Source organism: Quercus lobata, chromosome 4 (assembly GCF_001633185.2).
Source record: "Quercus lobata isolate SW786 chromosome 4, ValleyOak3.0 Primary Assembly, whole genome shotgun sequence".
NCBI lineage: Eukaryota > Viridiplantae > Streptophyta > Magnoliopsida > Fagales > Fagaceae > Quercus > Quercus lobata.
Genome location: NC_044907.1, coordinates 8,323,938 through 8,457,722, shown reverse-complemented (window position 1 = coordinate 8,457,722; position 133,785 = coordinate 8,323,938). Strand labels below are relative to the sequence as shown.

The window sequence follows — 133,785 nt, the reverse complement described above, 5'->3', positions numbered from 1 at the left end:
GTACTGGTTACATAAAAATCTACAGCTTAATTTTTGTCTGCCACTCAATTGCACCAAATATGAGCCCCCCGTGACATTGAGACAACCAATCATAAAAAAATATTGCCAAATCATTGGCATATAATGTAAATTCATAATAGTTCTTTCCGTAGATCGTAACGTGGTGGATGCTAAGAGCTACAATGACGCACAAAATAAAAAGAATTAAACTTTGTAAATTTATTTTAATTATTTTGGTTATAGATGTAAATCTAATAACACTGATTTGTAAATTCTAAAAGTCTAAACGACCTCCAAAGATAAATGGAATTTATAATCGTATTAAGATCCCTAATGAATTTTAGAGCAATCCAACCATGACCATTTATTTTCAAATGAGTGGGATATATTTTACCATTTCTTCAACATTTTAAAAAATATTGACTATCACAATTTTAGTATTGATTAAAATTATTGATGTTATGGAAAAACTCAATTTACTCATTTTAAAATAGATAGATAAAATTTCAAGAATTTTATTATGAAATTAACACAAGAAGTCTATGGCATCCTAATTCATTTTTAATCTATTACAGAGATATTAATTGTATTTAGTATTTATTAGAGAGTTATTTTAAAAGTCACCTTTAGATAATTAAAACATAGTGAATAGAAATCATTTATTGACATAGTCATTGACATGATACATCAATAGAAATGTACTCGCCAAATGTGAAAGTAGCTTGAGAGGAGGAATTGTAGACAGAATTACCAAACTTCAAAAGAAATCAAGGAAAAGATAACACACTTTTATGTCTAATTTCTCGTAGACCTAAATGACTTTGGTTAATGATTATAAAAATAAAAAATAAAAGAAAAAAAGAAAAAGACTTTGGTTAATGATAAGAAAGTGTTTTTTGAGAAGATAATGATAAGAAAGCTAAGAAGAATCAAGTTTTAAAAGTGGAAAATAACAAGAAGCAACTTGTCAGTGATTGGCCCTTTGCAAAGAAAAAACCGTGCAATGTGGAGCAGGGTGTTCCCCTTGCATTATTGAAGCTAAAGTCAAGGTCGTTGTGACGAACCTTAGTCCTTATGGTGCAGTAAGCCAGCAAATAGCCAAAACAAATCACCAATATACAAGGAATCCAATGAAAACCGTGTGGTCCGTGTCAGTTAAAGGTGGGTCCTCCACCAAAGCTAATTACCAATATACAATGATTCCAATGAAGACCATGTCAAAAGGTTGGTCCTCCACTGAACAAATTGCCAATATAAAATAATTCCAATGAAGACCATGTAGGCTTAATGCTGATTTTCGATGCAAATCTATAGTGATAGGAAACTCACTTGTAATTTCTCCGCTTATTTTCACACTTGTTACAGTCTCATCATAAATATTCTTAATCAACTCAATATATTTTAAAGGAACTTTCATCTCCAAAACCTACCACATAACTTCTCTAGGCACCTTATCATATGTTTTTTCAAGATCAATGAAAACTATATGAATATCTTTACATGCCTCTCTATATTTTTCTGTTAGACGTCTAAGTAAATAGCTCCCATGGTAGATCGTCCTGGCATAGAATCAAATTGATTCTCTGATACTATTGTTTCATATCTTAACCTATGTTCATTCACTCTTTCTTAAAGTTTCATAGTGTGACTAAATCATCAATCAATCATCAATATATCAATAAATATATAAATGCAAAGACTTCATGCGTGAAAGTATGAGATTCTGCCATGTGGCGCACTATTTGAAAAGAGAATTGAAATACTCTTAAACCACAATATAAGAAAAAAAAAAAAAAAAAAAGACTTTTTGTTTCTTTAGTTCAATATTTCAAGACTTTTCCTATTAAAGAATAAAAATTCATTGTATGACTCTTACATTTCTTTGGTTCAATGTTTCAAGATAAATCTCTTGCACTTCTACTCTTTTATATATAGCCCACAGCCCTTCATGCATCTCATCTCAAATACATTTCGACCAAAAATGATGTCATTTATCTTCAACCTTTCAATGATACCTGCCCAGCTCCAACTTCGTTGTTCTATCTAATCTTAACCCGTATGAGTTTGCTATAACCAAGGAGGAGGGCTTGTTTTTTTTTTTTTTTTTTTTTTTTTTTTTGAGTGACGACGGATTATATATGGTTTTGATGTTGAGGTCAGATGTTTTGGGTTTTATAAAAGTTATGGTTGCTTTACGTCATTGGGTATTTAGTGTGAGAAAACCATAAATGTATTTTTTTTAGAACTAAAGAGAAATAAAAAGAAACCTTATAATTGATGAGATTAGTTGTTTCTTTTTTTAACAATGTTTTAGAGCTCATAATTTACAAGTTCCTTGGTAGTTTTTTTACTACTATTTAGTACAATATCGATATAAGCTATGACGATAAAAGTAAGAGTCAATGATGATTTTAGAGTGTTTTTGTGCTCTATTAAATTTTTATTTTATTTTTTAAAATGTGGAAGCCTTGCTAAAGGCAATTAAATCTTGATAAATGGAATTGTTTAACTATTTTTCCTGTATCTTATCACATTCTCTATATGCCGGTATTTACAGAAAATTTCCTTTTGTTGAGATAATGAAATGAGTGTTTGAGATTTAGGGATCGGTATTTGGTTAAGAAAGCATTTGGGAGGTTGCTTGAATTTTTGTAATTTTAGGATATGAAAGTATTTTATGATTTGAATTTAAATTTATAAATTTCAATTCCAAAATCATTTAACCAATTTTAAAAATATAGTCTACAAATAATATAATATGTTAAGTCTCCTACAAATGTCAAAAAACTTGATTGTTCCAACCTTGAAAGTTTAGATTAGTAGAGCAATTCCACTCAATATTCGGAAGCCAATTCTATGACAATTTTTTTTAATATAAAATATGAATTAAGAAAATTGAGTTTCAAAGCATTCAACAATATTTTGGTAAAACATAAATATTATACAATAAAATCAGTATTATAAATAGGTCTTAAAAAACATAAAAATTATTTCAAATGAATTTACAAAGTGTCCTTGCGTCGCGCGGGAAATTATCTAGTAAGTTTAATTTCACGGTAGTTTGTAAAGTTTTGGATATCCCTCTTGGTCTTGTAAATAGGTATTTTGTTGACACTTAAAATCATATTGAAAAGGTCTGTCAACCAACATACACCCACATCACCCTAGCACTTCCAAACCTCAATGGTAATTCCGATCCCACGTCTATTCCCATATTCATCCTCTTTAATGCATTTTTTGTGTCAATCATCCTAATTCTTTGGACAAATATGTGGTTTCTATCCTCCATTGGGCTAATGGGCTACCTAAATCACTTTAATCTTTTATGTTGTTTCCGTAACAAATTTTATCAAAATAACTTTTCCAATTCTCTTTAATTTCCTCTTATTTTCCTAACACTTCCTTTGCAATTTTTGGCAACATTAATAATCGATGATGATTTTAGTAAACAAGCAGGGGCATTATGGCATATCGACCAATGTCATTATTGTCACACCGACCACTAAGCCATTAGACTTTCATCACCTCTTTGATCTTCATCTTTAACGCACTGAACACCATTCAAATCTCTTGTTTTTATTTCCCTTATCTTAGTGGGTTTATAAATTTGATTCTCTCCCTCCCTTTCGCTCTCAACTTGTTGTATAAGTTATCATAACTATATTATTATCACCATCTCCTACTACCTTTCTAAACAACTGTTACTCCCAAGAGTGCTCTCATGCCCTTGAGCGTGTAGAAGCAGTGTTGGTCTTGCAATTTAGTCTTGCAAGAGTTTGGTGACCTCCTGGTGAGGTGAGGTCAGTCTTGGTAACCCCTTCTTTGGGGAAGAGAGAGTGGGCTTTATAGCAGTATGGCAGATGAAATGGAAGCTCTGTGGAGTAAACTAAGTTTTACAGAAGAAAGAAGGTGAAGATATTGTCTTAGGGAGTAGTAGTACAAAGTCAGCGAGGGAGATCGGAAAAAATTGTGTGGTTATGAAGCTTCTCACTAAACGCATTATTTTTCTGGAAGTTTTGAGAAAGAACATGAAAATGTTGTGGAAACCAAACAGGGGTCTCCAAATCTCTGAAATTGAAGATGAAATGTTTCTTGTGGAGTTTGGCGATGGAAGATATAAGAAACGGGTAATGGAGATGAGCCCTTGGAGTTTTGAAAAGCAAATTATGCTTTTGTAGGAATTTGAAGGGGAGTTGGTCCCAAAAGAGATAGTCCTGAAATGGACCCCTTTTTGGGTTCAAATCTACAACCTTCCGCTAAAGAGCATGACACGCGAAACTGGGATGGAAATCGGGGCAAAGATTGGAACAGTCATAGATATTGATGTGCCTGAAAAAGGGGTACAATGGGGAAAATTTTTAAGGGTACGAATACGGTTTGATGCCACTAGAAAACTGGTTAGGGGTAAAAGGGTTTCGATTGAAGGCGGAGAAAGTAGATGGGTATTCTTTAAATACGAGCGGCTGCCGAACTTCTGCTACCGGTGTGGAAAGCTGGACCATGGTGAAAAGGAATGTGCAGAAAAACAGGGTTCGGAGAATGGAGAGGATGAAGGTTGTATGCAATATGGGGTGTGGTTAAGGGGTGAGCCAGGAAGACGGGTGGGGAATGATCAGGGGAGATCGGAAGGCACTAATAAAATGAGTTTCAAGCAGAATAGGGAGGAGACGACGGCAGGGATGTTTGTGCAAGAAGTGGTCCGACAAGAGGTGAGGGAGGAAGCAGGTGAAGGTCACGTGAATGGGAGCAGGACCAACCAAAGGTCTAGTCAGATTTACAAGTCAGAGGAAAAGAGGGTGGCGTGTCAAGATGAGGAGTCTAATCATGAAAATGGAAAGTCAAGCCTGCCACAAGAAAAGGGGGATGAGGGATTAGACATTAGAAGTATGAACTCTCTGACAGGCAACCTTCCCACAGTAGAAATTGAGGGAGATATGCAGTGGGAGAAAACCAAGAGTAAGGTGGAAGACAGCAAGCTTAAAGAAAAGGAAAGGCTCACGGAAGCTGGTAGTGAGTTGGGCCTGAAGACAATACAGACCATTCCATGGGCCGAAGAAGTATCTAGCCCGTTGGCAATGAACTTTAACAAAGATAAGGGTTGGGTTGCTGAGACTTTGGGCCCCACAAGTGGGCATTGGAAAAGGCTTGCAAGGCAAAATAATAAGCCAAGCCCAGTTAAAAGAGATAGCCCAGAAAAATTAAAAAGAAGTGGCCCGGTCCCTTTACAAGAGTTAGATCCTAATGCTCTAAATACCAAACGTAAGAAGGGTAAGGTTCAGACAGGGGAAAAAATTGATGAAGACAAGCTTAAGGTTGGCGGAGAGGCGGTGGCTACGGTGCAGCACCGCCGAGCTCAATGAGCGTTTTAGCATGGAATTGTTGGGGGTTGGGGACTCCTCCGGCGGTTCGTACACTCACCGAAGAGGTGAAAGAAAAAAAATCCCATTTTGGTGTTCTTGGCAGAAACAAAAGCAACAACTGATAGGATGAAAGGTTTTCAATACAAATTAGGTTTTACTCAAGGGATTATTGTTCCTTGTGATGGCAAAAGCGGTGGACTTGCAATGCTGTGGAAGGAAGGTGTAGATGTTCGTTTTAAGAGTTGCTCTCACTCCCACATCGATGTGGTGGTTCACGGTGAAGGCAGTGGAGGCCCGTGGAGGACCATTGGGTTTTATGGTCACCCCGTTACAAGTATGAGGCAAAGCTCCTGGCAATTGATTGAATCCCTGTATGGCCAATGCAAGATGCCGTGGTTGGTGTGCGGGGATTTTAATGAAATCATGCATCCAGACGAGAAGATAGGGTGGAAGGAAAGGGATGCTGATCAGATGGGGGAGTTTAGGGAGTCTCTTAGCAGGTGTGGTTTGATTGATTTAGGTTTTGTTGGTCCGAGGTTTACCTGGTGTAATGGACGGTTTGGTGATCAGCGCACGTTGCTTCGTTTGGACAGAATGGTAGCAAACGAGGAATGGATGAAGATTTTTCCTGAGGCAAAGGTACACAATGTATCAATGTCGGCATCGGATCATTGCTTGCAGGTCCTGCTACTCAAAAAGAATCAGTATAGAAATAGGGGAAAGAAGCGTTTCTTTTTTGAAGCAATGTGGACAAAGGAGAAAGAGTGTAAGGAAGTCATTGAAATGGCTTGGGACCCTTATAAGGATGACTCTGCCCGGCCTATCCAGGAGAGATTAGAGAGATGCCAGCGTCAACTCCAATGCTGGAACCAGAATAGTTTCGGGAATATCTACAAATATTTAAAGCAAAAGCATTCGCGTCTTCAGCTTCTTGAGTCCCTCAACCAGCTACATGAGACGGCAGAGGAAATTCATGCAGTCCGAAAGGAAATCAATGAACTTCACACAAAGGAGGAAATAATGTGGAACCAAAGGTCGCGTGTGTGCTGGCTGCAAAATGGGGACAAAAACACACAGTTTTTCCATGCCACAGCCAGCCAAAGGCAGCGAAAAAACAGAATTGGGGGAATGTTGGATGACGAAGGTGTATGGCAAGAAGAACCCGAGATAGTAGAGAATATCATTTTGGACTATTTCAAGTCAATATTCAGCTCGGACCAACCTGCCAGTTTCGATGCAAGCTTAGAGGCTATGGACAGAAGGGTAACCCCAGAGATGAACCAGACACTTCTAAAGGAGTTCAGGGCAGAGGAGGTCTGGAGTGCGCTCAAACAAATGCACCCAACAAAAGCACCGGGCCCCAACGGTATATCCCCTATCTTTTACCAAAAATATTGGGATATTGTTGGTCCTAGTGTACAAAATTGTGTATTACAGGCTCTTAATACTGGTATAATGCCTAGGGGTATCAATAATACTTATATATGCATGATTCCTAAGACCAAAAACACAAAAGATAACTGACTACCGTCCTATCAGCCTCTGTAATGTGATTTACAAGTTAATATCAAAGGTCCTTGCGAATAGACTGAAGAAAATTTTGCACAGTGTGATCAATGAAGCACAGAGCGCATTTGTTCCGGGAAGGCTTATAACAGACAATGTTGTTGTGGCATTCGAAACCATGCACTCAATTGCTAAAAGAAAAAAGGGGAAGGTTGGATCAATGGCTATCAAGTTGGATATGTCTAAGGCCAATGACCGGGTTGGGTGGGCCTATCTTGGGTCGATGATGCGGAAAATGGGCTTTGAAGAAAAATGGATATCGCTAATCATGATGTGCGTGACCACGGCGTCTTTTTCGGTACTTATTAATGGGGAACCAAGAGGCACAATTACACCTTCTAGGGGGCTGCGTCAAGGGGATCCTATTTCCCCATATTTGTTCTTATTGTGCGCCGAGGGTTTGACAGCCCTGTTGAGAAGAAAGGAAGCCGGGGGGTTGATAAGAGGGGTGGCGGTGAGCAGGCTTGCCCCCTCAATTTCGCACCTTTTTTTTGCGGATGATTGCATCATCTTTTGTAGAGCAACTATGGAGGAGTGCAGACAAGTAGCCTCGGTACTGGAAGTCTACAAAAAGGAGTTGGGACAAAAGTTGAACAAGGAAAAAACCTCACTATTTTTCAGCAAGAACACAAAGGAAGACATTCAGAATTTTGTGAAGGATACCTTCAGTGCCGAGATTGTCAAACAACATGAAAAGTATTTGGGTTTACCTCCTATGGTTGGAAGAGGAAAGAAAAAGGCCTTTAATCGCATTAAAGACCAAGTGGGCAGGAAGATAGCGGGTTGGAAAGGGAGATTGTTATCTAATGCGGGGAGGGAAATCCTTATACAGGCGGTTGCGCAGGCCACTCCAACATATACCATGAATTGTTTTAAGCTCCCGGACTCTCTTTGCGCTGAGATAGCATCATTGGAGAGTAGTTTCTGATGGGGAAAGAAAGATAAAGCAAGAAAGATTGCTTGGGTGTCGTGGCAAAAGCTGTGCAAACCAAAGGCGGAGGGGGGGCTGGGTTTTAGGGACTTAAGAGCTTTCAACCTTGCCCTTCTAGCCAAGCAAGGCTAGAGAATACAGCAAAACCCTAATTCTTTGACCCACAAAGTCCTTAAAGCAAAGTATTTTGCGAATTCCTCCTTCATGGAAGCTCAAGTAGGGAAAAAGCCATCCTACATATGGAGAAGCATGGTGGCTGCCATACCGGTAATTAAGGAGGGGACCAAATGGATTGTGGGGAATGGGAGAAGCATTAAGATATGGGGGGAGAAATGGATTCCCTCCTCGGATTCAGGCAGACTAATAACTCCAAGAACCTCTATGGATAGTGAGGCGAAAGTGGCAAGCCTAATTGTGCAGGAACGAGCAGAGTGGGATGTTGCCTTGATACGTCACTCTTTCCTCCCTTACGATGCAGAGGCTATCCTTAGCATTCCTATTAGCCCCATGAACCCATCGGACTCCCAGGTGTGGGCTAAGTCCCCAAACGGTATCTTTACTGTTAAGAGCGCACATCGAGTGGTTGCTAAATACCTTGATGAGCTCAAGGGAAGAGAGGAAAGCCCAGGCAGCTCGAATAATTCCAAAATGACAGAGGTGTGGAAGGTTGTTTGGAACTTAAAGTGTCCGAATAAAATAAGGCATTTCATGTGGAGAGCTTGCAGAAATGTGCTCCCCACAAAGCAGTGTCTGCTACACCGAAAGGTGCTCACAGAGGACTTTTGTGACTTTTGTGGTGAAAGTGAGTCTTCTGGCCATGCTTTGTGGGGCTGTGTTATTGCTAAGGAAACTTGGGCTGAAACAAAATTCAGGATTGATAAGCTAATCCACCCACCGAAGGATTTTCTTGATGTGGTTTGGTTGCTCCTGGAGTCACCTGGGGATATGAATTGGGAAGCCTTTGCTATCACAGCATGGGGTTTGTGGAATAACAGAAATGCAGTTCGGCATGGGGAAGTTTGTAAACGGGGGAAAACTATTGCAGGGGAAGCTCAGAAGTATGAGCTTGAAGTGTGTTATGCCAGTCCAGTCAACCTTATTGGTGTTTCTTCTCCTCCTAGACTCAAGCGCTGGTGTCTTCCTCCTATAGGAACATACAAGGTCAATACTGATGCAGCGGTCTTCAACAACTGGGGCTGCTGTGGATTCGGCGCGGTAATTAGAAATGATCAAAGGGAGTTGATGGGAGCGTTGTACAAGAAAGTTGAGTTTCCATTGGGGCCTATTGAAGCAGAAGCAAAAGCTACGGAAGCGGGTATTTATTTAGCTTGGGACCTGGGACTGAAAGATAAAGTGGTGGAAGGAGACTCCCAACAAGTTATACAAGCTCTAAATGGTTGCATCCCACCGGCCCTGCCCATTCTGAAGATTGTTGAAGGGCTGAAACTTTTTCTGATGCGGTTCAACTCTTGGAAGGCTGTACATACTAGGAGAATCACTAACGAACCAGTGCACTTACTAGCTAGGAATGCAATGAATGTGAAAGATAGTGTAATATGGGTTGAGGATACTCCTCCCCTAATTGAACACCAGATTCGGTTTGATGTAAGTTCCTTGGACATTTGTCCGAAGTATTGAAATTATGTTATATGTTTCCAATCAAAAAACAAAAAAAAACAAAAAAAAAAAACAACTGTTACTCCCCTATATTAAGATTCAAGCACTTGACAAATCCTTGGTTGACATTAGTGGAAAAATAGGTTTTGCGTCAATTGTATGAGAAAATCCTTACGTACACCTTCAACCAGTGAATACACACTTGACAAAGAATTATTTATTTTTAATCTTCCAAGCATGCCCTACGTAGAAACACGTTTTCTCCTTCTATCTATAACTCTATGTCTATGTTTGCAAACGCAAGAAGTTTTTATTTTCTCTTTATTTTGTTTGGGAAGGGGGATGTTGAAGAAATCAGATATTTTGATAAGATTAATGGTTCTCACCTGCAAATGATAGAGAAATGACATCCACTTTTACTATCATCTAAGACATTGCATTTTGTTGTATGTTTTTCGTTTCTCCAATGCATCATATTTATTTTTGTCCAAGTCAAATAACATGCAAATGCAAAATGGTAAACCTGGAACAGAACAAATTAATAGAACAAAGAAAAAAGTAGAATCACATTCATTTCTGCAATGAGGATGTGTGAAGATATTATTTGAGAGATTGTGTTAGCAAGGAATTTTCTTTTATTTAATAATTTAAATTATACAGGTGGAGGTGGCAAGTCTAGTAGGAGCCAAAATCCAACACAATCATCCGAATCTAAGTCTTCTTGGATTTCAAGGAAATGTAAGCCTCCACAGGCTTTTTTAGTTGCTTCCCAAGCTTCAGATTCATTTGTTGTTTCAGGAGTTTTCTTGTAGGTAGCATAAATATACCGATTAGAAATTCCAACAGATAAAATCAAGGAAGCACGACTGAGTTCAGCCTCAATTGAACAGACTTCCAGTCCATTCATCCAAGCTGCTAGAGTACATCACAAGTTTTTTATAATGATACATGCTAGCCATAGAAGCAGCATAAAAGTGCGTAAGGCATACTTGGAATGAGATAGCAAATTGAAAAAGAATTGCTGCACAATCTATATAGAGTTGGACATGGACATTAAATCAAACTTAAAGAAGTGGATGAGCAAGTAGTGAAGTGAGGGATCCTATTTCTTGCTTGTTTGATACAAATTGGCTAAGAGTAACTATGGTTAGAACTCCAAATGTACCCTATTCAACAAGAATCCTCCTATAGCAGTTAAGAATTAGAAAATGCATAATGCTTCTTGCAACTCTCATAAACTATCCATCTGACTTTGGAACCGATCTTAAAAATGAAAAGTATATTCAATTAACTTGTAATTAGGGACCTAAATTAATCAGATTACACTTCAAACCCGGAATGAAATACTTTTAACTTTTTGGTTGTTGCAATGATTAATCTAGCAGGTCTCATTGAGCACTACTAATTTGAGGCTGTGCATAATTGCTACCTACCATGGCAAGATATGCCAGACCTTAACAGTCAAGAATTAGGAACTTCGATACCATGCATTTCCTATGACTTGGACTTTGTATATAAAAATTACATGCAAAAATCAAATTTCTTAAGACTATCCCGAATGCAGATTATAGCTGCCATGCTAAACAATGTGTGCTGTTTTCAGAGGTAGTTTCAAAAAGATGTGAAAAAACATATTGGTAAAGCGTAAAACAAACCAAATAAAATGATCATGATATAAAATCACTAAGAATTATGAGAGGTGAAGATACAAAAAGGAATATATACCTGCTAAAGGTCTAGCACGTGAAGTCGCGACAGCCAGTCCTGGAATTAATGTCTTATCATCAATTTCAATTCCCAGTAAATCCAAATCTAGACCTGCACCAAACACCAATCTTGTCTCCAAGGATGAGACCTCCTCACGAACAGCTGAAAATGGGAAAGTAAGATCAGTAGAGGCTAGTGAAATACCTTGAAAAAGAAAATTATTACATCCGCTTTTGAATTGAGTGAGACTTCTTTGTGCAACACTTTAGTGAAATGGCATCATACTAAAATTGAATCTTCAAAAGTATCTAATATCTGATAGCTACTAATGTATAATAGCATAAAAAATTCATTATGCAGTTTAAAATGCAGCATAGATATGAATGTTTCATAAATAATCTGTGTTGAGTGCCTAAGTGTAGTACCTGTCTATCATTATCATTGAAAGTAAAAGCTGCTGTGCTGTACCTGAAATTGGCAATTGGACAAAAGCCCATTTTTCACCAAATAGATTCTCAGCCTCGTAACGTTCTCCCAGCCATAGAAGTAGTGAAAGTCACTGAAAAAATAATAATTCAACCAAAAATAAGCAAGGGTATATATATATATATATATATATATATGGAGTAGTTCTAACTACAAACTCAAAGTCAGAATTTTTTTTATTTGGGTAATTAGGTGACTGTACAAAAAGCAAACAGAACCATAGAAAAACATAAGGGTATAGCCTATGCAAAACAAACTCTCAGTATAACTCAAAAGTTGAGAAAGAGATTACAACTCAGACTTAACCTTACCACTTTGAGTTGGAAAGAATGAAACTTGCAACTGACCCGCCAAGCACATCGGATCGTGCCTCATCGGGTGGTGGTCGAATGTCGAGTTCGTTAGGTTTGTTAGATCTGGCCAAAATGTGGTCAGATTTGTCGAGATCTTTTTATCTGCACAGAGAGAGAAAGAAAAATCTTACCAAAATGAGGCAAAGACAATGAAATTTGACCGAAATATTGATGTGGACGGCAAAGGAACCTTTAAATGGCCAGAAAACTCGCTGGAAAAAGGGTGGAAGAGAAGGTTTTTGGTCCGAGTCGGGTTCGTTGGGTTTCAAGCACTCTCGCCCGTCACTTGAACCGACTTTGTCGAATCTACATCTTTCAGAACTGCGGCCGACTAACAAGCTCATCGAATCGATCAAATTTTGGATCAGATGACGGCGGGTTGCTCGATTTCTTCAAGTTCAATCGATCTTGGAAAGGCCTACTTGGAGAGATGAGTTTCTTCATTGATTCCCAAAAAGTCCATAAAGAGCATTGTTAATTATACTTTTTAAAATTATTTTTATATAAATATATATATATATATATATATATTTTTTTTTTTTCTAGTTTTTCAATTTGCAGTGAAAGAAAGTTTTGTACCTGGAAAAATCCTGCTTCCTTTAGCGCTAATATAATAGCGAAGTGGACACAATGACCAATATGTTTACAAGGCATAGCCCGAACAAACAACAATGACAAAGTCTTACTCTTAAAATTCGGGGTTGGCTATGAATCCTTGACAAATTAAATTGGATCGGTCACATAAATCCTTTTTCTGTATTCTATCCTATGTGAAGTTATCGATTCACTCTTTCCTATCGATTCATTACTCGCCCTCCTTTGAACATGACCAAATCATTTCAAATACCTCTCCATCATCTTTTCATCAATAGAAGCTACCTTTATCTTTAAACAGATTTCCTCATTTTGAATTTTATTTTTTAGTGTATTCTCACTTATCCATCTTAACATTTTTGTTTCTACTACAGCGGTTACACCCATTTCATGGATATATTGTTTTTTAACTACCCAACATTCGGTACCATAGAGAATAGCTAGTTGTAGAGCAATGTTATAAAATTTCCTCTTTAACTTAATAGGTATTCTACTGTCACACAATAAGCCCAATGCACTTCTCCACTTCATCCACCCTACTCTTATTCTCTGATTCACATCCTATTCAATCTCTCAATCTTTATGAATTGTTTATCCAAAACCCACCACAAAACCTCTCTAGGGACCTTATCATATGCTTTTTCAAGATTAATGAAAACCATATGAAGATATTTACACATGCCTCTCTATATTTTTCTGTTAGACATCTAAGTAAATAGCTCTCATGGTAGATTGTCCCAGTATAGAACCAAACTGATTCTCTGATACCATTGTTTCATGTCTTAACTTATGTTCATTCAATCTTTGCCAAAGTTTCATAGTGTGACTAATAAGTTTAATTTCACGGTAGTTTGTATAGTTTTGGATATCCCCCTTGTTCTTATAATTAGGTATTTTGTTGACACTTAAAATCATATTGAAAATGTCTATTAACTAGCATACACCCACATCACCCTAGCACTTGCAAACCTCAATGAAAATTCCAGTCCCATGGCTATTCCCATATTCATCCTCTTTAATGAATTTTTTATGTTAGTCATCCTAACTCTTTGGACAAATCTATGGTTTCCATCCTCCATTGGGCTAATGGGCTACCTAAATCGCTTTAATCTTTTATGTTGTTTCCATAACAAATTTTATCAAAATAACTTTTCCAATTCTCTTTAATTTCCTCTTATTTTCCTAACACTTCCTTTGCAATTTTTGGCAGCATTAATAATCTATGATGATTTTAGTAAACAAGTAGTGGCATTATGGCATATCGATCAATGCCATTATTGTCACGCCGACCACTAAGCCATGAGGCTTTCATCACCTCTTTGATCTTCATCTTTAATGCACATAACACCATTCAAATCTCTTGTTTTTATTTCCCTTATCTTGGTAAGTTTATAAATTTGATTCTCTCCCTCCTTTGCTCCCAACTTGTTGTATAAGTTATTATAACTATATCATTATCACCATCTCCTACTCTGTCTTTCTAAACAACTGTTTCTACTCTATATTAGGATTTAAGCACTTGACAAATCCTTGGTTGACATTAGTGGAAAAATAAGTTTTGCGTCAATATTATGAGAAAAGTGCTACATATACCTTCAACCAGTGAATACAAACACTTGACAAAGAATTTTTTATTTTTAATCTTCCAAGCATGCCCTACAAACACTTTTTCTCCTTCTATCTATAACTCTATGTCTATGTTTGCAGATGCAAGAAAATTTTATTTTCTCTTTATTTGTTTGGGAAGAGGGATGTTGAAGAAATCAGACCTTTTTATAAGATTAATGGTTCTCACCTGCAAATGATAGAGAAATGACATCCACTTTCACTATCATCTAAGACATTTCATTTCGTTGTATGTTTTTCGTTTCTCTAATGCATCATATTTATTTTTGTCCAAGTCAAATAACATGCAAATGCAAAATGGTAAATCTGGCACAGAACAAATTAATAGAACAAAGAAAAAAAAGTAGAATAACATTCATTTCTGCAATGAGTATGTGTGAAGTGATATAATTTGAGAGATTGTGTAGGCAAGGTAATTTATTTTATTTAAGAATTTAAATTATATAGGTGGAGGTGGCAAGTCTAGTGGGAGCCAAAATCCAACACAATCATCTGAATCTAACTATTTGAAAATCAATCCACATTTGGACCTTTGAAGTGTCCGAATTTTGATAAACTCTTCGGTCGTGCCCATTGACTTCTTGGACTGCATTGGTCTCTTAGGTTAGGCCCAAACTGAAAAAAAGTTCTAAGTATTTAATTTTTGTGGGCTTGCTACTAGGGGCTTAGGCCCAATCCATTTGAGCAGACTTTTCTCATTACGAGTCTCCGACCACAACTTTTTACCTCAATTTGTGAAATTCAAAAAAACGAAGTTTGGCTATGTTGCTAAATGGTAAAATGTAAGAGCATTTGTGTTAGCTTGTGGAAAAATTCATTTCTATTTTAACATAAGAGTCTATTTTTTATTTCACATACACGTTTTTCAAAATACTTCACATTAGATTATCTATTTACACAATTTCATTAAAATATCAATTTTCTTTTTTAATTGTTTCTCTTTCTTCATGTAGAATAACCACCGTTCACTTTTTTTCATTTACCCTTGAGATACATAAAAAAAAAACAAAAAATTGAATGCAAAATGAATAGTATCAGTGTAAATTTACACTATTATTAGAGCAAACTTGTAAATTTATTTAATTATACATTGATTGATGTGAGTCAATTTCAGGGACGGACCTACATTAGGGCAGGGGGGCCATTCCCCCCCCCCATTTAAAAAAAAAAACTAGTATATGAATCAATCTGAAAAAATCACTGACAAACTCTCATACAAAAAAAAAAAAAAAAAAAAACGACAAACAAAATAAAAAATAAATATGGACTGAAATCTGAAAACCTAAATTACAATTCTCAAATTTTTACCCTAACCTCACTCTTCCTCCACGACTCCACTCAACCTCATCAAGCATCAACGCCTCCTCCAACCATCACTGCTGCTACTGCTGTTCTTTTCCTCAGATTAGATCCGGAGTCCGGACTGTTGCTGCTGCTACTCCTCCTCAGATCCTTGATCACAGTCACACACGATAAATCTAAGAAATTTCTCTCCTCTCTCAAGTTCATATTTTTGTTTTTGTTTTTGTTTTTTTTTTTTTTTTTTTTGTCTTTGTTATATTACTCTGCCTAGTGCCTTAGCCATTTGCCCTCTGCCAAGTCTGCCCTCTGCGTTTTTTTTATGGACTGTGGTGACTATGTGTGTTGACTGTATTTGTGAGTTGTGGCTTTTATTGGACTGGTGTGTTCACTGTGCTTGTGTCAATGTGTGGACTGTAGACTTAGTTTGTGTTTGTGGCTTTGTATTGACTATTGAGTATTGACTACTGTGTAAAGTGTAATTGTTTGTGACTTTTTCCTTTTTGTGATTGTGTGGACCGGTTTCAGACTTTCGAGCCTGTTTGGTAGAATAGTTAAACAACCTATTTTCAGTTTTTAAACAACATTACCATATTTTCACACACTTTTTCACCCACACGTATTTCAAAAAACTACAAACAATATTACTCAAATTCTTCTACCAAACGAGCTCTCAGTGTTTGTAACTTTTTTTTTTTTTTTTTTTTGGCTTTAACTATAAAGAAATAAAATGGGACCAGGAAGTAGGATGTGAGTACTGAATTGTGATAATGAATTTGTTATTTGGGAGAGTAGTCTTTGGTAGTCACTGTTTTGTCACTTGTGAGTACTGTTAACTGTAAAGACTAGTCTTTGGTAATTCATAAGTGACTCTTTTTTGTGACCAATTGACCAAGTCTTTGGGCTGATTGTTTTGGTTTTATCAAAAAATTTGTCTTTGTCACTTTGTGTGATGTGGCTAATATTAGTAATATATATATATGAACTTGTGAACTTTGTCTTTGTCACTTTGTGTGTTATACTTTGTTGACATCTATATATTACTAAAAGCTGAAACGTAGAATTTATTGTTGCTACGCTCCAGTTAAGCCACAACAGCGCCACAGCATCATTTATTTTCTTATTTTATTTTTTATTTTTAGATTTACCGGTTAACATTTATTGAGCATCTCCTTAAATTCGGATGTTACTCTTATCTTTAACTTTATCATGTGTCTCTCCATTAACCAAGACTCTTCAAGTGCCACTATTATATGGAATTCTAACAGTCACCAATAGATTACAACCTCCTCACATCCTTTATTTGTTGTAACTTCTTCCATTTATTGGGTATGATATGACAATTCTATATATATACACACACACATACACAAATTTCTGCCAAGTGGCTACATAAATTTCAACCACGTTAACATTTAAAAACACCAAACATTGTGACTTTTCAGGATTTTACGTTTTTAACTAATCATTTAATTCAATACTTTTAAATACACCTTTTAAGAATTAACTATAAACAGGTGCCTTTCAATCTAGTTGTTGATGTGAAATGTTTTGATTTCTAAATTCTACAAATAATATCACACAACTAAAAGAAAAAAATGCAAACTAACGCAACATTTTGCCTGGCTCTGGATAGTTTTAATTTTTACTGGTTTCATAGCAGTTCTTCTTTCCAAAAAAAACCACAAACACTTCTCTCCTCCCTATCTTTGTATGTACTTCTCCTTTTCTCCACCTCCCGTTGTACTTTATTTCCTACAATAATAATTTTAACTTCATAAAAGTTTTGCTCATTTTGCAAAAATCCTCGGAATCAAGCAAATTGTCAAAGCAAGCCCAAAAACCAAAGGTCAAATCCCTTCTCTCATTCTATAATTTAGTAATCTAATTTTACCTATCTTAAACCCAAACCAATAGATACAATGAATGGATAGAACTGCTTTTAGCCTTCTTACCCTTCTGATTCTTTGAATGACGCAACAGGTTTTTCTAATTCATCTTACACGCATGTGAAGGATATGGGAGAGTAAGCAATTGACGAGGAAAACAAAGAGTCAAAGTTGAAGTTTCCGTTCTTTCTGAACTTCGAAGTCCTCATTCTCCACTCCACTCTCTTCCTCGACAACGATATTGCTCAAAACACCAACTCCTTCAAGATGGTCACTCTCTTTCTCTCTCTCTGACTAAATCCATTTTAGTACGAATGACATCAGATATCTGTGAACCGTTTTAACTTTTATTTAGTTTTACTAATTTGTGAATGTGTGAATTGCTTTTAGTTTGAGTAATGTTGGTTTCAAAAGCAAATTTTGATTATAAGAGTCTATTATAAACCTAAGAATTTTTTAAATTGACTAGGTTTGTTAGTTCATTTTCTCATTAATTTTTTAATGTAATTCCTTACTATGATTTCGTAGCCGATAAAGCACATCTCAAGGTCCCTAAAAGTTGAAACTTCTATTGCAATTCTTGTGAATTAAATCTGAGTTTTTGGAAAAAAGTTTGATTACTGAATATTACTTATTATTGGATTTGCATTTTAAATTTTTGTATGGTAGTTGTAAGGACTCGATTTGTAACGACCCCAAATTGGTGTATTGGGTTCGAACGTTGAAGGCCCAAACAATAAAATTTGTAGAGAGTGGGCTAAAAGGCTAGGCCTTGGTCGCCGGACAGTGGTTAGTCATGGTTTTCATGATGTTTGCACAGAGGTGAACCGTGCTTGCCTAAGAAGACTTTCTCCTCGGCACGGTCTGGGAGGCTCTGGTTCTTGGCCCTGGTCCCAGCCCCCCTCTTTTGGGTTGCTTCCTTCTCCTTTTATGCTAGTTTTTACCCTCCCTCCAACGTCCACGTGTAGGTTCAACTTTCTAGGACTGATACTTGTCCCATCAGCCCATACCCAAAGTGGTTGGGGGTGGTTGTAAAAGCTGAAAAGCATTGTTCTGTCAGGCGCAGAGTACTTAATTGCAGTAATGACAGTCTTTCCCTTGTCCTTTGTCGTCACACTGTTCAGGAGTCTTTTCCCCATCAATGCGGAGGCGTTTAGCTTTTCCTTGAACTGCTCTTATACCATACTCGCTCTTTCTTCTAGGAACGCCTTGGGATGCCGAGGACAGAATCGTCCTTGGCCATATCTCTAGGCCATTTGGACTTCCGTTGCATGTCTTCGGCAACGCTTCTCCTCGGCATGGGCCTTGGACCCTAACGTAAAGTGGGCCGAGACCACAAATTCTCTGGCCCCACAGTAGTTATTTTTATAAGTTGGTAGAATGGCAGGCGAGTCTACGAAACCGAAATTAGAGTCGTTACAGAGGGGACTGCACCTTTGGATTTCACAAAGCATGGGTATGTGCCATTTAATTTGCAGATTCTCTTTGGTTTCTTTTATTTTTCTTTTTGTTCGTTAGCCCACCATGAAGCTTAAATATAATTCAAATTATTGATATTGAACCATACTTTTATTTTGTTGTTTTGTTGTGATTGTTTAATACCTAGAACATGCTGCTTCTTTTTTGACTACTATCCCATTTGGTTATACAAGTTGAACATTTGATATCTATGTTTTGAATATATTATATAGATACAGATTAGTGGAGATAAACGATGATATCATATCCTTTTTATGTTTTGCTAATACAATGCATGCATATTCTTCAAAAAATTAGGTTCCAGTCTTCTCTTTACAAGCCATGACCTACCAGTTTAAAGCCTTTGTTGTGTATTATTATGATTAACTCAGGTGAGCAACGATGAAATGAAGACATTATGGTTGTTGATTGTAACATCTATTTATTTTTCTTTTCAAGTGTTATGGAAACTAAGAATTAATTTTGCAAATGAAGCTTACAATTGTTTACCTTAAACAGTCCATCTTGGCAAAGCTAATAACTTCCAAGTAATAAGGTCTAGCTTTGATTGCTATTTGACTCACATTGAAATTCTCTCAACCTGTTCTTTTTAATTATGTGGAATCACAAAAACAACAGAGCTTATACATTGATTGTTTAATCTATTCGAGTTTTTTGTATGCTTTTTGGTCAGAACTTAGTTTACTTTGGCCTTTTCTAAATGCATCAATATATGCATGACTTCTGGAATCTTTATTGCTTTATCCTAGAATTTGTTCTAGGTTATGGAGTTTGGATATGACTTTTTATTTCTATATTGCATTTTGATTTACTAGATATGCCTGTTGTGGGGAAATAATTTTTTGAAAAGATATAAACAGAGAGAAATTCTCATGTCATCGATGATGGAACTTATATAGCAATTGATATTTTTTGAAGGTAAAGATTGCAATATCTATGTTATTTAGCAAAAAAAAAAAAAAAGAAAAAAAAAAAGATTATAATATCTATGATTTGAATTTATAAAAAACCTGTGGCTACTCATTCCATCATTGGTACTTTATTCTTTAGTCTTTTTACATCCATAAATGTGGTGTTTACAAATTATTTGATTCCAAAAAATTTTGTCACTGACAAACATTTAATAATTAGCAGTTAATGACCGTTAGCTTATTTGGTTATTTGCTTATGTACAACTTTGAACAATTTTTAAGACTCTCACTTACAATTGTACTTCTGTCAACTTTCAACAAATAAAATTTTCTTAATTAAATTCATTAAAACCATTGTTCAAATTTTCTTTATATGTTTGTATGGTGTTTTCTATTAGAAGGCGGCTTGGGTTTTGAAAAAGGTTTTCAAATTGGTTTTTAGTGAGTGAATAGTTTTGTATTACAAAAATAATTTAATTTTCTATTTAATTATAGATTTTTTTTGGAGGTTTGTTCAACGAATTGTATTTTCTTCCTAATGTATCATATAATATTATATATTGTGGTACATGTTATATACTTAGTAGCTTCCCCGTGCATCGCACGGGTTAGCGACTAGTTTTTATAATATCAAATGTTTAAGAAACACTTATTTTATATGTAGTATTTTGTTGAATATGAAATATATGTTAGTTTTTATTTTCATTAAAAAAAAAAAAAATTGTTTTAAGCTTTGGCCCCCCCCCCTCCCCGGTTATTTTCATAAAAAAATAAAAATAAAAAATAAAAAATAAAAAAATTTTGTTTTAAGCTTTGGCCCCCCCCCCCCCCCCGGTTCAAATCTTGGTTCCATCCCTGAGTCAATTTTAAGTAAAATTGTGTAAATTTTACAATTTTTTTTTTTTTACTTTACAATTTTTCTATTATACACCAACTAATGTGAGTACTCTAATAAATAGAACCAAGAGAAGATTGCATAATAGAAACTAGACAGGACTGCAAAATTAAAGATATTTCCATTGAAATATATGTTTCATAATTAAACTTGCTGGCATTTAATAAGTATCTCTCCAAAAAATTCCGGTGCAGTGAAACTTGAATTACAAAAATTGGCATTGATGTATAGAGAGAGCCTCTAATTTTTCTCATCAATAATTCAGTACTCAGACGTACTTAGAAATGGATTCACCAAAATACTACATCATATACCTTACAGTAACAGTGACCATGGAATTGCAAGAGCCAACCCAAAAAAAGAAAGAAAGAAAGGATTGCAAGTTCAGTTCTTTATGAAAATGACTAAAATCAGGGTCTGGCAATTGTTGTTGATGACACTCTCGTTCCAAAAAAAAAAAAAATCATCAACAAAGAGATCATCTTATAATCTTAAATACCTGCTATCGCTCGCGCATGAATTCCAAACAAGCTTTTGAAGTTTTCATCCCTATCAAAGTGTTATGCTTTTGTTGAGATTGTGCAAGTTTTGATACTTATTTGTTATGAGTGATGCAAAAAATTGTGGGTTTATGTGAAATAAAAATAGAAAAATAAAAGAAACAAGCATACAAAAAACCCAAGGATTTATGTGGTTCGGCTTTAGGCCTACATCCACGGGCAGCGTCCAGAAGAAATTTTTACTAAAAAAATAAGGAGATTACAAAATTGATACAACAACACTCACAAAACCCAAGTCCCATTTACACCCAAAGAACTCTCCCTCGCCACAACTAGCACACCACAAGAATTTTCAAATTCTCTAAACCTGGTTTACAAAAGACCAAAGTTGTGTCTTTTAAAGAACTATGCATGACTGGTTATATATACAGGTGCTCTTCTCAGCCTATTGATAAACAATCACCAAATTTGAGTCAAATTTGGTGAGGTGTTGAACATGTACACACAGAATTAAGTCAGCCATTTAACACTTTGCTTCTTTGGTAATCCACATTTTTTGTAAAGCAGGGAATTGTAAAACACTAATAACAAATGAAAATTCCCATGGGCAAGTAAAAATGAAGTCAGAGCAACTGGTTGCACCATCTGCTCCAACATGTAACGTAAATGTCTGCATGCCTGGACAGTAAAAGTAGTCATGAGATAGATTGCATATTATATGACAATTCATTCTAAAATAAACCATAAGTAGACAGTTATTAAATCAATATCTACCTGTACGTTTTAGTGCCAATCTATTCCACAAAAGCACAAATTCTAATCAAGTTGTTGATGCAGCTACTAATTCACGTTGTTAAGAGATGATATTGGTGGCAATTGTATTGTTACCTGAGAAAGAAGAGTCACCAAGCATAGTTAGGAAAAAAGTACATATTATAATCTATGCTCAGTATTTCTTGATCAATGACAAATGAAATTGTTTGATCTACTCCATATGGTGTAAGTATGTTTCCATCTTAAGGGGATCATTGTATAAGTAAAAACCTATTTAGGTAAGGTTGAGGTGATATGAAACAAGAAAATGGAATGAAATTTACCATTGGCATAATTTTCTAAGCTCTGTTTAATTAAATAGCATGTATGCAGATTTAAGGTTTTCACATTACACCTGTAAAGAGGTTTTCGGTATCACGAGGATGATGTTTCAATCATTGACAATAAGCCAAATGAGTTGAACTTAACACAAACACTTCAAATGAAATCTTCTCAAGAAAAGTTTTAAAAACCACATTAGCAAGACAATCACTTCTACCCAAAGCTTGCATTCCATACAGTTGGTGAGTGCACTGATTCAAATACCAAGATGTAAATCTTAAAATTTTAAGAGAGCAACTCCACTCGGAGAGTACAACCATGACATAAACCATACTTGTCTGCTCAAATCAACCAATCAAGATTTTGAAAGCTATAGATTTGATTTAACGAATTCTACATTCAACAACAGTGAAGATAACCACCAAGGAGAACAAATAAAATCCAGTTCAACTACAAGCCAAATAACCAAAGACATGAAACATATTGGAGACACCTAATAACTAAAGACAAAATGTATGGGGTCTGATCAATGGAATATTGCTTTTAGGGAAAAGACTTGGGAGTAGATAAAAAAGAACATTGTCACCAACCACAATATTTTAGTAGCCAAGACAGTCAATCTTACTATTTCCAAAATTTGTCACTACATTGATTTAGGTTAATACGGATTCACAAACAACTTTCAGTCATTTTTATTTTTATAAAATCGTTCATTTTCTTTTCAGGGTGTCTTTATCTTTAAAAAAAATAATACAGAAGAAATTCAGGAAGTTAATATACTCTTGTTTCACCATTCACATACATATTTCTTCTCAAAACACAGAGTGAGAGGTTACTGTTTCCAAAAGCTACCCATTGCTGATAACATGGGGGCACTGATGGTGAAGACGGCATATTGGGAATGAAGCGAGAGAGGTCAGCGACGGATGTTTCACTTGTTGCATCAGCCTCAAATAATGAATTTGTTCGAAACTCCTGCAACAAAATCAACAATCAAAGACCATAGTCATGAAGGAACTACATGTTGACGTTATGAGTTGTGGCAGGTTGGGCTGGTGCTCAGCTACATCATTCTTTACTCTCATCTCCAAGGAAAAGCTAGTTTCTGAAAAATTTCTTCATTTTGAAATATTTACTTGGGAGTTTTAACCAGACCACCTCACTCCTGGCACTCCACTTATACTTCAGATAAAGGCAGATGTCAGACTGCAAGGTTATTGGCTAAGATAGAATAAAAAAAATGATGATAAAAAGCATACCCAAAGAAGGAAAGTGGTTCCTTGGAATGAAAACCATTTAATTGTTGTCGAATTGATCATGGACTAAACCTGATGGCATTATCAGGTGTGAATGATTCTGACAGTTGCTTAGTCAGGTTACCTGCCGCCAGCATAACAAGAAGAGACAGACAATTCGGAGAGAGAGAGAGAGAGATTACTAGGGGTAGTAAAAGCTCTGTCCATTTATAAAATGTCATACCTAAGTAATGCTAGATAAATTCTGAGCTAAAATGTTCATTATGATAGATTCATAGATCTTGTTCCTTAAAGAGAAATGATGTAGCAAGTTGATTATCAGTAACAGATCCATATTCTCTGATATCCACCTGAGGCTGTACAAGAACTTGATGGTCATCTATAATACCCATATAGGAATCAGCCTAAACACACTGTAAACAGAATTTACATCATAATGTCCTTAATGACTTGAGAAAATGATTCAGATCAAGAATGTGATATGTCTTAGCCTCAAACATCAAAATGCTTGTTGATGACACAAAGATAGATCTTTAGCATGCTGGAGGCAACATTCCTGCAAAGAGAGAAGCAGAAACACATATCAATTGTGTGTACGGTGTGCACTCCATGGTGTGCAACAACAATTTCCCTTATATCAAAGCGTTCATCCTAAAAAAAGCCAAAAGTAGACATAATACTTTAATCAATATCCAATCTTACCTTTTTTTCTCCACTCTACTGCACAAAAGCACAAGCCCTGCACTGACTGTTGATGCAGCACCTTCATATAGCTTTAAGAGAAAATATTGGTGGCTTTTGTCATGTAACCAGTAAAAGTTGAGTTACCTGGTTTAGTCAGGACAAACTCTATATTATAATTGTTACAATAATGGTTAGCATAAGAAAAATTCCCTATCAGTTTAAGCTTTTGGGACAACTGGTAGTTTAGCATGGCATCAAAATATGTGTTATTAAGTTTGAATCTTATCTCCACTCTATCTCCCATTTAAAATATGGGTAACTCTACCTTATTTCTTAAGATACTTCTTGTGACTATGTAATTTCAAAGGGATGCTTTCTAAGTGCTGCTTATGTACATAGGAAAGAGTAAACATTTCCAATATTTTGACATGAACATAAACTAATGCTTCACAAGGAATGAGATATTAAGCTATATTGACAACTATGTGGTAATCGGATTGCTACCACCAAACCATCATCTTCATCCATTCCAGCCCATCAAAATTAAGTTCAAATAATATATTAAAAATTAAAAAAGGAAAAGAGAGGAAAATAACAGTGTTTTTACCATCCTACAATTAAATTTTCAACAAGTGAACCTTTTAGCCTAATCTATGTGGTAAGATATAATAAAGATGAGAATGAGATACTTACCAATTTACTTTTTGCTAGTTGCTGCATATTCGTTTTTACCAATGGTTGGAAGACACATAAACTACTGAAATCTTGTCTGTCTAAGTATTCAAAGTTCTGGCATACAGACTCCTATAACTGAGAAAATCACCATACCTAAAATGAAAATGAGGAATGAAAAGAGAGAGAGTAGTGTCTAACAATCACAGGGAACTTAGAAAGGAGATGCATGAATATAAAGAAACTGGGGAGTCAACACCAAGCTGTGGTCTTTATCCATGCCATACTACCAAACATAAGTTCGAGGACATAAATAAAGAACCATATATGAAACTTAAATGATTTACCACTTAATTTTTCGGTTGTGGCTTGATAATTGCAATACCAACTCGTTTTGGATAAACAACCAACTCTTTGCTGTTTTTATATTCCAAACCTGCCTATATTCTGCACAAAGAATCAAATGACCAAAAAAATCACTATGCTCTTAACTGAAGGGGAACAAGAGGATTGAATTTTAACAGAGATATATGGACCTATAGGAACTTTGGAGCAGAACATATTTCTGAAATGCATTTAATATTATTCCAGTATAAAATAGTCAACCGCAAAAATTCTGGGACTAAGGCATTGTTGTTGGGTTGGACTAGATCATCCTACTGAATAATGATTATTCACCATAAATCTATTCCAACGTCTCCGAGTGCCAAATTTCAATTTGTTCATTTAAAATCAACTCTGCAAACCCAAAAGTGCAGTCTTATCATTTATACCAAGGTACAGATGGTTAGAACAAAGAAACAAGTGAGGATTTACGTGTCTCCCTCGCCCCTGCACCCCCCCCCCCCCCCCCCCCCCTTTTTTCCCCTTGGGGAAAAAAGGAACACAAAAACAAGATAGTTAAGCGAGCTGTTCACTTCTTGCACTTGCCCAAAAGGTTCTCAATAGGCTCAGATATTTATCCCTAGTTTTGTTTCATGCTTCCAATTTGTTTTCCATCTAGGATCAAATAAACTGGGAGATCATCAAAAAAACACAAAGAGAACAAAGAAGAAGAGTTAAGAAAATTAGCATTTGAATCCCAACAAAGGATTACGATTCATAATTAATCTACATTTATCTAGAAACACAGAAGATGAACCAAGTTTAAGCCCTCCCAACTGTAGGACATGAACTTTTTAGGTGGACCATCCCCTCTTCCCCGTTAGTGACTTTGTGATATATATTAAGCCTTTTTCTCTTATTTGGAAGAAAATTGATTTAACTCAATATGACCATAGTGTTGAATGCCAAAAATCAGAGATCCCATTTTAACACTACTCCAAATTACTAAATAACCTTCGATTACTGATGACTCTAACCAAGACCTGAGCTAGATCAGTTTACAAAATCCTCAAAGTATCCAAGCAATAGATCCATTGCCATATTTTCCACAAAAATCTTCAAATTCTTTAGATAATCCACACTCACTCAATGATTCATCCCATTAAATCTGTTGATAGAACAAAAGGTATATTCATTTTAAGGCCTTTCATGTAAATAGATTACAAAGGAGCAGGATTATGCAATGACAAAAAGGATAACAATATTTCAATAATTGCCAAAAGGGAAAGACTAAATTTGATTCATACACAGAAAAATCAAAAACATTAAATCTTGTTTCAGTGCATCACTATTGGCATCCTAGAAATGCAATGCAAATCTCGTAGAGCTTCAATTTTGAAGAAAAATTTCTTTTCTTATAAAGGTGGTCTTCACAACAAAACGGAGTACCACACACTAACCTTCTTAACAGAACTCTTAGTATGTCCATTGAATCCTTGACTCCTCACTGCATGAATTTAAAAAAAAAAAAAAAATCCATTTTTGCAAAAGGCTTAAATTAAAACCCAATAAGCTAAGAAAGAGAGTTGCATTCCAAAATAGAAAAATGAAGAAGAAAAGAAAAGAAGGTGAAAAACTGGAAAGAGCACTTGTTCATGGATGATATTGGGGTTGGCCAAATCTTTCTTGTTGAAAAAATAACCAGAAACAAAACTTGTAAACAATATCCAACAGTTTGGTTGCTCTAAAATCAATCTTGGATTTATCATTGTTAGAAAACATGAAAAACCGAAAAGTTTCAATAAAGTGAACCCAATTATATACCATGGATGAGTTTATTTATTGCTCTAATATTTTGGAAATCCACCCAAAAAAAAAAAAAAAAGATAATTAAAAATTTCTTTATTTTTTGGAAATCAACAAAATATAAAGAATAGAATTCCCAAAAATTTACTATGTTTTCTCAGCAACCATACATAAATTATACTCCTATAAGATAATTAAGAAAATTAAAATAAAAAGAGTAAAAAGTGAAGAGCTACCAAGCTCAGCTATTGCAGAAGACATACCAGAGGTTATGTTGCGAGTGGCATGGTCGAGGCTGAGAGGGCTAGTGTTCTTGAGGTAGCCCAAGAGGAACCGACTGAAAAATGGACTGGTTCACATTTTTTCAGCATATAAAATCACCAATCCCGAATTTCAATAACAGGGACGTGAGCGATTTTGAACCAATCTTCCCCAATTCCCTTTTCACATCTTTTCGCTAAGTCAGGACATCTTTGAATTATTAGCTTTTGTAAAGACTTAAGAGAAAGCATCTCATCAGGAAGTGATATGAGATTTAGACAATAGGAAATGTGAAGTACTTCGAGGGACATGAGATTACTGATATTATTGGGAATTGATGTTAGGTTGGGGCACCATGAAATTTGAAGGTATACAACTGAGGTGAGCTTTGGGAAAATCGTCAAATTGGGAAAATTAGAAATCACAAGCTTTCGCAGAGCAGTAACATGTTGAAGCCCGGAAGGAATAGACTTCAAATTGGGAACGTTGCGATAACTCAGAGAACTGAGGCATTTAAGATGCTGCCATTCGGTGCCATCATCACCCATGTCACTAATCGAATCAAACAGCTCACAACTACAAATCTCCAAGTCCTCGAGTGAGGTGAGATGGGGCACGGCTAGAGATAGAGATTTCAGCTTAGGGCCTCCTTGTATGTATAGTTCCTTGAGAGAACTCAGGTTTGACATCCACTCGTCTGGTAGAGCCTCTGTATCCTTTATAGAAACTAAAGCCATAGACTTTAATTTGGAGAGAGGAGAGGACAAGAAAGAGGAGGAAGAAGGAAGTGACGAATTTATTGCTATTGTCCGTTGTAAAGGTTTCAAACTGACTCTTTCCAAATATAGACTTTTTTCAAGATACGGAAATGGAGGCAGGGAAGTTAGATTAGGGCAAACCCGAATTTGTAAAGCAGAAAGATGATGGAATGAAGGCAGTGACTGGTGATGCGGATGTTGTTGGCGATCTGTTGTTGATGTGCTCCTCCACCATCCCTTCAGATTAGGGCATTGGGAAATATAAATGGACTTCAGCGATGGGAAGAAGGATGAAGTAGGAACCTCCTCATTTATACCACCATCTGATATGTACTCCAAAACTTCCATATTAATAAGAGATAGACGTTTCAGAGAGTGGAGTTGAGACAATGGTGGAAGTTGTTGACATCTCTTACAACCAGTTATAGATAAATTAACCAGATTTGTGAGCAAAGAAAGCCAACTTGAAAATCTCACACCCCCATACCCATTCACAGACAAAAATCTAAGATTTTGGTGTGGTTGGAGGCCTTCTAATAACTTCTCATCACCATCGTTGTCATCATTAGAACAAAAAAGAGGATTATTTGCATGCCATAATAATGTCAACCGGTCAAGATACAGTTTTGCCCTTAAATTGGCAGCATTGGGTTCTGAATAAACATCTTCCAAACATCTCAAATTTGAGATTTGTAGTTCTCCTCTCAGGGAGTTTAGCGAATTCAATTCGTCTAGCCCACTACTAATGGGCCCAGAGGTAGAAGCTTGGTTGTCTCTCACAACAAATGATGATAACGTTTGTAGGCATGTCATTTGTCCTAATCCATTAGGCATATGACTCAAAAGCCAACAATTGCTATTCTCAAGATGCCTGAGGCCAACCAAAAATCTAATGTCTCTAGGTAATTCTTTAAGTTTCCGACAACCATTGACTTTTAGTGTTTGCAATTTCCAAAGTCTAGAAATAGTATTAGGGAGAGTTTCAATACCATCATTCTCAGAAAAATCAAGGTAAGTAAGATGTATAAACTTTTCAATAGAATCTGGCACTCTCTCAATATGCACTCCACATAAACCCAATGCACGCAATCTTCTACAACTCATAATAAGTTTATTCAACATTGATTCATCTATTTTTCCCGCTCTATAAGCCATACTAGGAGTAAATGTTAGAAGACATGTACGTAACTTCTCTGCTCTAACCAGCAAACCTGATGTTTCAATAAAAGATGAGTCAATATAAAATGGAAGTGACACATGACGAGTTTTTTCATCAAAATTGTTTCGATCCAAAGTAATTATTGTGCACTCTGCCCCTGTAACTAATTCTGCAAGATCATGAATTAAATCATGCATCTTGTATTTTAATTCTCCCTTTTCATTTGTCACTTCTTCAAAGAAGGACCTCCAAAGCAAATCTTTGAAATACTCATCTGCAACATCTTCTAATTCTTGGTTTTTGTTTGATGGTCGGATAAAACCTTGCGCTATCCATAGTTGTATGAGTGTCACCTTATCAATCTCATAATCTTTAGGAAACAAGGAACAAAAGGCAAAACAACTTTTTAAATGTGATGGAAGATGATCGTAACTCAACTTTAGAATTGGAAAAATGTCATTTTTTTGTTGAGTTGCAATTTCTAGTATATTATTCTTGACATATGACCATTTATGCTCCGTTTTTTCCAAGCGCAATACATTTCCTATAGACTTTATGGCAAGGGGTATCCCTTGACATTTGCGCACAATTTCCCTTCCAATTTCTTCTAGTCTAGGATTATTGGTCCCTTGCCCTTGCCCTTTTCTAAATGCTATTTGCTTGAATAACAACCAAGACTGTTCTTCATTGAGACCTTTAAGAGTGTATATTGAAGCTGGGCATGTAATCTCTGCTACCAATCTTGCACGTGCAGTTATTACAATTTTACTTCCCTTAGCGCCACCCACTAAAAGATCTTTCAAACTATCCCATTTGTGAGGATCCTCATTCCACACATCATCCAAGACAAGTAAGTACTTCTTTTGATCAATTATTTTACGAAGTTGATCTTGTAATTTATCCATGCTATGGTCTACAGGTTCCATACCAGTAGCCGATATTATTTTTTGAATAATCATTTTCACATCAAAGACATCAGATATACATATCCACATTTTTAGCTCAAAATGTTCTTTGATGTTCTTGTCATTGTATACAAATTGAGCAAGTGTGGTTTTTCCTAACCCACCAATCCCCACTATAGGAACAATTGAAACATTCTCTTCATTATTACGCTCCAACAACAGTCTTATGATGGCCTCTTTATCATCTTCTCTCCCAATAACTTTTACATTAGCTACAAATGAGTGAGTCTCTTCCCTATCCATTCTCACAGGTGGCTCTACATGGTATTCTTTTAAGTGAAACATTTTCCTATCTTCCGCTATTGCATTTAGTTTCTGCTTCATCGCATTAATTTTACGACTCATCTGTACACGAAAAACAACTGGGTTTGAATCAGTTGAAAAGAAATCGCGTACCTTTTTTGTAATATTCCCAGTTATCCCTCCTCGTCGTAAAGCTTCAGTGTAGAACTCACCCAACAAGTCATCTACTTCATAAACTGCGTCCTTGAGCTTTTCGAGCCAGTCCTTGACTTGATGGCTACGACTCTGCTGCTCTGCTGCATCCTGAAGTACAGCTTGAATCGTGGAAACGGTATTCTTGATGTTTTCAAGTCCAGCTTCGACATCCCAAAGCGATCCGATCTCTTGGAAAGCCCAAGAGCCCAAATCTTCAGTGATTTTTTGTGCAACGGCAAGGAGCATTCCTTCGGCCATTTCTTTGTAACGTGGAAAAGGAACTTAGAAGATCGAGACGAAAGCTAGAGGATGGGCTTGAAGTGCTCTGATGTTAGTGAAGGTAATAGTGCTGTGAAGAAAAATCAAGTTTTAAAGTGGAAGTGTTAACATTATTAGCTTTCCTTTATATTTTCTTAAAAGAATCGTTATCATGCATAGGAAAATAACAAGAAGCAACATGTCAGTGATTGGCCCACTGCAAAGAAAAAACCGTGTGGTGTGGAAGAAGGTGTTCCCCTTGCATTTTTGAAGCTTAAAAGTCTAGGTCGTTGCGGTACAGTAAGCCAGCCAATAGACAGAACAAATCACCAATATACAATGAGTCCAATGAAAACCGTGTCGTCCATGTCAGATTAAAGGTGAGTCCTCCACTAGAGCAAATGTCAGGTTCATCTGGTGTGTGATAAAGGAAGAAGATTTGGCCGAATCTGGCTAAGACTTTACTGAATTTGGTCGAAATCTGATTGGATCTGTCAAATATCTTGTTAGATTTAAATCTAGATTCTCGTTTCTCCGTAAAAGAAAAGAAAAAAAATCTTTTAACTCTAAATCTTTTATCACAATTTTTCTGCCCTACTTTATACTTCACTAATAAAAACTTATCACATATTTATCTAATTAATTAATTTTTATAATTTAAAATGATGTATAATAAATAAATTTATAAATTATATAGTAAATAATATTTAATTAACATAAAATTTGACACATATATTAAGAGCATAAAAAAAATGTAATTTAGATTTTCAAAATATATATTAATATTTATTTTATTGAGAAAATTGTAGCTTTAGACTTTAATAAGTTTTGTAACTAAACTTTATCATTTAAAAAAAAATTGCTTTATTCTTTTCCGGCAATTTTTTTTTTATTAAGTCATAACAACCACGGGTTCAGTATCCAGTTAATTGTAAATTCAGTTTCCAATTTTTGCAAGAGATTTTAACACATAACCCATTGCATTAAAAAAAAAAAAAAAAAAAAAAAAAAACAGAAATTTGTCTAACTTGACTTCACGATGAAGTAAATCAATTATCTTTTTATCTTCCTTTGTCTTATCAGACCAATAATCAAAGACATTTTTCCTAGGTTGGATAAAACTTAGATGCAAGTTTTTATTTTTTTTAGAATACTAAAGGGCCGTTTGGTAACATTATTCTAGTAACGTTATTTGTATTTTTTTGAAATACGTATGAGTAAAAAAATGTGTGAAAATATGTATAATATTGTTTAAAAACTGAAAACATGTGTTTAAAATAATATACTAAACAGCTCCTAAATATTTTAATAGTGTATACTGTATACAGACCCAAAAATGCTCCAACGGGAGAACTATAAACATAAAACAATACTCAATACATATCTAATTCCCATTTTTTAAAACCAACAAAAAAAAAAAAAAAAAAAAAAAAAAATCAGTGTGCTGGTTACATAAAAATCTACAGCTTAATTTTTGTCTGCCACTCAATTGCACCAAATATGAGCACTCCTTGAGGACCTTGACATTGAGCCAACCAATCATAAAAAAATCTTGCAAAAATCATTGGCATATAATATAAATTTTTAATAGTTCTTTTCCATAGATCTTAACGTGGTGGATGCTAGGAGCTACAATGACGTACCAAATATAAAGAATTAAACTTTGTAAATTTAATTTAATTATTTTGGTTATAGATTTAAATCTAATAACACTGGTTTGTATATTCTAAAAGTCTAAACGACCTCCAAAGATAAAGGGAATTTATAATTGTATTATGATACTTCGTGATTTTTAGAGCAATCCAACCATGACCATTCATTTTGCCAAAAGCCTTGTAGCTGAATTGGCACCTCCCCATGCATAAAGTGTTTGGGGTCTAAGAGGAAAGGGTTCGAGCTGTGGAGTTAGCAGTATGTTGTAATTATCTCTCTAAAAAAAAAACCATGACTATTCATTTTCAAAGGAGCAGGATATATTTTACCACTTTTTCAACATTTTAAAAAACGATGACTATTACAATTTTAGTATTGATTTAAATTATTGATATGATGGAAAAACTCAATATACTCCTTTCAAAATAAATAGATAAAAGCTGTAAAAAAATAAAAAATAAATAAATAGATAAAATTTCAAGAATTTTAGAACCTCTTTGTTAATTATTCTCAGAATTACCTTTTTATATTTTAAATAATATTTTATATATATTTTTATATATTTTTTTACATATTTCAAAAACTACAAATAACCTTTCTCAAATTATTCTACCAAACTACCCTTATTAAGAAGTTAACCCAAGAAGTCATCCTAATCCATTTATTCTTACTGAAAGAGGTAGAATTGGTATATTAAAATTAACAAAATGGGTTACCAAAAAAAAAAAAAATAACAAAATAGTACAAGAGTGTAATAAAGGGGCCTGAGCCACACAGGCCTACATCCTAGCCTGGGAATCAGGACAAGACAGCTAACCACTGCCAAAAGTAAAAAATACAATAAAGAAAGGCAAAAAAAAAAAAAAAAAAAAACCATGCGATGTGAAGCAAGGTGTTCCACTGTTCCCCATGCATTATTGAAGCTAAAGTGAAGGTCGTTGTTACTGTCCATAGCATCTTCAATGGTAACCCTAAAATTCTTTCTATAAAAAAGAGTAAAATCCAAAAAAAAGCTTTTCAATGGATTCTTTATTCTTAAATTTTTTTTTTCTAATGTACAGTAACTCATCAAGTCTATGAGCTATTGTTTACTCTTCAAATACTTTTTTCCTATTATAATAATTAGGTATTGAATAAGAAAATATTGGAAGATGTGTAGTTGTTAAAAAAAGAATAAATAATGAATGAAAAAATAATATTTAAATGAGATAGAGAATCTGTTGGAAGTATATTTGAAAAAGTGAGTAGTTAAAAGGTAAAAGTCATTGTTCATTTTCCAAATAGTACAAAAATTTGGAGATGCTCTCAAGACATCCACAATAGTGCTATCCTATTTTACTATTTCAAAAAGTTACTTTATTAATTATATTATATCAATTTATAATACTCTCACCATTTTTATTTTTATTTTACAATACAACATATTAAAATAATATATTTATATAATAAAATAATATATTTCAAAATATAAATAAAAGCTAACACGGAGAGACACAGAGGCTGTGTTTGTTTTGACTTCAAATCATTTCTGGAAATGCTTTTCCGTAAAAGTGGGTGTTTGGCAGCACATGGAAAATACGGTCAACGGTAAATGATTTCAGCTTTGATTAGAAAATACCCTTGTTTTGGTGTAAAATGATTTTCGTTGCTATTTTCACTTCAAACCATTTTCGGACTTAGACGCGCAGAGAGAGAGAGAGAGAGAGAGAAGAGAAATCGTGAACCCAGAAACCGACTCCGACGAACCCAGAAAACCCAAGACCGAGCTCGTTCGTCGAGCAATGCCTAAACCTATTCGTCAAACCCAGAAAACCCATTCGATCGCACCATCTCAGACCCTCATCATGCCGATCGCATCACCGGTGAAATCGTTGCACCCCAGCACCGATCCACCCAAAACTGATCGTTCTCGTGCTATTTTTTTTTGGTATTGAGAATTTGGGTTTTATTTCTTTTGTTTCTTTTGGGTTTTGATGAATTTGGGTTTTGTCCTCGACCCAGCTTCGTCGTCCCCAACCCAGTTTCGTCGTCCCCATTCATCGAACCCAATCGCCTCTCTCTCTCTCTCTCTCTCTCTCTCTCTCAATTTGACCGGATTTGATGAATTTTTTTTGTTGATATTTGTTTCTTTTGTGTTTATTTACTGAGAAATGATATTAATATTTGTTTGGAAGCTAAGAAAATGTGAAAAAATGTGAGAAACATGATAAAAATGTGTTTTCTAGAGCATTTTCCAGAATACAACCAAACACCAGAAAATATTTTCCAAAATATTTTTTGGAATGCAACCAAACACTTAAAAATATTTTTCTTTCCCGAAAATAGCATTTCCGGAAAATATTTTATGGGAACCAAACACAGCCTGAGATTGAGACGTGAGAGAGAGTGGGAGGAGAGAGGATTGAATAAAAAAATGTTACTTCTTTTTACCATTGTGCACAATTCTACTCTTTTTTTTTTTTTTTAGGATACAAGACATATACAAGACTTGATTCTTGATATTGGCTTATTTTTTGCTTTGAATTGTAAATTCCTCGACATATTCCATTTACCTTAGGCCACTGCAGATGCTTTTAAGTCCTTACGGTGCAGTAAGCCAGGCAATAGCCAGAACAAATCACCAATATACGAGGAATCCAATGAAAACCGCGTGGTCCATGTCAAATTAAAGGTGGGTCCTCCATCGGAGCAAATTACCAATGTAGAATGATTCCAATAAAGACCATGTCAAAAGAGAGTAACTATCTCATGAGGCCTTAGTTGGTGGAGATGTGTGTTCTAAACACTTGAGTCCGTTTGGTAAAAGAGTTTGAGTAAAATTGTTTGTAATTTTTTGAAATACGTGTAGGTGAAAAAGTGTATAAAAATGTGTATAATGTTGTTTAAAAATTGAAAATGGGTGTTTGAAATGACATACCTAATGGGCCTAATTCTTATTTGTTTTTTAGCTGTTGAAATTTTATGAATAAAATAGCCGTTGGGCAATTATGAGAAAAATAACAGTTGGACAATTATGAGAAAATAGCCGTTAGGAAATAATTGATAATATAGCCGTTGGGCTTTTAAGGGTTAGTAGTAACCAATAACTATAGGCTATTATCTTCATAAGTAGCCTATATAATACTCATCATAACACCTTTTTCTAAAGAGTTTTTTTTTTTTTTTTTTTTGACTGCTCTATATTCTGCTTTATATTTTAGATATACACAATTCTACTATCTTTCTCTCCCACGTATTTTTCTACAAGAATATTTGTATTTTAAGGAAAGGTAATAGAAGGTTATTCTTAAACTTTTGTGAGTGGAAATGCGTACATCACAGAGGTCGATACTGTAGTCTAATCCTGGGCGGTTATTTTGCCAAGAGAATTAATCGCACCAAGTTTACTTTAAGTGGCACGAATCAACCTTTAGAGACAACACTTTTTGTGTGATTCTATAGTATTGTAAGATTGTTTCTAAATTTACTTAAATTTATATTATTATTGCTTATTTACATTTTTGTTAATTATTTGGAATATTGTTTGTTGTATCAAACTTGTTTATTCATTATTATTTTTCCAACAACCGTTTCATTCAAGAATTTTATGTCAAAAGGTTGGTCCTCCACCTAAGCAAATTACCAATATACAATAATTCCAATGAAGACCATGTCAAAAGGTTTGTCCTACTCCTCCACCAAAACAAATAAAAAGGAAAATGGCGTGGGAGTGGCCCGACGCTATTTTTTTCTAAATGTTACTTTTAAAAAAATAGCAATATTTGAAAGTTATTTTGGAAACTAGTATTTTCTAAATCTCTTCCCTTGAAAATAGGGTGTTCACAAGTTGGTTCGGGTTGGTTTTGTGTCCAACTCAGACTTAACCTTACCACTTTGAGTCAGAAAGAACGAAACTTGCAATTGACCTACCAAGATCGGATCGTGCCTCATTGGGTGGTGGTCGAATGTTGAGTTCATCAGGTGTGTAATAAAGGGAGAAGATTTCGCCAAATCTGCTAGAGATTTCATTAAGAGGAGCATTCTCATTAACATATCTTTACAGGTAGCAAATGTGAATTCAAAGGAATTCAAAACATTTCTCATTAAGCAGTAACACATATGACGTAGCAATCAGTTTTGAAAATTTTCTGCACTAAACCATATAAGTGTTTCAGTTTTTCTAAATATATAAATATAAATATAAATATATATATATATATATATATATTACTACTATTATATAAAATAATAAATTTAGTTTAATATTGTTAAAAAATCTAAAATAAAGTGGGATTAAAAAAATATTTATTTATTGTTTTTCTAGAAATAAAATTCACATTTTTGGATAATTATAAACAAATACAATAAATGTGAAAGTTAAAAATCACTTATTGCATAATGTTACACAATATTATGAACAATCAACAACCAACAATGTTGAAATGACTTATTAATAGTTTCTCCTCGCTAGCGAAAGGTGGGTTTCCATCTTCTCCTAGGTTGTAGAATAGCAGTCCCTTCTTTGAAGGTGTTTGTGTCCCACAAGGCAACAAGTTTGCCTTGAGGCTTTGTGGTTTTTTTTCTTCCAGGGATTTGGGAAACAATTTTTTCTTTATTCCTTAGGATGGAGGACCTAACGAGATCATGGAGTTGTTTAACACTATCGGATTGCGAAAGGTCAAACCTTCGAATTTCGAAAGAACAGGCAGCAACAGAGTACATATTAGCTGCAAAATTCTTGACAAAGCGAGCTCTCAACATTGATGCTATAGCCAAAACGTTCACACCATTATGGAGATCAGTGAATGGCTTTAAAATCAAAATGGAGGGAGATCATGTGGTTTTGTTTACTTTTGATAATAAGGAAGAGATGGAGAAAGTTATTGATGCCGAGCCATGGAGTTTTGATAAACATCTCATGGTATTACAATGCTAGGATAGAGATATAGACGTAAGGGATATGGAGTTTAATAGAGCTAGTTTCTAGGTGCAAGTGCACGACCTTCCAATGAGGTTTCGGAGACGAAAAGTGGCCGAACAAATATGTGAGGCTACAGGGAGGATTAATGCCTCGGCTGATGATTCGGAGTCGGAAGGAGATAATTTTATGAGAGTTAAAGTCTCAATGGATATCACTCAACCTTTGTGCAGGGGAAGGGTAATTTCACTTGACAACGGCAAAGAATTGTGGGTGTCTTTCAAATATGAACGACTCCCCAACCTGTGCTATTGGTGTGGGTGCTTAACTCACAATGATCGTGATTGTCCTCTTTGGATTGAGAGCGAAGAAAGCCTAAAAACTAAGTCACAGCAGTTCGGATCCTGGATCAAGGCAGCGTCGTTTGTGTTGATGAGGAGAAATATGGTTAAAGTCCCTGGTTTTTTTGCTAGCAGGAAATCCGATGCGTCGACGGCAAACAGCAAACCAGTTCAGAAGCCTCCCGTGGTGGTTGTCCGATCAGGCAAACCTTCTCTGGAGGTTATTCGACCTGATAAGGAAAGTGTTAGTACGTTTCCTAGTGCAAATATTGCTCCGGATTTTCAGGAGATAAATATGGAGAATATGGTGCCACAAGAGTCAAGGAGTGTTACGAATTTAGAAAGTTCCAAATTGCTGGATTTTGGGGAGAGAAATAAGCTAACCAGTGATTTCGAGGAGGTAATAGAGGATATTGATAAGGAAATTCGTAAGTTTGACTTAGCGGATTTGAATGTTGCTGAAAACAGAGCATTTCGTGGTAAGGTAAATATTATAAAATCACCTTCTATTGAGGATTCTAATGAGATGCATTCACTAGAGCGTGCACAACTTAACCCTCCCTTATCATGTGCCCCTCAAGCTGTGATTTCTAATAATCAGAACAGACCCGTGCATGTGGAAGGCTCGTGGAAAAGAGTTGCTAGAACTGAGATAGGGACAGACATAGTTATGACTGAAGCAGTAGGGGATAAACGTGTGGCTAGGAAACAGAAAGCTTACTTGAGTTACCAAAGAAAAGAAAGGTTTCTCAAGCACGCACAACCAAGAAGAAGATATTGGCAGAGGCTGGGTTCCAGCTTTGCCAGAAGCAATAAGACTATTAGTGTGGAATTGTCATGGGCTTAGGAACTTGCGTACAGAGAGTGAGCTCGTTACTTTGATACGGGCTAAAGATCCCTCTGTCGTGTTTATAGTCGAAACATGGGCAGATGATGCAAGGCTAGATCGTACGTTGAGCAAAATTAATTTTGATCAAAAGTGGGTGGTGTCGAGGGTTAACAAAGGTGGTGGCTTAGTGTTATTTTGGAAGAATACTGTGAACCTTACTGTAGTAGATTCACACAGGTATTATATTGACACTATTATCAATGGGAACTCTGAGAATGAGTGGAGATTTACTGGCTTTTATGGGGAACTCGAGACCTCAAGGAGATTTGAAGCATGGAACAAGTTGAGGACTTTGAATTCAAGGCAGAACAGACCTTCGCTTTGCGTCGGGGATTTTAATGAAATTATTCGGCATGATGAGAAGTTGGGTGGGCCAAGGAGGGATCACAATCAAATGCAATTATTTAGAGATGTGATTGATGAGTGTGGCTTCATGGATTTTGGATTTATAGGTTCAAAATTTACATGGGCAAGACACTTTGATGATGGAAATTCTGTTAGACTAAGATTAGATCGATGCCTGGCTACTAATTCCTGGTTTCATAAATTTCCGGGAACTAGAGTCCATCACCTTCAATCTATGTCATCGGATCACTCTGCCCTTTGGGTAAATTTATTGGGGTTGGAAGAGCCTAGTAGGAAGAAATGTTTCAGATTTGAGGAAATGTGGTTATCCGAGCCTTCTTGTGGTGAAACTATTGAGGAAACTTGGAGTAATACTTGTGAGCCGAACCCAGGCTTAGCTATCTTGAAAAAGGTGGCTCAATGTGAACAAGAATTAACTCGGTGGAGTAAGCATAATTTTGGACATGTGAGAAGGGAATTAGCAGAGAAAAAGAAATTGCTTGTGGTGGCTGAAAATGAAGCAATAGTTAGTGGGAACAACTCTCGGGTTAGGGGTCTCAAGGCTGAATTTAATATCCTTCTAGATAGAGAAGCTAGAATGTGGTATCAACGGTCAAGAGTTTTGTGGCTTAGTAAAGGCGATAGCAATACAACATTTTTCCATAGCAAGGCAACAAAGAGGTTCAGGAAGAATTTAATCAAGGGGATCAAAAATGCTAGAGGTGAGTGGTTAACCGAGAATGAGGAAATGGGTTTGGAGCTGATAAATTACTATGAAGAGCTTTTCTCCTCTTCAAACCCGAGCCTTACTGTTGAGGCTCTTGAGAAAATCCCATGCTCAGTGACTGAGGAGATGAATGCAGATTTGGTGCGTGATTTTTCAGAATTGGAAGTGTGGGAAGCTTTAAATCAAATGGCACCTTTAAAGGCTCCGGGTCCAGATGGAATGCCTCCACTCTTCTATTAGCATTTTTGGGAGATTATGAAGTATGATGTAACCAACGCTGTCCTCTCTTGGTTAAGCACAAGTATTCTACCCGACCTTATAAACCATACTCTTATTACTCTTGTGCCAAAAGTTGATAACCCTAAACTAGTGACTGAGTTTCGGCCTATTAGTCTATGTAATGTTCTCTACAAAATATATTCTAAGGTCCTAGCTAATAGACTAAAGAAATTCCTTCCATCCCTAATCACTGAACACCAATCTGCTTTTGCTAAAGAACGCCTAATTTCAGATAATATTATGGTTGCCTTTGAAACCCTCCATCATATGAAGCATCATAGCTCGGGTAGACATGGTTTTATGACCTTAAAACTATATATGAGTAAGGCCTATGATAGGGTTGAATGGGTTTATTTGGAGAAACTTATGGAGAGAATGGGTTTTTGCCCTAGGTGGATTGCTCTTGTTATGAGTTGTGTTAGAACGGTGACATACTCCATTATGGTGAATGGTGAACCCATGGGAATGATTCATCCCAAACGAGGTATAAGGCAAGGGGATCCCCTCTCTCCTTTCCTTTTCCTCCCTTGCACTGAAGGTTTACATGCTCTCATTAAACACTCGGCGAGAAATGGTGATCTTAAAGGTTTTTCCTTATGTAAGAGAGGCCCGAAATTAACCCACTTGTTTTTTGTAGATGATAACTTGCTTTTTTGCAGGGCAACCTATGAGGATTGTAATAATATTTTGAAGTTGCTTGCTAATTATGAGTCTTTGTCGGGGCAAAAGATCAATAAAGACAATACTGCAATCTTTTTTAGCAAGTCTACATTGGAAGAAGCAAAAGTAAATATCAAAAATCTTCTCCAACTTCAAGAAGTTAAATCTTATGAGAAGTATTTGGGGCTGCCATCTTTTGTGGGTAGGGGAAAAAATGCGAGCTTTGACTATATAAAAGAAAAGGTATGGAGGAAGCTTCAAGGATGGGAGAGCAAGTTGTTGTCACAAGCCGGTAGAGAGGTACTCATTAAATCTGTAATCCAAGCTATTCCTTCCTATGCCATGGGTTGTTTCAAACTTCCCATTGGGCTTTGTGAGGATATTGAGGCTATGATAAGAAGATATTGGTGGGGCCAAAGGGGAGATCGAAGAAAAATTCATTGGCTCCATTGGGGGGAATTAACAAGATCCAAGATGGTAGGAGGAATGGGCTTCCGTGATTTGGCTCACTTTAATGATGCACTTTTAGCAAAGCAAGCGTGGCGTCTTATCCATAATAAGGACTCTCTCTTTTATAAAGTGTTTAAGGCGAAGTTTTTTCCTAATGGTTCTCTAATAGATGCAAAAGAATCCTCTTCAGGATCATATGCTTGGAAAAGCATCTTGAGAGGTCGTGATGTTGTCCTAGAGGGAGCTCGTTGGAGGGTAGGCAATGGGAAATCTATCAAAATATGGCAACATTATTGGCTGCCACGAAAACACCCAACAAAGGTAGCTTCTCCGATGGTGGAATCTATGGAGGAAGCTACAGTGGATTGTTTGATAGATGAAGGGACACGCACATGGAATGCTAACATGGTAGATGGAATTTTTGCACCGCAAGAAGCAGAAGAAATTAAGAACATTCCCTTGGCCCGAGAAGCTATTGAAGACTCGTTGTTTTGGCCACTAGCACAGGATGGAAAGTTTAATTGCAAGCTGGGGTACCGGTTTTTGAAGGAAGCAGAGGATGGTTCTCAAATGGTGGCTCAGCCTGACCATGAAAAAGGCCTATGGAAGAAAATTTGGGCTTTAGCATGTTTGAATAGAGTGAAGAATTTAGTTTGGAGAGCTTGCCGAAACTCTCTTCCATCTGCGAAGAACTATCATCACAGATCAGACCTGTGACCGGTGTCGGTGTGAAGCGGAAGATATGATTCATACGGTATGGAGTTGTAAAAATCTGGACTATGTGTGGGATAAGGACATCACATGGAATGTTCGGAACCAGACTTCTTTTTCTAGCTTCAGTGAATTGATGGCTTAGGTATTTGAACATCAGAGGAAGCCAGCTCTCTTTGCTTTCATGGTGTGGACCATTTGGACTCAAAGAAACCAGGTGCGCTCTCAACAGCCATGTTGCTCCGTAAACCACCTTTCTCAATTAGTAGCTGAAAGATCCATTTTACCGCCACCACCTTCTAGCCGACCATGCATAAGAACACTTTGGAAGCCACCCCCATTGGATATCTTCAAAATTAATTTTGCTGAAGCTGTTTTTGCTGAAGAAAATTGTTCAGGTATGGGAGTTATTGTTCGTAACAGAGAAGGCTTAGTGATTGCAGCCATGTTAGAAAAAGTCTCACAACTTCTCCAGCCAATTGAAATTGAAGCCATGGCAACCACAAGGGCTCTTGAGTTTGCTAGTGAGGTGGGCATCTCAGAAGCTATTCTTGAGGGAGACTCCCTGTTGGTGATTAAGGCGTTAGCAACCAAGGACATTGGACTTGCTCCATTTGGTCTATTGCTATAGGATGCCTACAGTTTCACTCCAGCTTTTTCTTTATTGTCTTACTCTCATACTAAGAGAGAGGGCAACCAAATAGCGCATGATTTGGCGAAGTTAACTGTTACTATCCCAAATTGTGTAATATGGATGGAAGATGTTCCATCGGACGTTGTTGATTCATATCAGACTGATTTGGCCGGGATTTCTTAATAAAAGTTCGTAGTATTCATTCTCAAAAAAAAAAAAAAACAACCAACAATGTTACTGCTTATGAATACTTATTGCATGCACAATATTATGAATGGCAATAATTGTGTGGCGTGCAAGTTTTAAGCAAATTAAATTAAGAAATAAAAAACAAAACCCCAAAAAGTTCACAACCACATGTTCACTTCACAGGTACCCACGTGAATGAGCTTTCAAATCTCACATTTATTAAGTTTTATCTCCTCTCTCATCATTCAGAGTTTCAGACATCACAATCTTCTCAAATCTCACATTTCTCTCTTGAAAATTGAAACACCAAAGTCACCAAAGTCAGACATCACAATCTTCTCAAATCTCACCTTTCAGACATCACAGTAGTAGTGTGGAAAACAGGTCAACATTTCCTAAGTAAAAATTTTGTTAAAGAAAAATAAAATACTCAACTGCATGAAGCTCGAGTATTATAAAAAAGTACTTAGTTATCGAATACCACATTATTTTTTTTATTCTCCAAATTCTAAGTCAACAGTATGACGCTGACGACTCACTAAGAACTAGAGTTACCATTTAAAACTCAATTTTATAAAATTCGAATACTAAAAAGTGGTACATACATTGCTAATTTACCACAAATTTTGTATTTGGTTATTTTCACCATGATCTATACCTCTAACTATTGCACCAATCCTAATCCCCACTTCCACCATGCATATCAAACCTTGTCTGAGATCAAATCTTGTCTGATATCTGATTGTCAACATTATTTTTTGGGTTGGGAGCAAATATATTTTAGATTTTTAGGAGACAAAAAGATCAGTTCTACTTTAATGGAACCGGTTAGTACGACTTGCACTTTTTTTTTATTCTTCTCTCTTCTTGTTTTTTGGTAACCTTCAGAGAAATATTATTGAAAGTTGAAACAAACCAACGAGGGGAGCCATGCTTCTGGAGTTTATCTAAACATATTTGTCTACTTTATTTCATTCTTTTGGTATAAGGAAGTTGCGTTCTAGTATTTTCATTTGCTTCTAGTAATGTATTTGTAATTTTGTATGCCTAGCTAGATGATTAAGAGCAAAATTAGCGAGCATCGAGAAATGTATACTTTATATTGAGGATATAGAGGGATAAACGTCACTTGCATATGCTTTTCTAACTGCTAACACTCATGCTCGGCATGTATCCACAAATGTTTCGGGGAAATTTTAGCTTTAAATGCATCTATTAGTCTACCCCTCCAATTATCCCATCAAGAATAAGATGCATGGTACATTATGGTAGCATATAGGAATTTACACCTAATTTATGATTTTCATAAAGTTAAGCAAGCCTCTAATAACATTAGGTAGAAAAACATATTTGCACATTAATGTCAGCTATTTTAATAATTTTTACCAATTACAAAAAATAAATACACTGTGATATGCCTTGTGTTTGGAACATTTTAATATTAATTAATTAAATTGAATTTATATGACTATAAAATGTATAGATGTGGAAATTAATTTGGAAGATGAGAGGTTAGTAAAAATGTTTAATTCCACATTGCATCAACACCTTGCTTATGTATACGTATTTTTTCCTCTAATTATTGATCATTGAAGTGGTTGATTAATATTTTTGGGTACACCCTGAATTTTTTTTAAGCCAATAAAATTAAATTTTGGTTTATAATTTGAGCAACTTAACAATAAGTTAAGATCTTTCAAGCAAAAAGAACCACATGCTTTTATATTCTTTTTAGCCTATACTACGATTTTACTTTTAGTTTTTACTTTGCCTGACACACTGTCATTGTACGACTATTTTTCCTCAAAAATATTATAATATATATTATACAACTAATTGGTCAAAGTCACGTAAATTTAGTTTTTTTCATTGTACAACTACTTTTCTTTTTTCTTTTTCCGATAATTTTGATTAGAAAAAAATAGTAGTTTTAGTTAATTAAGTGAATAAACTTAAAAAGTTACTTAATTTTTATATAACATCAATTAATTCATTATATATAGATATATATATATATATATGTGTGTGTGTGTGTAATAAACTTTTTATTTTTATGATTATAATTAAACATGTCACTAAATATTATGTTTTTACATTTTGCTATCATATTATTAGTAATAAACTTATTACATTTTTATTTATATAATTTAAAATTTTATTAATATTATTAATGACATCACTAATCCGACCATCGATCGGATCTCGATCCAACCAAAAAACCAGTAACCAGTCATTTCTTTGGTTCTTTTACTTTACTGATTTCTATATTTTTCCGTTAGACGTCTAAGTAAATAGCTCCCATGGTAGAACATCCCGGTATAGAACCAAATTGATTCTCTGATACTATTGTTTCATATCTTAACCTATGTTCATTCACTCTTTCCCAAAGTTTTATAGTGTTACTAATAAGTTTAATTTCACAGTAATTTGTATAGTTTTGGATATACCCCTTGTTCTTGTAATTAGGTATTTTGTTGACACTTTTTTTTTTTTTCTAGGTAAGTGTGGGGGATAGAACCCCCCGAATAAGAGGTTACAAAGGAACCCGGGTGCCACATGGCTACAAGGCCATTGGCAGTATTTTGTTGACACTTAAAATCATATTGAAAAGGTCTATTAACCAGCATACACCCACATCACCCTAGCACTTCCAAACCTCAATGGAAATTCCAGTCCCACGGCTATTCCCATATTCATCCTCTTTAATGCGTTTTTTATGTCAGTCATCCTAATTCTTTGGACAAATCTGTGGTTTCTATCCTCCATTGGGCTAATGGGCTACCTAAATCGCTTTAATCTTTTATGTTGTTTCCATAACAAATTTTATCAAAATAACTTTTCCAATTCTCTTTAATTTCCTCATATTTTTTTTTTTGATAGGAATTTCCTCATATTTTCCTAACACTTCCTTTGCAATTTTTCGCAGCATTAATAATCTATGATGATTTTAGTAAACAAGCAGTGGCATTATGGCATATCGTACAATGTCATTATTGTCACGCCAACGACTAAGCCATGAGGCTTTCATCACCTCTTTGATCGTCATCTTTAATACACCGAACACCATTCAAATCTCTTGTTTTTATTTCCCTTATCTTTGCAAGGTTATAAATATGATTCTCTCCCTCCTTCGCCCCCAACTTGTTATATAAGTTATCACCATCTCTTACTCTGCCTTTCTAAACAACTGTTTTTGCTCTATATTAAGATTTAAGTACTTGACAAATTCTAGGTTGACATTAGTGAAGAAATAGGTTTTGCGTCAATTGTATGAGAAAAGCGCTACCTACACCTTCAACCAGTGAATACACACACTTGACAAAGAATTATTTATTTTTAATCTTCCAAGCATGCCTTACAAACACTTTTTCTCCTTCTATCTATAACTCTATGTCTATGTTTGCAAAAGCAAGAAGTTTTTCTTCTCTCTTTATTTTGTTTGGGAAGGGGATGTTGAAGAAATCAGACCTTTTTATAAGATTAATGGTTCTCAACTGTAAATAATAAATTCTTTGAAAATAATAGATAAATGACATCCACTTTCACCATCATCTAAGACATTGCATCTCGTTGTATGTTTTTCGTTTCTCTAATGCATCATATTTATTTTTGTCCAAGTCAAATAACATGCAAATGCAAAATGGTAAACCTGGCACAGAACAAATTAATAGAACAAAGAAAAAAGTAGAATCACATTCATTCTGCAATGAGGATGTGTGAAGTGATATAATTTTGAGAGATTGTGTTAGCAAGGTATTTTCTTTTATTTAAGAATTTAAATTATACAGGTGGAGGTGGCAAGTCTAGTAGGAGCCAAAATCCAACACAATCATCTGAATCTAAGTCTTCTTGGATGGCAAGGAAATGTAAGCCTCCACAGGCTTTTTTAGCTGCTTCCCAAGCTTCAGCTTCATTTGTTGTTACAGGAGTTTTCTTGTAGGTAGCATAGATATAGCGAGCAGAAATTCCAACAGATAAAATCAAGGAAGCACGACTGAGTTCAGCCTCAATTGAACAGACTTCCAGTCCATTCATCCAAGCTGCAAGAGTACATCACAAGGTTTTTATAATGATACTTGCTAGCCATAGAAGCAGCATAAAAGATTAAAAGTGCATAAGGCATACTTGGAATGAGATAGCAAATTGAAAAAGTATTGCTCCACAACCCATATAGAGTTGGATATGGACATTAAATCAAAATTAAAGAAGTGGATGAGTAAGTAGTGAAGTGAGGAATCCTATTTCTTGCTTGTTTGATATAAATTGGCTAAGAGTAACTATGGTTAGTACTCCAAATGCACCTTATCAACACGAATCCTCCTATAGCAGTTAAGAATTAGAAAATGCATAATGCTTCTTGCCACTCTCATAAACTATCCATCTGGCTTTGGAACCGATCTTAAAAATGAAAAGTATATTTCAATTAACTTGTAATTAGGGACCTAACTTAATCAGATTACACTTCAAACCCAGAATGAAATACTTTTGACTTTTTGGTTGTTGCAATGATTAATCTAGCAGGTCTCATTGAGCACTACTAATTTGAGGCTGTGCATAATTGCTACCTACCATGGCAAGATATGCCAAACCTTAACAGTCAAGTATTAGGAACTTTGATACCATGCATTTCCTATGACTTGGACTTTGTATATAAAATTTACATGCAGGAGTCAAATTTCTTAAGACCATCCCGAATGCAGATTATAGCTGCCATGCTAAACATTGTGTGCTGTTTTCAGAGATAGTTTCAAAAAGATGGGAAAAACATATTGGTAATGCGTAAAACAAACCAAATAAAATGATCATGATATAAAATCACTAAGAATTAGATGAGAGGTGAAGATGCAAAAAGGAATGTATACTGCTAAAGGTCTAGCACGTGAAGTGGCGACAGCCAGTCCTGGAATTAATGTCTTATCATCAATTTCAATTCCCTGTAAATCCAAATCTAGACCTGCACCAAACACCAATCTTGTCTCCAAGGATGAGACCTCCTCACGAACAGCTGAAAATGGGAAAGTAAGATCAGTAGAGGCTAGTGAAAAACCTTGAAAAAGAAAATCATTACATCCGCTTTTGAATTGAATGAGACTTCTTTGTGCAACACTTTAGTGAAATGGCATCATATTAAAATTGAGTCTTCAAAAGTATCTAATATCTGATAGCTACTAATGTATAATAGCATAAAAAATTTATTATGCAGTTTAAAATGCAACATAAATATGAATGTTTCATAAATAGTCTGTGTTGAGTGCACAAGTGTAGTATCTGTCTATCATTATCATTGAAAGTAAAAGCTGCTGCGCTGTACCTACAATTGGCAATTGGACAAAAGCCCATTTTTCACAATTGGGAAAGGGTTGTCTAATGCTAGAAGCGGTTTAGATCCCTTTTGAAAACCAGGATGACGCATATACAGCCTCATAGCGTTCTTCCAGCCATAGAAGTAGTGAAAGGCACTGAAAAAATAATAATTCAACCAAAAATAAGCAAGGATATAAATATGGAGTAGTTCTAACTACAAACTCAAAAGTCAGAATTTTTTTTATTTGGGTAATTAACAGAACTATAGAAAAACATAAGGGTATAGACTATGCAAAACAAACTCTCAGTATAACTCAAAAGTTGAGAAAGAGATTACAACTCAGACTTAACCTTACCACTTTGAGTTGGAAAGAATGAAACTTGCAACTGACCCGCCAAGCACATCGGATCGTGCCTCATCGGGTGGTGGTCGAATGTCGAGTTCGTTAGGTGTGTAATAAAGGGAGAAGATTTCGCCAAATCTGGTAGAGATTTCGTTGGATTTGGTCGAAATTTGGCTGAATCTGTCAGGATCTCATTAGATCTGGCCAAAATGTGGTCAGATTTGTCGAGATCTTTTTATCTGCAGAGAGAGAGAAAGAAAAATCTTACCAAAATGAGGCAAAGACAATGATATTTGACCGAAATATTGATGTGGACGGCAGAGGAACCTTTAAATGGCAAGAAAACTCGCTGGAAAAAGGGTGGAAGAGAAGGTTTTTGGTCCGAGTCGGGTTCGTTGGGTTTCAGAATTGCTGCCGACTAACATGCTCATCGAATCGATCAAATTTTGGATCAGATGACGACGGGTTAGTCGATTTCTTCAGGTTCAATCGATCTTGGAAAGGCCTACACGGAGAGATGAGAGGCTGTTTGGTTCATCAATTCTCGTCACACCATTCTCAGTTTCCATAACTCAATTCTAAGACCTATCTCAATTCTCAAAAAAAAGTTTATTTGGCAAGCTATAACTCAGTTTCCAATTTTTTGTTTCCTTCACTTAATTCTCTGATTTTTGAGTTATGAATTCTGGAAACTAAAGACACTTTTTGGCTGTTTTCAGTTTTCATAACTCATAACTCAATGACATTTTTGTAATTAGGATAAATTCCACAAACCACCCTGAGGTTTGTGATAATATCCAACTAAGTCCAGAACATTTTAAAACCTACCAATTTCATCCTAAAAATACAATTTTGTCCCTGAAGACATTTTAATCCCTAACCCCGTTAACTCACTTCTCATCCCTTTCTCTAACTCAGTAACTACTCTCTCTCTCTCTCTCTCTCAGTAAACAAACAACAAAAATGCTTGAATGAAACCAACAATCAAAACTTTCTTTGAATGAGGAGGAAAACACAACAAATTTAAACCCAAACCACAGAACATGCAATCAAGAAACAAGAACTGTGACAAAAAATCAGCCTCTCAACTCAAAATCCTAATCTAAAACCAAAACCAATCAATCAAAACATTCTCTTAAGAAAACCCCAAATTCATAGGCCTCAGCAAGAAAATTTTTTTGCTCCTCCTTGTGGCTTTGTGACCGTCCACCACCAACCACCCCCACAGAAAACCCACCACCGCCAATCGAAACCTAACCATCCCTAACCCACACCACGGCACCGCCACAAACACCACGAGAGAGAAAACCCAAACCCTTCAATGTTGATCCACACCAAAACCCACGAATCACCACTTACCCACACCACGGTGCCGCCGCAAAGACCACGAGAGAGAGAGAAGGGTAAGACTCCAACACCGATCCACACCAAAATCCACACGTCGTCTAGGGCCCTCTGGCTTATAGATCGAAGAGTGGGTTTAGGGTTTTGAGGGAATGAGAATCAGATAGGGAAGAGAGTGATTTTCAGTGAGTGGGTTTGGGGTATGGGGTTTTGTGGTGGTGTTGGCTGAGGTTCATCATGGAGGCTCTACTCCGTTTAGATCGGTGAGATTGAAGAGGGAAGAGAGTGATTTTCAGTGAGGAGAGTTGATGGTTGAGGAGGCTTAGACTTAGGCTGATCAAAGAAAGAGTCATGGAGGCTCGGCCATGGTTGGTTTTTGGCTTCTGGAGAAAGCTCCAGATCGGAAAGACAGAGAAGGGAGAGCTCGGCATGGGTGAGATGAAGAAAAGAAAAAAAAAATTGTTTAACAAAACAGTGCACAGACGGTGTTAGTGACCTTTAGGGACAAAATAGTCTTTTTGGATTAAATTGGTCAATTTTGGAATGTCTTGGACTTAGTTGGTATTAACCCAAACCTCAGGGGTAGTTTGTGGAATTTACCCTTGTAATTAAACACACATGAGGGACCCACTCAATCGCACCTTTTGACCAACTGACTTTTTTTTTTTTTTCTTCTTCTTCTTTCTCACTGGTTCGGTCTTCACTAGGGTTTTTTTTTTTTTTTTTCTTCTTCTTTCACTGGTTCGGTCTTCACTGGGGTTTTTTTTTTTTTTTTTTTTCACTGGGTTCAGTCTTCATTGGTTGGTTCGGTCTTCTTCACTGGGTTTTTTTTTTTTTTTTTTTTTTTTTTTCTTCTTCACTGGGTTCGGTCTTCTTCACTGGGTTTTTTTTTTTTTTTTTTTTCACTGGGTTCGGGTTTCTGGGTTTTGGAAAAAAAAAAAGAAAAAAAAAGCTGCATCGTGACAGGCATGGACCCCCCAAATAGTGTGAAAAATAGTGAGTGATGGAAACTGAGTGATGGTACCAAACAACCTTGGTATTTAGAGTGATGAGTGATGAGTGATAAGTGATGGAAATTGAGTGATCAAAAAAAGTGAACCAAACAGGCTCTGAGTTTCTTCATTGATTCCCAAAAAGTCCATAAAGAGCATTGTTAATTATACTTTTTAAAATTATATATATATATATATATATATTTTTTTTTTCTAGTCTTTCAATATGCGGCGAAAGAAAGTTTTGTAATTGGACAAATCCTGCTTCCTTTAGCCTTAATATAATAGTGAAGTGGACAAAATGACCAATATGTTTACAAGGCATAGCCCGGACAAACAACAAAGACAAAGTCTTACTCTTAAAATTTGGGGTTGGCAATGGATCCATGACAAATTAGATTGGAGCGGTCACATAAATTCTTTTTCTTTATTCTATCCTATGTGAAGTTATCGATTCACTCTTTTTTATCGGTTCATTACTCGTCCTCTTAACATGACCAAATCATTTCAAATAACTCTCCATCATCACCCATTTCATGGATATATTGTTTTTTAACTGCCCAACATTCGGTACCATAGAGAATAGCTAGTTGTATAGCAATGTTATAAAATTTTCTCTTTAACTTAATAGGTATTCTACTGTCACACAATAAGCCCAATACACTTCTCCACTTCATCCACCCTACTCTTATTTTATGATTCACATCCTATTCAATCTCTCAATCTTTATGAATTGTTGATCCAAGATATCCAAATCTCTCTCTCTTTAGTACCTCTTAGCCATCAAGTTTTATAACCCATTTGTCTTTGTTTCTACTTCTACTAAACTCTATTTTAGTCCTACTTAAACAAAAACCTTTTCGATGCTTGCCAAATTTCTAACTTGCATTAACTTCACTTCTAGTTTCATCCACTAAAACTATATCATTTGTAAAAAGCATACACCAAGGGACTTCCGCTTGAATCAATTTAGGGATTTCATTCTTTACTAGTGCAAAGAGATGTAGGATTAATGCTGATTCTCAATGCAAATTTATAGTGATAGGAAACTCACTTGTAATTCCTCTGCTTGTTTTCACACTTGTTACAGCCTTGTCATAAATATCCTTAATCAACTCAATATACTTTAGTGGAACTTCTTTCATCTCCAAAACCCACCACATAACCTCTCTAGGGACCTTATCATATGCTTTTTCAAGATTAATGAAAACCATATGAAGATATTTACACATGCCTCTCTATATTTTTCCGTTAGACGTCTAAGTAAATAGCTCCCATGGTAGATTGTCCCGGTATAGAACCAAATTGATTATACCATTGTTTCATGTCTTAACCTATGTTCATTCACTCTTTCCCAAAGTTTCATAGTGTGACTAATAAGTTTAATTTCACGGTAGTTTGTATAGTTTTGGATATCCCCCTTGTTCTTGTAATTAGGTATTTTGTTGACACTTAAAATCATATTGAAAAGGTCTATTAACTAGCATACACCCACATCACCGTAGCACTTCCAAACCTCAATGGAAATTCCAGTCCCATGGCTATTCCCATATTCATCCTCTTTAATATTTTTTATGTCAGTCATCCTAATTCTTTGGACAAATCTATGGTTTCTATCCTCCATTGGGCTAATGGGCTACCTAAATCGCTTTAATCTTTTATGTTGTTTTAGTAACAAATTTTATCAAAACAACTTTTCCAATTCTCTTTAATTTCCTCTTATTTTCCTAACACTTCCTTTGCAATTTTTGGCAGCATTAATAATCTATGATGATTTTTGTAAACAAGCAGTGGCATTATGGCATATCGATTGACGTCATTATTCTCACGCTGACCACTAAGCCATGAGGCTTTCATCACCTCTTTGATCTTCATCTTTAATGCACATAACACCATTCAAATCTCTTGTTTTTATTTCTCTTATATTGGTAAGTTTATAAATTTGATTCTCTCCCTCCTTCACTCCCAACTTGTTGTGTAAGTTATTATAACTAAATCATTATCACCATCTCCTACTCTGCCTTTCTAAACAACTGTTTCTGCTCTATATTAACTTATTAAGATTTAAACACCTGACAAATCCTTGGTTGACATTAGTGGAAAAATAAGTTTTGCGTCAATATTATGAGAAAAGTGCTACATATACCTTCAACCAGCGAATACAAACATTTGACAAAGAATTATTTATTTTTAATCTTCCAAGCATGCCCTACAAACACTTTTTCTCCTTCTATCTATAACTCCATGTCTATGTTTGCAGATGCAAGAAAATTTTATTTTCTTTTTATTTTTTTTGGGAAGAGGGATGTTGAAGAAATCATACCTTTTTATAAGATTAATGGTTCTCACCTGCAAATGATAGAGAAATGACATCCACTTTCACTATCATCTAAGACATTGCATTTCATTTCTCCAATGCATCATATTTATTTTTGTCCAAGTCAAATAACATGCAAATGCAAAATGGTAAACCTGGCACAATACAAATTAATAGAACAAAGAAAAAAGTAGAATCACATTCATTTCTGCAGTGAGGATGTGTGAAGTGATATAATTTGAGAGATTGTGTTAGCAAGGTATTTTATTTTATTTAAGAATTTAAATTATACAGGTGGAGGTGGCAAGTCTAGTAGGAGCCAAAATCCAACACAATCATCTGAATCTAACTATTTGAAAATCAATCCACATTTGGACCTTTGAAGTGTCCCAATTTTGATCAACTCTTGGATCGTGCCCATTGACCTCTTGGACTGCATTGGTCTCTTAGGTTAGGCCCAAACTGAAATAAAGTCCTCAGTATTTAATTTTTGTGGGCTTGCTATTAGGGGCTAAGGCCCAATCCATTTGAGCAGACTTTTCTCATTACGAGTCTCCAACCACAACTTTTTACCTCAATTTGTGAAATTCAAAAAATTGAAGTTTGGCTATGTTGCTAAATGGTAAAATGTAAGAGCATTTGTGTTAGTTTGCGGAAAAATTTATTTCTATTTTAACATAAGAGTCTATTTTTTATTTCACATACTCGTTTTTCAAAATACTTTACATCAGATTATCTATTTACACAACATTTCATTAAAATATCAATTTTCTTTTTTAATTGTTTCTCTTTCTTCATTCACTTTTTTTCATTTACCCTTGAGATACATTTAAAAAAAAAAAAAAACAAAAAAAAATTGAATACAAAATGAATAATATCAATGTAAATTTACACGATTATTGGAGCAAACTTGTAAATTTATTTAATTATATACTGATTGATGTGAGTTAATTTTAAGTAAAATTGTGTAAATTTTACAAATTTTTTTTTTTTGACTTTACAATTTTTCTATTATACACCAACTAATGTGAGTACTCTAATAAATAGAACCTAGACTGGATTGCATAATAGAAACTTGACAGGACTGCAAAATTAAAGATATTTCCATTGAATTATATGTTTCATAATTAAACTTCCTGGCATTTAATAAGTATCTCTCCAAAAAATTCCAGTGCAGTGAAACCTAAATTACAAAAACTAGCAAGTTGCCCGTGCGATGCACGGATAATTTTGTAATATTTTATGTAAAATGGTTTTGGATAATGTTGTATATATATTATAAAGAAAAAGTAAACTAAATTAGAGTAAAGAAACATATACATTTTGAGATATTAAAAATTAGTTTAGTAACTTCACTGCATATTTGTAGCCTTCTTAAGGTAAGATTATTATTATTTTTTAAATCATGAAACTGAAAATAAATGCAAAAGAGTAATGGGACCATGAAAATCAACTAATTTGTGTTGTGTTCACATATTTCATACTTTGAAGTAAAAGTTTGCACAACTCTCTGACTGTCTTCCACTCATCGATAGTGAGACATTAAGACATGGTGTGGGCAATTGTGTATGCATATGTCTTATAGATGATTTAAAATTAAACCATGATAGAATATAGCTTTACATTGCGCACCAAATATTCTCTCTACTTATATACCTGAAATAAATACTAACTAAACAAATTTCCTAAACCTAAATCATATTTATGCCCCTAATTTAAAAAGAAAAAAAAAATTACTCGTAGGAGTTTCAGTGTCTTGATGATGGTGGGAGACCAATATAACGGAGGTGGTGACCCCTCAGATACCTTTTTCTCTTTCTTTCAAATATTTTGTTAGTGTCAGGTCTTTTATTTTGGTAACATACAGTGGAATAGTGTGTTTTATTTAATAATCTACAACATTTTTGTGTCTCTCTATCTTTGTCTAAAGCCTTATTTCGTTAGTTATTACTATTAGTCCTTACTTATTTTTTTTATTTATTTATTTTAAATACTAAAACAATGGGTATGCTAAAAGACATGAAGAATAGTGAAAGGTGTGGTGTAAGCTTAGGCTAAATAAAATAAGTTAATGTGAACTTTTTGGGAAAACAAAATTAATGAAAGAGGTAAAAAAAAAAAGGCTAAATGCTAAATTAGAGTGCCACTTAGCAAGACCTCATGCACTCTTGCATAAGGTCTTTACTTTTATATATATATATATATTGATTGATTGATTAATTGATGATTAGCATATGAAGCTTGCACTATAGTTAATTATATGTTATTAAAAATAGAGCAAATATAATTTTTTAAGATTAATATGCAAAAGAATATGAACCTACTAATCATAGGTTACATGCTAATAGTCCTTTGAGCAAAATAAATTGTAGTTACATGCTACATCAATACAATTTTCCATCAACTTAACATTTATCTTCAGCTCCACAAACTGCAGATGACTTCAATAAAACAAAAAAGAAGTATCAACTCACTTTTAGTTAAATAGGGGTGTACTAAATGTCACTAAACAAAAAAGAAAAAAAAAAGTGTTGGACTTAGAAAAGTACTAATTGCATATGCTACTTGTGATTAGCTTTTGATGTTTTAAAGCACTAGGCACCACTATAGGTGATTTATCTGTACAAAAATAAAAGGAGGAATATCGTTGATATAATCATTATGGAAACAATTACTAAACTTTGTACGATAATTGAAAAGAAAAAAAAAATTAAAAATTAACAAAAAAAATATTGAACAAAACTAAAACCAATAAAAGGAAATCAAAAACCTGGATATCGTAGACATGTAACTTACCATATTTGTCTGAGACCCCAACATGAACATCACCATTCACCTCCAGTGTAGTGATATCCCTCTACTTGTGAATTGCAAACACAAACATCAAAACCCATCAAAATTTGCCCACAACTAAAAAAATAGTACCTATACAAAAAAAAAGTTTGACATTAAATCCTTACAATTGAGTCATTGACACGTTAAGAAACAAACAAAATAATAAATCCGAGAGCTTTAAAAAATCCATGCATTCTACTTTTACTACTTCGATTACCACTTAGAACCAACTCAACTTCGTCCTCGGTGAAAAGTTTCAAGCCATTAACCACACACCACAAAAGGTTTCTAAGATCACTCTATTGTACAAATGGCTCAAATGCAATAAAGTGGAACAAAGCTTAATTAACAGTAAAGTAAAATCACAAAAGATAAAGGTATAGGATAATTTCATCCTATTATTCATTTCTATTAGGTGAAAGCAAAATGAAATAGGAGGTATGTTATCAAAAATCAAATTCTTAAAAAAAAAAAAAAAAAAGGGGCAAAGCACTTAAGCATTTTAACAAACACTTTGCGTACAAAATACCCATATAATATTTAAGTAGACAACATAACTATTTAAATAATAAAAAAGGAGAGAAGAAAATAAAAAATAAAGAATACCTTGAGTTTAGTCAAGAAGGAATGAAATGCAGATCTAAGTTTGATTCGAAACACAACGATCAGAGAAATATATGAGCTTCAAAGTAGATTGGCATCGATGGAGGAAGCAAAGGCAGAGTGGGAGAACAAAATTGGAGGTCCACTTTTTTCTTTTTTGTTTTTTTTTTTCAGCTATAACAGGTTTTTATAATATGCAAATAATGGGAGAAACTCTTTGATTCCAGAAAAATAAATAAATTAGTAGTGCAAGAGTCCAATAAGTTGTATAATTGTCAAAAAGAATGCGAAGAAGTGACTGAAGTCCAAGAGACTAAAAATGGTGAAATCTTTTAATCTTCAGAATTTATTGAAACCGTTAACTACATTGAGACTCCAAATTGTACTTTTGAAAGGAACAAAACGTGGGAACAATCAATTGTTAACTCTCATCTAAACGTGGGAAAAATTAATTGTTCTTATTTTATTATTAATAGAATTAGCTTGTGTTGTAATTTGCTCTAATTTTTCATGTTAATGGGCTTTTCTCTTTAATGAAATTTTAAACATTTTGGAGAATGGTAGGAAGAAGTTAGTGATCAAGGCTAAATGTAAAATTAGAGTGCCACTTGGCAGAACTTCATGCTTTCTTGCATGAGGTCTCTACTTTTAATATTGATGATTGGCATTGATGTATATAAAGAGCTTTTAATTTTTCTTATCATTAATTCAAGTACTTAAGACGTACTTAGAAATGGATTCACCAAGATACTACATCATATATCTTACAGTAACAGTGACCATGGAATTGCAAAAGCCAACCCAAAAAAAGAAAGAAAGAAAGGATTGCAAGTTCAATTCTTCATGAAAATGACTAAAATCAGGGTCTGGCAATTATTGTGGGTGACACTCTCATTCAAAAAAAAAAAAAAAAAAAAAACCATCAACAGAGATCATCTTATAATCTTAAATACCTGCTATCGCTAGTGCATGAATTCCAAACAAGCTTTTGAAGTTTCATATCTGTCAAAGTGTTATACTTTTGTTGAGATTGTGCAAGTTTTGATACTTATTTGTTATGAGTGATGCAAAAAATTGTGGGTTTATGTGAAATAATAAAAAATAAAAAAATAAACAAGCACACAAGAAACACAAAGATTTACGTGGTTCGGCCTTAGGCCTACATCCACGAGCAGCATCCAGAAGAAATTTTCACTAAAAAAATAAGGAGATTACAAAATTGACATAACAACACTCTCACAAAACCCAAGTCCCATTTACACCCAAAGAACTCTCCCTCACCACAACTAGCACACCACAAGAATTTTCAAATTCTCTAAACCTGGTTTACAAAAGACCAAAGTTGTGTCTTTTAAAGAACTATACATGGCTGGTTATATATACAGGTGCTCTTCTCAGCCTATTGATAAAAAAAATCACCAAATTTGAGTCAAATTTGGTGAGGTGTTGAACATGTACACACAGAACTACGTCAGCCATTTAACACTTTGCTTCTTTGGTAATCCACATTTCTTGTAAAGCAGGGAATTGTAAAACACTGATAACAAATGAAAATTCCTCTGGGCAAGTAAAAATGAAGTTAGAGCAACTGGTTGCACCATGCCACCATCTGTTCCAACAATTGACGTAAATGTCTGCATGCCTAGACAGTAAAAGTAGTCATGAGATAGATTGAATATTATATCACAATTCATTCTAAAATAAACCATAAGTATAGAGTTATTTAATCAATATCTACCTGTACGTTTTAGTGCCAATCTATTCCACAAAAGCACAAATTCTAATCAAGTTGTTGATGCAGCTACTAATTCACGATGTTAAGAGATGATATTGGTGGCAATTGTAATGTTACTTGAGAAAGAAGAGTCACCAAGCATAGTTAGGAAAAAAGTACATATTATAGTCTACGCTCAGTATTTCTTGATCAATGACAAATGAAATTGTTTGATCTACTCCATATGGTGTATGTTTCCATCTTGAGGGGATCATTGTAAAAGTAAAAACCTATTCAGGCAAGGTTGAGGTGATATGAAACAAGAAAATGGAATGAAATTTACCATTGGCAAAATTTTCTAAGCTCTGTTTAATTAAATAGCGTGTATGCTGATTTAAGGTTTTCACATTACACCTGTAAACTGAAAAGTATTACAGTGCAAGAAGAAAGAAATAAAGGAAAAATAGAGAAGAACGAGAGAGAGAGAGAGAGAGAGAGATTTGATGGAAGATAAGTCTGTTCTCCTTAATAACCGAATCAGATACAAGCACCAATATATATAAAGGTAACCAGATCCGTAAAGAGTGGAATTAACCTAACTAACTCTCAATCAATTGCTCCCAAACTCTGACACGTGTACATCAACAGTAACAGACTACTCCCTTCCTCAACTACACTATGCTACCTGTAGTTTATCTCCTATTTTACCTATACTATAGGTCTTTTACCAGCAGCCTTATCACCAACTGTGTCAACAACTTTACCATTAGTAGCATTTACTGTGTCAGCAACTTTACCATCAGTAGCATGTGCCTAATGTGCCTTCACATCCCTCCTCAAACTGAGGGGAGGGACTCCCATCAGTTTGTGAGCAAGATCCAGAAAACGTGGAGAAGAGAAGGCTTTGGTAAAAATATCAGCTAGCTGATCAAGAGTGGAGATGAAATGAACCTTCAATTCCTTACTTAGAACCTTTTCTCGAATATAATGATAATCAACTTCAATATGCTTGGTCCTAGCATGAAAGATGGGATTGGATGCCAAAGTCAAGGCAGACACATTATCACACCAAGGCATAGGAGGCAAGGACAAGAAAATTCCCAAATCTTTAAGAATCATTCTAAACCAACTCAACTCAGCAGCAGTGGTAGCTAAGGCCTTATACTCAGCTTCAGTAGATGATCTGGCCACAGTAAGCTGCTTGTTAGCAGACCAAGTAACAGGAGAATGACCCAAAAAGACCACCATACCAGTAATAGACTTCCTATCAAGGGGATCACCTGCCCAGTCAGCATCACAGTAAGTTGAAAGGGCCAAGGAACCTGCCTGAAAATTAATACCATGATGCAATGTACCCTTGAGATATCTAAAGAATCCTCTTGGCTGCCACTAGGTGATGTTGGGTAGGGTGGCTCATAAATTGGCACACTTGCTGGACAGAAAAGGCCAAATCAGGCCTGGTGAAGGTCAAGTATTGCAGCCCACCAACCATGCTTCTAAAAACTATAGGATCAGGAAGCAAAGGGCTAGTCTGAGAGCTAACATGAGCTATGGGAGAGTAGGGAGTGAGGCAAGGCTTACAATTAAGCATATTGAACTTGGTCAGTAAATCCAAGGCATACTTGGATTGATGCACAAACAAGCCTGAAGAGGTATACTTAATCTGAAGACCAAGGAAATAAGCAAGAGGACCAAGATCTTTTAAATCAAACACAGCAACAAGTCTAGAGACCAAATGATCAATGAAAGGAACACAATTACCAGTAATAATAATGTCATCCACATAAAGGAGAAGATAAACCACAAATGAACCTTGATGCAGAATAAACAAATTAGAATCTGCAGAATAAACTTGGAAACCAATATGATATAGCTGAGAGGTAAAACTGTCAAACCAGGCCCTAGGTGCCTGTTTGAGACCATAAATGGCCTTATGCAGTTTACAAACAAGCTCAGGATGGTCAGGATCCACATAACCAGGGGGTTGAGACATAAACACCTCCTCTTGAAGCACACCATGCAAAAAAGCATTAGACACATCCAATTGCTTCAATGACCAATTAAACTGAACAGCCAATGCCAAAATAATCCTGACTGTGGTAGGCTTAACAACAGGACTAAAGGTCTCCTCATAGTCCAAACCATACTGCTGCAAAAACCCCTTAGCAACAAGCCTTGCCTTATATCTAGCAATTGAACCATCACTGCCCCTCTTAATTTTATACACCCATTTACAATGAACCACATTCTTACCAGAAGGAAGAGGGACTAAAGACCAAGTTTTTTGCTTCAAAAGAGAATTGTCCTCTGAATCCATAGCCTCAATCCAGTGGGGAAACCTAGAAGCAATAGCAAAGGTAGGTGGTTCTTCTTAAAGATAGTTTCTCACAACTGCATAAGCTTTGGGCTTGAAAATACCAGGTTTGGATCTGGTAAGCATAGGATGAGTGTTTGGAAGTGAAGAGGAAGTAGATGGAGGAAGTGGAGATGAAAACTGATCTGAAATCTCAGCATGAGAGAGGGAAGTAGCTGGACCTGAGGAAGTAATTATAGGACTTGAAGAAGGTAAAGGAACATCAGTGGAAGTGATAGAGACATCAAAGGATTGATATGAGACAGGAAAAGAGGAAAGAGCAGAAGGCAATGCATCAAAAACACCAGAAAAAGAGGAAGGAGAAGAACTGGACAAAAGCTTAGAAATCCAAAGGTCCAAAGAAAGATGAACAGAAGAAGATGAGCAAGAAGAATCAGAATGACCAGTAGGAATAGTAGGGAAGTCAGACTCATTAAAGATAACATGGGGAGTAATATAGACCTTATGACTATGGGGATCAAAACAAATATACCCTTTGGATAAAGGAGGGTATCCTAAGAAGATGCATTGTGTGGACTTAGGCTGAAGTTTGTGATCAGTATAGGGCTTGAGAAGAGGAAAACAAACACAACCAAAAGTTTTCAAAGAAGATAAAGGAGGAATAGAATGAAATAACAGTTTCCAAGGACTCTTAAAAGCCAACACTGAAGAGGGAAGCCTATTAATCAGATAAATGGCAGTACTAAAGGCATAACACCAATAAGAAGAAGGAAGATTTGACTGATAAAGCATGGAAAGACCACTTTCAACAATGTGCTTATGCTTTCTCTCAGCAACACCATTTTGCTGAGGAGTATAAGGGCATGACAACTGATGTTGGATGCCATGATCCAAACAAAATGACTTAAATTGATTACTCATATATTCACCCCGATCATCAATCGTAAGGATTTTGATTTTAGACTCAAACTGATTCTCAACAAAAGCTTTAAAGTGCAAGAAACAGTAAACACTTCAGATTTATGTTTAAGAAGAAACAACCAAGTGAATCTAGTATGGTCATTAACAAAAATGACATAGTATTTATAACCAAGAGTAGAAGTAACAGGAGCAGGGCCCTAAACATCACTGTGAACAAGTTGTAAAGGAGAAGTACTAGACATGACATGCTGTGGAAAGGAAAGTTTGTGCATTTTAGCACTTATACAAGATATACATTGAGAACAAATGTCATCATGTACAGAAATTTTAACACTATTATTGAAGGAAGACAAGGTAGAATGAAGAAGCTTGGAGCAAGGATGACCAAGTCTTTGATGCCACAACATTGCTTCATTGGAAACAGGAGTAGTAACAGAAGACTTGAAAGCAAGAGATGAAGCAATAGCAGAATCAGCAGATAGTTGTGAAGGAAATGGAATAGGATACACACCATCTTTACTCAGGCCTTGATAAAGAACCTTCCCCGTGGCCAAATCCACAATTAAGAACTGATTGGCATCAAAATAACAAAATGCATTGTTTTGTAAACAAAGTTTATGGACAGATAAAAGATTGGAAGCTAAATTTGGGACCCTAAGGATATTATCTAAATGAAAACAATGAGAAGGGGTTTAAAGCTTACCATTACCAACATCAGTCACAGGTAACTCTTGCCCATTGCCAACAGTAACAGTTTCATGACCAGCAGTAGCTTGAGAAGTCAATGAAAGCTAAGAAAGATCAAGTGTAACATGATCAAAACACCCTGTATCAGTAAGCCAACTCGAAGCATTTGGTGAGGCAGAATTGGTAGTTGCTGCCATAGAACTAGTTGCCATAGAGGCTAGCTTGGTTGGAGCATGTCTGCCTTGATAGGCAAAATTCATGCGATGATAGCAATCCAATGCAGTATGACCATTCTTGCCACAAATCTGACAAGTAGGTCTTGAAGACTGAGATTGACCTTGAGACTGAAATGAAGGAAAATTAGAACCATTCTTATGCTGAGATTGTGGTTGAAATCCAGGAAACTGAAGAATACCATTTGCATTGCCAGAGGATTGACCATGATTAAACCCAAAATTAGGACCAAAATTATTAAATCCTCTGCCACAACCCCTCTGATTGCCATTTCTACCTCTACCTCTATTATTATTCTGATTAAAACCATTCTGAAGAATCATAGCCATAGCTGTATCTCTAGTTGTATCCCTAATCTCAGATTTCTTCTTAAGAGCCCTTTCTTCAGCATTCAACAAAGTATTCAATTCTTCAATAGTAACCACATCATTATGAGTCCTAATTGCAGAACAGAATGCACTATATTCATGTGGTAATGCTTCTAAAACTAAGTGTATGAGTTCTTCTTCATCAACAAACACAGCAACAGAACTCAATCTATCCCTAGCTTCTTTAATTCTTTGAAAGAAATTATCCATGCTTTCAGGACCTTTCTTAATACTCAGTAATTCATTCCTTAAACTCAAAACATGAGAATGAGATATAGAAGCAAACCTCTTTTCAAGCACATTCCAGACTCCCTTCGTAGATTTCTAACCCACAGTGATGGCTAGGACTGATGGTGATAAAGTAGAATTGATGAAAGTAAAAAGGTCTTGCTCTCTGCTTTTCCAATTGACAAATTTTGGATTTGACTCTAGTGAAATTTCCAGAACTATCTTTCAAGAAAGGATCTGGAGCTACACATGATTCTTCAAGAAAACCAATCATCGCGTAAGCTTCAAGAATCACAACGATTTGATGCTTCCACACAATATAATTGGTGAAATCTAGCTTCACTGTCATCATGCTCGACATATTTGATAATAGTAGCAATGATGGATTCACCAAAGGAATTGTGGTTGTAGTAGTAGAAGGAGTTGTTGAAGAATTAGAGCTTGGAGCAGAAGCCATTAATGGTGGCTCTGATACCATGAAAAGTATTACAGTGCAAGAAGAATGAAATAAAGCAAAAACAGAGAAGAACGAGAGAGAGAGAGATTTGATGGAAGAAAAATCTGTTCTCCTTGATAACTGAATCAGATACAAGCACCAATATATATAAAGGTAACCAGATCCGTAAAGAGTGGAATTAACCTAACTAACTCTCAATCAATTGCTCTCGTGTACATTAACAGTAACAGACTACTCCCTTCCTCAACTACACTATGCTACCTGTAGTTTACCTCCTATTTTACCTATACTATAGGTCTTTTACCAGCAGCCTTATCACCAACTGTGTCAGCAACTTTTACCATTAGCAGCATGTACTGTGTCAGTAACTTTACAATCAGTAGCATGTGCCTGATGTGCCTTCACATAAAGAAGTTTCCGGTATCACGAGGATGATGTTTCAATCATTAACAATAAGCCAAACGAGTTGAACTTAACACAAACACTTCAAATGAAATCTTCTCAAGAAAAGTTTTAAAAACCATATGAGCAAGATAATCACTTCTACCCAAAGCTTGCATTCCATACAGTTGGTGAGAGCATGGATTCAAATACCAAGATGTAAATCTTAAAATTTTAAGATAGCAACTCAACCCGGAGAGTACAACCATGACATCACTAAAATCTAGAAACCATACTTGTCTGCTCAAATCAACCAATCAAGATTTTGAAAGCTAAAGATTTCATTTAAGGAATTCTACATTCAACAACAGTGAAGATAACTACCAAGGAGAACAAATAAAATCCAGTTCAACTACAAGCCAAATAACTAAAGACATGAAACACATGGAAACACCTAATAACTAAAGACATCAAATGTATGGAGTCTTATCAATGGAATATTGCTTTTAGGGAAAAGACTTGGGAGTAGACCAAAAAGAACATTGTCACCAACCACTATATTTTAGCAGCCAAGATAGTCAATCTTATCATTTCCAAAGTTTGTCACTACATTAATTTAGGTTAATAAAGATTCACAAACAACTTTCAGTCATTTTTATTTTTATAAAATCGTTCATTTTCTTTTCAGGGTGTCTTTATCTTTAAAAAAAATAATACAGAAGAAATTCAGGAAGTTAATATACTCTTGTTTCACCATTCACATACATATTTCTTCTCAAAACACAGAGTGAGAGGTTACCGTTTCCAAAAGCTACCCATTGCTGATAACATGGGGCACAGATGGAGAAGATGGCATATTGGGAATGAAGCGAGAGGTCAGCAATGGATGTTTCACTTGTTGCATCATCCTCAAATAGTGAATTTGTTGGGAACTCCTGCAACAATCAAAGACCATAGTCATGACTCATGAAGGAACTACATGTTAAGGTTATGAGTTGTGGCAGGTTGGGCTGGTGCCCAGCTACATCATTCTTTACTCTTATCTCCAAGGAAAAGCTAGTTTCTGAAAAAATTTCTTCATTATGACATACTTACTTGGAGTTTTAAACCAGACCACCTCACTCCTGGCACTCCACTGCAACCATCAATTTTTTTATACCCAAAGAAGGAAGATGTCAGACTGCAAGGTTATTGGCTGAGATAGAATAAAAAAAATGATGATAAAGAGCATACCCAAAGAAGGAAAGTGGTTCCTTGGAATGGAAACCATTAAATTGTTGTCGAATTGTTCATGGACTAAACCTGATGGCATTATCAGGTGTGAAAGATTCTGACAGTTGCTTAGTCAGGTCACCTGCCGCCAGCATAACAAGAAGAGACAGACAGTTCAGAGAGAGAGAGAGATTACTAGGGGTAGTAAAAGCTCTGTCCATTGATAAAATGTCATACCTAAGTAATGCTAGATAAATTCTGAGCTAAAATGTTCATTATGATAGATTCATAGATCTTGTTCCTTAAAGAGAAATGATGTAGCAAGTTGATTATCAGTAACAGATCCATATTCTCTGATATCCACCTGAGGCTGTACAATAACTTGATAGTCATCTATAATACACATATAGGAATCAGCCTAAACACACTGTAAACAGAATTTACATCATAATGTCCTTAATGACTTGAGAAAATGATTCAGATCAAGAATGTGATATATCTTAGCCTCAAACATCAAAATGCTTGTTGATGACACAAAGATAGATCTTTAGCATGCGGGAGGTAACATTCCTGCAAAGAGAAAAGCCAAAACACATATCAATTGTCTGTACGGTGTGCACTCCATGGTGTGCAACAACAATTTCCCTTATGTCAAAGCATTCATCCTACAAGAAGCCAAAAGTAGACATAATACTTTAATCAATATCCAATCTTACCTTTTTTTCTCCACTCTATTGCACAAAATCACAAGCCCTCCACTGACTGTTGATGCAGCAACTTCATAGATTTAAGAGACAATATTGGTGGCTTTTGTGTAAAAGGTGAGTTACCTGGTTTAGTCAGGACAAACTCTACATTATAATTGTTACAATAATGTTTAGCTTAGGAAATATTTCCTATCAATTTAAGCTTTTGGGACAACTGGTAGTTTATCATAGCATCAAAATTGGTGTTCATAAGTTTGAATCCTATCTCCACTCTACCTCCCATTTAAAATTAAAAAAAATTCCATGTAACTCTACCTTATTTCTTAAAATAGTTCTTGTGACTACTTAATTTCAACATGATGCTTTCTGAGCACTGCTTATGTACATAGGTAAAAAGTAATTGTTTACAATATTTTGACATGAACATAAACTAATGCTTCACAGGGAATGAGATATTAAGCTATATCTGAAACTATGTAGTAATCAGATTGCTACCACTAAATCATCATTTTCATCCATTCCAGCCAATCAAAATTAAATTTTTTTTAAAAAAAAAGGAAAAGAGAGGAAAATAACAATGTTTTTATCAAATGAACCTTTTAGCCTAATCTATGTGGTAAGATATAATAAAGATGAGAATGAGAGACTTATCAATTTACTTTTTCTAGTTGCTCCATATTCATTTTTACCAGCATGGTCGGAAGACACAAACTATTGAAATCTTGTTTGTTTAAGGATTCAAAGCTTTGGCAGACAGACTCCAATAACTGAGAAACTCACCATACCAAAAATGAAGATGAGGAATGAAAAGAGAGAGAGAGTAGTATCTAACATTCACAAGGAACTTAGAAAGGAAATGCATGAATATAAAGAATTAGATGAGTTAAACCCTTCTAAGTCAACTGATACCAGATCTATAAAGTTTTAGTATATACTATTGTTGTTGTGAAGCATCGGCCAAAGTTAAAAACTCTTTTTTCCTTCCCTCCCCAAACAATAACATAGTGAGATATAAAACTAAATATAAGATTATAGTATATCATAAACAACAACATAATTAATGATTGTCTAATTCATGGTCACAGGGTGAAATGACTTGTAGAGTAGAAAACATCAAACTGAGAGTTGTGGACAACCTGTTTTACTTGCAACACAAATATAGTTTGGTAAAATAATTATATTTGCAATATACTAATACCAAAATAAAAGGATATTTGGAAAATTTTAATATGAGCAAACAATTGATACTTCGCAAAGAAGTCATCAAATATCCTAAATATCAGGTACCCACAAAATAAAGCTATCCTTGAAGAGGTAAAGCTCTGAGTGTTAACACCAAGTTGTGGTATTTAACCATGCCATACTACCAAACATAAGTTTGAGTACATAAATAAATAACCATATACGAAACTTAAATGATTTACCTCTTAATTTTTCGGTTGTGGCTAGATAATTGCTATACCAACTCGCTGTGGATAAACAACAAATCGTTTTTGTTATATTCCAAGCTTGCCTATTTTCTGCACACAGAATCAAATGACCAAAAAAATCACTATGCTCTTAATTGAAGGGGAAAAAGAGGATTGAATTTTAACAAAGATATATGGACCTATAGAAACTTTGGAGCAGATCATTTTTTTTTTTTTTTTTTGTTGATAAGTTTGGAGCATATCATATTTCCGAAATACATTTGATTTTATCCCAGTATAACAGAGCCAACCACAAAAATTTGGGACTAAAGCTTTTTTGTTGGGTTGGACTAGATCATCAAAAAAACACAAAGAGAACAAAGAAGAAGAGTTAAGAACATTAGTAGTTGACTCTCTACAAAGGATTAGGATTCACAATTAATCTACATTTATCTAGAAATATAGAAAATGAACCAAGTTCAGGCCCTGCCAACTATAGGACATGAACTTTTTTAGGTGGACCATCCCCTCTTCTCGGTTTATGACTTTGTGATATTTATTGAGTTTTTTTTTTCTCTTATTTGGAAGAAAATTGATTAACTCAATATCACCATACTGTTAAATGCCAAAAATCAGAGATCCCCCCAGAACTGTACTCCAAATTACTCAATAACCTTTGATTACTGATGACTCTAACCAAGTACCTGAGCTAGACCAGTTTCCAAAATCCTCAAAGCATCCAAGCAGTAGATCCTTCACCATATTTTCCACAAAAATCTTCAAATTCTTTAGATGACCCACACTCACTTGATGATTAATCCCACTAAATCTGTTGATAGAACAAAAGGCATATTCATTTTAAGGCCATTCGTGTAAACAGATTACAAAAAGGATAACAATATTTCAATAACAAAGAAAAATTATAAAAAAAAAAAAAACATTAAATTTTGTTTCAGTGCATCACTATTGGCATCCTAGAAATGCAATGTGAATCTCATAGAGCTTTAATTTCGAAGCAAAATTTCTTTTCTTATAAAGGTGGTCTTCACAACAAAACGGAGTATCACACACTAACCTTCTTAACAGAACTCTTAGTATGGCCATTTATAACAATGAAATCCTTGGCTCCTCATTGCATGAATAAAAATAACAAATCCATTTTTGCAAAAGGCTTAAATTAAAACCCAATAAACTAAGAAAGAGAGTTGCATTCCAAAAAAGAAAAATCAAGAACAAAAAAAAGAGAGTGAACAACTAGAAAGAGCACTTGTTCATGGATGATATTGGGGTTGGCCAAATCTTTCTTGTTGAAAAAATGACCAAAAGCAAAACTTTTAAACAATGTCCAACAGTTTGGTTTCTTTCAAATCAATCTTGGATTTTTCATTGTTAGAAAATGTGAAAAACATAAAAGTTTCACCAAAGTGAAACCAGTACAATTATATACCATGGTTGAGTATATTTATTGTTCTAATATTTTGGAAATCCACCAAAAAAAAAAAAAAAAGATAATTAAAAATTTCTTTATTTTTTGGAAATCAACAGAATATAAAGAATAGAATTCCCAAAAATTTACTATGTTTTCTCAGTGTTAAAGATATATTAGCCCATTAACATAGACTCAATATATTAGCCCATTAGCATAAGCTCAAGCCTAATTTTACTTTAACACTCAGCAACCATACATATATTATATAAGATAATTAAGAAAATTAAAAAAAAAAAAAAGTAAAAAGTGAAGAGCTACCAAGCTCAGCTATTGCAGAAGACATACCAGAGGGCTAGTGTTCGAGGTAGCCCAAGAGGAACTGATTGAAAAATGGACTGGTTCACATTTTTTCAGCATATAAAATCACCAATTCCAATATTTGATAACAGGGACGTGAGCAATTTTGAACCAGTCTTCCCCAATTCCCCTTTCACATCTTTTCGCTAAGTCAGGACATCCTTCAATTGTTAGCTTTTGTAAAGACTTGAGAGAAACCATCTCATCAGGAAGTGATTTGAGATTTGGACAATCGTAAATGTGAAGTTCTTCAAGGGATGTGAGATTAGTAATCCCATCGGGAATTGATGTTAGGTTAGGGCTTTTTGAAATTTGAAGGTATACAACTGAGGTGAGCTCTGGGAGAATCGTCAAATTGGGGCAATTAGAAATCACAAGCTTTCGCAGAGCTGAAACATGTTGAAGCCCGGATGGAATAGACTTCAAATTCAGAACGCTGTCGTATCGCAGAGAATTGAGGCATTTCAGATGTTGCCATTCGATGCCATCATCACCCATGTCACTAATTGAATCAAACAGCTCACAATTATGAATCTCCAAGCTCTCGAGTGAGGTGAGATGGGGCACAGCTAGAGATAGAGATTTCAGCTTAGGGCCTCCTTCTATGCTTAGTTGCTTGAGAGAACTCAGGTTTGACATCCACTCATCTGGTAGAGCCTCTGTATCCTTTATAAAACTTAAATTCATAGACTTTAATTTGGAGAAAGGAGAGGACAAGAAAGAGGAGGAAGAAGGAAGCGACAAATTCATTGCTATTGTCCGTTGTAAAGGTTTCAAACTGACTTGTTCCAAAAATAGACTTTCTTCAAGATACGGAAATGGAGGTAAGGAAGTTAGATTAGGGCAAAACTGAATATATAAAGCAGAAAGATGATGGAATGAAGGCAGTGACTGGTGATGCGGATGTTGTTGGTGATCTGTTGTTGATGTGCTCCTCCACCATCCCTTCAGATTAGGGCAGCGCCTAATAGAAATTGACTTTAGCGATGGGAATAAGGATGAAGTATGAAACTCCTCATTTATATCACCATCTGATATGTACTCCAAAACTTCCATATTATGAAGCGATAGACGTTCCAGAGAGTGGAGTCGAGACAATCGTGGAAGTTGTTGACATCTCTTACAACCAGTTATAGATAAATCAACCAGATTTGTGAGCAACGAAAGCCAACTTGAAAATCTCACACCCCCATAACCATTCACAGACAAAAATTTAAGATTTTGGTGTGGTTGGAGGCCTTCTAATAACTTCTCATCACCATCGTTGTCGTCATCAGAACAAAAATAATGATCATTTGCATGCCATAATAATGACAACCGGTCAAGATATTGTTTTGCCCTTAAATTGGCAGCATTGGGTTCTGAATAAACATCTTCCAAACATCTCAAATTTGAGATTTGTAGTTTTCCTCTCAGGGAGTTTAGCGAATTCAATTCGTCTAGCCCACTACTAATGGGCCCAGAGGTAGAAGCTTGGTTGTCTCTCACAACAAATAATGATAACGTTTGAAGGCATGTCATTTTCCCTAATCCATCAGGCATATGACTCAATCGCCCACAATAGCTATTCTCAAGATGCCTGAGGCCAACCAAAAATCTAATGTCTCTAGGTAATTCTTTAAGCTTCTGACAATCATTGACTTTTAGTGTTTGCAATTTCCAAAGTCTAGAAATAGCATTAGGGAGAGTTTCAATACCATGATTCTCAGAAAAATCAAGATAAGTAAGATGTATCAACTTTCCAATAGAATCTGGCACTCTCTCAATATGCACTCCACATAAACCCAATGCACGCAATCTTCTGCAACTCAAAATAAGTTTATTCAACTTTGATTCATCTAGTTTCCCCGCTTTACCAGACTTATTAGGTTTAAAAGTTAGAAGGCATGTACGTAACTTCTCTGCTCTAACTAGCAAACTTGAAGTTTCAATAAAAGATAAGTCAATATATAATGGAAGTGACACATGACGAGGTTTTTCATCAAAATTGTTTCGATCCAAAGTAATTATTGTGCACTCTGGCCCTGCAACTAATTGTGCAAGATCATGAATTAAATCATGCATCTTGTAATTTAATTTTCCCATTGCATTTGTCACTTCTTCGAAGAAGGACCTCCAAAGCAAATCCTTGAAATACTCATCTGCAACATCTTCTAATTCTTGGTTTTTGTTTGATGGTCGGATAAAACCTTGTGCTATCCATAGTTGTACAAGTGTCACCTTATCAATCTCAGAATCTTTAGGAAACAAGGAACAAAAGGCAAAACAACTTTTTAAATGTGATGGAAGATAATCATAACTCAACTTTAGAATTGGAAAAATGTCATTTTTTTGTTGAGTTGCACTTTCTAGTATATTATTGTTGACATATGACCATTTATGCTCTGTTTTCTCCAAGTGCAGTACATTTCCTATAGACTTTATGGCAAGGGGTATCCCTTGACACTTGTGCACAATTTCCCTTCCAATTTCTTCTAGTCTAGGATTATTGGTCCCTTGCCCTTGCCCTTTTCTAAATGCTATTTGTTTGAATAACAACCAAGACTGTTCTTCATCGAGACCTTTAAGAGTGTATATTGAAGTTGGGCATGTAATCTCTGCTACCAATCTCCCACGTGTAGTTATTACAATTTTACTTCCCTTAGCACCACCCATTAAAAGGTCTTTCAAACTATCCCATTTGTGAGGATCCTCATTCCACACATCATCCAAGACAAGTAAGTACTTCTTTTGATTAATTATTTTACGAAGTTTATCTTGTAATTTATCCATGCTATGGTCTACAGGTTCCTTACCTGTAGCCGATATTATTTTTTGAATAATCATTTTCACATCAAAGACGTCAGATATACATGTCCACATTTTTAGCTCAAAATGTTCTTTGATGTTCTTGTCATTGTATACAAATTGAGCAAGTGTGGTCTTTCCTAACCCACCAATCCCCACTATAGGAATAATTGAAACATTCTCTTCATCATTAGGCTCCAATAGCAGTTTTATGATGGCCTCTTTATCATCTTCTCTCCCAATAACTTTTTCATCAAGCACAAATGAGTGAGTCTCTTCCCTATCCATACTCACAGGTGGCTCTACATGGTAGTCTTTCAAATGAAACATTTTCCTATCTTCCGCTATAGCATTTAGTTTCTGCTTCATCTCAATTATTCTACGACTCATCTCTCGACGTAAAACAAATGGGTTTGAAGTTGAAAAGAAACCGCGTACCTTTTTTGCAATATTCTCATTCATCCCTCCTTGTTGTAAAGCTTCGGTGAGTTCAGTGTAGAACTCACCCAACAGGTCATCTGCTTCATAAACTGCGTCCTTAAGCTTTTCAAGCCAATCCTTAACTTGATGGCTATGACTCTGCTGCTCTGCTGCATCCCGAAGTACAGCTTGAATCGTGGAAACAGTGTTCTTGATGTTTTCAAGTTCAGCTTCGACATCCCAATGCGATACGATCCCTTGGAAAGCCCAAGAGCCCAAATCTTCAATGATTTTTTGTGCAACGGCAAGGAGCATTCCTTCGGCCATTTCTTTGTAACGTGGAAAAGGAACTTAGAAGAGCGAGACGAAAGCTAGAGGATGGGCTTGAAGTGCTCCAATGTTAGTGAAGGTAATAGTGCTGTGAAGAAGAATCAAGCTTTGAAGTGGAAGTGTAAACATTAACAGTTTTCCTTTATATTTTCTTAGAAGAATCGTTATCATGCTTTGGAAAATAACAAGAAGCAACATGTCAGTGATTGGCCCTTTGCAAAGAAAAAGCCGCGCATAGCCTTTGCAAAGTAAAAGCCGTTAGTAAGCCAGCCAATAGCCATAACAAATCACCAATAATATACAATGATTCGAAATGAAGACCATGTCAAAAGGTTGGTCCTTCACCGGAACAAATCACCAATATACAATGATTCCAACAATTGGTCCTTCATATGTTTACAAGGTATTGCTTGAACGTTTCAATAAAGGAATAAAAAAAAAAACATAAATTCATGCAGGGAGGTCAATGGTCCTAATTAACAAAATAATTTTTAAAATAATATTTTTTTTTAGTCTTTCAATATTATGGCGGAAGAAAGTTTGTACCTGGACGAATCCTGCTTCCTTTAGCCCTAATATAATAGTGAAGTGAACAGAATGACCCATGTGTTTACAAGGTATCACCCGAACAATTTGAATGAGAAAGATAAACTTTATCTACCATTTTTTTTCTCTCTCAGTCTTGCAGTATAATTTTTTTTTTTGGATTATTAATATCATTATATAGTTTGAATATTACTAATGGTAATAGTAATTAGTTGACATAATCACAGAATGTACAACAAACATTTGTAGATTAATATTACTTAATATATGTCAGGCCTTGAGACTAAATACAGTGGCTCTAAAATTTGAATGTGATCTAATAGTATTTTAGAACTTAACAATGATTAATTTTAAGTTGTCTCTTTTTAAGAAAATAAAATAAATAAATAGATGAGTTCGAAATAAGTTTGGATTCATTAAATATATGTTGAATGAATTTGAGATTAAATTGCTAAAATTTAATAGAATTTGGAACTGGTTCTGAAATTTTTGCATCAGGAAACATGTGTAATGGGATTGCTACAGCCATTTATTTTATAAGGCAAAATGAACGATAAAAGAGATAGAGGAAATCAAGAGAGTAGGTTTGAAGTGCTCTACTGAGGGTGAAGGTAGTGTTGCTCTGAAGAAGATAAAGACCAGACATTAACATTATTTATTGAAGCCGCCCTGCACTGTTTGCTTATTGTTTATTCCTTGGAAAAACGAATAAAAAAATGAAAATTATTATTCATGCAGATTACAACAAAAAAATATTTTTGTCTGGTTCTTAAAAAGAAATATATTTCCGGGTCTTGGTCAAGTGATATAGCGTGATACCCACGAGATGCCATACTAGATACCCCATTTCCTGAAAAAAAATTTGGGAGATTAGTTGCGACCGGCTTCAAGTAAAAATAAAAACTCATGAGGTGCCGGCATTTGTCTAATTTTTTATTTTTCCAGATGACCTAATAAAATGTTTGTTTCAAAATCTCAATAATGTAAATTGCGATGCTTTCTATTCAAAATTGTTCGCAACGTGTTAAAATGGTAATCTTTGATTGGCGTAACGTAACTTTCAATCACATTAAACTATAACAACTAAGAAAAAATGTAATATTTTGTGTCACTAAGTCATTTGTGAATATAAAGTGGGACCTTGGTCTGTGATTAAAAGAGGCAAAGATGTAACTTCTGGGAACAAACATGATAAAACATTAAGGTTTTTGTCATGTCTTTGAATCCACCTCCAAGGAGAAAAAATTAGGGGATTAGTTGTGACCAGCTAAACTAAAAATAAAAAAACATGAGGTGTTGGCCTCTGTCTAATTTTTTATTTTTCTGGATGACCTAAAATGTTTGTTTCATCGTCTCAATAATGTGAATGGCAATGATCACTATACTAAATTATTCGCAACTTGTTAAGGTGCTAAGTGTTGATTGATTTAACATCACTTTAGGTAAATTTTATTATTAATACAACTTTTATTATACCAAAGAGTAAATCACAATAAACTACATCAATAATTAAAAAAATGTGAAATTTGTGTTATGAAGTTATTGGTGAAGCATAAAGTGAGACCTTGAATAGACTTTGATTAATCACTAATTATTGTTTCACATAACTAGTTACACACAATCATACACAACTTATGTGAAAGCTCGGATTTGTGCTAAAACCCAAGAGCTTGTTCAGACCCCCAATTAAAAATTACGATTAGATTACTTTTACTCTAACTTAGATTAAGTGCAGAACAAAAGTAAATAAGCGCAATCACTAGATCTACTTTAGTGCATACACATGAACAATAAACAATAAAAGTAAAGCACAAGAGTAAGGGAAAAGAGATGCAAACACAAGATAACACCAAGACGTGTTATCGAAGAGAAAACCGAAGAACTCGATGAAAAACCTCTCCGCGACCCTCCAAGTCGAAATTGATCCACTAGAGAATAAAGTTAGAGTACATGAATAACAAAAGACCCTCCAAGCTTAGTCTACCCCATGTACTTGAGCCATCCAAGCTTCTGCTATCAACTGACTTCTCGGAGCCTTGTCTTCTCTAACTTTCTGGATCTTGCAATTCAGCCCGATTGCATCCGCCAATGAATGGTTCCTTCCAATGCTTCTCAGCAGCACCAAAATCTCACTTTACACTCAGAATGGGTGTGATAAGTGTTTGGGCTAGCAACTTTTCAAAGATCTAGAGATGGAGAGGTAGGAGTTGAGGAAAACCACAAGGAAATGTGTAGATGATTGTGGGTATAACAATCTCTAACTCTCAAATGTATTTTCTATGGTTTTTTCTCTGAAAAAAACACTCCTTACACTTTGTGGGTAATGAGGGTATATATAGCGTGGGTAAAGATTTGGTAAAGCAAAATATAACTTTTTGCCAAACAGAGACTTTCGCAGGTCCATTGCAGGTTGGCCTTACTTGCGAAACAGTCGCGAAAATTACAACCTCGCACGACTCTTCATCTTCCAGCCATGTGCTCTACATGTGGTTTTTTCGCGGGTTGCTTCTCGCGAGCTACTTGCGAGCCAGTCGCGAAATCCACTTTGTTAATCTTTTGAAGCTTGATTTTTCATTAATCTTTCACACTCATCCCTTACAATTTAACCCACATACATATAAGGAAAATGATTGAAGAAATTACAATCAAATTTGACACAGAATAAAAGCCAACACAATATAGTTGGAAATCATAACTTTACACTATGAAAACACAATTTCAGTTATAATTGTGAAATGGTGAAATTGTGAAAACTTGATTTCACAATTTTAATTGGCACGATTTTCACTTGTATGTCCTGTACAGACGGTGAGTATTTATCACTACTTATTATAAGAGGCAAAGATGTGACTTTCGGGAAAAAAAAAACATTACTGGTTTTTGTCATGTCTTTGGATTCACCTCTAATAGTAAGGAGGGTGTATATTGCTCATCCAACCCACGTTAAATAAACAAAGGCAATCCTACGTAACATGGAGATTGACTACAAACCCACTGGCACTGTGGTTTGTTTTTGAATTGCAAGGGTGATAGCAGTCATCTAGAATCCTGTTTCAACATAAATAAGGACATAAACAACTCCTTTTATAGAACATATATGCAACTTCTATAAATTGCAAAACTGAATGTGATATTTGTTTGAATTTATGTGAGTGCTGTTATATGTTAATCATATCAAGGTTAATGTGATTGTTTATGGTAATTGCATATCTGTGAATTATTTGCTTCTCTTTAACTGGAACCCTTTTTTTTTTTCCATTATATGAAACTATTGGATTGTTTGGTAATTTGGCAGTGTAATCTACTATTTCATAAATACCATTAGACGGTCAAGCATTTTTTTTTTTTTTTTGGAGGATCAATACGATGAAATTTTATTAGAAAAACTACAGATCTGAAAGTACAAAAGGAATCACATCCGGTGGAACATGCTCCATCCAGACTAACAATGGAAATGCAAATCTTGCTCTCTTTGCTAAGGCATGAGCCACACAATTATCCTGCCTCCTAATATGAGAGAAAGAGAAAGTTCGAAGCGAACCGGAAATAGACATTATGTCTTTCACATACTGACCAATTGCGGAGTGACCCACATCACCTGACTTCAATGCCTTGTAGACACTCTCTGAGTCTCCTTCAAATATTGACTGTGCCATGCCCAATTCAACAATGAACTGGACAGCCCTTCTTGCAGCTAGGATTTCCACCAACTCCACTGTGCCGGGGTAAGGTATTTTTTCTGAAAGTGCAGCAAGTACTTCGCCATTTCCGTTTCGCACCACCACACCTATCCCTGCCTCTCCCGCCTCTTCAAAAATTGCTCCATCATAGTTGGTTTTATACCCCTCGCCCAATGGTGGACTCCACTTCGTTGCAATCGCAGGGGACTTAGCCATTTTTTCCGGAAATTTCAACTGGAACGCCGCGAGATACTGAGCTGCTGCATTGAAAATTCTGCTCTTGTCCAAATTGGGTTCTTGGAGCCGTATTTTGTTCCGACGATTCCAAACAAACCAAGCCACTACCGCAAATAGTTCCAGCCTCTGCTTTTGTACTCCAATCAGACTAATCAGTTCCTATACTTCATTAATATTCAGATACTCTGTTCTAACCCCGCTGAAACAGGGGAGCCAAACTTCTTTCAATTCATCACAATTCCATATTGCATGGAGGGTGGTCTCTTGAGCAGAAAGACAGGCGCCACATCTTGTGTCTTCAAGGATTTTTCTTTTCTTCAAATTCACTTTTGTAGGTAGTGCGTCGGAGCAAACTCGCCAAAGAAAAGTTTTAATTTTGTTTGGCACCCGTAACTTCCATAGACGTTTCCAGAAGGCTTTCTGGATTGAGGCATCCGACGCCGATGCTTCCAACATATTTTCCTTTTCACACAGCTGCTTGTACCCAGATTTCATTGAATACTCCCCATTTGTACAGCCCGGCCATATTAACACATCCCGCTGGTTTGTCAAGCACAAAGGAATGGTCATTATGCGTTGGGCTTCAAAGGAGAGGAAATGTTGAGTTACTAAGTTCTGGTCCCAAGTTCCTGTGTCATGGGATATAAGAGCCGACACCTTGGCCCCTTCTAACTTAGGTACCCGTGGAGAAACTATTTTGGATGACCCTCCGCCTGGAAGCCAATTGTCACAGTACAGACTTATATTGTTGCCATCACCAATTCTCCATTTCATTCCTCCAGAAATTACCTTCCTGGCTTTCATGATACTTTGCCATGCATATGACCCCGATGAAGTTGTGGCTTCCAAAACCGAACCATTTGGAAAATATTTGGCCTTGAAGACACGGAAGAAGAGAGAGTTCTGATCCCGTAGTAGCCTCCATACCTGTTTAGCTAGCATAGCATCGTTGAATTTTTCCAGGTCCTTGAATCCCATGCCTCCCTCCACCTTTGGTTTGCAAAGAATTCCCCATTTTTTCTAATGGATCTTTCTTTGTTCCCCCTTCTGCCCCCAATAGAATTTTCGGATCATAGCCTCAATCTCATTGCATAAGCTCACCGGTAATTTGAAGCAGCTCATTGCAAAGGATGGAATTGCTTGCACTACCGCCTTCAATAGGGTTTCTCTACCCGCTTGGGATAATAGTTTTTCTCTCCACCCTTGTATCTTATTCCAAACCCTTTCCTTTATGTATCTTAGACTCTCCTTTTTATTCCTTCCTACCACCGCCGGCAAGCCAAGATATTTTTCATACTCTTTTACTTCCGGAACCCCCAAGAAATCTGAAATCTCTTGTCTTCTTGCAACATTTATTGCCTTGCTAAAAAATATAGAGGTTTTCTCCCGGTTGAGCTTTTGACCTGAAGCACGTTCATATAAGGATAGAATGGCTTGGATTTCATGTAAGTCCGACATGGTAGCTCTACAGAACACCAAGCTATCATCTGCAAAAAATAAATGTGAGATTTTTAGGCCATTTTTGCATAAAGAAAAGCCCCTTATTTTGTTATTATGGGCTGCCCTTTGAAGCAACCTATTCAACCCCTCCGAGCATAGCAAAAAGAGATAGGGTGATAAGGGGTCGCCTTGTCTAATTCCCCTAGTAGGTCTTATATCTCCCTTTGGCTCTCCGTTCACCAAAATCGAATAAGACACAGTGCTAATACACTAAAAAATAAGAGACCTCCACTTTTCACAAAAGCCCATCTTCTCCATGATCATCATCAAAAACTTCCATTCAACTCTGTCATACGCCTTACTCATATCTAACTTCATAGCCATAAAGCCATTCTTTTTAGATTTTTGTGATTTCATATGATGTAGGGTTTCAAAGGCCACCAATATATTATCAGATATAGCTTTACTAGATTGAAAGGCAGTTTGAGATTCCGAAATAACACATGGTAATAATTTCTTAAGTCTATTTGCAAGGACTTTAGAAATAATCTTGTAAAGAGTATTACAAAGGGCTATAGGGCGGAATTCAGAAACTTTTACCGGGCTCTTCACCTTCGGAATGAGTGTGATGAAGGTTCGATTGATGGAAGAAGGGATCGTACCAGAATTAAGGCAAGTTAGGATTGCCTCTGTCACATCCTCACCTACAGTTGGCCAAAATTGTTGGAAGAATACTGGAGGCATCCCATCCGGACCAGGTGCTTTTAGAGGATCCATCTGCTTTATGGCTAATTCCACTTCACTTCTTTGATAGGGGGTAGCAAGTTCATCATTCATCTCTTCTGTAATCACCAATGGAGTTGCTTCTAAAGCTTCCTCAATCAAATCCGGAGAGGATGAGGTAAATAAGTTGGTGTAGAATGCTATCAATATATTTGCTATCTCCCCTTCTTTTTCACACCTTTCCCCAACCAGATTTTCGATCACTTCAATTCTGTTTCTTCGATATCTATGTGTAGCTTGGCTATGGAAAAATCTAGTGTTTCCATCCCCTTCATGTAACCATAGGGTGCGTGATCTTTGCCGCCACATTTTTTCCTCCTTAGATAGAAGATCATTGATCTCCCTCTTAAGCCGAAATAACCTACCCATGGATTTCCCAACAATAGCTGCATCTTCAGCCTTACGTAGCTGCACCTTTTTTTCCTTTAATTGCCGAGTTATATTTCCAATAGCCATCCTACTCCACCATGTTAGTTTGGATTGACAGCGCCCTATTTTGCCTTCAACCCGAGCCATGGCATGCCCAGTGGTTTCGTGTACCCATGCATCTTCAACTACGTCCTTGCATCCTGCTTCCCCCATCCACATGTGTTCAAACCGCCATGGTTTTTGACGGATTTTTGGTATCCCATTCAAACAGATAAGGATAGGTTTATGGTCCGATGAACCACACTCCAAGTGCATCACTTTAGTGGCAGGAAATTTTTCAATCCACTCCATCGTTGCTATCGCTCTATCTAGTCTTTCCCAAATAGTGAAACCATCCGGATGGCCATTACACCATGTGTATTTTCCTCCCACAAAACCAAGGTCTCTAAACCCACACTCATTAAGGACATCCCTAAAATCACCCATTTGTCTTTCAGGCCTCAATCTTCCTCCTTTTTTTTCATGACTGCGTGTAATTTCATTGAAATCACCTGCACACAACCAAGGGATCGCATTCCTATTCTTTAATCTCCGTAGGCAAGTCCATGATGTATGATGATTCTGTGTTTCTGGCTCCCCATAAAACCCCGTAAACCTCCATTCATCCTCCTTCCCAATGTTCAAAATGCCATCGATATGGTTTAGAGAAAAGGTGCCTAAAGAAAAATCGACATCCTGTTTCCAAAAAATTACAATACCTCCTCCTCGTGTTTCCCGACATACTTCGATCATACCACCAAGTTTCAACTTCACACGTATCTCTTCTAGCCTTGCTTTATCAAGCCATGTTTCGGCTAAGAACACGACTGAGGGATCTTGTGCCCGGATCAAATCCCCAAGCACCCGTTCTGTCTGGAGGTTCCGAAGCCCCCTACAGTTCCAACATAGTAGATTCATTGCTCTTGGCGGGGCTGACACTCAGCCTCCACCACTGGTAAATTCGTTTTGCTCTTCGAAAGAGCCAACCTTCTTTTCTTCTGCCCCTCACACCCATCCACTTCCATGAAAGACCGTTTGATGCTATGGCCACTCCCTCCTTTTCCTTCATCATTCAAATCTTTAGCCTTCCTACTTATCCTTATCCATGTTCTGGTAGAATTCTGCTCACTGCGTGCACTGCCAGAAATTTTTCCACACACTACGGGTTGGAGTATTTCCTTAGTAATATTAGGGTTTTCACTTATGTTTGGCACGTGCTCAGCACCCTTTTCAGTTTCAAACCCAGCGCCGCTTTCATTTTTTCCCTCCTTCTTATATGGAGCGTCCAGATCAGCCCCTTTATTAGCATCAATAAATCCCCTTATTTCATCCCCTGAAATTCCGATCCCATTTAATTCTCTGTCTATCTCTAATATCTGCTCATCCAATAACGATCCTTTAATTCCGTGATTATCTCCCTTAGCCGTTTCAGCACTTAATGAATCTGGTGCAATCACTGAGCCCATAATTTGCTCCTCTGTTTCTTCTGTAACTGTCTCCGCCCCCTGCACTGGTTTTGTAACGTTTGCCCCTGTTCCTGACGCCGACGATGAATAATTCCCAGGCACCGGTTTGGTTGGTTTTCCCTGCTTTCCTTTTTTATCTTCATAAAACCCCGGCACCACCACCACTGTCTTGCGACTCGCCGGAGCGAAGGCTGCTCTAATCCACGCTCCATACACCCGATCGTTATCTTTAAGCGTGCCTTCACTCTCCAGCCATTTGTCACAATCTTTGTCCGAGTGATCCAAACACCCACACCAGTAGCATATGTTAGGGAGACGTTCATATTTGAATGTCACCCAATGATCATCACCGGCTTCTATGGATAGAACTCGTCCCTTGCAAAGACGTAGAGAAATATCCACTCGCACCCGAACACGGAAAAAACTGCCTCGGTCAACCTCCCTATCACTCGCATTGCGATCCACTGTCCCCATTGTATCACATAAATCCTCAGCTACTCCCTTGTTCAAGAAACCCATCTGAATGTTGTGGACTTGCACCCAAAGCAACACCGTATTTAATGGCATTTCATGTACTGGGACTGCCTTGTCCAGTTTCTGTAGAACGACCAAATGTCTATCAAAGCTCCATGGTTCGCTTGCCAAGATTTTTTCGACCTCCTCCGGATTATCAAACACAAATAACAGAATGTGGTCCTCGACGCAACGGACCTTAAACCCGTTCCGTGAGCGCCAAAGTGGACTGAAAGTTCTGATAACAGCATCAGTATTCAAAGCTCTCTTCGTTAGGAATTTTGCCACTATTGTATGCTCATGTGATGCTCTATCCCTTTTCACTGCTAATTTACCTCCTTCCCTATCGTTTAGCGATAAGTTTCGCCAGTTGTTCATAAGATTGTCCATCCTAGCTATTAGTGTTTCCCAAACCCCAAAACAAACAGACCCCACTAGCCCTACAAGTAACTCTGTTACCTTAGGGAACAAACTTCTACCAAAAAGGAACAGCTAATTCTACTGACAAAGAGATAAGAGTTCAAAGTCTCCCTTCTCTATTGCCAGAGAAACTTTTTGAGAAGCCCCCATCAAGCATCATTTGTCAATTGTTTCCCTCACCTGTTTTCATGTTTTCCTTGGCTATGATTCTAAAGTTGTCAATAAATATGTTGTTACCAAAACGCTTGGTGGGAGTGTTAGATTGCCCTTAGAAAAATAGACTTTGCGTCATTTATATGAGGAGTGCTACATCGTCAACAGTTGAATGCACACACTTGACAAAGAATTATTTATATTTTTCCCTACTAACATTTTTTCTCGTTCTAACTAGAATTTAGAACATCTCTATGTTTATATGCAAGATGTAAAAAAAAAATAAATAAATAAATTCTCCTTATTTTGTATGGAAAGGGGGATGTTGAAGAAACCAGACCTTTTTATAAGATTAATGGTTCTCAACTGCAAATAATAAATTCTTTGAAAATAATAGAGAAATGACATCCACTTCCACTATCATCTAAGACATTGCATTTCGTATAGTTTCGGTTTGTACATTTGAAAATAATAAATTCTATTTTAGGTTCATACATTTTGGTGTTATATTTTTTTAGTTCCCCATTACTAGTATATCTCTCTCTTACAATTTTGGTTTGATTTTTTTTTTTTTTTGAGTGAATACTTGATTATTTTGGAAGTAAAAATTTGAGTTTATATCAAAACACAATCTTGGCTATGCTAATTACAAATCTACATTCAGTCCATTTCGGTCCACTTCGTCTATTCGGTCCAGTTCGGTCTACTTTAGTCCACTTCCATCAATTCAGTCCAATCGCTCCATTTGGTTCACTTCAGTCAATTCGGTCTACTTTGGTATATTCCTTTTAATTTGGTCCATTCAGTCCAATTTAGTCTATTCGGTCTAATTTCATCCACTTCAGTCTAATTTGGTACATTTGATCTATTTCAGATCACTTCAATCCAATTCGATGTACCTACTTAAGAATGAGAAAATAAAAGTTTGGGTTAAGGGTACTATCAATTATCTAAGTAATGTAAATTGTAATTATAGGATAAGTTTTTGTTATCATAATAATCTCCTTAAGAGAATGAAAATTTGAATAATAACTTTAAAATTTAAAAAATTTAATTGTACCAAAAGAAATTAGGGAAATATAATGCATAATAACAATAGTTTGAAGGATATGGACCATTTCAAAAAAGAATAATATCAATAAAAAAACATAAAAAATGATAAAATTATATATTTGTAAAAATAGAGTGATGAAAATTACTTTTTTAAATTGTTTATTTTTAGGGAGAACAAATTATGTACAATAAAATTTAAAAAATAAATTATACATATTCAGTATAAGTTTGTTATGAGTTTTGATTATCATAATAATCTCGTTTAAGTGAATAAAGAATTTGTATAATTTATTTAAATAAAAATCACACACACGCACGCACGCACACACACATTTTTTTATTTATTTCGCTTGAAGGTACAATCAAACTCATGCAATTCATTTAAAAACAGTTACTTTAAAACAAATGAGTAACGACCCTAAAGATTATATCTGTATATTCATAACCTTCATGTTTAAAAAAACTTTCACTTAAATTTAACCAAACCAAAGTGGTTTGAAATGCTACATTAATGTGGCTCAACAAAAATATAGCAACAATAAATATTATGTTTAAGATTTTAGATATTACGTATTTGAGATATATATATTAATGAGCTTAGATTTAGAATAGGTGTTCTTAACCCAAATATGTCTTTTCCCTATATGTAAGTACACAAAAATGGACCAAAGTGAACCAAAATGGACCAAATTGGGCCGAATAGGATTGAAGTTGACCTTATAAGAATGAATGAACAGATTAGGACCAAAGTAGATGTAATGGACCGAATAGGAACAAAAAGGACCGACTAAGACAAAGGTGGACCGAAGTAGACCGAGTAGGACCAAAGTGAACATAATGGACCGAATAGGTCGAATGTGGACCGAATAAAAATAAAGTGTATAGAATGGGCCGAATAGGACCAAATTGAACCGAATGTCCCGAATAGGACTGAAGTAGACTAAAATTGATAGAATGGACCGAATAAGACCAATATAGACCGAATAGGACTGAAGTGAACTAACTGGACCAAAAAGGACCTAAATTGACCGAATAGAACCAAAGTGGACCAAATAGGACTTTTGAATATTTATCTTTTTTATTGCATTTTCAGGGCTCATATTTTTAATTTCTAATGTATTTTTTGTATTTTTTAATTCAAAACTAAAGAGTTTAGCCTAAATATAATAAAATTTCATACTTTTCAACGCAAAAATTAAGGAAAAAAATAAATTTTTTAGCTAAACTTAAAAAGGAAAATACAAAAAGAATCAATTTAAGACCTAATTAGTGTTTAATTTTTAGGAAGAACAAATTATTTTCAATAAATTTTAGAAAACAAATTATACATTATATTACAGTTACAAAATAATTATTTATCTCATGCATCGTGTGGGTCTATGACTAGTATAGGTAAAATTAAACCCTAATTCTAATTGGCACAGGAAACCCTAATTGTCCTTATTACAAAAATAACGTTTCTTCCAAATATTAAAATACTAATAGCCTAATAAACTAATAGGACCTAAAAAATAAAATATAATTGACATGCAAAGATTAATAAGACTAAATTAAAATAAAAATCCTGTGTCTCCCGCATCAATTCTCCAGACATTTTTAGTCAAGTATTAATTAAGAACTTCCTCACCAAAAAAAAAAAAAAAAAGAACTTAAATACCATGCTTTTTCGGAGAGAGTTTCAAAAAGATTTGAAAAATCTATTGGTAATGCGTAAAACAAACCGAATAAAATGATGATATAGCATCATACTAAAATTTAATCTTCAAAAGTATCTTATAAGTTTTCTTTGATGGCTACTTATGTATAATAGCAGAAGAAATTTTTTGTGCAGTTAATATGAATGTTTCATAATTTAGTTTGGGTTCAGTACATAAGTTTAGCATCCGTCTGTCATTAATATCATTGAAAGGAAAAGTTTCTGTGCATGTATCTAAAATTGGTAATTGGACAAAAGCCCATTTTCACCAAAAAGATTCTTACAAAGCTCCATTGGGAAAGGGTTGTCTTATGCTTGAAGTGGTTTAGATCCCTTTTGAAAACCAGGATGACGATTATATAGTCCCATAACATTCTTCCAACTACAGAAGTAGTGACAAACATTGAAAAATAATCATAGCCATCTAGGGCTTTAAATTGTGAGAGTAGGCCATCACGCCTAACCTCGTAATTCTTTGTAATTCTTTGTGTTCTCTCTTTCTTCTCTTCCTTCCGTGTCTTTTTTCTATTCGCTTCAAGTTATTTAACAAGTAATTGGAAAATGTTCATATGCTTTTCCCATGTCGATGGTGCAAAGAGCACAAAAACGCACTTCCCAAACATATGATTACTATTGTGACAAAACAATTCTAGAGTACAACTTTTTAAGGGCAAAATGCACTAACCTCCCTTAAAATTTCAGGAAATGGCATTTTCCCCCAAACGTTTCAGAAATAATGAGAAAGTGAATAATGATGTTATGAAGCATATGTCAAGGCAAATAATGAGATATAAAAGAAAATAAAATATTATAATTATATTGTAGCATGATTACTAATTCTATGATTCACATGGTTACAGAGTAGAAATCATTAAACTGAGAATCATGCTCGAAGGCCACAATATTCCTGTGAATCAACCATCCAACGGATGAACTATAAACATCAAACATCTAACTCAATAAATAAATAAATAAATCAGCCCTTACAACAAAATTTAGCATTATTACTTGATGATGTATACAAATATTAAATCCCTCAAGGATTTGGACAAAAAATCTATAGGTTAAGTTCAGCTGTATGACCAGTCACCACCTCTCTACCCATTGACCACTTGGACTGCATTATGCCCAAACTGAAATAAAGTTCTCAGTATTTAATTGTTGGGCTTTAATTTTTGTTGGCTTGCCACAAAGGACTTAGGCCCAATCCATTTGACCAGACTTCTCACATTCTCAGTAGATCAAAAAGAACATTGTTACCAACCACAATATTTAAGCACCCAAGATGGTCGATCTTACTATTTCCGAAATTTATCACTGCATTGATTTTATGTTAATACAGATTCACAAACAACTTTCGGTCATTTTTATAAAATCGTTCATTTTCTTTTCAGACTGTCTTTATCTTATATAAAAAATAATACAGAAATTCAGGAAGTTAATATATTTCTTCTCAAAACATAGAGAGTGAGAGGACAGATGGAGAAGACGGCATACTTGCCCCTGTTTGACTATTGGGCTCTTATATTTTTGGGCTTGCTAACATGGGCTCAGGCCCAATCCATTTTACAAGCCTTTTCCCATCTCATCCATCCACTCCTATATTTTTAGCTCATTTTCTGAAATTCAAAAACAAACTTTGGCTACGCTGCTAAATGGTAAAATGTAATTAGTAGACAGTAAATGACTACAAAATCAAATATTTGAATTTGCAAACATCTAATGAAGTATCTCTCTAAAAAAATTCGATTGCATTGAAAGTCGAATTACAAGATTTGGCATACATGTATAGAAACTCACCTAATTTTCCTTATCATTAATTCATGTACTAAGATGTGCCTATAGAGATTGATCCACCAAAATTCTTCATCTTCTACAGTATTAGTAGCTGCAAAGAACATGTAATTGCAAAAGCCAACAAATATAAGAAGACAAAATTGCATGTTCTAATAATTATGAAAACTAATATGTAACCTGTGCACTTGTCAATTGTCGTGCTCCCTATGGGTTATTTTATATTTTATTTTATTTATTATTTTTGTCAAAATATGTAAAATTCCTTAAGTCATAGGATTAACTAAAAATAATGATAAAATTCTATTAGTAAGATATAGGCAAAAATGCAAAATTGACCCTTTAACTTTCAGTCTTTTTCATTTCAGTTTTGTCATTTCAATCCTCTAACTTTCAATTGTTATCAATTTAGTACTCTGTTAAACTCCAGTTATGTCTTGCCGTTAATTGAGCTAAAACGACGTTGTTTTGACTTTTTTTTTTTTTTAAAAAAAATTCCTGTCAAAAAAAAAATTGTAATTTAAAAAAAAAAAATTAATTGATATTAAAAAATAAATAAATAAAACGCGGGCACCCAAATCACTCACTGAAATTTACATCTCACAACCTTACCTTCCCAAACACCAAAATCCCCTCCCACCCTTATCTCCACCATTCCTTTCTCAGCTTTCCGACTCTGCCCTCTGTCTCTACCACCACAACTCCTCCTTCTCTTCCTCCGATAACTGGCGATGGGACTCACTCCTCAAGAGTGCAATCAAGACCTTCGATTCTTTCTTCAATCCTCGCCTGAACGATCTTCACAGAGACGCCGAAATTGCCACCACTGACGACGAAGAGAAATGATGCGAAGAAGAAGACTGGAATTGGGATCACTGGCGAAAGCATTTCGACGAAATCGACTCCCAAGAGTGACTCGTCTCTATCTAGAAGGTATAGAGGTTTTTCATTTTTGGGTTCTTTACATTTTCTAATTTGTTTTATTTTATTTTAATTTTGTTTTTCCATATTTGGTTCCATTTCTTGTTAGTAATTTGACCATTAATAAGTGCGCGTTATGTTAATATCAGTGAGTGATTTGGGTGTGGAATGATTTACAAGCTTTTTCAATGAGTGATTTGGGTGTGGAATGATTCTTCGGGTTTTTTTGTTTTGTTTTTTTAATACCAGTTTTTTTAAAATTTTCTTTAAATTCCGAAATTTATTAAAAAAAAAAAAAAAAAAGACAAAACAATATCGTTTTGGCTCAATTAATGGCAGGACATAACTGGAATTTAACGGAGAATCAAATTGACAACAATTGAAAGTTAGAGAACTAAATGACAAAATTGAAAGTTAAAAGGTTGAAATGAAAAAAACTGAAAATTAAAGGGTTAGTTTTGCAATTTTACCTAAGATATAACAAAGATAAGTATATAGGGTGATAATTTTAGAGCACTCTATTGTCCACTAGAATTGATGGTAGAATTAGGACCAACTATCATTAAAAGCTTAAACAAAATGTTAATGACAAAACTATCAAATTATATAACTCCTAAATTGACAATTACTACTCAATTACCATTAATCTAATGGGTACAACATTTTTTAGTATTGCATTTCAAATGCTAGAGGACAACATTGCTATAGGATGTGACAATATGCCCTTTAGGATGAGATCCTCTCTCATTGAATTTTCTAATTCCTTCCAATTTTTATTTAATGTGACATTTTAAAATTAAATAAATAACACATGTTATCCAGTCAGAGGTGGGAGAGAATTGAATGATTCAATTAGAGGGAATCTTTTTCCACCCTTATAATATTTTTCTTTATACACTTGGTTGAGTGGATTTTAGGGAGTATGGAAAAGAGTAGAGAAAAAATGATAATTTTGTGTATTTGGTTAGGAGAGAAAACTGATGGGGTCTAGAAGTTTCCACCAATTTTCTCTCTTCACCCACCAAAAAGTAATCTCCCCCAAAATCAGGAGACTACCATTTTGGACAAATTTGTCCCCCACACTCTTTTTTTTTCATGCTTTTCTGTTTCATTTTTTTCTTCTCCTCTTTCCTTCTTCTTTTTTTTTTTTTTTTTTTTTTCTTCCTCTTTTATTTCATCTCTGGGCAACGATTTTTCTACTTCCTATTTTTTTATTTTTCCTTTTTTTAGTATATGTTTTTCCTTTTTATTTTTATCCTTTAATTTTCCTAAATCATATATACCTATGTTTGGCAACCCAAATTTTAAAAAATCCGGGACAACTCCAGAAATAAATAATATATTGAAATTTTGTTTGTGTTTGTGTAGTAAAGGAAGAAAAAAAAAAAAAAAAAAAAAAAAAAAAAAAAAAAAAAAAACCCAGAAATATTAACCCAGTATCAACTATCAATTTCTGAATAAAGAAACTCTATGCTTTCAAGTGCATCACAAAATAAAAAAATAAAAAAAACCAAAAAATCACAACTGCGTTAAATTAGAAAAATCTTACTGATATACTTCCATTGAGATAGTTGACTTTACATCTCTCTGTTCTTCCAAGCCACCGCTAACCAAAACTGCACATGCCATGGAAGAGTTGCAGAAAAAAAAAAGAAAAAAAAAATCCCTAATAGAATTCAGAGAATGAATTTGAAAAAAGAAGAAAGAAGAAAATGACAACATCAACAAAAGAATATACGAATCTGAAAAATACAAAGCAAAAAAAAAAAAAAAAAAACCTTTCGCAGTGAGACTGGCATGACAGTGGGCAGCGGCCCTTAAATTTCTCTCCTTGTGTGGACTCTTGCTGGTGAAAATCCTAAATTTTCTCAGCAACCGAAAAGAGGGTAAGAATCCTAAATTCGCGAATAGAAAAATGTTGACAATGAAGAGTCGTGGTTTGGTTTGGCGGGTCTGTATCTATCTCTTCGGTTTCTTTGAATTTTGCAATTTGGGCGGGCCTGGCCCACATCATTTGAAATATGAGTGAATTTGGGCTTACTTGAGGTCCAATCCAGTCAAGGATTCATAGAATCTATTTTTATTTTGTTTTTTTTAAAGAAAAATATATTGTGTATTCTATTCTCTCAATTTGGGTCAATTTTTTATTTTCTTTCACCAAAATAAAAAATTGGATGTTAATAAATATTTTTTTTTGTTGTTGATATTTTAAAACTTTAAGGGTCAAATCTCTATTCAGTTCTTACTTGGAATATTCCTTTTTTTTTTTTTTTTTAAGGGTCAAATCTCTGTTCAGTTCTTACTTGGAATTTTCCTTTTCCTTTTCCTTTTCCTTTTTTTTTTTCCCTCAATTCTTTTAACAGTTCAGTTTTTTAAATCATGAAAATGAGTTTCAAATAAGATATTGTGAAATTTAAACAACCCTAGGTGATTATTGATCACAATTAGTGATTGTATCTCTTCTTATCAATTTTTTTTTTTTTTTTTTTTTTTATCTCTTATCTAAATTCTTCCCTTTGCATCCAATATCCAAATAAATAAATAAATAATATCAATTGCTTCAATTCTATCTCCAGATAAATAAATAAATAAATAAATAATCACCTTACATATGGGCTATTTTTTTAAAAGATTTAAATTGTAGGTTTTGTGGGCTAGATGCGAGGTCGTAGGTAAAATGAGGAGTGTTGTGAAATTGCTGTGACAGTAGCTTTATTAATTAACATTCTATCTACAATATGCATTCTTATGTTACATAAATAATCATTATTAGCTGAAGAGGAAGAATAGTGAGATGACGGATTAGAGTTTATGGATGATGGGTCCATTTGGATGGGTCTAACAAATCAAGGTAAGCGGACGGATCCGGTATGAATGGGCTGGGGTGGACAGACCAATGGGCCACGTGGCGCTAAGTTGGTCATTATGTGGTCTCCAAGGAATTTTAAATGGAAACAACTTGTGTCTCACGATTAACCCTAGCCTGTAGAATCTCATCATGAATAGAATTCTAATACGAAGAGGATTATGGAAAATACGCCCATTAATGAGGATCTTCCCTATATGGAAAAGACTTGTTGCGCAAGCATAGGAGTTTGATTATACACTGCTATAAAAACCCAAAGACCTTCACAAAACAGATACGCATAATTTACCCCTCTCTAGCACTCTAGAGTTGTGAGAATAGTTCTAACTTAACATTCGAAGGGTATTTGGCCAGCACCACACCGGTGCTTTCTGTTAGGTCCTCTCTTTTTGTTGTGTAGGTCTTGCTTCAAGTGTGCGAGGACTGTGTGGCTCACTGGTGATTTTTCGGCATCATCAGTTAGCGCCATCTATGGGAAAGACAGTGACTTGTAAGCCATACAAACGCATCCCGGACAAAGAGTTGCATGGTACTTACTCGCTCGATGGCGACCACCAACAACGTTCAGGGAGACGAGCCACGACCTATTGCTCTGGAGAGATAGGTCCAAACCCTCACAGCAGTAGTGGAACGCCTCACCAGACAAAACCAAACCCTAAAGGAACAACTACGATAGAAGAACACGGCGATAGGAACCCAAGAGGAAGATCAAGAAGGTACCAGCGCTGACCAGAGGAACCAGGAGGGGCCGGAGGGTAGTAACACCTCGAGTAGACTAGATAGACAAGACATGAGCCATCCATCCGTTACTGATACGGTCCCGCCCCACATTGTCGAGGAGATGCAGATGATGAAAGAACAGATGGAATGCATGATGAATGCGCTGAAGGAAAGAGTTTCCAGTGATCTTGACGATCTAATCCACAGAACAGATTCACCATTCACCATGTCTGTCAACTCTTTTCCCCTTCCCCCAAAGTTTTGTATGCCACAAGTGGAAAACTACAACGGAAATAAGGACCCGTTGGATACTTGGAATCTTTCAAGACCCTAATGCACCTTCAGGGGATACCGGACGAGATCATATGTAGGGCCTTCCCCACCACGCTGAGGGGTCCTGCAAGGATATGGTTCAGCAGGCTGACGCCCAACTCCATTAGTTCCTTCAAAGAGTTGAGCGCCCAATTCGCATCGCACTTCATTGGGGAACACAGGTATAAGAAGTCTACTACATGCCTGAGGAATATTAAGCAGCGGGAGGATGAGACGCTAAGGTCCTACATAACCCATTTTAATAAGGAGGCACTCTCAACCGACGAAGCCGACGACAAGATCTTCGTAGCAGCCTTCACGAACGGATTACGAAAGGGTAAATTTTTATTCTCTTTATACAAGAATGACCCGAAAACCATGTCAAATATGCTTTACAGGGCCACCAAGTATATGAATGCCGAAGATGCACTGTTGGCACGTGAAGAAAAACCCAAGAAGAGAGAGAGGAAGGAGGAACCTCGGTAGGACAGGGGCAAGAAGATGGCTAGAACAGGAGATAAAAAAGACGATTGACGATCCAGACCCTTGACAGGGAGGTTTACAAACTTCACCCCCTAAATACCCGGATTAATCAGGTCCTGATACAGATCAAAGATGAAGGAGCATTAACTTTCCCCGGCAAATTGAAAGGCAATCCCAGCAAGAGGCCTAGGGATAAGTATTGTCGTTTCCACCGAGACCACGGCCACAATACGTCTGATTGCTATGACTTGAAGCAGCAGATAGAAGCCCTCATTTGTCAAGAAAAGCTGCAGAAATTCGTAGGCAAGGAAGGAATGGAGCAAAACCAAGGTGCACCAGTTCGAAGAGAGAACGAGTGACCTAGGCCACCCATGGGAGATATAAGGATGATCACAGGGGGCAGCATTTCCAGTTTCTTTAAGAAGGCACGAAAGGCGTACCTACAGATGGTTCAGAACATTCAACTAACAGGGTATGCCCCGAAGATGGCACGAGTTGATAATCTCGTCATTGGGTTCACAGAAGAAGATGCCCGACATCTCCATCACCCACACGATGATGCACTCATAGTTAGTATACGGGTAGGTGACTACAATACCTATAGGGTGCTGATAGACAACGGAAACTCCGCTAATATTTTATATTATCTGGCCTTTCAGCAAATGAGAATAGGGAAGGAACGGTTGATCCCAACCAACACCCCGCTCGTAGGTTTTGGAGGAACACGGGTGTACCCAATAGGTGCGGTCACCCTACCAGTGACAGTCGGAGACTACCCTCAGCAGATCACGAGGGATGTAACCTTCCTGGTCGTTGATTGCTCATCCGCATACAATGCCATACTGGGGCATCCTACTTTGAATTCATGGAAGGATGTAACATCAACTTACCACCTGATGATCAAGTTCCCCATTGAGTATGGGGTAAGAGAAGTGAAAGGCGATCAGGTAGCAGCGCGTGAATGCTACATTGTGATGCTAGAAATGGATAACCACTAGCAAACCATATGCATAGAAGAACGATGAACGGCAAAGCCTGTGGAAGAACTGGAAGAAGTAACACTCGACGATTCCAGACCTGAGCGGACGACTAGGGTAGGTACGTTGGCGAGCCAGTCGGTTTGTCACGAGCTCACGACATTTCTAAGAGAGAATCAGGATGTGTTCGCCTGGAGTCACAAGGACATGCCAGGGATTGACTTTTTAGTCATAGTTCACAGATTGAACGTGTCGCCCTCATCCTCTCCCGTTCGACAGAAGAAGAGAGTGTTCGCTCAAGAGCGAGACAAAGCGATAGCGGAGGAGGTTTGGAAGTTGTTAGAAGCAGATTTCATCCGAAAAGTATACTACCCAGACTGGTTGGCAAATGTGGTTATGGTCAAAAAGGCCAATGGAAAGTGAAGGATGTGCGTAGACTTCACGGACCTCAATAGAGCTTGCCCCATGGACAGTTACCCCCTTCCACGAATAGATACCTTGGTAGACTCGACTGCGAGACACCAGCTACTAAGTTTCATGGACGCGTTTTCTGGATACAGCCAGATCAGAATGGATGAGGCTGAACAAGAAAAGACTTCCTTTGTTACAAGCCAAGGACTCTTCTGCTACAAAGCAATGCTATTCGGGCTCAAGAACACCGGGGTGACATACCAAAGATTGATGAACAAGATGTTTGCACGACAGATCGGGAGGAATGTTGAAGTTTATGTAGATGACATGCTGGTGAAAAGCTTACGGGAAAACGAACACTTGAATGACCTCCAAGAGACATTCGACACCCTTCAAGCCTACCACATGAAGTTAAATCCAAGCAAATGTGAGTTATAGCAGGAAAATTCTTAGGATTCATGGTATCCCAAAGGGGTATCGAAGTCAGCCCAGAGAAAGTACAGGCTATAATGGATTTAGCACCATCAAAGACGGTCAAGGAGGTGTAAAGCCTGAACGGTAAGATAGCGGCATTGAACAAGTTCGTCTCAAGGGCGACAGATAAATGCCTACCTTTCTTCCGCGTGTTGAAGAGATCGTTTGAATGGACAGATGAATACCAGCATGCGTTTAAGAATCTTAAGTTGTATCTCTCGGCTCCTCCCTTACTCAGTCCATCCAAATCGGGGGAAGAGCTCTATCTGTATTTAGCCGTCTCGCAAGCCGCGGTTAGCACAGCTTTGATAAGAGAACAAGACAGGTTGCAGAAACTAGTTTACTTTGCAAGCCGAGGGTTTTGAGGAGCAGAAGAAAGGTATCCTCCGATGGCGAAGCTAGCGTTCGCGTTAGTGATCGTAACACGGAAACTCAAGCCATATTTCCAAGCCCATACTATTGTTGTCTTGACAAATAAGCCTTTGAAAAGAGGCATAAGTAGTCCCGAAACTGCAGGACGGATGACATTGTGGGCAGTCGAGTTGAGCGAATTTGATATACGATACCGTCCGCGTGCTGCTATAAAGGGGCAGGTGGTAGCTGACTTCATCGCCGAATTCACATTCATGGAAGGTAAGGGGGCAGAAGTAGTTCCACAATGGAGCGTCCATACAGACGGATCATTAAACAGGCAAGCTGGAGGCGCCGGTGTGGTACTCCGAACCCCGGAAGGAGATAAGATCGAGTGCATGATTCACCTGGACTTTCCTACAACCAACAATGAAGTAGAATACGAAGCTTTAGTGGCAGGATTGGACCTCACAAGAGCAACAAGAGTTGAAAACATGGTCGTATACTACGACTCCAAGTCGTCACCAGTCAGGTTAACGGTGACTATAAATGCAAGAACGGAAGAATGAAGAAGTACCTCGAGGAGGTGAAGGGTCGAATCAACAGTCTACAAATCAAATTCGTCCAAATCCCAAGGGAGGAGAATGAATGTGTCGACCGCCTAGCAAAGGCCGCCCCAGCAGAATACATGCTCGTCCTCGATCAGGTACTATCCTTCGTACAAACTTCTTCACTCATAGATGAAGTAATGAGTGTGCATGAGATAGGTAACGAGAACAACTGGACCACGCCTTTGGTCTCCTACCTAAGGGACGGCATGCTACCAGACTAGAAGGACGTCGCTAGAAAATTGAAGGTCCGAGCATCGCGTTTTGTTTTGATAAAAGAAGTCCTATACAAAAGAGGTTTCTCCCATCCGTACCTAAGGTGTTTGGGGCCCGAGAAGGCAGACTACGTCATAAGAGAGGTCCACAAGGGGATCTGTGGGAATCACTCGAGGGCACGATCGCTGGTGAACAAACTGATTCGCGGGGGATACTACTGGCCTACTATGCAGAAGGATGCGTAGACTTATGTCAAAGCCTGTGACAAGTGCCAAAGATTCGGTAACATCACCAGGTAGCCTCTGGAAGAACTCACGCCTATGACGGCCCCGTGGCCGTTCGTTCAATAGGGATTAGACATCATGGGCCCCTTCCCAACTACGGTCAGACAGCTAAAGTTCTTAGTAGTTGGCATCGACTACTTCACCAAATGTGTGGAAGTAGAAGCCCTAGCCACCATCATAGAGAAAAACATTCGAAGTTTTGTCTAGAGGAACATTATTTGTAGGTATGGGATACCCAGGGTGCTTGTCTCTGACAATGGAAAGCAGTTCGACAACAACACATTCCGAGATTTCTGCTTGGAGCTAAGGATCAAGAACCATTACTCGTCACCTGCTCATCCATAAGCCAATGGACAGGTTGAAGTTACGAACCGATCCTTGCTCAAAATCATCAAGACTCTGCTCGAGGGGGCAAAGGGCATATGGTCGGAGGAACTACCTAGTGTTTTGTGGGCATACCGGACAACAATAAGGACACCCACAGGGGAGATGCCATTCCGACTAGCATACGAGAGTGAGGCAGTCATCTCAGCAGAAGTAGGGCTCACAAGCTACCGGGTGGACAACTACGACGAAAGTAAAAATGATGAAGCCCTTCGCTTGCAACTAGACCTGGTGGATGAAGTGCGGGCAACAGCAGAGCAAAGGTTGGCACGATACCAGAACCTTATGGCAAAGAACTACAATTCCAAAGTCAGGCACAGAGACTTCCAAGTCGAAGACCTAGTCTTAAGGAAGGTAATGGGCGCGGCCAAGGATCCTGCCCAAGGAAAGCTCGACCCTAACTGGGAGGGACCCTACAGAGTTGCATCATGGCAAAGGAAAGGAACCTACCATCTGGAGACATTAGATGGGCGATAGCTGCAACATCCATGGAACGTTGAGCATCTACGAAAGTACTACCAGTAAAAATGACGATATGGAAAGCAACACCCAACAGAACCTCATTTTATTCAAGTTTTGCTAGTTTTAAGTTAATTATTGCAACATTCTCCGGTTTCTTAGTTTTAACTACATAGACAGTTTATTTTTGCTTTTAAGCATTATTTTTAAGCTTCTTTTTTCTTTTGAGAACTACTTTTGGTTTAATAATAAGAGGAATATTCATATATGACTAATGTGTCTTCTACAAAAATTTTACTAAGTTCATAGAGTGGACGGTCCATCCGAGAAGGACGGAAACCTTACCAAAATCCACAAAGTGGACGGTCCATCCAAGAAGGACGGAAACATTATCAAAGTCCACAATGTGGACGGTCCATCCAATAAGGATGGAAACTTACTAAGTCCATAGAGTGGACGGTCCATCCAAGAAAGACGAAAACATTATCGACGGTCCATTCGAGAAGGACGGAAACATTATCAAAGTTCACAATGTGGACGGTCTATCCAATAAGGATGGAAACTTACTAAATCCATAGAGTGGACGGTCCATCCAAAAAGGACGAAAACATTATCGAAGTCCACAATGTGGACAGTCTATCCAATAAGGATGGAAACTTACTAAGTCCATAGAGTGGATGGTCCATCCAAGAAGGACAGAAACATTATCAAAGTCCACAATGTGGACAGTCTATCCAATAAGGATGGAAACTTACTAATTAAGTCCATAGAATGGAAGGTCCGTCTAATAATGATGGAAACTTATCTGAGTCCATCGAGTGGATGGATCATCCAAAAAGGATAGAAACTTACTAAGTCCATAGAGTGGACGAACCATCCAAGAAGGACGGAAACGTTACCAAAGTCCACAAAGTGGACGATTCATCCAATAAGGATGGAAACTTATAAAATCCAAAAAGTGGACGTTCCATCCAAAAAAGGATGGAAACACTATTAAGTCCATAAAACGAGTGGGCCACCTTATAAGGATAAAAATTTCATAAAGCCTATAAAGTGGACGACATCATTAAGACGGATGTGTCATTTTACGAAATGAGAATGGACAGGTCTATCTAAAAGTAAACCAAGTCATGACTTGTCCACACTATGAACAGCCTTAAAAGCCTAAAGTAGACAGGTTCAAAGCCATCATCCACAAAAGGAGTACAAAGGCCTAAATAAACATTGGCAACATAGATGGATCAAACAGGACGGACTCATTGCAAAAAATTATGAAACAAGCTAGCAAGCAAAATAATAAGCAAATAAAAATAAATAAAAGCCCTTAAAGGGAAATGTATACATATGACAGATAAAATTGTTAACATTGTTCTACAAGGATGTTTACAAAAAAGAAAAAAGCTACTGCTGAACAGGAGAATTCTGCTTGTTCTCCTCTTGCATAACAAGGTGACGGGTAGTGTCCTCAACTTGAGCTTTCTCTCCATCGCCAAGAACATCATTGGCAAATAACTCATCCGTACTCTCAAATAGGACGAGCTGAACGGAAGTCGGGGCTGGAGCATCAATGTTAATACTGGATAAGTCGAGGTCCGGATAAGAAGCCTTGAATTGACGAAGGCAATCATCAAAGCCTTCAGCAAAAGAACCTCCCAGCTCTGCTAGAAGGGCATCAGAATCATGATACTCACGTATCACTTCCTCTTTTTCCTGACAGAGCCGGTCATTGGCATCTTTAATTTCCTTCTCTTTATCTGCTAGGGCTTTCTTCAACAGCTCCGTCTGCTTTTCCAGTTCACCTCTAACTTCCTTTGACAGAGCAAGTTTTTTCTCCTGGACCACCTTCCAAGACTTCAATTCATTAAGCTCTTCCTCCGTCAGAGTTGACTTTGCTCGTAGAAGGTCTAAAGTTGTCTTATGGTCGAGACAATGGCCCATCAGCCATTTCATCATTAACATGGCCTGAAAACGGAAGTTAGTGGCTAGATATGTTGACGGGAGGAAAGGTAGATAGTTGCAAAGTTACCTGAGCGATGCAGAAGAGACTTGTCTCCCTCATGGCCTCGGTTGCGTGGTTGCTCAAGTCTTCATAATCGTCAACCGTTATGATGGACGAAAGTTGCTCCAACGCATACTTTAAGTCCTCATGAAGAATGATGGGTGGTTTTTCAACAAAAGAACAGAACCCGTCATAAATCCTTTTCCCTTACTGTGAATGGCTTTTGAAACCATCTTTTTTCCCTCAGCTTTTAACCCCAAGACAGGTTCAGGAACAACTTTGGGCTTCTTCAGGGGCTAACGGTCAATCTTCTCTAGTTTCCTTTTGGAAGACGGGTTGGCTGAACCTGATCCTTTCTCGGTCTGCCCCCCCCCTGTTGTTTTTGCACAGCAGCTTACTGCTTGATATAAGCCCTTCTCTTAGTAGCATCCATTTCTGCAAAAATAGAGGACGGACGTTGAAGATTGAATAAGCATAACAAAAAGCTGAAGGTGACGGACTTACGTGCTCGAACTTGGGCCTCATGTCGAAAGGCGACCTTGGTCAGTTCTAGTTCGTCACAATACCAATGTAACGTGTTTAGGTTGACCAATTTGGCCCACGTCCTCTCTTCAAGCTTGGTTTTGTTAAAAATGTTCTCCAAGAAGCTGAATTGCTCAAGCGAGACTGGAGGACTGTCCTGAGCTGCATAGAAAGACAAATAGTTATGCATTGAAGAACAGTTAAAACATAAACAAATGTCTGCTGATGGATGCATACCCGACGGTGGCATTATGCCCCATGTTTTGTCAACGGGCATGAATTCGGTGTCACCAGGGTGACACATCCATTCGTCACCCTCAAAAAAGAAATAACGACTCTTCCAATCTCTGTTGGAGTGAGGATTCTCACAAATAAGCCTTAGTAATGGGCCCTTAGGCACAAAGTTGTGCATGCCCTTGGACTGGGTAATCTCGGCAGGACGGTAACAGTGGAAAAATTCTTCCACCGTCAACCTCCGTGCCCTGTCAGACATAGCGCCATGTAGGACCTCCACACTAAGGAAGACCCTCTAAGCATTTGGGGAGATTTGGTTGACGGACAATCCAAGATATTGAAGGAGACGACAGTGGAGGGTGCTTAATGGAAACCTGAGCCCTGTCTTCAGCATTTGCTCATAAACCCCTAAGTCTTCAAGACCCTCGTAATAACACTTCTCAGTTTTGCAGGGTAGATGCATAGGTTTGTTGTCGGGTATTTGGTACTTATCTCTAAGTGTTTTGAAGTGAGTTTCTTTGATTTTGGAAATAAAGTCGTTGACCGTCCATAAAGGTAGAAGGATGAACTCTCTAAGCCCATTAGGTCCTATGACGGATTGGATTGGAGGATCAACATCCATCAGACCGTCACTAGAGTCACCATTTGATTTCTCCATCTCCGAATCCTCATCCATTGAAGAGGAAGCTAACGGAATCTTCTCACTGGGACTATCATGGTCTTTGTGACCTGACAGGTACACTTCATCATAGCCCGCTCCATCGCGGACAAATGACTGGTTACTTGACGCACTAGACATGACCTACACGTGATGGTAAATCCTAAAACTGATAATACTATAATGGTTGACGGACGTGTAAATGTCTCAGAAAAGTGTAAATGCATAAAAACTTGAAGTAAAAGGGAGAAGATGCTTACCAAGACAGATTCAAATGATGACAAGTAATGATGACGGATGCAACAAGCTGAGTGGTACAGGCTTCTAACAAGAATGACGGATGCACTCTGATCTTGAGTTTCAACAAAGAGTAAAGTAATGAACAGAAGAAGTTTTAGTTTATATAAGGAGAACGACACGGAAGACGAAGGGGCGTTTCGATTCCCGTGATCAAGCATTCAGCAAACGCCACGCGTCCATCATTAATTACCCTAGGCCAGCTTGTCCAGACTATGGGGCATTCATCAAAAGTTCAAAATTAAACCATCACCCCGCGTGTCCGTCCACTCAAAGAGTACGGACTCACGGATTGAGGGGGCAATTGAAGAGGAAGAATAGTGAGATGACGGATTAGAATTTATGGATGACGGGTCCATTTGGATGGGCCTAACAGATCAAGGTAAGTGGATGGATCCAGTATGAATGGGTCGGGGTGGACGGACCAATGGGCCACGTGGCATTAATTTGGTCATTATGTGGTCTCCAAGGAATCTTAAATGGAAACGACTTGCATCTCACGATTAACCCTAGCCTGTAGAATCCCATCATGAATAGAATTCTAATACGAAGAGGATTTTGGAAAATACGTCCATTAATGAGGATCTTCCCTATATGGAAAAGACTTGTTGCGCAAGCATAGGAGTTTGATTCTACACTACTATAAAAACCCAAAGACCCTCACAAAACAATTACATATAATTTACCCCTTTCTAGCACTCTAGAGTTGTGAGAATAGTTCTAACTTGACCTTCGGAGGGTATTTGGCGGGCACCACACCGGTGCTCTCTGTTAGGTCCTCTCTTTTTGTTGTGCAGGTCTTGCTTCGAGTGTGCAAGGACTGTGTGGCTCACTGGTGATTTTTCGGCATCATCATTAGCATTTTTTATTCTTCTTGTTTGTTTAAACAAAAATTGGCTAAGAGACTTGTAAACATGTACCTCGGTAGTATTGTCTGCTCTTTTTTATTGAGAGCTATCAGTTTTCAAAACTCCTTCCCTATTATTATAACAATCGAATTATTAAAAATAAAAATAATAAGTGATTATAGGTTATGTCCATTAATATCTCCATTTGATATATTTAATTGGAATTTTTTTAAATAGAGCTTATGTAGATCAAAAGTCTAACGACTCTGATATCAAAACTTGCCAACAATGATATGAGACAACATTTAAATTCAAGCTTAAAGAGTTTCTTAATTAATTGCCAACAATATTACATAAGGATTATTATGGTATGGTTCACACATAAATTTAGATATATGATGAAAAATTGGACTCTAATTAGACTTACTCTGAGCTTTGCCTATATATATATATATATATATATATATATATATAAAAGAGGTGGATGACACTTTCAGTAAGAAAAAGATTAGCACCATAAATCATTGTCATGTTAAATACCCTTTATCTCTAGTGTATAGATTCCAAACTAAACTTTGAAGTTCCATCCCTGTCTTAGTCTTATACTTTCTGTTGAGATAGTAGAAGCCTTGATGTTTTTTTGTTATGAGTGAAGCAAAAAATATAGTGGGTTTGTTTGAAATAAAAGTAGAAAAATAGAAGAAACAATCACATTGAGAATGCAAAGATTTACGTGGTCCAGCCTTAGGCCTACATCCACAGACAGTGCCAAAGAAAGTTTCACTAAGAAAATAAGGAGATTACAAAAGTGACACAAAAACACACACAAAACCCAAGTCTCAAGTACACTCAAAGAACTCTCTCTCACCACAACTAGCAAACAAGAAATTTTCAAATTCTCTAAATCTAGTGCGCGTTTGGATAGTGCTGAAAAGCACTATCCTGCATCTGTGTTTTTCTTCTTTTTTTTTTTTTTGAGAAGCACGTTTTGGCAAAGCCAATGCACTTCCAGTGGGCCCCGTGCACTGTTCACGGGATCCACAAATCTCTTTTTTCAACAAAACTTTCATTACAAATGGGTCCCACAACACTATTCACACATTTAAAAATTATTTTACTACAATGTTTTTAATTTTCAATTTTCAGCAAAATAAGCGGTATCCAAACACACCCCTAATCTGCAAAAGACCAAAATTGTGTATTTTAAAAAACTAAGCATGAGTGGCTATATATACAAGTGCAAAACCTATTGACTTGTTGCCATTGCTATCTTCTCATCCTTTTAATAACCAATCCCCAAACTCGAGTCAAATTTGGTTTGGCGTTGAATGTGTATAAATGGAACTAATTCAACCCCATGTAACACTTTCTCTTTGGTAATCCACATTTCTTGTAAAGCAAGGAATTGCAAGACCCTGATAACAAATGAAATTCCTTTGGGCTAGTAATAATGAAGTCAGAGCAATTAGTTGCATCATCTGCTCCAACTCCAACATGTGATGTCTGCATTCTTGGACTGCTGGACATAAAAGTAGTCATGAGATAGGGTGCGTATTATATCACAACAGTTATCCTAAATGAAACCAAAAGTAGAGAGTTGTTATTATAGGAAAAAAAAATAAAAAAGTAGATAGTTATTTAATCAATATCTACCCCTAAGTTTTAGTGCCACTCTGTTGCTCAAAAGCACAAGCCCTATTCATATGGTTGATGCATCAACTTCACATTTTTAAGAGATGATATTGGTTTCATTTGTCTTGTAACCTATGAAAAGTGAGTCACCTAGCTTAGTTAGGACAAAATTTCACATTATAATCTATGCTTACTGTTTCTTTGGATATATTATTATATTTGCTCATAAAATAGTTTTATAAAAAATGATATCATGTTGTTTAAACAAAATGAGTATAAATTAAAACTTAGTCAAAATTAAATTGCATTTTTTAAGATATAGTTTAGATTTAAATTAAAATAGTTTTACAGTTTGCCAAATACATAATGTTTTTAGGGGTAATTGCAGTAAATTCACCTGTGATTTAGCCTAAAATCACTTTGCCTACCTAAGTTTCATTCTGTTAAGACTCTATAACCCACCTCTATTAAAAATAAAAGTAAATATGTATTTTTGCTCACATTTTATGTCTCTCTCCTCTCAAAACATTAAAAACCTATAATAAAAAAAGGAGAAAAGAAGATTTAAAAGTTAGATTTTGTAAAATTTAAAAATATGCACCAAAATAATCATCCAGCTAGCCAAAATTAAAAACATTCAATTAACCTTGTTAATTCCACGGACTTTAAACAGACGTTGACAATCTCTAGAGAAAACTAGCAATTAAGGAGACCCTTGTGTCACACATAGATATTCATGGAGTGATGGTTTGACTTGTAGTTCAGATGATACCCCAAGAATCATTTCGCTGTGAGTTTCATCCTAAACATGTTATACGTGTACAATTGATAGTTCAATACTTCAATTAGATATATATATATATATATATATACACACTCTGTCAAGAAAACCTTTCTCAAATATGGATGCATTATACTAGCCAACAATACAATGCAACACATCCAATAAATTTCACAATTTGCTAAACTGGCATGAAATTTGACCCCAAACTACACCAAACCCAAACCCTCTCAAGTATTGACAATCTTAGATCTGCCCTCCTCATGTACAATTACAGGATTCAGAAATTACAAGGTCGAACAACTACGAGAAAGCTGTAAAATTAAAGAAATTGTTGGTGGCGGCCAAAGAAGCAATTCACCCAACTGCAAAAAGCCAAGTGCAAATTTCAGATTGTTAATGGGTTAGAGAGAGGAAAAAAAAAAAAATCCTCCAAACCATCACCATTTTGCAACCACCAGCAACCACTAACCAAAAGAAAAGAAAAAAAAAATCTCAAATCCACCATCATCCAACCCATCAACAAACCTTAGCTACCATAGTAATTTCCTACCACAGAAACTCATCCGCTACAAACAACCCCTGTGGAAAGGAAAAACTATATAAAAATTTTGTAACCCATCGTATCCAAAACCCACATCGCAGCACCCACATCAGGGCTCCACCAAACTCAGTACCATGACTAGCAAAGCCCAAATGTTCGTGTCTTTGTGGGAGAGAGAGAATGAGATATGAAAATTGAAAAGTGTAAGAGGAACTGATGAGTCTGTGTGGGAGAGAGTAAAAATAAGAGGAACTACAAGAGCGGGTTGTGGTTAATAATGAAAGTACTCAAACCCAACAACATTACTCAATACTCAAAAAATTTTAATTTTTAGAATAACAATTACATTGAACATATTGTTTTTGTTCTTAAATTTTATAAAACCTATCTTTTAGATCTTTTTTTCTCTTTTTTTTTTTGTTTTTTTTTTTGTTTTTCTATGTTTTGGGAGGAGAGAGACATAAAAGAGAAGCAAAAATACATATTTACACATTTTTTATGGAGATGGGTTACGGAGCTTTAATGGAACAAACCTCAGGTAGGTAAAAGTGCAGAGCTTTAATGGAACAAACCTCAGGTACGTAAAAGTGACATTTTTCAAATCACGGGTAAGCAAGGTGATTGCGGGCCAAACCACAAATAGGTTTACTGCAATTACCCCATGTTTTTATTTTCTCATCTTGCATTAATAGCAATTTAAACATAGAAAAAAATGTGTGATCCTCTTTTATTTTTTTCAAACATTATTTTGGGAAAAATTTAAAAGTATAATCAATTTTACTATAAAAGGTCATAAATTGATCTATCACTAACTTATATGTTGTACCGACAACATAATAGATAATTTTATTTTTATTTTTTTTGATTATTTTTTGTTTTTGTTAAAAGTTAACAAATTAGCTTTGTTTATAATTCTCTTGACTATAACATCACTATATTTTTATTTCCTTATCTTGCATCAAATTAAGGGTGGCAATATCTAGCATAACCCGCAAACACGACAAGAATATGACCCGATTTTTTGTGGTTTAGTGTTTAGTATAAATGGGTTAGTGTTAAAAATGGGTCGATGTTCTTAATACAATTATTAAATAGGTCAATTCCGTGTTGACCTTCTTAACTCGCAATCAACCCAAACTAATCTGATTAATATAAATAAATGTAATTCTTCTCTCAAATTAATTTGAATTATAAATATAACCAATTAAGTAATTACATAATCATGTTGATAAATTCTTCGTTGAAACTCTAAAGTTCCTGATCCTTTTATTAAAAAAAAGGAAGAAGACTTATTTTATTACCCCAAATACTCTAGAGAAGTAGAGATATTGTATTTAATACGAACTATTATAAAAGCTACCTTCAAATGGTCAACATAAAGGGTGGAAAACATTTATCCTATTCTAAGTGTTCCACTTTATACTTTACCAATCACAATCACATGTCTTTTTTTTTAAAGTAGTCAAAGTTTAAAATGAAAAAAAAAAAAAAAAATCATCGCATATTGGTGGAGTACAAATATTAAGAGTGACATGATCATCACATGACACTTCAGTAGAAATGTAGCCATGAAATGTGAAGGAAGCTTGAGATGGACATCAACTTTAATGTCTTCAGGGGCGGCGATATCTTCAAGTCAGGCGGCGATATCTTGTCAAATTTTTTTCTTTTATATATAATAATTTTTTTTTTTTTACTTTTATTTTGACCCCCATAAAATAAAAATTTAAATACCCTAATCCTAAATTTTATCTAAACCCAACTAAAATAAATTTGAATATGATCATTTTAATACTACTTTCACAATAAATGTTATATGGCAAGTTGTAACTGGTTTTTATTTGAACCCATAATTAACATCACTTTTTACCTACCATTAACAACTTGCCACCTAGATTTTGTTATAAAAATTTGAACCCACCTAGATTTTGTTATAAAAATTTTGTGAAAGTATTGTGTATTGAATATTATTAAGAAAAAGTTTCATTTTTGCTCCTTTGTTAAAAATATATATGTATATTCTCTGTAGGATTCTGGCTTACTTTACTGTTGACAGCAAAATGAAGTTGTTTTTTCATGCACATTTTTTCTTCATAAGCAAAAAATTACACTACTGTTGCAACCAATACATCTCTATCTACATTTGTAATTCTTTCCCATTCTCTTTATCTCTCTTTCTCTCTTCTATATTTTCTTAGTTTTTCTCTTTATTTGATCAAATTGTTTGATAAATACTCTATAAATTTTCAAGTCCAAGAAGTTTTTTTAATGCTTGCTTAAATTCCAAGAGAGCAATCACATGTATAATTAAAAAGTCATGCATGATTCTAAAAAAAAAAACCATAAACTTCAAAAGCAAAAACTTATATTAGTTACTATTTTTTTTCTTTGTTTCACATTACTCTTAGTTCTACTCTTAGGTGTGTTAGTATTCTTCTTTATCATATATTTTTATTTAATTGATAATACATATAAATCTAATAAGTTATTATTAATTTGACAAAAATGTATCATTAATTATTTAATTATATTTATTTTCTTACTGGTCTTTAAACTATTAATAACTTTTTTATATTATTGTACAATATAGTTGTATTATATACTAAATTGTATTTAGAATACTATTTTAGATTATTATATATAATATGGAAGTTGTATGTATAGAAAAATAAAATATCATTTTATTTTTTATTTACTCCCATGACAAATTTCTTGCTCTATTATTGTTGAACTCCCTAGAAAAAAATTCTGGAGTTGCCACTGAACATCTTATTCCTCCTACTTGTATCAACTCAAGTACTCAACATATCTCATTGACCTAAATGACTAGTTAATGATAAGAAAGCTAGGAGAAAATTCACAAGCACAATATTAGACAAGAGTCTGGCGGCTCTTAGTATTTTCAAACATAAATTTTCATAGTTCCAAACTCCCTTCCTCATTTTCTAAACAAATAAATAAAAATTCTCCACCGTTAACAATTGAATTAAGAAAAAAAAACACACACACACACAAAATTAGGTTGGCTGTGTATATTGTATAACAGACATTAAATTTTTATTCAGTTTGGCATGAATCTTAAAATATAGAACTAATTCTTGATATATTATATTAATTTGCTAATAAAACAGTTTTATAAAAAGTGATATCTTGTGGTTTAAACAAATTGAGTATAAATAAAAACTTAGTAAAAATTAAAATGTTAAGAAATAGTTTAGATTTAAATTAAAATAGTTATACAATTTGCCAAATACACAACTACTCATCTGTAGGGTCACATTTTTCAGCCCAAACCCAAGATGTATGGCATCTTGGACCAGTGAACCCAGTACAATAAATTTGTAGAGAATGGGTCGAAGAGCTAGGCTATAGTGCACATATAGCAGTTAATATGGTGTTTGTCACGATCAAGCTGAGATGAACTGAGTTTATCAAAGAAGATTGGTCCTCGGCACAATTTGAGGAGCCTTCTCTGGTTCGCATTGAGTGGTAGGGATTTCCCCCCTCCTTTTGCCTCCCCTTTTCATCCTTTTTATATCCCCCTTTCCTCCTCTCACTTTTTAGATTCATTGCCCTGCTCCTTGTCCCATCTGCCCATCCCTAAAGTTATTGGGGGTGGTTGTAAAGGCAGAGAGGCATGGCTATGTCAGGTACGGAGCATCGTAATAATGGCAGCTTTCCCTTAGATATTTTCATTCTTTTCGTTGTCCTTTTCTGTCTTAGTGCTTATCCTATTCCGTGGAATGACCCGGAGCGTCACTACGAGTAGTAGGCTGCTCCCTTTATCCTCGGCTACATCCATGGCCGAGGAGGGTTCTTCCCATGACCGGGGAGGGGTTCTTCCTTGGACTGGGCCCTTGGCCCAATGTAGATATTGACATGGGCTTCCCGGTCTTTTACCCCCCACATCATCTATCTTTCTTTTTTTCTTTTCTTTTTTTTTTCCTTTTTTTTCTTTTTTTTTAAATTTTTTAAAATTTTAAAATTTTATTTTTATAAAAAATGAGAGGACATTTTCCTCCTTAACTTGAGCTGGAATACTGTGGGTCAGGCATGCCACACTCATACAGAAAAGTGTCAAAAAGTTGAAGTGGTCTCTAGTCTCTAGATGAGATCAGAGGAATTTTTGTGATCCTTATTATACAAACAAGGTACTTGCTGGTTTCATTTAGATTTATAAGCCTTGGTGCATGTATACATACAAACACACATATAATATATATATATATATATATATTAATGTATGCAATAATATTAATGTATTATGCTTTTATACATTTTCAAAATTAATTGTAACTTACCAAAATACATGTAATATAAATAGCTTGAGTGGAGTTATCATTTATTTATTTATTTATAGTTTATACTCACCCGAGAAAAAAAAAATCATATTCTGTATTCATATTCGAATTCTAATATAGCATTCAAGGCAAAGTTAAAGGGTCCAGTTCCGCTTCTATACTTAGATCAGCAGCATAGATCATTTTGTAATCTTCATTTCCCTCTTAGTGCATGTGGGATCGGTCAGCTTTGGTTTGATATCAACTTGGCTTATATATTGGCTTGCAATTATTCAAGCCATGACTGATGCCACGCAACGGTTATTTTTTGTTAGTACTGTTACTAGCCGTTAAGACTGGTTAGGGTCTCCTTTTCCCAAAAAGGCAGCTTTTAGCTTATGTGTATTTTTGTTTATTTCAGTAAAAAGTTTTTCCCGGAAAACAATTTTAGCTACTCTTGTTGAAATATGCACTGCTGCTAATCTTGTTGAACAGATACGGCATTCTGTTACGTCGTTTTGGTGTTGGGCCTATAAGTAAGTTCGAAAACTAGTTAAAAACTCTTATGGGCCATGGACCTATTGAACTACAATTAGTCTCTTAGCCCAAAACTCTAATAAACTTGCCCTTATTTGATATTGGGCTTGCTAATATGGGCTTAGGCCCAATCCATTTGACAAGCCTTCTCCCATTTCATTCAACCTCACCTTTATTTTTAGCTCATTTTGTGAAATTCAAATACAAACTTTGGCTATGCTGCTAAATGGTAAAATGTGATAATAAGTAGACAGGACTACAAAATTAAATCTTTGAATTTGCAAATATCTAATATAAGAATATCTCCAAAAAAAAATTACAAAATTTCACATCAATGTATAGAGAGTTCCCTAATTTTCCTAATCATTATTTAAGTACTAAGGTGTACCTATAGATGGAATTCACCAAAATACTTCATCATCTACCTTTAGAAATATAAGAAAATAGGATTGCAAGTTCAGTTCATAATGAAAATAACTAAAATCAGAGGTAGGAAACTGTTGTGGGTGACACTTTCTGTAGGAAAAAGATTGGCACCATATAAATCATTTTGTCATCTTAAATACCCTTTTTCTCTAGCAAATGGATTTCAAACAAACTTTTGAAGTTCCGTCCTTGTCTTATTACTATACTTCTTGTTGAGATAGTGGAAGCATTGATCCTTATTTGTTATAAGTGATAGAAAAAAAATAGTGGGTTTATTTGAAATAAAAATATAAAAATAAGAGAAACTGACTATCACACAAGAAACATAAAGATTTACGTGATTCGACCTAATTTTGAAGAGGTCATAGTTAGTTTAATTGGAGGTTAAACTCTTGGAGTTGTAAGCCTTGGGTGTGCCAATCCTAGATTTGTTGGTGGAGTTTCTAGGGAGGTCTAAGACATTGTTTGGAGTTTCAAAATAAAATTAATAAATTCTTGTATTTTGGAGGCCCATGATTTCTAGTTGTATTGTTGTAATTATGTTATAGAGTTCTGACTTACATTGTGCATGTAGAGAGATTAGCATGTTTATTTATATATATCATGAGGAAAGAAAGAAAAAGAAAAAGAAAATCCCCTACAGTTTCTTTTGATGGTTCTTTTTCTCCTGTTTTGAACTCTTTTGGGTTTGGGGTGTGACATTTGTTGTTTCATAATTTGTTCTTATTTAGGCCCTTTCTTCTTTTTAACTTTAGTTGGAGGGCTGCTTTACCCCCCAACTCAAGGTCATGGTATTTTCCTGCAAACACTAATTCATTCAACTTCTCATCCTAATTTTTCTGTGAACAGTGAAACTCAAATAGAAAACTAATGCTAGATTCACTTGGTAATAGGTTCCAGAGGGTACACTATAGGTAACACATGAGTTGTAGTAAGTGGGATGCTTTAAGATATTACACCGTCATTAACGTTATTCTGTAAGCTACATTCTGGACCAATTTTTACAAATTCAAACATTGTAAGATATATATTAATAGAGTTTCAACCTATGGCATCCGCTCTTAAGGATAGCTCTTTATCATCAGACCAAAACATCAATCAGTTTTAACTTTTAACGTTGTAAGATATTTGAAAAAGAGGAATTCTCTTGATTTGGTTGGTAATGATTGATAGTTGATGATTACAAAAAGTAAGATCTGGGTGGAGGCACAAGAGGTAGCTTGTGCCTGTAGTATTTGGGATTTTTTTTTTTTTTTTTTTTTTTTTAATTCTTTAGTAAGATATCCTTATCTATCTCTAGTTTCTAGTGTCTACTAATTAAACTATAGATTTCTTTACTTAACTAGTATATTTAGGTTAGGTAAATTAGTTAAGTAAAATTATTAAACATACTAATTAATAAATAATTAATTAATGATTTAATTATTAATAATAATAGTGATTAGACTTGTTTTTAACACAAAATTCATAATAAAGTGATTAATGATAATTTATTTAATCAGATTTTAGTATTTATTTTAAATATTTTAAAGATATTTTAAAGAAAATTGAGGGCTAATTTCACTTATTTTGGATAATTGGGCTTACACTCATTTACTTTTATTTTAACCAACAAGATATCTATATGGCACCTCTTATGCTTCTACTGGTACTAATATTTTTATGGGGGATGGCACTTCTTATGCTTATACTCGTGCTAATAGCTTTACAGGTGTTGTTGTGATGAATTTGCAAGTTTAGAGGGTGAGTTAGGTAACACCTCAAAGTTAATTAAGTCCATTTGAATTTGTGATGACACAATTCTTGCTTTGGCGGACATGGACTGCAGCAACAAATAAAAGGAGGAGATTGATCTTAGTGATAGTATCTTAACTGAAAAATTTTCTGAGTTGTGTGATGCTGATTTTAAATTCTTTGATTCTTCTTCATATAGTATTGAGTCAAGTAATGAGTTAAGTAGTGAGTCAAATTACATGACCAATGGCAACTTTGATATAATCATGCAAAGCAAAAACAATCTTAAATCATCAAGAATCTACTTGTAGAGTTTTTGTATTTTATAATTCTTTCTCCAAAGACAAAAGCAAGATTACAATTCACCAAATGCCCATGGACCTATTGAACTACATATTAGTCTCTTAGGCCCCAAACTCCAATAAACTTGCCCTTGTTTGACTATTGGGCTCCTATATTTGTGGACTTGCTAAAATGGGCTTAGGCCCAATCCATTTTACAATCCTTTTCCCATTTCATCCAACCACACCTTTATTCTTAGCTCATTTTCTGAAATTCAAAAACTTAATTTGGCTATGCTGCTAAATGGTGAAATGTAATTAGTAGACAGTACATGGCTACAAAATCAAATATTTGAATCTGCAAACATCTAATAAAGTATCTCTCTAAAAAATTCAATTGCATTGAAAGTCAAATTACAAAATTCTGCATCTATGCACACCTAATTTTCCTTATCATTAATTCAAGTACTAAGATGTGCCTATAGGGATTGATTCACCAACATTCTTCATCATCTACAGTATTAGTAGCTGCAAAGAACATGTAATTGCAAAAGCCAACAAATATAAGAAAACAGAATTGCATGGTCAATTCATTAAGAAAATGACTAAAATCAGAGGTGGCGTGACACTTTCCATAAGCAAAAGATTGGCACCATAAATCATTGTCATCTTAAATACCCTTAGTCCCTAGTGCATAGATTCCAAACTAAATTTTGAAGTTCCATTCCTGTCTTAGTATTATACTTTATGTTGAGATAGCAGAAGGCTTGATGGTTTTTTTTTTTTTTTTTTGGTGGTTGTTGTTATGAGTGAAGCAAAAAAACAAAAAAAAAGTGGGTTTGTTTGAAATAAAAGTAGAAAAATAGGAGAAACCATCCCATAGGGAACACACAAATTTACGTGGTTCGGCCTTAGGCCTACATCCACGGGCAGCGCCGGAGAAAGTTTCACTAAAAAAATAAGGAGATTACAAAAGTGACACAATAACACTCTCACAAAACCCAAGCCCCAAGTACACCCAAACAACTCTCTCTCACCACACCTAGCAAACAAGAATTTTCAAATTCTCTAAAGGTCTGCAAAAGACCAAAGTTGTGCATTTTAAAGAACTAAGCATGACTGGCTATATATACAAGTGCAAAGCCTATTTATTTGTTGCCACTAATATCTTCTCATCCTATTAATAAGCAATCACCAAATTTGGTTTGGTGTTGAACGTGTATAAATGGAACTAATTCAACCCCATGTAAAACTTTCTCTTTGGTAATCCACATTTCTTGTAAAGCAAGGAATTGCAAGACCTTGATAACAAATGAAATTCCTCTGGGCCAGTAATAATGAAGTCAGAACAATTGGTTGCATCATCTGCTCCAACATGTGATGTCTGCATGCCTAGACTGCTGGACATAAAAGTAGTCATGAGATAGGGTGCGTATTATATATCACAACAGTCATCCTAAATGAAACCAAAACTAGACAGTTATTATTATAGAAAAATAAATAAAGAAATTAGACAGTTATTTAATCAATATCTACCCCTACATTTTAGTGCCACTCTATTGCACAAAAGCACAAACCCTACTCAAATGGTTGATGCATCAACTTTTTAAGAGATGATATTGGTTTCATTTGTCCTGTAACCTGTGAAAAGTGAGTCACCTGGCTTAGTTAGGACAAAATTCCACATTATAATCTATGCTTACAGTTTCTTGATCAATGACAAATGAAATTGTTTGTTTGAACAAATCCATATTGTATATATTGCCATCTTGACGTAATAAGTGTATAACTAAAAACCTATTCAAGTAAGGCCAAGAGATGAAATAATTATTATGAAACAAGAAAATGTACTGAAGTGTACCACTGGTAAATTTTCTATGTTACATTTAATTATATAATGTATGCAGGTTTTAAGGTTTTCTCATTACATGTGTAAAGACATTTTTGCTTTTATGGGATTGGGGATCATGACTTCTACACAAAGCTTGCATTCCCTAACGTCTGTGAGTGCATGGATTGACTTAACATATTTTCAATCCTAGAATTTTAAGAAAGCAACCAAAGTAATATTCCGCGGTATCTATGATGAACAATTATTGATGCAAGAGTTCAGGTAGAAAACTAGGAATTTCATACATTAGAATTGAGAATGGGCCTCACTTCACCTAGAAAGCAAATTTCTGCATCGAAAAGTATTCATGATAGTTAGCTGTTAAATGGAATGAAACTGCAGTGGATTTGTATTCACATCCAAGGTCACCAAGAAAATGAGCTCCACTAACAGCAAAAGTTGACATAATCGGAAAATTAATACGAAGATCTTTCGGGTCTAATTAGCATTTGGACATTGAAAATAAGTTTTCTCTTTGGGGCCCAAATTGTTAGAAAAATGATCATTTTTTCCTCCATTCAATTGCTACTGTTACATTGGACTCAATTTGAAAGATTGTTGACAACTCATGAATTACTATGCTTGAGAACAGAAGATTCTCAATTCATATGTTATTTCAAATATTTCATGTAGTAAATTGTCCATCGCTTGATTATAACTTTATAGTAGAATAATTAACTCCAAGAATGTTAGGCTACTTCAAAGATTAAAGTTCAAATGCCTATCAAAGAAACAAACCTTTATCATGGAAGTCTTATGAGTCATCTGATATGGAAAGTCACATTTTTTGCCCTAAAGCAAGAGCTAGTCAGTCCAATATGAATTATGAAATTGGTAATCACTAATTCTTTTTAGTTAAAAAGGTTTAATAAGTATCTTGAATTCATTTAATATTTTCTATGAAACACAAATAATTTGAAAAAAGATCATAATTTCTCCATTCTATAGTTATTTATTTTTTAGCAATCAATCATAGAGTTTTTTAACAACTCGCGAATTTGTATGCTTCATAACAGAAGATGTTGGATTCGTATAATATTTCAGAAATTTCATATAATTAAATTGTCCTTGGCTGGAATTAAGTACTAACACCAAAAAATGAAAAAGAAAGACCTATATGGTATGCTAAGTTTCTCCAAGGATGTGAGACAGCTTAAGAGAAGAAGGCATTAAATGCTTACAAAGAAAAACTTCTGAAGAAACAAACCATTATATCTTAGGAAAATCATTCTATTTTTTTCCAGCTCCAATAGCTAAGTCTAATGTAAATCATGAAATTGATAATCACTTAATTTTTTTAGTAAGTTTTTCTACCCACTCATACTGTTAGTGCACGAACTGATCGCGTTCTCACCAACTTAAGCAGAGGACTCATGAAGAAGAAAAGGCAACAAAAATTGGAACATCCAATCCTGTTGTAATTGACAAGTTCTAACCCACTAAAATATTTCTCTTGATAGTTCTTTTGTTATGTAAATTCTAAAGGATGGTTTTTGAGTACTGATATGTACAAAATAGAAGCAATTTGAAAAGAAATAGCATCCATACAAATCATCAGTAATATCTTTACATGAACATAAAGCTGACCTTCACAAGGAGTCATTGAAAAGTCACGATCAGTCTTCAGAAATTAAGCTACACCGAAACTAGGCAGTTCTCCAATTTCTAACACCAAGCTACGATCTTCATCCATTCCATCCTATCGAACATAATTTTGTGAAAAAAATTAGAAAAGAAAAGAGAGGAAACATTAATATTTCTACCAACTGGCAAAAACAATTTCAAAACACATGAAGTTATCTATTCTACAAATTAAGATTTATTGAGGATAGATATGAGATACATAACAACAGGCTTTCTGGTAGTCTCTAAATATTTTTATTACTAGTGTGGTAAGAAGAAACACGCACTCTCAAACATGTCCGCCTAGTATTCAATGCTCCTGTGGCTAACTGGCTCCTACTGCCCAGCATATAGAATCAAATTTCTAATAAACTAATTCTACCTGAAACAAAAGGAAGAATGAATGTGAATATCTTCCAATGGCTGGAAAACAAAAACATGCCAACATGCCATGATCAACAGAAGACCATGTCACAAAGTTGGAGAGTAGCTAGTAAAGTATCACAACATTGTTCTTACAAAATTGTTTGAGTATTCTTTGATATGGTGGCCTATGAATGGGAACTGAGGATCTTTTTGGATTTACATTATACCAAAACACACAAACACACACACACACTACATGAATCATTTAGGTTAAGCATCCATGGCATATTCACATGACGATGATAGTAGCTATACTCGTTATAAAGACTATTATGTAACAATTATATGTCACTAATCGTCAACAAGATCTGGAATTGTGGAAGCCACAACAGATGGTCATTGGCAAAGCAAAAAAATGAATTCATTAAAGCAGTGCTCTAAACTGTGCCTTCTTTTGGGAAAAAGAGAAGTGTCATAATATGACCAAACTCTAAAGGATGAATAAAATGAAATTTATTGGGAAATTTTAATATGCTATTCTCATTTAAATAATGCAAAGAAACACAAATTTTGCATTAAAAAATAGATATATACCCATTATAGAGATAATGCGAAAATGGTTTAGAGACTTCTAATCATATGGAGACAAAGGCAGGTAGGGAATTGGTTCAGTAGAGGCAGCTAAATGGTAAAAGGTAAGTAGACAGAACACTACCATAGAATAGAAATTTTTTCACATGCAGCCAGGACACGCGGCTATGAATTGCATTAAAAAAATTTTTAAAAAAAAACCCCTTGCAGTGGAAATTGAGCTTCCAAATTTTCTTCCTCATATTTTTTACTATTAAGGGGAGGAGGTGCCCATTGAGTTAGAGTTCATTGGCCAAATCTTCCTCATCATTAATTCAAGTACCAAGACATAATCCTAGTGGATTTACCCAAAAACACCAAAAGCAACCTGTGAAATACTCATGATCTACCTTACAGGACCTCGAAACATGGAATTGCAAAAGCCAACAAAAACAAAATACAGGAATGCAAGTTCAGTTCATCATTAAATGACAAAAATCAACAGTAGATGATTGCTGTTGGTGACATTCCCAGTCGGAAAAAGATTGCATACATCATTTTTTAATTTGATTTCCCTTTGTTGCTAGCGCATCCAAACTAACTTTAGAAGTTTCCTCCCTGTTAGTGCTATACTATCTTTCTTTGGTAATCCACATTTCCTCTAAGTAAGGGAATTGCAAGACCACTGATAGCTAAGGAAAATTCCTGTGGGCCAGTAATACAGAAGTCAAAGATCCTGTTGGCATCATCTATTCCAATGTGTGACCTAAAAGTTGCATCCCTAGATTGTAAAAGTAGTAATGATAAGTTGCATATTATGTCAAGAGCTTTGTTATATACAGACCAGTGTATATGGTGTGTGTATGCCACGTCAACTAAAGTTGTGGATTCAAAACACTCCACAACTTGACGTAAATTGTCAAATCGTGTTTTGAACACACAATTTCCAAATGTTGTGTGTTCTATATGTGTGAACTCCACGGTGTGCAACAACAATTTCCCTTATGTCGAAGCATTCATCCTAAAAGAAGCCAAAAGTAGACATAATACTTTAATCAATATCCAATCTTACCGTTTTTCTCCACTCTACAGCACAAAAGCACAAGCCCTGCTCTGACTGTTGACGCAGCAACTTCATAGTTTTAAGAGACAATATTGGTGGCGTTTGTCATGTAAACTGTAAAAGGTGAGTTACCTGATTTAGTCAAGATAAACTCTACATTATAATTAATACAATAGTGGCTTAGGAAAAATTTCCTATCAGTTTAAGCTTTTGGGACAACTAATAGTTTACCATGGCATCCAAATAGGTGTTCTTAAGTTTGAATCCTATTTCCACGCTAACTACCATTTAAAAGCAAAAAATTCCATGTGTAACTCTACCTTATTTCTTAAGATAGTTCTTGTAACTATGTAATTTCAAAGGGATGCTTTCTGAGTACTGCTATATCTGAAACTATGTAGTAATCTGATTGCTCCCACCAAACCATCATCTTCATCCCTTCCAGCCTATCAAAATTAAATTAAAAATAATATATAAAAAAGAAAAAAAAGAAAAAAGAAAAGAGAGGAAAGTAACAATGTTTTAGCATCTTACAATTAAATTTCCAACAAAAGAACCTTTTAGCATAATCTATGTGGTAAAAGATAATTAGGATGAGAATTAGTAGCTACATATTTGTTTTTACTAGCATGGTTGGAAGACATAAACTACAGAAATCTTGTCTGTTTAAGAATTCAAAGCTCTGGCATACAGACTCCAATAACTGAGAAACTCACCATACCTGAAACGAAAATGAGGAATGAAAAGAGAGAGAGTAGTATCTAACAATCACAGGGAACTTAGAAAGTAGAAGCATGAATATAAAGAAACAGGGGAGTTAACACCAAGCTGTGGCCTTTATCCATGCCATACTACCAAACATAAGTTCAAGTACATAAATAAATTACCATATATGAGACTTAAATGATTTACCACTTAATTTTTCGGTTGTGGCTAGATAATTGTAATACCAACTCACTTTGGATAAACAACAACTCTTTTTTGTTTTTATATTCCAAGCTTGCCTATATGAAGCACACAGATAAAATGACCAAAAAAATCACCATGCTCTTAATTGAAGGAGAACAAGATGATTGAATTATAACAGAGATATATGGACCTACACAAACATTGGAGAAGATCATATTTATGGGGTATTTTTTTTTTTTTTTTTTCCTGATAAGTTTTGGAGCAGATCATATTTCTGAAATGCATTTAATATTATTCCAGTATAACATAGATCTATTCCAACAGTTGTTTAGGTGTAGATCATCCTACTGAATAATGATTATTTACCATAAATCTATTCCAACATCACCAAGTGCAAAATTTTCATTAGTTTATTCAAAATCAACTCTGCAAACCCAGTCTTATCATTTATACAAAGGTACAGATGGCTAGTACAAAGAAACAAGTTCATCTAAAAAAAAAGAACAAAGACAAGATAATCAGATGGCTAGAATTTATGCTTCTTCCTCCCCCCCCCCCCCCCCCCCCCCCCCCCCTCTCAACCCTTTTTTTACCCTTGAGGTAAAAAGGAACCCAAAAACAAGATAATTAGCTGAGCTGTTCACTTTTTTGTGCTTCCAATTTGTTTGCCATCTAGGATCAAATAAACTGGGAGACCATCAAAAAACCCAAAGAAACAAAGAAGAAGAGTTAAGAACATTAGCATTTGAGTCTCTACAAAGGATTAGGATTCATAATTAATCTACATTTATCTAGAAACATAGAAGATGAACCAAGTTCAGGCCCTCCCAACTATAGGACATGAACTTTTTTGGTGGACCATCCCCTCTTCCCCATTAGTGACTTTGTGATATTTATTAAGCTTTTTTCTCTTATTTGGAAGAAAATTGATTAACTCAATATCACCATAGTGTTGAATGCCAAAAATCAGAGATCCCACTAGAACACTACTCCAAATTACTCAATAACATTCGATTACTGATGACATTAACCAAGTACCTGGGCTAGATCAGTTTCCGAAATCCTCAAAGTATCCAAGTTGGACCAAGCAATAGATCCTTCACCATATTTTCCACAAAATCTTCAAATTATTTAGATGATCCACATCCACTCGATGATTAGTCTCATTGAATCCGTTGATAGAATAAAAGGCATTTCAGTGCATCACTATTGGCACGGATTTGGAGGATGATGTTTCAATCATTGAAAATAAACCAAACGAGTTGAACTTAACACAAACACTTCAAATGAATTCTTCTCAAGAAAATTTTTAAAAACCATATTAGCAAGATAATCACTTTTACCCAAAGCTTGCATTCCATACAGTTGGTGAGTGCATGGATTCAAATACCAAGATGTAAATCTTAAAATTTTAAGAGAACACTCAACTCGGAGAGTACAACCATGACATCACTAAAATCTAGAAACCAAACATATCAGCTCAAATCAACCAATCAAGATTTTGATAGCTAAAGATTTCATTTAAGGAATTTTACATTCAACAACAGTGAAGATAACCACCAAGGTTTACAAGCCAAATAACTAAAGACATGAAACACATGGAGACACCTAATAACTAAAGACATAAAATGTATGGGGTCTGATCAATGGAATATTGCTTTTAGGGAAAAGACTTGGGAGTAGATCAAAAAGAACATTTTTACCAACCACAATATTTTAGCAGCCAAGATAGTCAATCTTACTATTTCCATAATTTGTCACTACATTGATTTAGGTTAATACAGATTCACAAACAACTTTCAGTCATTTTTATTTTTATAAAATCGTTCATTTTCTTTTCAGAGTGTCTTTATCTTGGATAAAAAATAACACAGAAGAAATTCAGGAAGTTAAATATACTGTTGTTTCACCATTCACATACATATTTCTTCTCAAAACACAAAGTGAGAGGTTACTGTTTCCAAAAGCCACCCATTGCTGATAACATGGGGCACAGATGGACAAGAAGGCATATTGGGAATGAAGCAAGAGAGGTCAGCAATGGATGTTTCACTTGTTGCATCAGCCTCAAATAATGAATTTGTTGGGAACTCCTGCAACAAAAGCAACAATCAAAGACCATAGTCATGAAGGAACTACATGTTAACGTTATGAGTTGTGGCAGGTTGGGCTGGTGCTCAGCTACATCATTCTTTACTCTCATCTCCAAGGAAAAGCTAGTTTCTGAAAAATTTCTTCATTTTGACATATTTACTTGGAGTTTTAAACCAGACCACCCCACTCCTGGCACTCAACTCCAACCGCCAATTTTTTTATACTTCAGATAAAGGCAGATGTCAGACTGCAATGTTATTGGCTGAGATAGAATAAAAAAATGACGATAAAGAGCATACCCAAAGAAGGAAAGTGATTCCTTGGAATGGAAACCATTTAATTGTTGTCAAATTGATCATGGACTAAACCTGATGGCATTATCAGGTGTGAATGATTCTGACAGTTGCTCAGTCAGGTCACCTGCCGCCAGCATAACAAGAAGAGACAGACAGTTTAGAGAGAGAGAGATTACTAGGGGTAGTAAAAGCTCTGTCCATTGATAAAATGTCATACCTAAGTAATGCTAGATAAAATCTGAGCTAAAATGTTCATTATGATAGATCCATAGATCTTGTTCCTTAAAGAGAAATGATGTAGCAAGTTGATTATCAGTAACAGATCCATATTCTCTGATATCCACCTGAGGCTGTACAAGAACTTGATGGTCATCTATAATACCCATATAGGAATCAGCCTAGACAAACTGTAAACAGAATTTACATTATAATGTCCTTAATGACTTGAGAAAATGATTCAGATCAAGAATGTGATATATCTTAGCCTCAATCATCAAAATGCTTGTTGATGACACAAAGATAGATCTTTAGCATGCTGGAGGCAACATTCCTGCAAAGAGAGAAGCAGAAACACATATCAATTGTGTGTATGGCGTGCACTCAATGGTGTGCAACAACAATTTCCCTTATGTCAAAGCATTCATCCTACAAGAAGCCAAAAGTAGACATAATACTTTAATCAATATCCAATCTCACCTTTTTTTCTCCACTCTACTGCACAAAAGCACATGCGCTGCTCTGACTGTTGATGCAGCAACTTCATAGATTTAAGAGACAATATTGGTGGCTTTTGTGTAAAAGGTGAGTTACCTGGTTTAGTTAGGACAAACTCTACATTATAATTGTTACAATAATGTTTAGCTTAGGAAACATTTCCTATCAATTTAAGTTTTTGGGACAACTGGTAGTTTATCATGGCATCAAAATAGGTGTTCTTAAGTTTGAATCCTCCACTCTACCTCCCATTTAAAATTGAAAAAAATTCCATGTAATTCTACCTTATTTCTTAAAATAGTTCTTGTGACTAATTAATTTCAACAAGCACTGCTTATGTACATAGGTAAAAAGTAAACGTTTGCAATATTTTGACATGAACATAAACTAATGCTTCACAAGGAATGAGATATTCAGCTATATCTGAAACTATGTAGTAATTATTGCTACCACTAAATCATCATTTTCATCCATTCCAGCCAAACAAAATTTTTTTTTTTAAAAAAAAAAAAAAAGGAAAAGAGAGGAAAATAACAATGTTTTTATCAAATGAACCTTTTAGCCTAATCTATGTGCTAAGATATAACAAAGATGAGAATGAGAGACTTACCAATTTACTTTTACTAGTTGCTCCATATTCGTTTTTACCAGCATGGTCAGAAGACAAATAAACTATTGAAATCTTGTTTGTTTAAGGATTCAAAGCTCTGGCAGACAGACTCCAATAACTGAGAAACTCACCATAAACAGAATTTACATCATAATGTACTTAATGACTTGAGAAAATGATTCAGACCAAGAATGTGATATATCTTAGCCTCAAACATCAAAATGCTTGTTGATGACACAAAGATAGATCTTTAGCATGCAGGAGGCAACATTCCTGCAAAGAGAGAAGCACATATCAATTGTGTGTACGGTGTGCACTACATGGTGTGCAACAACAATTTCCCTTGTGTCAAAGCATTCATCCTACAAGAAGCCAAAAGTAGACATAATACTTTAATCAATATCCAATCTTACCTTTTTTCTCCACTCTACTGCACAAAAGCACAAGCCCTGCTCTGACTGTTGATGCAGCAACTTCATAGATTTAAGAGACAATATTGGTGGCTTTTGTGTAAAAGGTGAGTTACCTGGTTTAGTCAAGACAAACTCTACACTATAATTGTTACAATAAAGTTTAGCTTAGGAAACATTTCCTATCAATTTAAGCTTTTGGGACAACTGGTAGTTTCTCATGGCATCAAAATAGGAGCTTTTGGGACAACTGGTAGTTTATCATGGCATCAAAATAGGCATTCTTAAGTTTGAATCCTATCTCCACTCTACCTCCCATTTAAAATTGAAAAAAATTCTATGTAACTCTACCTTATTTCTTAAAATAGTTCTTGTGACTATTTAATTCAACGTGATGCTTTCTGAGCACTGCTTATGTACATAGGTAAAATGTAAATGTTTGCAATATTTTGACATGAACATAAAATAATGCTTCACAAGGAATGAGATATTAAGCTATATCTGAAACTATGTAGTAATAAGATTGCTACCACTAAATCATCATTTTCATCCATTCCAGCCAATCAAAATTAAATTTAAAAAAAAAAGGAAAAGAAAGGAAAATAACAATGTTTTTATCAAATGAACCTTTTTAGCCTAATCTATGTGGTGAGATATAATAAAGATGAGAATGAGAGACTCACCAATTTACTTTTGCTAGTTGCTCTATATTCGTTTTTACCAGCATGGTCGGAAGACACATAAACTATTGAAATCTTGTTTGTTTAAGGATTCAACGCTTTGGTGGACTCCAATAACTGAGAAATTCACCATACCAAAAATGAAAATGAGGAATGAAAAGAGAGAGAGAGAGTAGTATCTAACATTCACAGGGAACTTAGAAAGGAAATGCATGTATATAAAGAATCAGATGAGTTAAATCCCTCTAAGTCAACAGATACCAGATCTATAAAGTTTTAGTATATACTATTGCTGTTGTGAAGCATCAGCCAAAGTTAAAACTCTTTTTTCCTTCCCTCCCCAAACAATAACATAATGAGATATAAAAGTAAATATAAGATTATATTATATCATAAACAACAACATAATTAATGATTATCTGATTCATGGTCACAGGGTGAAATGACTTGTAGAGTAGAAAACATCAAACTGAGAGTTGTGGACAACCTGTTTTACTTGCAACACATATATAGTCTGGTAAAATAATTATATTTGCAATATACTAATACCAAAAAAAGAGTATATTTGGAAAATTTTTAATATGAGCAAACAATTGATACTTGACAAAAAAGTCATCAAATATCCTAAATATCAGGTGCCCGCAAAATAAAGCTATCCTTGAAGAGGTAAAGCTCTGAGTTTTAACACCAAGCTGTGGTATTTAACCATGCCATACTACCAAACATAAGTTTGAGAACATAAATAAATAACCATATATGAAACTTAAATGAGTTACCTCTTAATTTTTCGGTTGTGGCTAGATAATTGCTATACCAACTCGCTGTGGATAAACAACAAATCGTTTCTGTAATATTCCAAGCTTGCCTATATTCTGCACACAGAATCAAATGACCAAAAAAATCACTATGCACTTGATTGAAGGGGAAAAAGAGGATTGAATTTTAACAGAGATATATGGACCGATAGAAACTTTGGAGCAGATCATTTTCCGAAATACATTTGATTTTATCCCAATATAACAGAGCCAGCCACAAAAACTTTGGGACTAAAGCTTTGTTGTTGGGTTTGACCAGATCATCATAAAAACACAAAGAGAACAAAGAAGAAGAGTTAAAAACATTAGCATTTGAGTGTCTACAAAGGATTAGGATTCACAATTAATCTACGTTTATCTAGAAATATAGAAGATGAACCAAGTTCTGGCCCTGCCAACTATAGGACATGAAGATTTTTAGGTGAAACATCCCCTCTTCCCCGTTTATGACTGATATTTTTTTTTTTTTTCTCTTATTTGGAAGAAAATTGATTAACTCAATATCACAATACTGTTAAATGCCAAAAATCAGAGATCCCCCAAGAACTGTACTCCAAATTACTCAATAACCTTTGATTACTGATGACTCTAACCAAGTACCTGAGCTAGATCAGTTTCCGAAATCCTCAAAGCATCCAAGCAGTAGATCCTTCACCATATTTTCCACAAAAATCTTCAAACTCTTTAGATGATCCACACTCACTTGATGATTAATCTAATTAAATCTGTTGATAGAACAAAAGGCATATTCATTTTAAGGCCATTCATGTAAACAGATTACAAAAAGGATAACAATATTTCAATAACAACGATAAATTTATGAAAAATAAAAACATTAAATTTTGTTTCAGTGCATCACTATTGGCATCCTAGAAATGCAATGCAAATCTCATAGAGCTTTGATTTTGAAACAAAATTTCTTTTCTTATAAAGGTGGTCTTCACAACAAAACGGAGTATCACACGCAAACCTTCTTAATAGAACTCTTAGTATGGCCATTTTTTTTTTTTTTTTTTTTGAGAATCAGAGAAAAGTTTAGTATGGCCATTTATAAGTTATAACAATGGAATCCTTGGCACCTCATTGCATGAATAAAAATAACAAATCCATTTTTGCAAAAGGCTTAAATTAAAACCCAATAAACTAAGAAAGAGAGTTGCATTCCAAAAAAGAAAAATGAAGAAGAAAAGAAAAGAAAGTGAAAAACTGGAAAGCGCACTTGTTCATGGATGATATTGGGGTTGGCCAAATATTTCTTGTTGAAAAAATAACTAAAAGCAAAACTCTTAAAAAATACAAAATGTCCAACAGTTTGGTCGCTTTCAAATCAATCTTTGATTTTTCATTGTTAGAAAATGTGAAAAACCGAAAAGTTTCACTAAAGTGAACCCCAATACAATTATATACCATGATTGAGTATATTTATTGTTCTAATACTTTGGAAATCCACAAAATATAAAGATAATTAACTAGTTCCCGTTCTTAAAAATTTCTTTATTTATTAGAAATCAATAAAATATAAAGAATGGAATCCCAAAAATTTACTATGTTTTCTCAGCAACCCTACATAAATTATATAAGATAATTAAGAAAAAAAAATGAAAAAGTGAAGAGCTACCAAGCTCTGCTATTGCAGAAGACGTACCAGAGGTTATGTTGCAAGTGGCATTGTCGAGGCCGAGAGGCCTAGTGTTCTTGAGGTAGGTCAGAAGTACCAGAGGTTATCCCGAATTTCGAAAATAGGGATGTGAGCGATTTTGAACCAATCTTCCCCAATTCCCTTTTCACATCTTATCTCTAAGTCAGGACATTTTCCAATTATTAGCTGTTGTAAAGACTTGAGAGAAAGCATCTCATCAGGAAGTGATTTGAGATTTGGACAATTGAAAATGCAAAGTTCTTCAAGGGACGTGAGATTACTAATCCCATCGGGAATTGATGTTAAGTTGGGGCTGTCTGAAATATGAAGGTATACAACTGAGGTGAGCTCTGGGAAAATCGTCAAATTGGGACAATTAGAAATCTCAAGCTTTCGCAGAGCAGTAACGTGTTGAAGCCCGGAAGGAATAGACTTCAAATTCGGAACGTTTGCGTAACTCAGAGAACTGAGGCATTTAAGATGCTGCCATTCGGTGCCATCATCACCCATGTCATTAATCGAATCAAACAGCTCACAATCAAGAATATCCAATCTCTCGAGTGAGGTGAGATGGGGCACGGCTAGAGATAGAGATTTCAGCTTAGGGCCTCCTTTTATGCGTAGACTCTTGAGAGAACTCAGGTTTGACATCCAATTATCTGGTAGAGCCTCTATATCCTTTATAGAAAATAAAGCCATAGACTTTAATTTGGAGAAAGGAGAGGACAAGAAAGAGGAGGAACAAGGAAGCGAAGAAGTCATCGCTATTGTCGGTTGTAAAGGTTTCAAACTGACTTCACGCAATTGTAGACTTCCTTCAAGATACGGAAATGGAGGCAGGGAAATTAGATTAGGGCAATATAAAACAAATAAATCAGAAAGATGATGGAATGAAGGCAGTGACTGGTGATGCGGATGTTGTTGGTGATCTGTTGTTGATGAGCTCCTCCACCATCCCTTCAGTTTAGGGCAGTTGTGAATAAAAATTGACTTTAGCGATGGGAAGAAGGATGAAGTAGGAACCTCCTCATTTATATCACCATCTGAAATGTACTCCAAAACTTCCATTTTATGAAGCCATAGACGTTCCAGAGAGTGGAGTTGAGACAATCGTGGAAGTTGTTGACATCTCTTACAACCAGTTATAGATAAATCAACCAGATTTGTGAGCAACGAAAGCCAACTTGAAAATCTCACACCCCCGTAACCATTCACAGACAAAAATTTAAGATTTTGGTGTGGTTGGAGGCCTTCTAATAACTTCTCATCACCATCGTTGTCGTCATCAGAACAAAAATAATGATCATTTGCATGCCATAATAATGACAACCGGTCAAGATATTGTTTTGCCCTTAAATTGGCAGCATTGGGTTCTGAATAAACATCTTCCAAACATCTCAAATTTGAGATTTGTAGTTTTCCTCTCAGGGAGTTTAGCGAATTCAATTCGTCTAGCCCACTACTAATGGGCCCAGAGGTAGAAGCTTGGTTGTCTCTCACAACAAATAATGATAACGTTTGAAGGCATGTCATTTGCCCTAATCCATCAGGCATATGACTCAAACTGTCACAACTGCTATTCTCAAGATGCCTGAGGCCAACCAAAAATCTAATGTCTCTAGGTAATTCTTTAAGCTTCTGACAATCATTGAATTTTAGTGTTTGCAATTTCCAAAGTCTAGAAATAGCATTAGGGAGAGTTTCAATACGAGGATTCTTAGAAAAATCAAGGTAAGTAAGATGTATTAACTTTTCAATAGAATCTGGCACTCTCTCAATATGCACTCCACATAAACCCAATGCACGCAATTTTCTGAAACTCAAAAAAAGTTTATTCAACTTTGATTCATCTAGGTACCCCGCTCCCAAAGGAATTTTAGGTTTAAATGTTAGAAGACATGTACGTAACTTCTCTGCTCTAACTAGCAAACCTAAAGTTTCAATAAAAGACGAGCCAATATAAAATGGAAGTGACACATGACGAGTTTTTTCATCAAAATTGTTTCGATCCAAAGTAATTATTGTGCACTCTGCCCTTGCAACTAGTTGTGCAAGATCATGAATTAAATCATGCATCTTGTATTTTAATTCTCCCTTTTCATTTGTCACTTCTTCAAAAAAGGACCTCCAAAGCAAATCCTTGAAATACTCATCTGCAACATCTTCTAATTCTTGGTTTTTGTTTGACGGTCGGATAAAACCTTGTGCTATCCATAGTTGTACAAGTGTCACCTTATTGATCTCATAATCTTTAGGAAATAAGGAACAAAAGGCAAAACAACTTTTTAAATGTGATGGAAGATAATCATAACTCAACTTTAGAATTGGAAAAATGTCATTTTTTTGTTGAGTTGCACTTTCCAGTATATTATTGTTGACATATAACCATTTATGCTCTGTTTTCTCCAAGCGCAATACATTTCCTATAGACTTTATGGCAAGGGGTATCCCTTGACATTTGCGCACAATTTCCCTTCCAATTTCTTCTAGTCTAGGATTATTGGTCCCTTGCCCTTGCCCTTTTCTAAATGCTATTTGCTTGAATAACAACCAAGACTGTACTTCATTGAGACCTTTAAGACTGTATATTGAAGTTGGGCATGTAATCTCTGCTACCAATCTCGCACGTGTAGTTATTACAATTTTACTTCCCTTAGCGCCACCCACTAAAAGATCTTTTAAACTATCCCATTTGTGAGGATCCTCATTCCACACATCATCCAAGACTAGTAAGTACTTCTTTTGATTAATTATTTTACGAAGTTGATCTTGTAATTCATCCATGCTACGGTCTACATGTTCCATATCAGGAGCCGGTACTATTTTTTGAATAATCATTTTCACATCAAAGACATCAGATATACATATCCACATTTTTAGCTCAAAATGTTCTTGGATGTTCTTGTCATTGTATACAAATTGAGCAAGTGTGGTTTTTCCTAACCCACCAATCCCCACTATAGGAACAATTGAAACATTCTCTTCATTATTAGGCTCCAACAACAGTTTTATGATGGCCTTTTTATCATCTTCTCTCCCAATAACTTTTTCACCAAGCACAAATGAGTGAGTTTCTTCCCTTTCCATACTCACAGGTGGCCCTACATTGTATTCTTTTAAGTGAAACATTTTCCTATCTTCCGCTATTGCATTTAGTTTCTGCTTCATTGCAATTATTTTACGACTCATCTCTCGACGTAAAACAAGTGGGTTTGAAGTTGAAAAGAAACCGCGTACCTTTTTTGCAATATTCCCACTTATCCCTCCTTGTTGTAAAGCTTCAGTGTAGAACTCACCCAGCAAGTCATCTGCTTCATAAACTGCGTCCTTGAGCTTTTCGAGCCAGTCCTTGACTTGATGGCTATGAGTCTGCTGCTCTGCTGCATCCCGAAGTACAGCTTGAATCGTGGAAACAGTGTTCTTGATGTTTTCAAGTTCAGCTTCGACATCCCAAAGCGATCCGATCTCTTGGAAAGCCCAAGAGCCCAAATCTTCAATGATTTTTTGTGCAACGGCAAGGAGCATTCCTTCGGCCATTTCTTTGTAGTGTGCAAAAGGAACTTAGAAGAGCGAGACGAAAGCTAGAGGATGGGCTTGAAGTGCTCCAACGTGTTGGTGAAGGTAATAGTGCTGTGAAGAAGAATCAAGTTTTAAAGTGGAAAGTGGAAGTGTTAACATTATCAGTTTTACTTTATATTTTAGAAGACTCGTTATCATAGGAAAATAACAAGAAGCAACATGTCAGTGATTGGCCCTCGCATTATTGAATCCAGTGACCAGAACAAATCACCTATATACATTGAATCCAATGAAAACCTTGTGGTCCATGTCAAATTAAAGGTGGGTCCTCCGCCAGAGCAAATTACCAGTATACAATAATTCCAATGAAGACATGTCTTAAAGGTTGGTCCTACTCCTCCACCGGATCAAATAAAAAGGAAAATGACGTGGGAGTGACTCAACACTATTTTTTTCTAAACAATATATATATATATATATATATAATGGAAAACTCTCACAATTTTTCATATCCTCATTTTAATTTATAAAAAAATTTAATTTTTTAAACTAAATAGTAAGGGAGTCCTAATAGGAGTCTCTCTTTTTTCCTTAATCTTAAAGTTTTTTTTTTTTTACGTGAGTCTTTTTTTTTTTTTTTTTGAAACCTAATGTGAGTCCTTAAAAAAAATAAATAAATAAATAAAAAATAAAAATAAAAATTCTAACGTGAGGTCTAATTTAAAAAATTATAACTATTTTTTTAATCCTAATTCTAATGTAAGTCTTTCAGAAAGTCAAAAATTTCGGTTTTATATTATATATAGATAATAATAATGATGTGAGAAGCTTTAAGGATATAAGAATGCAATTTGTAGATCTACTATCAAGATAACATAGATTAGATTAGTGGTGGATAATAGATTTGATTGCAGTTGAGTATTATGTGAAGTTATCACCATAGAATAGCCCACACCAGATTGTGTTATATGGAACCAATGATATGAAAGAAAAAGAATTTTTCTAAACCATTATATTAAACATAAAATTAGTTATTTTCATTCATTTTCAAGTTATGCATTTTTTAAAGTTAAGTCATAAACCTTTAAGAAAAATAAGTATTTTTAATTTTTATTTAACTATCTCGTGCATCACACGGGTTAGCAACTAGTACTTTATAAAATAGCAATATTTGAAAGTTAGACTATCACTTCGAGTTAGTGCAGGTCAGTTTTGTGCCCAACTTAAACAACCACTTCGAGTAAGGAAGAAGAAAACTTGTAACTAACGTGCCAAGCACGTTGAATAGGGCTTCATTGGGTGGTTGTTGAATGTCGAGTTCATTTGGTGTGTGATACAGGGAGAAGATTTCATCGAATTTGGCTAAGATTTCACCAAATTTAGTCAAAATTTGGTTGGATTTGTCAAGATCTTGTTAGATTTAACTCCAAATTCCCATTTCTCCAAAAAAAGAAAAGGAAAAAAAAAATCATTTAACTCCAATTATTATGTAAAGACAATGCCTTGGTCTCTTTCTACACGGAGTTTGGACTCTATATTTTTGCTTAAATTGTAAGTTTTTGTAATTTAAAATTATGCATAATAAATAAGCTTATAAATCATATCATATTATTATATATATAATAAAAGTTGGGCTTAGACGCTGTGGTTGCACCACGTGGCTTCACCAAATTGCAGAAATTTTATTAAATTTTTAGATTTTTAAAAAATAAAAAGGAATAGTATAATACCAAGACTCTAATTCATTCTTATCATTAAATAAAATTAGATTAACATTATTTTTTTATTTTTTATGATATATTTCTTAAATTAATGGATAATATTTAACATACAAAAATTTAATTTAGATAATATATATCATATAATTAACATTATTTTTTTATTTGTTAGGATATATTTCTTAAATTAAGGGATAATATTTAACATAAAAAATTTAATTTAGATAATATTTATCATCTAAATTTTCAAAATTTTAATTCTACTCTAATTAAAAGTTTATTTTTAAAAATTTTCTAAATTTAAATCTCATCCCACGTTTTTGTTGTTTCTATTTTTCTCAAGTTGCAACTTAAATTGGCTTAGACGCCATGGTTGCGCTACGGGACTTCACCAAATTGAATAAATTTTATTAAATTTTTAGATTTTTAAAAAACTAAAAAGAAATAGTATACTACCAAGACTCTAATTCATTCTTATCATTAAATTAAATTAAATTAACGTTATTTTTTTATTTGTTAGGATATATTTCTTAAATTAAGGGGTAATATTTAACATACAAAAATTTAATTTAGATAATATATAATCTAATTAACATTATTAATAATTATTATTCAATTAATATTATTTTATTTGAATATCAAGTTACAAAACTTGATTATTAAGGGATAAGCAAAATCCAAATTCTTCAAGAGGTGATTAATATAAATCTATCCCAAGAAATAGTATATATCTCCATTAATTTGATAATCTTTATCTATGCCAAAAAAGTATATATCTCCATTAATTTGACAATTTCTACGTTGATGACATTTTAAACCAAAAAAAAAAAACTATCAGAATAAGAAGTCTGAGAAACAGCCTCCAAAGGAACACAAGAGGTTCGACTTGAAGAAGCTTTCATACGAGGAAAGGAAAGCCAAATTGATTGAGAGATTGAATGCTTTTAACTCCGTAGCTGATGATGATGAGGATGATGAGTGAAAGTAGTGTTAGATTCAGTGCTTAATGTTTGTTGACTATTTGTGATACATTTTGTTAGCTCAACTAAGAACCTAGTTGTGTTTTTCTTTTTGTTAAATTTGTCATTTTTGCAGGTTGTCTTTCATCATCTAGATATTTAACTAGATATGAATTTTTGCATCATTTATATATATATATATATATATATCAACCACGTTCTCTTTCTCTCTTTTTTTATTTTTTATTTTTTATTAGCATTACATTGATTTTTCATCTCAAAGATGAGATTTCCATTGTTACTATGGACAAGTACGTATCTCACGCAAGCATATATGAACTTAAATTGCCTTTCAATATTTTGAATGCTTTATTATTTTGCTAGATGTGATTAGGCTCAAAAGAATACGCTTCATTATTTTTCTAGATCATTTAAATACACTAAAACTAAGTTAATAGGATTTATTTTATATAATTTATCAAAAAAAATGAAATAAATTTTTTCAAGTATGATTTATTCATGTTGTTCCCTTTTTACTTTTTATTTTTATTTTGAATATCAACGTTTATTTATGTCAAGTGTGCATAGAATTATGTATCCATTTGCAACATTAATTGATATTTTTTTGCTAATTATTAATATAATTTTATATTCCCTACAAATTCTTCATTAATCTTTTTATATTTTTTGTTTTAAATTGCAAAATTTTGGACCATCATTATAAAATAGGTTTTTTTTTTCCTTGCGATTATGGAACTTATTTGACTAAAGTAGTAAAATCAAAGTGGAAATGATCGCTCTTTATAGAAAAAAATTTATTTTAAAGCTTGGTATTAAATGGTCATAGACTCATATGTAATTTTACAATCTATATGGTTCAAATTTTTTTTTTTTTTTAACTCAGTTTAATTTTTTTCTTGATTTTGTTTTCCAAGTTTGTAATAAAAGATTCCAAGCATCCTAAGAAAGGTGTATAACCTATATGTAGAGCTCTGAAATGTTTTTTTTTTATTTACACGTAGTGTCTCTCTTACAATTCAAATTATTCATTTTCTTTTTGTTTCTCAAATAAATTTTCTATTATATGAATTTATGTATAAAATCGTGCAATGTACAAGAAGCTAAAATTATGATAGGTTCTATAATTATTAGTACTTATTTTGTTATAATAATTATTAAAATATATAATTATTTATACATATATTTTATAAGTTTTTCATAAAACCGTGCAACGCACGGGCCTATAACTAGTTATATAATAAATAATATCTAATTGACACAAAATTTGACACGTGTATTAAGAGTGTAAAAAAATGCAATTCAATAATTAGATTTTCAAAATATATATTAATATTTATTTTATTCAGTAAGGTTGTAATTTAGGTTATAACCAGTTTTGTAATTAACTTTATTCTTTAAAGAAATGCTTTATTATTTTCCAGTATAATTTTTATTTCTCCATCTTGTATCAGTACTCTCTCTCTCTCTCTCTCTCTTTCCTTATTTATTTTTTTTGGAGAAGTCTTAATTTGAACAGCTAATGAAGATTGGCCTTAAGTGAGAATAACAACCACATGTTCAGTATCCAGTTAATTGTAAATTCAGTTTCCAATTTTTGCAAGAAATTTTAACACATCACCCATTGCATTTTTTTTTTTTTTTTAAATGTCTAACTTTTTTTTGATGAAATTGTCTAACTTGACTTCACGATGAAGTAAATCAATTATCAATTGTTTCTCTATTGCTTGAGAGCTCAGCTTCTTGTGCTGCACTTTCTTGTACTGTAGAATTGGTTGTTGCCTTCTGTTGAAGGTGTCGTCAGGTTCCTTGGAGTACCAAGTGTATTCCTCGGCTAGTGGTTTTTTTTTCAGGGGTGAGGGAAACAGTTTCTATGGAGGATCTTGCCCAATCTTGGACACGCCTTTCCCTATCTGAGAGAGAAGGGCCAGGTTGCTGCCTCATGCCAGAGGATGGTGTAAAAATTTTCTCCATTGCAGCAGAGTTTCTGACTAAAAGAGCCCTTAATGCTGAAGCGATTGCTAGAACTTTTAATCCTTTGTGGCGAGCAAGAAAGGGTTTCAAAATTCAGAACATTGGTGATCATAAGATTTTATTTTCCTTCGAAGACAAAGATGATGTAGACAGGATCATGGGCAGTGAGCCGTGGAGTTTCGATAAGCATTTGGTTGCTATGCAACGCTATGACAATGATGGACCACTTGAGGACATCAAGTATGATAGGACTACTTTTTGGGTACAAGTCCATGGACTCCCATTGAGGTATATGACCATTGAGGCAGCGGAAAAAATATGCGGAGGGGTGGGAGAGGTGATCAAGCAGTCGGATTCGAAGGTTTATGATGGAGGTCACTTTATTCGAGTCAAAGTTTCTGTTGATATCACAATGCCGTTATGCAGGGGGCGACTTATCTCGTTGAAAGATGATAAGCAAGTGTGGGTCTCATTCAAGTACGAGCGTTTGCCAAACATCTGTTATTGGTGTGGTCGACTTACGCATGATGACAGGGATTGCGAGCTTTGGATAGAAAGCGAGGGGACTTTAAGGAATGATCAAAAGGAGTTTGGTCCCAGCCTACGTGCTTCTCCATTCATGGCCTCCAAGAAGAATACTATTGTGGTGCCGGGTTATTATTCTACGAGGAAGACGAGTACGAAGGCTGGACAAACATCACAGCCGATGGAAGAGGAGCAACCTGCCATGCAGAACCAGTCCGGTGGTAGCTCTGAAACGGAGCATGACTCAAACGGCAGTGACCGTTTCAAACAAGGAACCGTTACGCATTCAATGGGCAACGGCCATAATGGAATTAATCCCACTGATCACGCAGGTCCGGGTTCTTCGCTGCCTTTTAATTCTAATTTAAATGGGCTGCCCAGCTGTTTAAGTGGAATTGATTCTGCCTTAAAAGAGACAGTTAAGGAGTCATCTAAGTCAAAGAGGTCTGGGAAGAGTCCGGATACAGTTGAGCTCTCCATGTCACGTGCCTATTTAATTGAAACAACTCCAGGTCAGCCAAGTGAAGCACCTCTCCCTCACGTGCCAAGGCAGCCAAGTGCAGAAACACATCCTCACGTGCCTGATAGGGTTTCACCAAATGGTGT

The 133,785-nt window shown here is 35.4% G+C and overlaps 7 protein-coding genes and 2 long non-coding RNA genes across 25 annotated transcripts; 2 read left to right on the top strand and 7 right to left on the bottom strand.

Moving 5' to 3' along the window:
• Nucleotides 1-10,076: 10,076 nt before the first annotated feature.
• On the bottom strand, nt 10,077-12,817 carry LOC115986402. The gene is made up of 6 exons (XR_004090713.1): nt 12,600-12,817; nt 12,211-12,458; nt 11,979-12,122; nt 11,650-11,740; nt 11,200-11,343; nt 10,077-10,386 (listed from the first exon to the last, which is right to left on the bottom strand). It is a non-coding gene; the product is annotated as an uncharacterized LOC115986402 (long non-coding RNA).
• A 9,191-nt stretch (nt 12,818-22,008) lies between these two features.
• LOC115986398 (putative disease resistance protein RGA3) lies at nt 22,009-31,093 on the bottom strand. 9 transcript variants are annotated; one of them, XM_031109383.1, is made up of 8 exons: nt 27,314-31,093; nt 26,705-26,751; nt 25,268-25,367; nt 24,942-25,076; nt 24,267-24,392; nt 23,568-24,120; nt 23,111-23,283; nt 22,009-22,101 (listed from the first exon to the last, which is right to left on the bottom strand). In XM_031109383.1, exon 1 carries the CDS (start codon nt 30,887-30,889, stop codon nt 27,428-27,430), a length of 3,462 nt encoding a protein of 1,153 aa, XP_030965243.1. In that variant the 5' UTR covers nt 30,890-31,093; the 3' UTR covers nt 22,009-22,101; nt 23,111-23,283; nt 23,568-24,120; nt 24,267-24,392; nt 24,942-25,076; nt 25,268-25,367; nt 26,705-26,751; nt 27,314-27,427. The 9 variants fall into 9 exon arrangements, with proteins under 9 accessions (XP_030965243.1, XP_030965245.1, XP_030965248.1 ...); XM_031109385.1 differs by having other exon boundaries at nt 23,111-23,688; nt 23,788-24,120; XM_031109388.1 differs by having other exon boundaries at nt 23,111-23,920; nt 23,995-24,120.
• A 6,052-nt stretch (nt 31,094-37,145) lies between these two features.
• Nucleotides 37,146-39,981, top strand: LOC115984507. The gene is made up of 3 exons (XM_031107529.1): nt 37,146-37,442; nt 37,509-38,524; nt 38,628-39,981. Exons 1-3 carry the CDS (start codon nt 37,146-37,148, stop codon nt 39,979-39,981), a joined length of 2,667 nt encoding a protein of 888 aa, XP_030963389.1.
• Nucleotides 39,982-57,557: 17,576 nt separating this feature from the next.
• LOC115986504 lies at nt 57,558-66,144 on the bottom strand. Its single transcript, XR_004090756.1, has 7 exons — nt 65,636-66,144; nt 65,364-65,489; nt 65,157-65,289; nt 64,941-65,061; nt 64,803-64,842; nt 64,507-64,642; nt 57,558-58,045 (listed from the first exon to the last, which is right to left on the bottom strand). It is a non-coding gene; the product is annotated as an uncharacterized LOC115986504 (long non-coding RNA).
• A 1,595-nt stretch (nt 66,145-67,739) lies between these two features.
• On the bottom strand, nt 67,740-128,119 carry LOC115986501 (putative disease resistance protein RGA4). Of its 9 annotated transcripts, none has more exons than XM_031109604.1 (10): nt 124,473-128,119; nt 123,428-123,552; nt 122,789-122,884; nt 122,016-122,129; nt 121,336-121,469; nt 120,923-121,195; nt 120,295-120,408; nt 120,023-120,148; nt 119,816-119,948; nt 119,602-119,722 (listed from the first exon to the last, which is right to left on the bottom strand). In XM_031109604.1, exon 1 carries the CDS (start codon nt 128,001-128,003, stop codon nt 124,533-124,535), a length of 3,471 nt encoding a protein of 1,156 aa, XP_030965464.1. In that variant the 5' UTR covers nt 128,004-128,119; the 3' UTR covers nt 119,602-119,722; nt 119,816-119,948; nt 120,023-120,148; nt 120,295-120,408; nt 120,923-121,195; nt 121,336-121,469; nt 122,016-122,129; nt 122,789-122,884; nt 123,428-123,552; nt 124,473-124,532. The 9 variants fall into 9 exon arrangements, with proteins under 9 accessions (XP_030965472.1, XP_030965464.1, XP_030965463.1 ...); XM_031109603.1 differs by having other exon boundaries at nt 121,336-121,448; XM_031109605.1 differs by lacking the exon at nt 120,295-120,408 and having other exon boundaries at nt 121,336-121,448.
• LOC115984506 (putative disease resistance protein RGA1) lies at nt 68,888-72,355 on the bottom strand. Its single transcript, XM_031107528.1, has one exon. The coding sequence runs from the start codon at nt 72,353-72,355 to the stop codon at nt 68,888-68,890; it is 3,468 nt and encodes a 1,155-aa protein (XP_030963388.1).
• LOC115984505 lies at nt 76,291-76,800 on the bottom strand. Its single transcript, XM_031107526.1, has one exon. The coding sequence runs from the start codon at nt 76,798-76,800 to the stop codon at nt 76,291-76,293; it is 510 nt and encodes a 169-aa protein (XP_030963386.1).
• LOC115984504 lies at nt 77,842-78,279 on the bottom strand. Its single transcript, XM_031107525.1, has one exon. The coding sequence runs from the start codon at nt 78,277-78,279 to the stop codon at nt 77,842-77,844; it is 438 nt and encodes a 145-aa protein (XP_030963385.1).
• On the top strand, nt 91,388-92,208 carry LOC115984503. Its single transcript, XM_031107524.1, has 2 exons — nt 91,388-91,801; nt 91,963-92,208. The coding sequence occupies exons 1-2, from the start codon at nt 91,388-91,390 to the stop codon at nt 92,206-92,208; spliced, it is 660 nt and encodes a 219-aa protein (XP_030963384.1).
• Nucleotides 128,120-133,785: the final 5,666 nt, after the last annotated feature.

Excerpts from the sequence above, each read along its gene's own strand:
- LOC115986398 (XM_031109382.1), bottom strand. The coding sequence starts at position 30,889 with ATGGCCGAAGGAATGCTCCTTGCCGTTGCACAAAAAATCACTGAAGAT.
- LOC115984507 (XM_031107529.1), top strand. The coding sequence starts at position 37,146 with ATGGAGGACCTAACGAGATCATGGAGTTGTTTAACACTATCGGATTGC. Across the intron at positions 37,443-37,508 it reads GTTTTGATAAACATCTCATG|GTGCAAGTGCACGACCTTCC; the intron begins GTATTACAATGC and ends GCTAGTTTCTAG. Across the intron at positions 38,525-38,627 it reads AGTTACCAAAGAAAAGAAAG|GAACTTGCGTACAGAGAGTG; the intron begins GTTTCTCAAGCA and ends TCATGGGCTTAG.
- LOC115984506 (XM_031107528.1), bottom strand. The coding sequence starts at position 72,355 with ATGGCCGAAGGAATGCTCCTTGCCGTTGCACAAAAAATCATTGAAGAT.
- LOC115984505 (XM_031107526.1), bottom strand. The coding sequence starts at position 76,800 with ATGGCTAAGTCCCCTGCGATTGCAACGAAGTGGAGTCCACCATTGGGC.
- LOC115984504 (XM_031107525.1), bottom strand. The coding sequence starts at position 78,279 with ATGTCGGACTTACATGAAATCCAAGCCATTCTATCCTTATATGAACGT.
- LOC115984503 (XM_031107524.1), top strand. The coding sequence starts at position 91,388 with ATGCACCTTCAGGGGATACCGGACGAGATCATATGTAGGGCCTTCCCC. Across the intron at positions 91,802-91,962 it reads ATGCCGAAGATGCACTGTTG|GTCCTGATACAGATCAAAGA; the intron begins GCACGTGAAGAA and ends CGGATTAATCAG.
- LOC115986501 (XM_031109612.1), bottom strand. The coding sequence starts at position 128,003 with ATGGCCGAAGGAATGCTCCTTGCCGTTGCACAAAAAATCATTGAAGAT.